The sequence below is a fragment of the Trematomus bernacchii genome, unplaced genomic scaffold (genome assembly GCF_902827165.1).
Source record: "Trematomus bernacchii unplaced genomic scaffold, fTreBer1.1, whole genome shotgun sequence".
In the NCBI taxonomy this organism is placed as follows: domain Eukaryota; kingdom Metazoa; phylum Chordata; class Actinopteri; order Perciformes; family Nototheniidae; genus Trematomus; species Trematomus bernacchii.
Window position 1 is genome coordinate 6,219,571 of NW_022987656.1, and position 133,957 is coordinate 6,353,527.

The window sequence follows — 133,957 nt, forward strand, 5'->3', positions numbered from 1 at the left end:
CCCCCACACCATTACCCCACCAGCAGCCTGAACCGTTGATACCAGGCAGGATGGATCCATGCTCTCATGTTGTTTACACCAAATTGTGACCCTACTGTCAGAATGTCGCAGCAGAAATGAGGACTCTTCAGACCAGGCAACATTTCCTGTTCCTAGCTGACAGGAGGGGCACCCAGTGGTCTTCTGCTGCTGTAGCCCATCTGCTTCAAGGTTCCACATGTTGTGGTTCACACATGTTCTTCTGCAGCTTGGTTAGATCGAGTGGTTATTTGAGTTACTGTTGCCTTCATCATCTTGAACCAGTCCAGCCATTCTCCTCTGAACTCTGGCATCAACAAGACATTTTCTCCGAGAGAATGGCCGCTCACTGGATGTTTCCCTTTTTAGGACCATTCTCTGTAAACCCTAGAGATGGTTGTGTGAAAATCCTAGCAGATCAGCAGTTTTCTGAAATACCACGTTCAAAGTCTTAAATCACTTAAATCACCTTTCTTCCCCATCCTGATGCTCTGCTTGAACTTCACCAGGTCCTCTTCACCATGTCTAAGTTGCTGCCATGTGATTCGCTGATTAGATATTTGCGTTAAACGAGCAGTTAAACAGATGTACCTGATAAAGTGGCCAGTGAGAGTATATAATAGTTGTAAACATTTTATAAACTGAAGGCCATAATATGCTAGGTGTGTTACTGATGTGGGGAGATAAAAACATATTTATACATATATATATATATATATTTGATCAAATATTTACTGAAGTTGTCATAGTCAGTACATATATATTACTAACTAATGTTATATAACAACCGTGTCAGAGATAAAAAGGCAAAGACTATCAACAGGTTGTTAAATCCAACACTCCAACAGCAGGCAGAACAGTGAGGAGCTGTTTCCATGGTAATAACTTCCCACAAGTACTACTAACTGTACGATTCAAGTGAAAGTGACACAAAATAATCCAGCTTTAAAGGGTCTGTCGTTTTAATTTAAAATGTATTTCTACATTGGAGAACACCCAAGGGTGCACCTTTTCACATAAAACAAAAAAAGAGAAGACGTGCTGATCATTTATGATTAATTACATCAAAATATACATTTTACACGTTTTTCCCCATGAAGTTTCTGTATCAGGCTGTGGACGGCCGGTGTGTTTCTGGAAAGTGACTATGTGGCGCCACCGTGTGGACAAACCAGTCATTGTGTTCTGACAGCTCAGAGAGATGAGAGCTTGATTAAGGATACATCATATTCAATGACTCACTCAATAATTCAGAACTGAAGACATTTTGTTTTTTTAAGAAACTATTGCATTTTTCACATTTTCTGCTACTCCACACACATATTTGCTTTTAAATCAGATGTTATAGCTCTTGTAGTCAGGTAGCGGCGCTAGGCGGTAGCTTGCAGTTGCTACAGCAACACCAACAATTGGCCTACCAACTGCTAAGCAACCCCAAGAAATGTATGTTTCTTTTTTAAATATATATGTGAAATTCATAATTTGAAAAATGATTGATTCGAAAATGATATGCTACAGTACAGTACAGGTGTTTCATTCAAGCTCGGCTCTGTGTGTGTGGCACCAGCGCACGAGTGAGCGAGCGAGAGGGAGAGAGAGAGAGAGAGAGAGAGACACACACACACACACACACACACACACACACACACACACACACAAACACACACACACACACACACACACACACACAAACACACACACACACACACACACACACACACACCTGTTTATCTCATTTTAATTGTATTTGTATTCTTCACAAGGACCACTTCAATGACACCATTCTCCATCTCTATGTGGAACATCCAGGGTATAAATTCTTCTCTGTTTGGACAGAAATATAGAACAGATGAATTTAAAGAGAACACACAACATGTAGACATTATTATCCTCCAAGAGACCTGGTGTAGATCTGATTCCAACATCCACTGTCCCCCAAATTACAAACAAATTCTTCTGCCCTCGATCAAAAACCCAGCAATTAAAAAAGGGAGAGATTCAGGAGGCATATCTCAAAATATATAACAATAATCAAATCCAAGCCCTCCCACATCTGGATTAAACTATCCAAAAGCATCACATGTACAGAAAATGATTTGTTTTTATGTACAATATATGTTCCTCCGAGTGACTCTCCTTACTACAGCGAGGAAATATTCCCACACCTCCACACCCAAATCTGCAGATTTCAGGCCCAGGGAAATGTGCTGATCTGTGGAGACCTCAACGCACGTACTGGAACCCATCCAGACTTATACTCAGAGAATGGTAACAAACACATATTCTCCACAAAACTTTCCCCGCAACACCACTAATCTTCCCCGCCATAATTCTGACCCTCAGAACAGGAATGGGAGAGAGCGGCTCCAACTCTGTCAAAGCCTCGGTCTGTACATTGTTAACGGTAGGTTTAGAGGTGACTCTTTGGGAAGACCCACCTTCTGCTCATCTCTTGGCACGAGTATCGTAGATTACATGATAACTGAGCCCAATAATCTGTTTAACATTAAAAGAAAATACAAATGGTCTCTAGAAAGCTATCGGAAACGAACAAATTCAAAGTCTCTTAGACAACTTTCTGGACACCACATATGACCACAATAAAGAAGGCATAGACCTGGCAGTTGGAAAAATTAACCAAATCATCACGAGAACAGCTCATACATCCCCACTGAAGAAATGCAGCAACAAGCCCCCAAAACAAAAATAAATCAATTGGTTTGATGAAGAATGCCAACAAAAAAGGAAAGAACTTAGGAAAATATCTAACCAAAAACATAGAGATCCTAGCAACGCAGACATACGCCTCCTTTACTGCGACATGCTCAAACAATACAAATGTACACTCAAGATCAAGAGGGCTCAGTACACACAAAAACAACTAACAATAATCGAGTAGTCTTTAAACACAAACAGATTCTGGGAAAATTGGAAAATCTCAATAAAAGTAAACACGATGACCCAGTTATACAGAATGGAGACATCTGGACCGATCACTTCAAACATCTGTATGGTAACATTCCTATCAATTCTGACTCAGAACAAACAAAAATAATTGAAAAGTTCAACAAATTAGAATTGGTCATCCAGGATTCCCAGAACCCTTTGGACTTTCTAATTACTGAACAGGAACTGGAAAAAAAGTTGATTAACCTAAAACCAAAAAAAGCAAGTGGGCTTGACGGCATATTGAACGAGATGCTAAAACACACAAGTAAACAGATCAGATTGGTTATACTCAAAGTATTCAATTTGATCCTGATTGTAGGTTACTTTCCTGACAGCTGGAATCGTGGTCTCATAACACCCATTTTTAAAAACGGCGATAAATCTGACCCTAATAATTACAGAGGAATTTGTGTGAACAGTAACCTGGGGAAGGTCTTTTGTAGTATTATAAATTCCCGGCTTATAGACTTCCTTACGAAACACAATGTCCTGAGCAAAAGCCAAATTGGATTCTTACCAAATCACTGCACATCAGACCACATTATCACCCGACACACCCTACACACCCTAGTAGGCATTAGTTTGCTTCATTAAAGGGTGTTATTGAATAAGTGTTCTCCAGTGCCTTTTGTCCGCTTTAAGGTATTATTAAGGTAGGTCAATGTTGCTCTCAAAGTGCACCAGATTGATGCTTTTAACTTCAATATTAAAAAAAAAATCTTCCCGGGGGATCATGCCATCGGACCCCCCTAGAGGAGGTGACGACCCCCCTAAAGGATGTTTGGTCCGCCCCCCCACTTGTAAAAAATAGCACTTTACCCCTGCCCCCCAAAAGTTGAACAAACCCATACCTCCTTGCGGACCACCCGCTCCAGCAACTCCTACCTGCTCAAACCCCCCAGGACTAAGCTCCGTACCATGGGAGATCGGGCCTTCTGCTCGGCTGCCCCCAGTCTGTGGAACGCTCTCCCCGACCACATGAGAGCACCACAGAGCGTGGAGGCTTTTAAAAAAGGCCTCAAAATCCATCTTTTCAAAAGAGCGTTTGCCTAGACCCTTTTACCATCCTTTTATCTTTATTTTATTTATTTTTTTTTTTTATTGCTTTTTATTAATTCTACCGTGTTGTGTCATGTCTATTTATACTGTTCCTGCTCACTGCCTGTAGCACTTCGGGATTTGAATTCGAATATGAAGTGCTTTATAAATGGAACCCATTATTATTATTATTATAAACCCCACACAGCTCAGTAAAGACTGTGAAATGTTGACTTTATTTGATCATTTTAGTAAAAACTAACGTTCATATTTCTCTTTTTGATTATAATACTGATGAACGTTCAAAACAAAGCACTTTGGCAAGTTACCACATACGTTTTAAAAAGCTTAATAAGCACCGTAACTTTCATGATATCATTTCTCGGTCATAATCGGTTGTTTCCGTGAACGGCCGAATGTTGTGTGACGGCAAATGCTGCGGCTGCAAGGCATTGTGGGGCAGCATTTTCTCCTCTCCTTTCGTAAAGGGAGGTCCAGTGGTTCCTAACTAACTAAGTTTAAGCACTTTTTGAACATTTTCATAGGAGTTATAGCGACATCGTCTTTTATGGCGAGGGATGCGTTTCCATGGAAACGGCATATGGTGAGATCTCAGATTTGGCGTAGAGCTGTTGAGGCATGGACCGGTGATATACAAGTGAAGATTGGAGGACGATCGGACCGTGTCCATTGGACTTACAGCGACATCGTGTTTCATGGCGAGTGATCTGTCGCCATGGCAACAACATTTGATGACACCCCATAATACGCTTAGATGTGTAGATGGCTGCATCGTTACCAAACCTGTGAAGTTTTGGGCCGTTTGGAGCATTTTCACTGAAGTTATGAGAAAACCGTGTTTCATGGCGAGCCTTGTGTTACCATGGCAACAGCATATGATGACACCCCATAATTGATGTAGAGCTGTTGAGGGCACGACCATTAACCATTATCTGAAGTCTGCTGCTCTGAGCATATTCTGAAAATCCTTCATCTTGTGGACGGAAGCCTTTTTTGCGATTGCGTATGCGTTTTACCCATAGACTGTATATATAAATGGACGTAGTGTCCGTGACGTCACCCATAGGATTCTGCAGAGTTGCAGAGAAGCCCTTAGTAGGCAGAGTCGGCCACTAACGGCTCGACAGTGACGTCAGAGTCTAACTCCCGCCTGCTCCAAATAGGGGCAAAGAGGCGGAGCCGAGGCGGGACCTGCTGCCTCCGAACTGGAAGTAAACAGAGCTAGCTCAGGCTAAGAAGCTAAGCTAACATGAAATACATGCATACCAAGTTACTGCGTGGCACTTTGGTTTTGATAAAACAGTGTCGTTCCCCTATATAAACGTTACATTCATAATCAAACGAGACAATCTGCAAGAGAATTAGCTATTTTTTGTTATTCTTAATGCTTGTCATTCACACGTTAATAAAATAAAAGAAGTACCGATACATAGCAGAACAATTGTGGCGATGTTCAGCTTAAGAAGCCTTGTTCAACATAATTTATTTAGCTAATACTACAGCGTGCTGCAGGCGAACCAAGTCCGCGTTTCGCTGCATTCCTTGATCTCCAGTTATAACGCCGGACTCCACCGCCCGGAGCTAACGGAGCCGCAGGGGGCTCCGGGACGCCGGCTGGAGCTGGACGCCGGCTGGAGCTAGCCCCCTGCCGCTCCGTTAGCTCCGGCGGCCACCACTGGGATAATTGGGTCCCCTTTTAACATTTGCTCCCGTTTAGCATTATGGGCGTCATAGCCATATACTATACAAGTCTTACCCAAGGCTGAATCATAAACTAAACTGTATATATATATATATATATATATATATATACATGTATAAAGGGTTACGTCCTTAGCTGGCTAATAAGCTACATAACAAGCTAAGCTAACAAGCACACAAACACCTGCTAACGGGGTTAACATGTATAATATTATCATTTTAGACTTCTTGGAAGTTCTGTTAGTACATTCAAGCGCACAGCACGACATTTTAATTGTCTGGTATTTGTAACAATATTCCCTAAAAGGCACAATCACCACGAACACAGCTAAAGGGTCAAGTATAGTAACTACAACTAACTAACGTTGTAGCCTAGCAGAGTGGACAAGTTGCTGTTAGCTGACAGTGAGGCACGTACCTGTCCATCAAAGTGACCACGCCCTAATTTATGCAAAAACGTTAAGACCTAATATAAATAAAAGGGTCGCGTTAGAAAACAATTCACTCACAGATTCATAAGGTGGAATCTAACTATATCCATAATAATATTTATTGCATCCAGGGGTAGAAACATGTATTTTTCTGCTGTAAAATTGGGCATTTTAACATGGGGTCTATGGAAATTGCTCCTTTCTGCAGTCATCGTCTATCGGCCAATATATGAACTGCAGTTTGTGGCACTTCCGTATTGGCGTGGGGCCTAAGCAGACAGCGCTGCTTCTCTCTCTCTCTCTCTCTCTCTCTCTCGCTCTCTCTCTCTCTCTCTCTCTCTCTCTCTCTCTCTCTCTCTCTCTCTATCTCCACTTTCAAAATCTATTTAAAACTCATAACAAACAAACAAAATTCCCAAAGTTGTCCTGAAATTAACTTATTAAATAAACGAAACGAAAAATATAGCCTAATTATGCAAACAACATTGAATCTGGACTTGAAATTATTCTGATTAGGCCTAGCCTACATTGCAAATAAGCAGACAGTGCTGCTTTTCACACACACACACACACACACACACACACACACACACACACACACACACACACACACACACACACACACACACACCTTGCGTTTTGAAGACTGATAAATCCGAAATGGATGAACAAACTGTGCAGCCCAGTTTCCCAGCTTTGCAGTCTATCCACGGGTATGCCTCTTGTTTCCTCCGCCACATCTCCTCCGTCACCCCAGTGGGTGTGTCACTGACACACCCCCAGCTCGCCGCGGGGTCACGAGCGTGATGACGAATCATAATTTTTTAAGGAAATAATTTTTATTTTTTATTATAATTACTGTGAAATGTATTATGTTTTTGTCATTATTACAACAAATACACACTTGCAACTGATAACACTGGCAATGATTTTATATTTATTAGACTATTAAAAAAAAGATCATGCTCCAATTAAGTGGGGGTACGGCGTACCCCCGCGTCCAACGCCCACTACACCACTGGTTCTCTAGACGTTTATTTACAAATGTTGTGTACTGTTCGTTACCGATGGTTTCAACCTTTCTCACTGCTTCTGCCATAGATAAATCTGCGATGTCTTTTGTGCCCAGCATCAATATATTCCAAAACTGTACTATGTAATATCCCATTTTATTTATTTTTTGTAAACATTAAATATCACACATATTTTTTCTGAAGATGCACTGTAGAAATGTCATGCTTCTTTCACAACATGCACAATAGGTTTGCTTATCCGCTGCACTAAGTGTACCTTTTTCCTCTGAGTACGGTGACAGAGGCAATAATATCAACTGTTACTCTGGCTGATGAGATAAGTTCTCATGTTGACTGGTTAGAAATGTTGAGAAGTGGTGCTTGAAATAAACAAGGCAGAACAGCTGCTCTGGGGTGCTGCTTGAACATGTGAGAGGCCTGCTGTTCACACATCAAAGTGACTTTATCTCAGGTGCTCATTCCAAATAAAGTCAGTGCGCACCCCCCTTCCATCTGGAATTAAATGCGATCGGATATCAGTGCCGCAAGATACATTTATTACAGATATATTTGACAGGAAATGCATCTGTGGCATGCAGAGATGTCTCATAAAGATAACTGTTTTCCTGAGAAGCAATTTTGTAGACATGTGAATATTATAGCTAAATTGACCGTACAATTCCCCGGTGCTAAAGTAAGTAAGTAAAAAAAGTGTTTCTAAAGTGAACAGAGTAATATAGAAGCCTTATGTGAAAATTAAAAAGATGCAATGTTATTTCAATTGTATGGAAAATGATAAGGGCCACATGTGATTTTATGTTTGAAAAAACGTCAGAATTCTGAGATATTATAGTGACTTTTTTCTAAGAATTCTAAGAGTTATTGGCCTGGATCAAGCAAGGAACAAAACTCAAGAGCTTTCTGAAACTACTCAAATTGGGTTAAGAACTGTCCAACGCATTATTAAAACCAAATCAATGAATCCAGATTTACCATGTTCCAGAGTGATGGGCGCATCAGGGTAAGAAGAGAGGCTGATGAACTGATCCCATCATGCCTAGTGCCTACCGTACAAGCCTGTGGGGGCAGTGTATGATCTGGGGTTGCTGCAGTTGGTAAGGTTCAGCAATCTTATGTTCCAAAGAATGAGGTCCTCTGACTACCTGAATATACTGAAGGACTAGGTCTTTCCATCAATGGAGTTTTTCTTCCCTGATGGCACGGGCATATTCCAGGATGACAATGCCAGGATTCATCGGGCTCACATAGTGAATGAGTGCTTCAGGGAGCAGGAGACATCCTTTACACTCATGGATTGGCCACCACAGCGTCCAGACCTGACTCTCCCATCATCAATACAAGATCTTTAACCTGTTACAGCCTATCTACCAATTGGATCAAATATAAAAGTCAGCCGAATTAGTGTTGATACTGCAAGGAGACGTATTGTGTGAAAAGAAATGTAAGATGTTGTTTAATTGCTTATATATTTAAGATCCACGTCAATTTTCAGTTTTGGCGGCAGTTCCTGTTTGTCTAGAAGTCTTGTCATCAGGGATCTATAAATAGAGTTAACTACGGCAGATATGTAATATTTAATGCAGCCGAAAATGTGTATTACAATGCCGTTATGTGATGACTTTCAAATAGAAAAGCAAGCACACTCGGAATAATGTATTATTTAATTTTTGTATACAGTCTATGGTTGCTACAGAGGATTGTGGGTAATGTCCGTCAAACTTCCGGGTTCCTCCATGGGACCTTATTTCGGAAAAAGTATGCATTGAAGTCAATGGAGAGAGAAAGATTATCTTTCGATCCCGTTTGAATTGTGCCACGAATTACACATGATGTTTGCCAATCTTAAATAATAATTTCCATGTCAAAAAAGTCACAGTTTGTCGTAAAACTGTTGAAATATAAGACTATGAAATGTGTGTGTATGTACAGCTCTCAACATGCCCAGACTTGTAGTGATTTTCACCTCTTTTAATACTTTTACGTCACACGTTTGATGCGCGCCCGTGATTGAAAATCTCTTTATTTAAAAAATACGGGGAATACGGATCTCGGGGTCTCCCTCCTCCCTGTGCGCAGATGCGACGCGTCATATGACGTCACATGTTTGGCATGTCTCGATTGAATATGCTTTATTTAAAACAAAAACAAGGACAATAAACAAAGCAGTCTTCACAACGGCCGGACAAAATACTTTGAACCGCCCTATAGCCAAAGCCCGAGACACTGTTTAAAGCATAATAAAGACAATATATAGAGAGCATAATGGAAAATAACATATCTATGCCACAATTTTAGATGCCGGGTAGCAATAAAGATAACACCATTAAACAGTTACACAACATAACAGACATAATATCGATAGCAGCGTCCCTAGCAACCACCTTGGTAACAATGAAAACGTTGTATTTACACAATTTCCTGAAGTATTCTTCGTAATAACTAGCAAACTAAAGATCATGTACATCCACTGCACACATAATCTGAAATAACAACTCATATTTCTCGCATCAAATGACATCAAAACGCATTTTAATGGCCAAACTAACCTTAAAATAGGCATTTTCTACCGAGAATAAAACGAAGGTCGGCCATGTTTTTTTATTTCTGCGGAGAGAAAGTTGAAGATCACGTGACATAGACGCCAGCCATTGGAAATTAATGGTGAAAAAAAACGTAGGGATCCTACAATTTCAGAGGCGTTTTTGTAGAAATACTATGTCCCAAGTTGTGGACCAACGTAGTTATTACACGTTTAGATGTGAGACTGGGTTGGATGTTCAGGTGTATATCAGTATGTAGTGTCTCTACTTTAAAGAGTCCTCTCCTGCTGATGTTCAGGTGTATATCAGTATGTAGTGTCTCTACTTTAAAGAGTGCTCTCCTGCTGATGTTCAGGTGTATATCAGCATGTAGTGTCTCTACTTTAAAGAGTTCTCTCCTGCTGATGTTCAGGTGTATATCAGTATGTAGTGTCTCTACTTTAAAGAGTCCTCTCCTGCTGATGTTCAGGTGTACATCAGTATGTAGTGTCTCTACTTTAAAGAGTCCTCTCCTGCTGATGTTCAGGTGTACATCAGTATGTAGTGTCTCTACTTTAAAGAGTCCTCTCCTGCTGATGTTCAGGTGTATATCAGTATGTAGTGTCTCTACTTTAAAGAGTCCTCTCCTGCTGATGTTCAGGTGTATATCAGTATGCAGTGTCTCTACTTTAAAGAGTCCTCTCCTGCTGATGTTCATGTGTATATCAGTATGTAGTGTCTCTACTTTAAAGAGTCCTCTCCTGCTGATGATCAGGTGTATATCAGTATGTAGTGTCTCTACTTTAAACTGAGGGTGCAATGCATGCCTATGCACCACCGTAGAACCGGGCCTGGCTCAGTACTTTAATTTCCTGTGTTTTGGGATCAATAAAGTATTTTATATTGATGTTTACATTTCTTAATATGATTTGAACAAAACAGCGTTGCCAGGCAACAGCACGGTCAGCTGCTGTCAATCACTCCTTATCTAGAATGGAACCTTCAGACTGGTGACCTCATCACTTGCTTTGGTCTCTGAGATGGAAACTTCAGAATAATGACCTCATCACTGGAATGTACAGAGTCTACAGAGTCTGTGAGAGTCTACAGGTATCTCTGAGAGACAGGTCATCACAGCATCAGCAGCAGAAACAGGGTTTGTGGTCAGCGGATACTTGCACGTATAGTTTAGTCAGGTCATCTTCACAGGTGAAATACAATTCACTGTAGACCTTAAAGTCCAATAAGTACATTTAGCCCCTGCTAGCTAAACAGCAGCTCATTCATAGAGATGGAGGACAGAGAGCAGCTGGCGGTCAGTTTTTCAGATATTCCATCAGAGGTTCCTTCAGATGTTCCTTCAGATGTTCCTCTGAGGAAGGATCAGCCTCCAGTGAAACCAAAGGGCTGCAAAGCGCATGAGTTTATGATCCAGCTTCTGAAGAAACAGGTTCAGGACGGGAAGCTGGAGCTGGAGAGGTGTTTAAGAAGAAAGAAGGAGGAGAAGATGCAGGACCAGGCCTCTCAGACAGAGGAGGAAGACCTGAAGGAGGAGAAGGAGGAGAAGATGCAGGACCAGGCCTCTCAGACGGAGGAGGAGAAGATGCAGGATCTCACAGAACCTAAAGAACCTTGTGAGGAAGTAAAGGATGGAGAGATAGATGCTTTGCTAGAAGAGAACCAGGATCTCACAGAACCTAAAGAACCTTGTGAGGAAGTAAAGGATGGAGAGATAGATGCTTTGCTAAAGGAGAACCAGAATCTCGCAGAACCTAAAGAACCTTGTGAGGAAGTAAAGGATGGAGAGATAGATGCTTTGCTAGAGGAGAACCAGGATCTCACAGAACCTAAAGAACCTTGTGAGGAAGTAAAGGATGGAGAGATAGATGCTTTGCTAAAGGAGAACCAGGATATCACAGAACCTAAAGAACCTTGTGAGGAAGTAAAGGATGTAGAGATAGACGCTTTGCTAAAGGAGAACCAGGATCTCACAGAACCTAAAGAACATTGTGAGGAAGTAAAGGATGGAGAGATAGATGCTTTGCTAGAGGAGAACCAGGATCTCACAGAACCTAAAGAACCTTGTGAGGAAGTAAAGGATGGAGAGATAGATGCTTTGCTAGAGGAGAACTAGGATCTCACAGAACCTAAAGAACCTTGTGAGGAAGTAAAGGATGGAGAGATAGATGCTTTGCTAGAGGAGAACCAGGATCTCACAGAACCTAAAGAACCTTGTGAGGAAGTAAAGGATGGAGAGATAGATGCTTTGTTAGAGGAGAACCAGGATTTCACAGAACCTAAAGAACCTAAAGAACCTTGTGAGGAAGTAAATTATGGAGAGATAGATGCTTTGCTAAAGGAGAACCAGGATCTCACAGAACCTAAAGAACATTGTGAGGAAGTAAAGGATGGAGAGATAGATGCTTTGCTAGAGGAGAACCAGGATCTCACAGAACCTAAAGAACCTAAAGAACCTTGTGAGGAAGTAAATTATGGAGAGATAGATGCTTTGCTAAAGGAGAACCAGGATCTCACAGAACCTAAAGAACCTTGTGAGGAAGTAAATGATGGAGAGATAGATGCTTTGCTAAAGGAGAACCAGGATCCTAGAGAACAGAAGGAACATTGTGAGGAAGTAAAGGATGTAGAGATAGACGCCTTGCTAGAGGAAAACCAGGATCTCACAGAACCTAAGGAACCTTGTGAGGAAGTAAAGGATGGAGAGATAGATGCTTTGCTAAAGGAGAACCAGAATCTCGCAGAACCTAAAGAACCTTGTGAGGAAGTAAAGGATGGAGAGATAGATGCTTTGCTAGAGGAGAACCAGGATCTCACAGAACCTAAAGAACCTTGTGAGGAAGTAAAGGATGGAGAGATAGATGCTTTGCTAAAGGAGAACCAGGATATCACAGAACCTAAAGAACCTTGTGAGGAAGTAAAGGATGTAGAGATAGACGCTTTGCTAAAGGAGAACCAGGATCTCACAGAACCTAAAGAACATTGTGAGGAAGTAAAGGATGGAGAGATAGATGCTTTGCTAGAGGAGAACCAGGATCTCACAGAACCTAAAGAACATTGTGAGGAAGTAAAGGATGGAGAGATAGATGCTTTGCTAGAGGAGAACCAGGATCTCACAGAACCTAAAGAACCTAAAGAACCTTGTGAGGAAGTAAATTATGGAGAGATAGATGCTTTGCTAAAGGAGAACCAGGATCTCACAGAACCTAAAGAACCTTGTGAGGAAGTAAAGGATGGAGAGATAGATGCTTTGCTAAAGGAGAACCAGGATCCTAGAGAACAGAAGGAACATTGTGAGGAAGTAAAGGATGTAGAGATAGACGCCTTGCTAGAGGAAAACCAGGATCTCACAGAACCTAAGGAACCTTGTGAGGAAGTAAAGGATGGAGAGATAGATGCTTTGCTAAAGGAGAACCAGAATCTCGCAGAACCTAAAGAACCTTGTGAGGAAGTAAAGGATGGAGAGATAGATGCTTTGCTAGAGGAGAACCAGGATCTCACAGAACCTAAAGAACCTTGTGAGGAAGTAAAGGATGGAGAGATAGATGCTTTGCTAAAGGAGAACCAGGATATCACAGAACCTAAAGAACCTTGTGAGGAAGTAAAGGATGTAGAGATAGACGCTTTGCTAAAGGAGAACCAGGATCTCACAGAACCTAAAGAACATTGTGAGGAAGTAAAGGATGGAGAGATAGATGCTTTGCTAGAGGAGAACCAGGATCTCACAGAACCTAAAGAACCTTGTGAGGAAGTAAAGGATGGAGAGATAGATGCTTTGCTAGAGGAGAACCAGGATCTCACAGAACCTAAAGAACCTTGTGAGGAAGTAAAGGATGGAGAGATAGATGCTTTGCTAGAGGAGAACCAGGATCTCACAGAACCTAAAGAACCTTGTGAGGAAGTAAAGGATGGAGAGATAGATGCTTTGTTAGAGGAGAACCAGGATCTCACAGAACCTAAAGAACCTAAAGAACCTTGTGAGGAAGTAAATTATGGAGAGATAGATGCTTTGCTAAAGGAGAACCAGGATCTCACAGAACCTAAAGAACATTGTGAGGAAGTAAAGGATGGAGAGATAGATGCTTTGCTAGAGGAGAACCAGGATCTCACAGAACCTAAAGAACCTAAAGAACCTTGTGAGGAAGTAAATTATGGAGAGATAGATGCTTTGCTAAAGGAGAACCAGGATCTCACAGAACCTAAAGAACCTTGTGAGGAAGTAAAGGATGGAGAGATAGATGCTTTGCTAAAGGAGAACCAGGATCCTAGAGAACAGAAGGAACATTGTGAGGAAGTAAAGGTTTATATGGAGATTGAGCGGAACGTCTTGAGGGATGACTTGGAGAACCTGAACCTGAGATATGGAAATCTCCTCAAGACGCAGATGAAGGACGAAGCAGAGATGGACCGCTTGAGAAAGGAGAACCAGGATCTGAGAGAACTGAAGGAACCGTGTGCTGACGACAAGGATGTGGAGATCGTCACTTTGTTGAGGATCAACAGAAAGCTCCATGTGGAGAAAGAGGAGAACGATCTGGAGATCGCCCGCCTGCGAGAGGAGAACCGGACGCTGAAGCTACGATGTGGGGTGGAGGAGGAGGTGGAGGAGGAGTGGGAGGAAGAGGATATTTATTAGAACAGTTATTAGATCAGTTATTAGAACAGTTATTATATCAGTTATTAGATCAGTTATTAGATCAGTTATTAGATCAGTTATTAGAACAGTTATTATATCAGTTATTAGATCAGTTATTAGAACAGTTATTAGATCAGTTATTAGAACAGTTATTAGAACAGTCAATAGAACAGTTATTAGATCAGAACAGTTATTAGAACAGTTATTAGAGAAGATAAGAAGTCCACTTTAATTAAATGTAATGTCACTGTATCGGGTTCCCCTGTGTCTCAGGGTTCCCCCGCATTGTGACAGGATTTGGGATCATTAAGCGTTCCCAGATTCCGTCATCATGAAAAAAAGAACACCCCTTCCTTTCTGCTCTGTAGGTTTTGATAATGTGCCACTATGTCAAAAAGTCAAAGTCAGCTTTATTGTCAAAATGTCTCCATGTGTTCTACATACAGAAATCTCCAGATACCGTTTCCCGCAGTCCCACAGTGTGACACATAGAACAAGATACAAAAAGGCCTAAACGGGGTATAAAACTAAGTAATAGTATTAATAAGTGCTGGTTAATAATATATAAGTATTTTTTGTGCAAAATAGAAAAATGTTCAAAGTACAGTTTCAGTGCAGTAGCAGCGGAGATGGGTAGAAAAGTGACTGGTGCTGGATGAGGGAAGGTTGTGTGTGTGTATGTGTATGTGTATGTGTATCTGGGGGGGGGGGTGGTTAAAGTCCAGGACCATTTGGTGGAGGGGGGAAAGGTGGGAGGCAGGGTGGAGGGGTCAGGGGAGAGATGTCAGAGGGGGGGGAGGGAGGGAAAGAGAGGGAGGGAATCACCCATCGCCCCAGCCACAAACTGTTCTTTCTGTTGCCGTCTGGCAGACGTTACCGCAGCATCCTGGCAAGGACAAGAAGATTCGGAGACAGTTTCTTCCCGCGGGCAGTGAGACTGTTAAAAAATTGAACTGTTGAAACAACTTCAAACATTCAACTGCTACTCAGTAGTATGTATCTAATACCTAATATATATATATCATTCCAATAACTTGTATATAGACTCATACTGCACTATTCCACATCATAACTTTATTTCATTTTTATAACTATTATTATTTTTGTATTGCTCATGCTCATATTGTTATTATGTTATGTTATTATGTTGCATTGTTGGAGAAGCCTGTGACATAAGATTTTCAACTGCATAATTACTCTGTAGCTATGTCAGATTGACAATAAAGAACCTTGAACCTTGAACCTTGAACCTTTTAAAGCTTTCCACTAATCAACTGTTTGCAATGAGAGTTCAAATGGTATTTATATTTATTCTGAAAATTATCGCAAAAATAAAAATAATTATTGAATTTATTGGAAGTGTAATATATTTATTGTATAATTTTGTTCTTATGTATGATATTTTCTTCTTTATATACAAATATGTTAATGATCTATTTTATGAAATAAGTGACAGAGCACTGGAGCTCTGTGATTGGATCATCTCATTATTATGTTCTTGATCTTTGCTTTTTTCGTTCTATAATAGAGCCGGGTTATACACACACACACACACACACACACACACACACACACACACTCACACACTCACACACACACACACACACACACACCTGAGGATGCTCAGTGGAAAGCATCTCGCATCTGGGTCAGGATGGATTTTTATGTTTTCTGGTTTTCTCTTTGTTTCCTCTCTGAAAACCACACCTGAACATCAGCAGGAGAGGACTCTTTAAAGTAGAGACACTACATACTGATATACACCTGAACATAAGCAGGAGAGGACTCTTTAAAGTAGAGACACTACAAACTGATATACACCTGAACATCAGCAGGAGAGGACTCTTTAAAGTAGAGACACTACATACTGATATACACCTGAACATCAGCAGGAGAGGACTCTTTAAAGTAGAGACACTACATACTGATATACACCTGAACATCAGCAGGAGAGGACTCTTTAAAGTAGAGACACTGCATACTGATATACACCTGAACATCAGCAGGAGAGGACTCTTTAAAGTAGAGACCCTTGTTGAGATCTCCATATTAGGTTGAATAATTAAATATAATCAATTATATTCTTGTATAACCCACAATGAAAATGCTTAATATTTTATGATTTTCTATATTTACAGTATAAACAAAGTGGTTTGTTAAGTTGAGTGTAAGGCCTGTAATGGTTTATGGGTGTCACTGATAAGAGAAGAGGCAGTTTCTTCCCTCTCCCCTCACAGCAGTACACAGGGCTCCTGACTTAAGGAGAAATACATTGAGGCCCCAAAAAGGTGGTTATGTCATAGCCGAGAATAATATTTTGCAAGTCCTGCAGAGTAGGGGTCATGAACTTTTTACACAAACATGGGAAGGTGTGTCTTATGCCATAGCCATAGAATATGTCTGGTCATGTCCAGTCCTGTACATCAGAGGCCATGCCCAGTTTCCACAAATATGGGTATGGAGGAGGTGTCTTTAGGTTTTTGAGAGAGAGAGAGAGAGAGAGAGAGAGAGAGAGAGAGAGAGAGAGAGAGAGAGAGAGAGAGAGAGAGAGAAGGTAAATATCTCTTGAATTTCTGGGTTGAATAAGTGGAATTAATTGATATGTGTTTGTGAGTATTAGTACCCGCCACCTGTGAGGATCCAACCCAGTCTCACATCTAAACGTGTAATAACTACGTTGGTCCACAACTTGGGACGTAGTATTTCTACAAAAACGCCTCTGAAATTGTAGGATCCCTACGTTTTTTTTCACCATTAATTTCCAATGGCTGGCGTCTATGTCACGTGATCTTCAACTTTCTCTCCGCAGAAATAAAAAAACATGGCCGACCTTCGTTTTATTCTCGGTAGAAAATGCCTATTTTAAGGTTAGTTTGGCCATTAAAATGCGTTTTGATGTCATTTGATGCGAGAAATATGAGTTGTTATTTCAGATTATGTGTGCAGTGGATGTACATGATCTTTAGTTTGCTAGTTATTACGAAGAATACTTCAGGAAATTGTGTAAATACAACGTTTTCATTGTTACCAAGGTGGTTGCTAGGGACGCTGCTATCGATATTATGTCTGTTATGTTGTGTAACTGTTTAATGGTGTTATCTTTATTGCTACCCCCTTCCCCGTCAATTTATAGTGTTGGTCCACAGCGTAAACGTATTAGTTTAACAAAATCCGCGGCATAGATACGTTATTTTCCCCTGTGCAATTCTCCAACCAAGTCTCACATCTCACATCTCACATCACATCGTCATAAACACCGGAAACAGACGTATGCAAGATCCTCAGCTCGGTGATTGGACGACTTAGCCGCAATGCACGTTGGGAAATTGTGTTTATTATCTGAAAACAGGAAGAACTGCCGCCAAAACTGAAAACGTGACGTGGATCATTACATTACATTACATTACATTACATGTCACTTGTTAGACGCTTTTATCCAAAGCGACTTACATACTCAATACTGTGGGCAATCCCCACAGGAGCAATTTGGGGTGAAGTGTCTTGCCCAGGGACACAACGACAGGCTGACTGCAGTGGGGTTTGAACCTGTGCTCCCCTGATCCGAACACCAACGCACTATTCCACTGCACAACACGCCTCCCCGATCATAAATATGTCAGCAGTTAACTGAGTTTCTTCCCGTTACATGGATATAAAACATTAATAGTTTATTAAATATTAAGATTCCTTAGACGTTGTTTCCTGCAAATGACGCGTTTATCCGCCCGGTACCGGGGGGGCGGTGCGTAACAGGTTAAGAGGTTAAGCCCTGAGCCTGTTTTTCAGGTCTCAGGCTCGAAAATGACATTCCCAGAACAAATTACCATATCTTCCCTTCTAAAAGGGTTACATTAATAATCTTTTTTCTCAAAGTAATGATAAACCTGTGAGTTGGATGTAGAAACGTCAGAATCAATATAGATGTTTTTTATTTTAAAGAAAATTCAGATTGAACATAGTAAAAAACTGTAAATTATAGTGTCCGTCCAAAAATTATTTTTTACTTATAGAAAACTACCCTTGGATGATGGGTTAGTAGACTAAAAGCTTTAGGAATCCAAAGTACAACATATAATAAGTACTGTTAGAGCAGAATACCTCTGCTACGCGCCGTTCGTTGGATGAGGCTGGATCTCTATTAAATTAAGAAAGGAATTGAAAACACCGGAATCAAAGTTATAACAAATTATCTGAGTTTACTTCTGGTAGGAAACCAAACACATATACAAGTTATACAGAGTACTCGAGTACTCCGGGCTTCAGGCTTGTGATGCGATGCGGACAAAGGTGTCGGGACCGGCCACTCAGCAAACCAGAAGCATTTTACACTCAAAAACAATAGTATTCATACTTATATTTCGGGGCGGAGATGTGTTGACTTGTTCCCTTCCCCTTTTATTCCAAAGCGAATTAGAGAGTCCGTGGGGAGGAGCTGTGTGAGCTGCTCACTCCCCCAGGTGTTTTTACTGGTTGGATTCACATCTGGTCGGGTTCAATACAGCGAATCAGAGTTCCGACCAGAACGTGAGATCCTAAGTTTCACAAGGTCAAAAGTCAACCCTTATCTTCGTGGGGATCTTCACTCCCATACCTTCCCATGAGAGCTCTTCACATAAACCATCCCCCCTCAGACATCCAAACCCCTCTGTATACATTTAATGAGGTCTTTAACGACTTTAAAAACAACATCTGTGTGTGGAGGTGAAGGGGACAGTGTGTGTGTATGACACAGGATATCTGGGTCAGTGAGTTTAAAAGTGAGAATAACATTCCTATTATAAAGTGATTACCCAAACCCGTTGTGATTACCTAAAACAGTTCAAACAATACATGTTCACTAAAATACAATTCAAAATAATACATGTTTACTTCAATACAGTGTAGAATCATATCTTTTTACTTCAATCCCTCTTTTGATCTCACCTCACGAGATCAACATATAGCATTTGAAACATTACCACTGTCAATTTTTTTCTTACTGTGTCTGTCCCAACATTTATATACACCCATCAGAAGTTGGGATATAGAGCACTTTAAACCTTTAGGAACAGTCCACAACAACAACTTCTTATGACAGTGGAGGGAGAATAAAACATGTCTAAAAAGCAAAGTCCTTGTCAGCTGAGTCATAGTACGCTTCCCCCTCCGACGCATAGGCCAACAAGGGCATCTGGTACGAAGGGGAAGGGGCAGCTTTTCCCTCAATGGTGGAACTGATGAGTCTAACACACAATGAGCGGATACAAGGCACACAACAACAACCACATGTCACCAAAATGGCAATAAAAGTAGCCACAGAAATTAGAAAAGACATTATTAAACTTTTCCCTCTTTTGGTAACACATAGTTCTGTAGAATAAAAAAATACAAATAAATTTTTATGGGATATAAAAATAAAGTTGAAAGTTCCTCCAAAAAATGGATTGTTCAGACAAAGTTCCACACCGGCTATATCAACCTGTTTCAGCGGGAAATGGAGTTCCCTGTGCCGTCTTGGTTTGCCGTGTCTTCGTCCCCCCCAGCCCGCTGACGGCGGCTTCTGAGCTGCCTTCTAGAGAGATGTGTCCGGATTGTCCTCCCCCGGCCCGCTGATGGCGGCCTCCGGGTCGATGCTGGAGAGATGTCCCGATCCTCCTCCTCCGGCCCGCTGATGGCGGCTTCCGGGTCGACTGCTGGAGAGATGTCCTCCCGATCCTCCTCCTCTGGTCTGCTGATGGCGCCTCCTAGGTCGACTGCCTTGACGAGAGCCAGATCTGTCCTGATGTCATCTAGGGTCCTCGCGACGAGGGCCAAATCTGTCCTGATGTCGTCTAGGGTCCTCGCAGGTGTTTTTCCCGACCGCACACAGGCTCCAGTGGTAGCAGTTGTCTCCCTTTCCATCTAGGCGGACGGCATGGGAGGTCCCCTTCAACCAGACGTAATCTGCTGTGTTGGCCTTGTGTTTCTCGGGTCCCCCTTTGGCGTCAGCAACCTGTGTGGAGAAGTCTCATACCAAGCCCTTAAGTTGCTGGAAATATGGTTTTGAACTCATCTCTTCTACTTCTTTAGTGTTTATTGGCGGCACCAACTAGACTGGAGTGTGGACAAGAGACTATGCAGAAAATAATAAACAAAAAATTAAATAAAAAATAAAAAATAAAAAATAAAAAATAAAAATAAAAAATAGAACAAAAATAAAACAAAAAAGGAACAAACTAACAAAACAAAAAATAACCAAAGCTAGATTATTTCAAATGTATCAATTTCTCTTAAAAGCAACAAACAAAACAAAACAAAAAATCGCCAAAGCTAGTATTTTAAATTGATAAATTTCTCCTAAAAACGTAATAATCTCACATACATATTGTCTGATGTATATCCTATCCTTTTCCCCCTTTTTCTGAAATAGAACGCCGTTAACGGTGTTCTTATTTTCAGAAATATCGAGCCTTATACATCAGTTATTTAATATCAGCTTTATATCATATATTATTATTACTTATATATCAGGCATTAAATGTCAGCCTTCTTCCATGATTGACCTCGTTTATATTATCTGACTTATGTTGATACGTGTTCGTTTGTATTTATTTAATATACTGGGAAATTATTGCTTTAATTCTAAATTTTCAATACGTAATTTTTCAGAATGTTGTAGCACTCCCTGTTCGCCACCAGAGGGCAGCAGCTGACCACGAATGAAGTGCCTCTGTCTCTATGTCTGCAACATATGTATCTCCACAGTTATTTTTACTGGATTTTACACAGATTTGACTTAAAAAATTGCAGTTTTACATATATTCATACGTACAGTCAGGCACATTTTTATTGTGCGATGTATATTTCAACAGATAGCGTGACTTCCTGAAGCAAGCTTCTACAAACCCCTCACGGCGATTGCGGCTTCAGGCCAGGAGTCAAAACTCAGTCAACAAAATCTCTTTATCGTCACGTTTAATGAGCCTGATTAACCCCACAACAAGAGTTATGATGAGATTCGGTCGTTCCAAATAATTAGTTGGAGGTCGCGTCTCTCTCCTCCTCTATCACCCACCATATAACAATTACAGACATTTTATACATTTAAAGCACCACGAAAGGTAACCGCATTAATCAATCTTATCATGATCTGCGGGGAATTTAACCCATCTGTTTTTTACACCTTTTGCAGCCTTTAATAGAAGCATTGCAAGCTAACCGTATTAATCAATGTTATTTTGACTTACGGGGAATTTAACCCATACCTCTTTTACAGCGTTGCAGCGTTCGTACTTAGTGAGTGAAGGGCCGGGACTGACCTACCCGCCTCTCTCAAACACTATTTTTTTGCTCTAGGTCCAGGACTGAATACCCTTCTCTAAGCACTTCCCCAATATCCCCAACTTGGAATATGTATTGTATTTCCCACCGTGACTAAGAACACTGAGAACGCTGCTGACAACTCTACATTTTTTAGTATAATCAATCACAGATTTTTGATAGTCAAAACAGGTGTCTGCTCACCTTTTGTATATTGCCATGGTCTTAGTTGTCACCAGTATCTCTGTGTCCTCCCCCTGGACTGGATTCCGTCCCCTGGCTATCGGTGTCCCTTTCTAGAGATAAGCACTCATCACGTCGGGGTCACCATTTGTTAGAGCAGAACACCTCTGCTACGCGCCGTTCGTTGGATGAGGCTGGATCTCTATTAAATTAAGAAAGGAATTGAAAACACCGGAATCAAAGTTATAACAAATTATCTGAGTTTACTTCTGGTAGGAAACCAAACACATATACAAGTTATACAGAGTACTCGAGTACTCCGGGCTTCAGGCTTGTGATGCGATGCGGACAAAGGTGTCGGGACCGGCCACTCAGCAAACCAGAAGCATTTTACACTCAAAAACAATAGTATTCATACTTATATTTCGGGGCGGAGATGTGTTGACTTGTTCCCTTCCCCTTTTATTCCAAAGCGAATTAGAGAGTCCGTGGGGAGGAGCTGTGTGAGCTGCTCACTCCCCCAGGTGTTTTTACTGGTTGGATTCACATCTGGTCGGGTTCAATACAGCGAATCAGAGTTCCGACCAGAACGTGAGATCCTAAGTTTCACAAGGTCAAAAGTCAACCCTTATCTTCGTGGGGATCTTCATTCCCATACCTTCCCATGAGAGCTCTTCACATAAACCATCCCCCCTCAGACATCCAAACCCCTCTGTATACATTTAATGAGGTCTTTAACGACTTTAAAACAACATCTGTGTGTGGAGGTGAAGGGGACAGTGTGTGTGTATGACACAGGATCTCTGGGTCAGTGAGTTTAAAAGTGAGAATAACATTCCTATTATAAAGTGATTACCCAAACCCGTTGTGATTACCTAAAACAGTTCAAACAATACATGTTCACTAAAATACAATTCAAAATAATACATGTTTACTTCAATACAGTGTAGAATCATATCTTTTTACTTCAGTACCCTGTATCAAGATTGATGCAAAACAAGTTAAATCTGACCTTTTTAGAGAGATTTACAAAAAAAAAACACTTCTGGGGTCATTTGGGTGGATTTTCCATATCTCTGGCCCCCCTTGTTGGTTTTGACGAATGAAATCTCTTTCTGACCGTTAGATCCAATAGAATCGAAGGGGAACTTCCCCACACACACACATGGTAAAAAAAAAAGGTGGGGGCTTCGCGCATGCAGTTTTGCATCAGAGCGAACCTATCTCTCGCTCTGACATCTGGAAACGGAAAAGCAGTTTTATTGCTTATGGATTATCAGAAATCATTTCAAAGGGACACAGACACATTGGATTAACCTATGGATTAACTTCAGCAGCGTTTTTATCGTTTTAATGCCATTGAAGACCACTTTTGACCAGACTACGACACAGGTAAGCCATGTTAGCGTTTTTAGCTACCTAGCGCCACATGTTTTGATGTCTGTTTTTGTTTATAAAGTCGCGAGTTCGTATCATAGAGTGATAATGTATGTACCCATCGATTCTGTGTCATCTCACGATCAGATCGATGGGTTGGATGTGCAGAAAGGATAAATAATAAGGTCTTATGAGTGAGTTTCGGTGCAGTAAATCTGTTAGCATTTTTCGCTCGTTGCTAATTCAGAGGCTCAGCATTGTGGGGGTTTAAAAAAAAAAATCAGTTAGATGAGTTTCTTCCCGTTACATGGATATAAAACATTCATAGTTTATTAAATGAACATGCCCTCAGACACTGTTTCCTGCAAGATGTTGCGGGAGGGCCCCGGTACAGGGGTCTCTCGGGCTTAACAGGTTAATTATTGCAACTCTGGACAGAAATACATTTTGTGACGTTGCAGAAGCTTATCAAAATGATGCCACAGCGACTGCATGCCGTACTCAAAGCTAAAAGCTTGACTCTGAGTCCCTCACACTCTTCCAGTCCCGCCTCAAAACACATCTCTTCTCCTCTGCCTACCCATAGCCCCCCCCCCCATCAATCCATGCCAATTGATCGTCTTTGTTAGTCCTTGTTTTTTTTCTACTCCCCCCATCCCAACCCTCCCCTTATTGTAAAGCAGTCCAATTAAATATTAGTGTGCAACTTTTTTTGGGGGAAGGGAAGTGTACATCCAGGCTTTGATACATCAGTGACCTAAGACCTACTTCAAAGATTCCTAACATGAAAATATACAGAAAGTCTTCTGTCCGAAAATATTAATCTAGGTTTAAAAGACAGGTCAAAAATTACTTACAAGGTGAATGAGTTCAAAAGTGTGCAGATTTTATGAGGATGAAAAGCAATACAAGAGAAGGGAAGAGAAGAAAGCTGTGGCCAGGTCAAAAAGAGACACACTGAGAAAGTGAGGGATATAAAAAAAAAGACCAGACAGAAGAGCATAGTGAACTGGCCACCACTGCTGAAAGAAACACTTCCCTGAAAGACAGGGAGAAAGAAGTGGTTGTGCCAAGAAAAGGGAGAACAGAAAGACAAAAGATGACAGGAGAGAAGGATTAGAGATACAATGGATGAGATGAGAAAAGGGAGGGAAGGAGGAGGAGCAATGCTTCACACCAGGATGATTTCCGCCTGATGTATGTGGTCGATCAGCCTATCTCACTGCTCCTCCCTGTCCCCACACACCTTGTATCACACCTCCTCCCTCCCTGTGGTCTGTTGTGTATGGATTGATGTTCCATAGAAGACACAATGGCCTCCTCGTGGTAGAAAGAGCTTCACTCAATTTTTCTTTGTCATGTGTGTGTGTTTATTCGGAACAAAAGGCTTCATGTGCTTTTACCGCTCTTTCTTTTACTCCTTGCCTGGGGAGAAAAATGGAAAACACACTTTATGCAGGACCACCGCTTCCAGATTCCTCACTTCGGATTAGGCAAAGGAAAGGAGAATTTTGTGTGTGTGTGTGTATGTGTGTGTGTGTGTGTGTGTGTGTGTGTGTGTGTGTGTGTGTGTGTGTGTGTGTGTGTGTGTGTGTGTGTGTGTCAACTGCAGCAACAGCCTAAGCACTTGCAGATATGATATTTCTGGAACCTATTAAATTGTTAATTTTCATCTATTTTTTAATTGTTAGGTCAGACTTAGAACAATTAATTAGAATTTTCAATCAGTTAATTGGGTTTATTCATTTTACAAATGCTTTAGGGAACTTAGATTTCTAATATATCTTATAATATTCATGTTTTTATCTTTTGTAGCTGCTTCAAATAATCATTTTCATATAAACGCTTGATCAAATGACTGTGTAACATTTCAATGGTCGCCCATGGTGACTAAATAATCAGTAACTCTTGAAATTTTTTGAGCCAGCTTCCTCTGAACATTACCTGCACCTAGGATATGGACTGCTCAGCACTTTTATCCCTTCCATCCCAAATTTGGAGAGAATGTCTTGCACTTTTATTGGGCTGTGCGTGCTTTCACCTACTGAATTAAGTAAACGTAGCCGGCCAATCGGGGCGCGCCTACCTGAATGCGCGCGCAGGCCCACAGTATATAAGGCAGCTACACCCGCCGCCCCACTATCCTTTTTCTCTTCAGACGAGCTGACAACCGAAGAGTTAAACGTACGAAGATTAGAAGATTAGAAGAAACAAAAAATGGACTCACCATTACTGGAATCTCGGACCTGCCCTGGTTTGATCGCGGGCCGATCTCCACCACCTCTGTTAGAGTGTTTGGGGGACCAGGATATGGCCGAGGCGGTGCCATTCACGCTCGCCATTCCAGCGGGGCGGATGGCTCCGTTTGCCGTTGTCGGGCACTTCCGGGTTTGGTCCATGGAGGTCCACCGCCCTAGGTGATGACCATGGCGGCGGAGCGCAGCTGCTCCCAGCGGGCAGCAGGCTGGGCAGGGAGCTGAAAAGAGCTCTGCCACGCTACCGCGTGACAGGGCGACTGCAAATAAATACGGGTGTGTTGGGCATCTCGCTCATTGCTGGAGATCAGATCAGAGCGATTATTTGTAGCTTGATCGTGGCCGCCGCCGTTGTCTGCCGTGTGATATCCCGGTGAGGGATCACGCCGCATGGCACTTTCCCAAAAGGACCGTGTTGATCTCCTGGAAGCCCCCGTGTTTACAGAAGGGCTCTTTGGATCGATCTCCTTGGTCACGTGGGTGAGGAGTAGGCTGCTTCTTGCTCATCCCCAGAGGAAAGAACACTGTCCCACACTCCCCGCCCCCTCTGTAAACTCCAGTATAGGAGCCAGCAGGTGGGCGCGTGCACGTGAGTGGAATAAACCGTAGTGCTGTCAAAGCACTGTGCGGGTTCAAGAGAGTGATGTGTGTGTGAGAAATGCATTCAGTGAAAACGATTGCATTTATCCCAGAGTAAGAGTCATCTCTCTCCACATTTCCACTTATCACCATAATGTCCGTTTCAAAGAGACGGCATTTGACAGAGCCGCGGCCACACGGGAGCGGCCGCGGTGCGTTCAAGAACCTCAGTAGAAAATCGGCCCTTTTTCTGTGTCAGCCCCCATGCCAAAACTCCCTTTTATGGAAGGTTTGGCAGCGGAGTAGGCCACCAGAGAATACTACAGCTTCTTAGCTGTGGCTCCACAGCTGCTGGCATGTCCCCTGAACACAGTTTTGTGGGGAATGGAAGCCCAGCTGTGTACTGACAGAGTAGAGGGGCAGGACACTGAGACTGGGTTACTCACTCCAGCTTTGCGGAGTCCCTCCTCCATTCAGGGGCAATAGAGAGGCAAATCTATCATCCTGGGAGGAGATAGGTTTCCTTTCAACAGAAAGTCGAAAAGAGGCCCTGTTGCAAGAACGGTGGGTTACGTAACCCTAGTAACCCTAGTTCTAGAGTGATGAGTGTGTGAAAAATGCATTTAGTAAAAACGATTGCATTTATCCCAGAGTAAGAGTCATATCTCTCCACAATTCCACATTTTCCCATAATGTCTCGTTGAGATCGGCAAGGCCATTTTCATACGATGTTAATTGGACACCCATTATGAGGCGCGGCCCCCGTGAGAGTGGCCGCGGTGCGTTCAGGGTAGGGATGTCCCGATCACCTTTTTTTGCTCCCGATCCGATTCCGATCATTTGATTTTGACAATCTGCCGATACCGATTTTTCCCGATCCGATCTTTATGCAATGCATTAAGAGAAAAACAAGGTAACAGATAACGGCTGGTCATCCAACGCGATGAATTCAACTATCTTGGCTGTTATTTTTTTGGCCTTTTCACTGTTCTGGGACAGTTTCTCTTTCCTTTTAAAAGTCTCTGAAAGTGTCGGTTGTTTCAGTGCCGTTACCTGAGTGGCCGCTGTGTACTCGTCGTGTTGTTGTTGGTGTTTGTATTAGATTGGTCGTGTTGAACGTAGCTCTGTTCTTTCCACCACGCGGAACCTCCGCCTTGCAAACATTGCATCTGGCTGTTACACTGCCTTCGCTTTCAATTTTATAATACTTCCAAACTCCTGACATTTTCTCTGTCCCGACTCCCGAGGCACCAGCTGAACGTAGCCTCTTGTTAGCTTACTGCTACTATTAGACACTGCGCCCTGCCCTGTTGCCAGATTTGAGAGAAATAAGCAACCAGGTCTATGAAAACAAGCCCAAAAGAAGCAACACATACATGTTGTGTAATTTTAAACCAAAACTAAGGCCTCAGGATGACTTTAAGACGTGAACATGGTCATTTTTGTTTTGTAACATTAAATAAAATAATAAAAATATTTTATAAAAAAAAATTAAAAAAATAAAAATATCCCGATCCCCGATTTTTTTCTCCTGATACCGATCTTTTGAAAATCACATGATCGGCTCTGATCCCCAATCACGTGATCGGATCGGGACATCTCTAGTTCAGGGACCTCCGCAGAAGAACAGTGGGTTACGTAGTGTAACTCTAGTTCTAGAGTGATATGTGTGTGTAAAATGCATTCAGTAAAAACGATTGCATTTATCCCAGAGTAAGAGTCATCTCTCTCCACATTCCACATTTCCCCATAATGTCCATTTCAAAGAGACGGCATTATGACGACACGCAGCCCCCCCCCCGAGAGCGGGCCGCGGTGCGTTCATGGACAGAAGAAGCTCCGATTAATGCCTCTTTCTCTCTAAGAGAACTCAGCCACAAATACAGATCGACCATTCAAATGCAATAGAAATGCTGAGTCGGAGGCGAAGGCGGTTAAGAAGCCTTAACAAAAGGATTGGACGATGAAAAGCACACGCTATGGACATGTTTCGCCGTAGGACAGCTGAGGATGATGACCGTTATATATATTTAAAAAATATATTTTTTATTTTTATTTTTATTTTTAATAAACAAGGTAAATATTATATAATTGGTATCAGTAAAATGCATAATCTACAATAAAATCTCGTTTAAAATTGTGTTACGATGTCTAAAGTTACTGATAAGTCACATGTTTCCTGCCTGGCCTTGCCCGTGTATCATTACTCCCTCTCGTCTGGGCGCTATGCACAGCGCCCAGACGAGAGTGCAGCAAGTGCAGCAGAAGCCAACTGTTGCTATCTTTAAACTATGCCGCCAAAACATAATTTCAGCCAATCAGCGTCGTCAAATCTGATAGTCACAGGGCTCCTACGTGAGCGCCCGGTGCAGTCTGTGAGTTGTTTGGACTCGTATCCAAGGAGACAAAACAGGAAGCTGTCATACACTCTGGAAGCTACCATTAGCAGCTAATGAAAACTCAGTTTTTGACATAAAAATTGAATTATGGATCATCAATCTTTTTCAAAGTGACAGACACATTGGATTAACCTATGGATTAATCTTCAGCTGCGTTTTTCTCGTTTTTGATCAGAATTGTTATTCTGCAAAAGGTGAGCATATCTCCATGTTTTGCTACCTAAAGCTACGTTGTGTGATGTCTGTATTTGCTTCCCCTGTCGCAAGTTCTGATCGCTCAGTGATGATACTTATATTTCTAGAATTTGTGGAATCTCAGCTTGTAAGCTTGTTTGTGCATATCCGATAAGTATATCGATTGATTTATACCTAGGTCCTAGAGTGCGTTAGCATTTTTTCGCTCAGGGCTCATTTAGACGCTTCTTGTGAGACTTGTGTTTTGTTTTGGTAAACATGGTTCATATCATCAGTTAGATGCGTTTCCTCTGAGTAGGACACATGAATAGTTTATTATATTTTAAGAAGCCCTGAGACACAGTTTCGTGAGAAAAAAAACGGGGGAAAAAAGCCCCTTAACAGGTTAAATGGGAATTAAATCAGTGTTCCCAAAGCCCCGGTGTTCTGCAGTTTGTGTGGGCATACTGTACTGTTGCACAGTTTATGCTGCAGAAACTATGTCCAGGACAAGGTGTTTGGAAGTTTTGGAAGATTCATAGCTCTAACCACACTGAAGTTATGGAGGTATTGATCAGTCTTCTCATATTTGTAAGCCTCAAATTGTCATTCCCCCCCTCTAACATCACCAGAAGTCATAATTTAAGGGGTCTTTTCTCAAAAAACATTACCGGGGGAGCATCCCCCAGGACCCCCCTAGTATTGTTTGATCACCATTTCCACAGCCCCACCTAAAATATTTTCCACCAGCCGCCACTGTATGTAGGGCTAATTTGTGTCTTTGTATGTGTTCCAGATATGCGAATACTACGGAACGCGTCGTGTCCCGCGCTCTCTGGGTGAACAATAGAACATCAGCCTGGTGGGAGAAGGTGTTGCCAACGTACACCAATGTGCAGTGGATCAAAGATTTCCGAATGTCCAAGGGCTCTTTTCAACTCCTCTGTATTCGCCTGGAAGCAACGTTGGGGAGACGCAACGCCAACTACCGGGAGTGTGTACCTGTGCCTAAAAAAATCGCCATAGCACTGTGGAAACTTGCGACCAACTCTGAGTACAGGACCATCTCTCATTTGTTTGGAGTCGGCAGATCTACGGTGTGTTGCTGTGTGCAGGAGTTCTGCTCCTCTGTTGTGAGCATACTCCTTTGTGAGTTCATGCCATGGCCGAACTCTGAGAAGTCAGAGGAGATGGCGTTATATTTTGAGGGCAGATGGGGTGTGCCACAGTGTGTAGGTGCAGTAGATGGATCACACATCCCTATTCTGAGACCAGAGGAATACCACAACGAGTATTTCAACCGCAAAGGCTGGCACTCGGTCGTCCTGCAGGGTGTTGTGGATGATAAGGGCCTCTTTTGGAGTGTTTTTGTTGGCTTACCAGGGAGCATGCATGATAGCAGAGTGTTCAGCATGTCATCACTGGTTAGTTGTGTGGATAGAGGTGGTCTACTTCCTCATGTAACAAGGAATATTGGTGGACATGATGTGGGTTACTATATCCTTGGTGACTCAGCCTACCCCCTGCAAAGATGGCTGATGAAACCTTTACAAGACAATGGAAGGCTCACACCCCAGCAACATGTGTACAACCGCAAAACAAGCCGAGCACGAGTGGTGGTGGAGAACGCTTTTGGCAGACTGAAGGGCAGATGGCGGTGCTTGATGAAGCGAAACGACTGCAACATGGACAATATCAAAATCCAGGTGGCAGCATGTTGCGTATTGCATAACCTGTGTGAGCATCGTGGTGATGAGTACAGGGAGGAATGGACTGCCTTACCGGCGATCCAGCTTGATGGGCCAGCACCAGCCATTGTTGGCTGGGGGGCTAGACACGCGCACAGCCCTTATGAGGCATCTGAACAGCATGGAAATTGTAAATTGACAATAAAGCTGATCTTTTGTACAGTGCATTTGGTTCTCTCTTTTATTTACCACAGTCAACAGAGAACATTACAATAGTGCAGACACACCTTAGTGCAAAGATAAAATGTCAATATCAAAACAGTACTCATACTGTATATTTGTATATTAATATGAGTATATTATTATGTTAAATGTGTGTTAAAGACAATGGGATGAGGTTGAAAACTCTTTAAAAAGCTTTTGTATACCATCTTTACTGTGATAAATACATACATGTTAAGCATACACACATGAAGAACTACGTTACACACACACAGGTTAGTCTGTGTACCGCTGCACTGCTGCTGGTTTAAACAAAGACAGTCATGATGCTAGTGCCGTGCAGCAGATCATCTTCACTGTGTGTTGTCGCCCAGAACCGCACCATACAGGTGAAAAAAGATAACACACCACATGTCTGTATCTCTTTCTCTATGGGGGTTAGGATAACAATCAAAGTTAAGACTGGCTGGCTGGTTGTGGTATGTCAAAACTCAAATGATGTGGCAGATGTGTTTTAGAGGTCCATACAAATCTAAATGAATAAAACTGTGATTATGGAAAAAAGTATTGCACAGTAAATAGGCTCAGCAGTTAACACACCTTTATTATATATCCTCCTGAGAGGAACTCAGTACACTCACTCCTAAGATGTTCCCTTACTATAATTAATTAAAATATTGAACTCACAACACTGGTAATTACAAACTTAACCATTTCTCTTTCTATAAATAGTGTTTGTGTTGATGGACGCCATTTTGAAATACAATGAAATTATCTTTTTCAAAGCCACATATTTGGGGTGGGACACAATAAATAAAGCTTCGCCAGTTTATAACCGATGAAAACATGATGGTATCAGAATAATCACTTACATGTGATGTATAGGATGCTACACAGGTCACTGTAAAGATAAAGTGTCAGAGGAGAAATAAGCAAGATACATTATCTGTTTAATCGCCATGTAGGTTCTCTTATTTATCAGCAGCAGATCAATAAGTGTCAGTAGTATCAAAACAATATAATAACTGTGGCAATATATATATATATATATATATATATATATATATATATATACACAGACACACCTTAGTGCAAAGTTATGCATCAGTATTAATAACAGTGGCATATATATATTATAATAATACAAAATTGACTGTCCCAGATGTAGGGATAGACTCAGCAGCAGACACACCTTAGTGCAAAGTTAGATGTCAGTATTAATAACAGTGGCATATATATATTATAATAATTAGGGCTGTCAAGTTAACGCGTTAATAACGCGTTAGCGCAAAATAAAATTAATGCCACTAATTATTTTAACGCGATTAACGCATGTGTATTTTTTGTCCTCGGCCGCCCCGTAGTTTCAGAGCGCATCGAGTTTAAAATACCATCGACAAGCTGATGCTGACAGCCCCACTCCTGCCGCCCGCTTGTGGCAGTATGGAAAGCCAAATGTGCCATAATACGCATACATAGTTTCGCGCGGTTTTTAATATGATAATGAGCCCCTCCTTCTGATTTCCTTAGCCAATGACTTCAAAGTGTCTTCAACCAATCAGTGAGGGGTAAAGCCAGACCAAAGCAATCTGTAGATGAAAAGTTACTGACATTGTGAGGCTGTGCTGTAAATTGTACATTATTCCAGATTCAGGGGACTAAGTATTAATTTGCCTTTGTATATAATAAATATATCACCTTACACCTTATCATCTTGTCAAAATGTTCAGTAGTCTCTGGTCTTGCTAGAAATGCAAAGTCACTCACCTTAGAGCACTGTCTTATGAGATACTAAGCTTAGAAATCCGATTTTTGGAAAACTTCAAAACTGTTGTGAAACAATGACTCATGTCATCCTTTTTTTTTGGTGTTTCAGATTTGGTTCACCAAAGTCTTTGGTTCACAAAAGTAGTGAAATATATGAATTACACTATAGGCCTATATAAATGTGTTATGTAAGGGATAATGTGCAGCGACGCGGTCATTATGGGGAAAAGAACACCGACAGGCTGATCAGGAGCCCGACGCGAAGCGGAGGGATCTAGATCTGCATGAAGGTGTTCTTTTCCCCATAATGACCAAGTCGCTGCACATTATCCTGCTTATTACATGGCCACATTCTCAACAAAGTAATGATATGACTCCCACTACTAATTGAAATGCTTTTATGGATTTAGAAAATGATTTTATTGATTTAAAAAAATAGTTGTATGTATTGATTTAAATTGACATGCATCCTCTAAGGAAAATAGTCCGTTGTTACCGTTTGAAAAAAAAAACGTAGCAACGCTACGTTTTTTTTTCAACGCAGGAAGGCGGAGCTTTTTGATTACAGATTTGAAAACATCGTTGCTTGCTTTAAAATTAGCACAATTCATTATGTCAAACCTTGGAAAGTATCTAGATATCCCTGCCCTAATGCCAAAGTAACTGGCAACTGAATATGTGTTGCCGTTTGATGTCTATGTCTGGACCGCTGCGTAAAAAGGAGGGTTTCTGCCCGTTACTTCTCCGCTGTTTTCTTGTCGCTCTTGTCTTGTCGGCCAAACTGTATACAGTTCAATCGACCGGACTTGTTTGTGCAGATGTGAGCGTCCTTAACAACGGTCAATAAGTCCTTGACAGCGGTCTGTCTGTTCTGGATTAACAACGTGTCACGTGTTCTAAATTGACCAATCAGAATCGAGTATTCAACTAAACCATGTAATAATCATGTCTAAAATGAAAATGTGTAAATTAGAATTTGGAGTAAGTAAAATAGTTCTATCACTCTACTTTCACCACAGAAAAGTTACATCAGGACTGATTCATGACTTCATATTCCATACTGAGGTTCATGTGATGTGTACAAATACAAATTGAGCATTACAACTTTTTTTTTTAACCAACTATTTATGTTAACATAAGAAACTGTAAAATTTCAATATTTACAATATCAGAACTTTCTCAACCAACTATTCATTATACATGTAAAGACAGGGGGAGCAGTGCCATGGTCTTTGTCTGTCTTCCAAGACAGTGGGTCTGGCTGCTGTGTAGGTGCAGGTGATGGTGCATGGGCTGCTGGTGGCTGTGTCGGAGGGAGGTAGGTGGGATTGTCCCGGGTTGATGCTGGTGGCTGTGTGGGAGGTACGTGTGCTAGGCGAGACGTCTTTGCTGGCTGGGTTGATCGTGATGGCTGTGGTGGAGGCCTTTGTACAGAGGTGTATCTTAATCTTGTGGCAGGCACAGATGGAGGTGGAGGCTGCTGTAGTGATGCTGGTCCTTGGTGGTGATGGCTGTGGTGGAGGTCTTTGAGCCACGGTAGATCTTGACCTGGGGGCCGGCACAAATGAAGGTTCTGGCTGCTGGATAAACGTCGCCTGTGGGCCAATCTGAAAAAAAACATGCCTTTACATTTAGCAAATCAAAATAACTGTATGACGTATTTGTCTCTAATAAAAAATGGAAATAAATTCACATGCCATATTATGACTTTTATGAAGGATTATAAAACGGACAAATCAAATCAAGCAATCTGATTGGTTCTTAGCCGTGATATACTGAGCGTATACCACGGGTAGAATTGTAAGTTACTTTTCACAACAAGTCAGTATCCCTCCCCGTCTGAGAAAAACAGTATACAGTTGGGCTGAAAAGCAAACTGCTTGCAAAGAAGTCTCGCCTAGCACACGTACCTCCCACACAGCCACCAGCATCAACCCGGGACAATCCCACCTACCTCCCTCCGACACAGCCACCAGCAGCCCATGCACCATCACCTGCACCTACACAGCAGCCAGACCCACTGTCTTGGAAGACAGACAAAGACCATGGCACTGCTCCCCCTGTCTTTACATGTATAATGAATAGTTGGTTGAGAAAGTTCTGATATTGTAAATATTGAAATTTCACAGTTTCTTATGTTAACATAAATAGTTGGTTAAAAAAAAAGTTGTAATGCTCAATTTGTATTTGTACACATCACATGAACCTCAGTATGGAATATGAAGTCATGAATCAGTCCTGATGTAACTTTTCTGTGGTGAAAGTAGAGTGATAGAACTATTTTACTTACTCCAAATTCTAATTTATACATTTTCATTTTAGACATGAATAACACATTTAGATAGGCCTATATTGTAATTCATATATTTCACTACTTTTGTGAACCAAAGACTTTGGTGAACCAAATCTGAAACACCAAAAAAAAAGGATGACATGAGTCATTGTTTCACAACAGTTTTGAAGTTTTCCAAAAATCGGATTTCTAAGCTTAGTATCTCATAAGACAGTGCTCTAAGGTGAGTGACTTTGCATTTCTAGCAAGACCAGAGACTGTACTGAACATTTGGCATTTTGACAAGGTGATAAGGTGTCAGGTGATATATTTATTATATACAAAGGCAAATTAATACTTAGTCCCCTGAATCTGGAATAATGTACAACTTACAGCACAGCCTCACAATGTCAGGAACTTTTCATCTACAGATTGCTTTGGTCTGGCTTTACCCCTCACTGATTGGTTGAAGACACTTTGAACTCATTGGCTAAGGAAATCAGAAGGAGGGGCTCATTATCATATTAAAAACCGTGCGAAACTACGCGTGAAGGTTCGCGCGTAGTTTCACGCGAATATACGGGGAGGTCCGTATGTTCGCGCGTAGTTTCCGTAGGCCCGGACTGGCCATCGGGAGGACCGGGAGGGTGTGTGTATGTGTGGCGCGAGCGAGGCACACCTTACGTGTTGTTGTAGTTGTTAGCATCTGGTGCTAGCTAGCTGCGCTAACGGATATAAGGAGCTGTTTCAATGAAAACAGAGGAGCGACATTTCGCCGACAACTGCGCCGAGCACTTGACTTTATGCAGGTAGCCAGACAGTGGGACATTGTACGAAAAGTCAGCACACTCAGCACGGATAGTGCGCGCAACATGATTGCAGCGTCCAGGCAGCTCCCGTTCGAGCCTATATGCCTTGAGCAGCACATAGCCCCAACGATCCATCACAGTGTCTCCACATTCACACACACACACACACACACACACACACACACACACACACACACACACACACACACACACACACACACACACACACACACACACACACACACACACTTTTTATTGTATTATTGTATGAGAGAGGTTCCAGGTTGAATTGAGGCAAATATTTGTAATGTTCAGAGGTTGTTGTGTTTAATATTCATGAGAATATTTGTCATTGTTCAAATGATAATAAACAAAATTGTGTTTCATGGCGAGCCTTGTGTTACCATGGCAACAGCATATGATGACACCCCATAATTGATGTAGAGCTGTTGAGGGCACGACCATTAACCATTATCTGAAGTCTGCTGCTCTGAGCATGTCAGTTGGAGTTATGACATCATCGTGTTCCATGACACAGGTGTTTATATTTGAGCTAACGAGGTGTCCAGAGATCAAAGGTTTCCATTGTTCTGAATGAGAGATAAACCTCTTACATGTGAACGTTTTGTTGAAGTACCGTAACAGATATCGGTGAAATTTCAAAGCGTGAAGCATCTCAAGGACCTTGAGTATCTGAAGTGTGCTTTTTGTGTACTTTCGGGTTAATAATGTGGCCTTTTTGGCAGTTTAACTAAAGGTGTGCGGCTGCTGCTGTGAGGAAATATCAGCCTGAACTTACAATGGGTTTTAATGGAGACATGTTGAACGTTTTTGTCACTTCATGCCCTCAAGAGGCATTTTGTTTAATTATTTTTTGCTTAATTATTTGTCATTTTTCAAGCTACGAGATGTTTTCCTACGTTTGTCATGAAAAATTATGTCTCAGGAATGTAGGGTTTGGGAATTATGGCAGTTTTAAAAAAAAATATGAAGGCAAATTTCAAACTGTCCTCCACTCTAACTCTGACATCACGCACTCTGCCTTAACGAGCTGCGCAATGTTAAAGTTAAAATGTTAAAAATGTGATGAATTATGGGATGTATCTCTGGAATTATGAAAGTTATGAATGAGAAAAGTAATAGCCATCGATTCCCGACCGAGCTGAACGTTTTGATGTTTGAACGGAGTTTCTGCGATGTGGAATGTGGGAGAAGAAGAGGGCCAAAATAACAGGCGGAATAATAAAGAATTTCGTGTGTAGAAGAACTTAACATAATGTGTAATGTAAACAGTAAACCCCTCACACACCATTGCACGCTGTACTCTTTAGTCAACTGGACATCATTATCAATGCGCAGATCACTGCACTGGTACAAATTCATCTATACCGCTATGCTTGGACTGCTGCCCCTCTACATATCCACTTACATATCACACAAACAGTACAGCTATAGCCTACGATCTCAACATTACATCACTCTGTCCGTCCCCTCAGTTCGCACGGTGCTTGGAAAAAAAGCCATATCATACTCTGCCCCCTCGACCTGGAACACACTTCAGCAGGAACTTAAGCTGACCAGTTTGATACCCATCACGGATTTTAAACTAATTTTAAAAAAGCTGGAGAAATCATCTGTGGGTGTTTGCACCTGCTTTACCTGACTACTGTATGGATTTCAATGACTACTTTTTTTACGATGTTGTATTTTATTGTTGCCTCTGTGTTTAGTGTCCTGTCTGTCTGTAACTTTGTGTGGTAGTGTTACCACTGACAGGTCTCTCTTGGAAATGAGACCTTGTGTCTCAATGAGATTTTAAACCTGTATAAATAAAGGCTAAAAAAAAAAAAAAAAAAAAAAGAAATGTTAACAGCATTCCCACTAAATTATACTTGTACCTTTGTATTTCTCCCTTATAGACCACACACATATACATACACTACACCTGCTCCATGGCTGTAATACTGTGACTGTTGTGTTGATATCTTTAGTAAAAGGAATTAAGCGCTACCAAGACTCCTGTGTTCTTACCGACACCCCAAGGCGTTCGTCATTCCTAGTGGAACCTTCCTTATACAGTCCTTCCTGAATTCCCTATTCTACACGTAGCATGTAGCGAACATCTGCATTGGCTTGTTCACTTCCAAGTCAAATTAGGTTAAGAGAGAACACATTACCAAACCATTTGATTGAGGGTCTAAGGACAGAGGGTGTTGTTTTCTCATACTGATATTCTGCACAAACTGTGCTGTTATATTTGCTGTAAAGTGTCCTTACTGTAAGGTAATTATTATATGTACAGCACTTTGGCTCGACCAAAAATCGTTTTAAAAATGTGCTATATAAATAAAACTTGATTTGATTTGATTGTAATGTTTTATGTTTTGAAATGCTTAGATCAGCAGGCTGGATCTCTAAGCATGAGCTTTACTTTCTCTTACTGTAGTTACTGTCACTCTTGCAATATGAAATTCACCAATTCAACAGGTTAGAAAAATAGTTATTTAGTGAGCAAATGTTTACCAAAGACCAATTGGATATACAACCTTTTTATTTCTTTTTTAAATCTACGAATACATTTGATTTTCTTTTTCATTTTAGATTTGATATTTGTCTTTGATGTGTGTGGCATGTTTCATCATGTCTATGTTCATGTTTCAGCAGCACAAGCAGGGTCCCCTACAGTGTATCCAAGATGTATTTGGAAACAAGTTTTAAAAAACTATAAGGGTGACTTTTATCCAGATGTGGGGAGCTTTGCGCTGGAAGGAAGAGGTTAACTCTATAAATTAGAAGAAGTAGTTTTAAATTATAGATTTGATCCCAAAACAAAACCTTTTGTGGCAATTTAACAAAAATGGGATGAAATAACATTTGGATTACAGTGTTAGGAAAATAGATTGTAAAACAGGCAGATACGTGCACCATGTGTCGACGTATTTGAACCGTTTCCTTCTCCTCTCCATCCTCTTGTTTACTTGGAGCTATTTTTAGCTGCAGCCGGCTCATATGCCCTCTGCTGGGCTCATCAAAGCAGCTCCTTCCTGTTGTCATAGAAATGGGCCGGCTCGTCCATTAACTTCCTGTCTGCAGGCAGCCCACATCAAACCAGGGGGGGGGCTCAGCTGTGGGTCTGCTACATCTTCAGCATTTAAACCAAGAGAGAGATCCAACCAATATTTCATCAAACATGGAAAGAAAAGATAATTTCTTATCATTTAAATTCTCCAATCTCGCCAATTATTTATCCACATTTCGTCTTCAGTCCTTTCATCTTAGTGTGCTCCTGAATGGGCCGTGAGGCGTTTGAGTCACACAGTCTGACATGAGACGGGAGCATTTACAGTACAATCATGTTCCCTGCATGTATGACCTTGTGCTGTTCACACACCAGTCAGAGCTGCTGGGTTTATCAGCCTCTGCTGGGGCCACTGGTTCTTCAGAGGACTGAACACATAACTGCCATCAATTGACTTGTTGATCATGTTTTATATTTACATTTATAATTTCATATATTGTTTTATCACACTGAAAGAATTTAATATAAATATTGCAATTACTATGCACACGTATCCAATGTTTATATTTTGTTATTAGTAGGTAGGCCTATTATGTAACCTCAATTCTGTAAATGTATATTGTGTATCGAACGAAGATACTTTATAGATATATCTCTTTCACTATTGATATGCATATATATTGTTATTTATTTAATTTATAATGTACGCACAATGCCTTTTTTACATGCTGCCATTACAAAAAACAATTGGAATAAATAATGTAAATCGATTCTTAACTTATTCAAGCAGACGAATATATGATGTTAATTGCTTACAATCAAGCACCAGAATGTACATTCACTGGTCACTTTATAAGTTACACCCTGCTAGTACCGGGCTGGACCCCCTTCTGCCTTCAGAACTGCTTTCATTCTTCGTGGCATAGACTCAACAAGGTGCTGGAAACTTTCCTCCCAGATGTTGGTCCATATTGAGATGATAGCATCACGCAGTTGCTGCAGGTTTGTCGGCTGCACATCCATGATGTGAATCTCTGGTTCCACCACATCCCAAAGGTGCTCTATAGGGTTGAGATCTGGTGACTGTGGAGGCCATTTGAGTAAAGGGAACTCATTGTCATGTTCAAGAAACCAGTTGGAGATGATTTGAGCTTTGTGACATGGTGTTATCCTGCTGGAAGTAGCCATCAGGAGATGGGTACACTGTGGTCATAAAGGGATGGACATGGTCAGCAACAATACTCAGGTAGGCTGTGGCATTTAAACCATGCTCAATTGGTACGAAGGGGCCTAAAGTATGCCAAGAAAATATCCCCCACACCATTACCCCACCACCACCAGCCCAAACCGTTGATACCAGGCAGGATGGATCCATGCTCTCATGTTGTTTACCACAAATCCTGACCCCACTGTTCAAATGTCCCAGCAGAAATGGAGACCCATCAGACCAGGCAACATTTTTCCAATCTTCTATTGTCCAGGTTTGGTGAGCCCGTGTGAATTATAGCCTCAGTTTCCTGTTCGTGGCTGAAGGAGGGGCACAGTGTGGTCTTCTGCAGCTGTAGCCCCTCTGCTTCAAGGCTCCATGTGTTGTGTTCAGAGAGGGTCTTCTTCGTACCTTTGTTGTAACTAGTGTATATTTGAGTTACTGTTGCCTTTCTATCATCTTGAACCAGTCTGGCCTTTCTCCTCTGACCTCTGGCATCAACAAGTCTCCGAGAGAACGGCCGCTCACTGGATGTTTCCCTTTTTAGGACCATTCTCTGTAAACTCTAGAGATGGTTGTGTGTGAAAATCCCAGTAGATCAGCAGTTTGTGAAATACTCAGACCGACCCGTCTGGCAGCACCATGCCACGTTCAAAGTCAATTAAATCACCTTTCTTCTTTCTTTGAACTTCACCAGGTCCTCTTCACCATGTCTACAGGCCTAAAGGCATTGAGTTGCTGCCATGTGATTCGCTGATTAGATATTTGCGTTAACGAGCAGTTGAACAGATGTACCTGATAAAGTGGCCAGTGAGTGTATTTTTAATATGCTAGGTGTGTTACTGATGTGGAGAGATAAAAACATAGTTATACATACATATATATATATATATTTTATCAAATATTTACTGAAGTCGTCATAATCAGTACATATATATTACTTTGTACGTTTTTGTTAAACTAATGTTATATAACAACAGAGATAAAAAGGCAAAGACTATCAACAGGTTGTTAAATCCAACACTCCAACAGCAGGCAGAACAGTGAGGAGCTGTTTCCATGGTAATAACTTCCCACAAGTACTACTAACTGTACGATTCAAGTGAAAGTGACACAAAATAATCCAGCTTTAAAGGGTCTGTCGTTTTAATTTAAAATGTATTTCTGCATTGGAGAACACCCAAGGGTGCACCTTTTCACATAAAACAAAAAAAGAGAAGACGTGCTGATCATTTATGATTAATTACATCAAAATATACATTTTACACGTTTTTCCCCATGAAGTTTCTGTATCAGGCTGTGGACGGCCGGTGTGTTTCTGGAAAGTGACCCTGTGGCGCCACCGTGTGGACAAACCAGTCATTGTGTTCCGACAGCTCAGAGAGATGAGAGCCTGATTGAGGATACATCATATTCAATGACTCACTCAATAATTCAGAACTGAAGACATTTGGGTTTTCTAAGAAACTATTGCATTTTTCACATTTTCTGCTACTCCACACACACATTTGCTTTTAAATCAGAAGTTATAGCTCTTGTAATTGTTCTTATTCCCAGAAATCATTTAGCTCTCATTCATCCGTCCAGACATCATTCACTGAACTGTCGTAGTTGTGGCCCAACAATGGCCGGTCACATAGACACGTGTTGCTATGCACCCCCACACACTCACACTTGCTCACACACACAGTACTTTAGGTGTGCAGTTTGTGTTTAAGATGGCTCAGTTGCTCCATGTCCACGCTGCTGCCCCCGCACACAATCACCAGAAGGGGGCCGAGGGGGGCCGGCAGCCGGCCTGAAGGAAGAGAAGAGCAACACAACTGACCATCATCTGCAGGAGTCTCACGTTTTTAGAAAAACATTACTACATACAGAAAGTTTGACTCATTTGTGTGAGTGTTTCTGAAGGTGAGGAAGACTCCAGAGCATACCATCATCCTGTAATGTGTGTAGGAGCCCGCTGTAGACGGCTGCCAGTGCTGCTCCACACGCCATCTCCACCAACACACGCTCCTCATCTACAACAAGTATTACTTTTAGGATTTTTAAAGAGTAATTGAAATTGTAGAAGTAAAAAGCTAATGTTAGGCTATAAAGGAACTACACGATGGTCACATGACTTCAGGTCACCACCGCTAAGCTAAAGGCGGCTAATGTTTGCCATGGTCACGTTTAGAAGTCTCACCTAGACACTTGTTAGCAACCACTGTTGTTATGACACAAAGAAGCGTCAGAGGTGTTTTTACTGATACATTCTATTTCTTGGAACAAAATGTGAAGAATCCTACTCCTAATGTTCAGACAGCGCTTTGGGTTTCTCATGCTGCCTGTGCTGCAGCACCTCTTTTCACCCTCTGTCTCAAACCAGAGCCCAGTCTGCTCTGATTGGTTAGCTGGCTGGCTCTGTTGTGATAGGTCAACCGCTTAGAGATGTCCCACCCTTCAGCCTAGGTGCGCACAAAAGCACAAAAACCTATAGAACACTGCAGGAAAGGGAAAAGCCCAAACTGCAGAATAGGGCTCTTTAAGGAAAACAAACACGAGCTAATATGAAAACATCTTCATTATAGAGGCCGATGATACCAGTTCAATCAAAGGTAAGAATTTTCTTAGATGTGTTTGGGCTGATAAAAAGTTTTTAAAAAAGTTTTTAGACACATTAAAATCCACATTTACTGACCCAGGAACGTCTCCACGGCGCTCAGAGCTTGCTGGTCCGTCACCAGCTCAGAGATGATGGAGATCTCTCCACTCTGACTGAACTCAAACGCCTTCCTGCAAACCGTCTTCGCTCCGAGACACTTGGCCTCGCTGTGGAGACACAGAGGAGGGGGGGGGGGGGGTCGGTTGGGCTGCATTCAAAGACCGCAGGAAACATCTGAACTCCTTTACCCTCTCACCTAGTGATGTCATCCAGCGTGACCAACCTCCCCGCTTTAACCGCAGCGTTGAAACAGTCGGCACCCACCGTCTCCATAGCGATGACGGGTACATCTGTCCAGCCCACGTCCTTCAGGCCCTGGATGACTCCGCAGAGGAGCCCCCCCCCCGCCCACAGACAGCAGCACTGCTCCAGGCTTCTCCTCCAGAGAGGCTGCCACCTCAGAGATCACAGTGCTGTGGCCCTGCCTGAGAGGAGAGCACGATGTTAGTCATTACGTCGTGACTTTAGTAGTTTGATATTAGGAGATTTGAATTGTGAGGAGTACCAGAGCAGGGGGTGATCGAATGGAGGAACATAGGTGAGTCCTTCAGTCTCTGCCAGTCTCAGAGCCTCTGTATTGGCATCATCCCAAACCTGGGGAGAAGAACTGATTTGATTTTCTCTCCTTTGATTTTCATTTTTCCTTTATGTCTTTATTTAACAAGGACAGTGTCTAAAAACAAATGTCTACCTAAAGAAAAGAGATCATTGCAGCCAGATTAAGCTATTTCCATTTGCAGTTCCTGGACATCTACCAGCACATCCATAAATACAACGTAATATTACAACTAATGTCAACTGAAAATGTTATATTAAAGTCAGGTTAGCAAGACTGGTTCCCTCATTTTTATATATTTTGCACTGTAAGAAAAAGCGTAAAAGTCTATGCATGTTTCAGCGCATGATAAGCGTAAATGACTTTGCACATTGTTCAAAGGCAGGCTCACACCTCAAACCAAACAATGGTGATGATATATGCATGGCTGCCTCACTGAGTTGAGGGTCTGGCGGTTTTTCTAATAGACATATTGTTTTAGGGAAAGGTGGAGTAAGATCACCTGCAAGGCTGCGATACACATTCACCATCTTACCCCAAAAACAAACATCTAAACATCTTGTGTTCATTCCCGTTCTAAAGAATGAAGATAATTGCAGATGGGTCAGAAATATAAAACCAATGCACCTTTCCTGTGATGTTGACCGTGGCCCCCTGGTCCCTGAGCCTCTGCACCACCAGCTGAGGGGTGGAGGAGGGGACCACGATGGTGGCCGGGACACACATCTTCCTGGCTACGTACGCTGCTGCCATCCCAGCATTTCCACCTGGAGAACAGACACACTGGATGTATTACAGTCAGCATTGTTTTATTGAAATAGCATCAAAATATTTATAAAAACACAAGAAGTTCAAGTCAAAATGTGCAAATTGTACTATAATGTATAACACGTATAAGATTATATCAAATATTACAACAAATAATTATATATTAGACAACAATATTGTAGGGGTTGACTATTGGTGCTTTCATAACATATTTACGCAATTATATTTTTGATAAATGGCAGAATATTAAACCTAACATTGCTCCTGAAGGCATGTCTAAGGTATAGATGCGGATGTAAGTTGTTTGGATAAGAGTGTGAGCTAAAATGATAGACAGTATTATATTGATATATTGATACATATGAACCTTTATATAAACAGTCTATGATATTAACATGAGTCACAGTAGAAATGTCACCTGAAGAGCAGACGACTCCTTTAGAGTCTGTGGCCAGCTGTGGAAGAGAAAAGCATGTTAGTGTTATCTAAATGTTTAGCTGAGAGCAACAACATCATCAGTTATTGGCTGTTGGAGCTATATATTGATTTGTTATTCAATGGTTCAAATAATGTTTATAGTAAATGCATTATTATTTAGTGTAAGTATTTATGCTTTTATTTTGAAGGAGGTTTTGGGCCACTCTGTAATTTAGGGCACCTTGTGATTATTATGTATTTGAGACAGGTGGTGGTGGGATTGGCGCACCAGACGAGCATATGGTTTTTTAATATAGGAAATGCCACAGGAGAAATACGGGAAAGGTCAAAGAAAATCATTGTTTTTGATGAAACGTATCATTGGAATACGAGAAAATAAAGGAACAAAGACGACAATTTCTTGCCTGGACATTGACAATATTTACCTGCGTAACATTAGCTTACTGGTGCCCCAGCGAGAGTTTTAGTTTAAAGTGGACCTATCATGCTATATTTGAATAATATAGTGTAGGACCATACCTATATAAGGCATATTTATATATTTTTTTTTTCAAAATACCAAACAGATCATGCATTTTAGCCATGCCTCATTTCGCTCAATTTGACAATTTATAGCTCTGTTTTTGCAAGGGTTGATTCTGTGAGCAACAGCACCATCTAGAGGCCTGGCATATGTACTACAGCGTCTTCAGCGCTTTCGAACGGCAATGCCGTGGTTGTCTCCTCCTGATTGGTGGAGTTGGCCCAATAGCCGTAGCGCCACCGTCCTGACGTCAGGAAAGTGTTCAAATCTGGATCAGTTTTTATCAGATCCGTTGAAGCCCCTTTTTTAGAGATTTGGGTATGGAGGAAAATAGAGAGGGTTGTGTTTTCTGACACTTGGTGAGTTCCCTGGAACACCGGGGACACATATTCATGTATAAAAGACGTACCAAAGTGCATTTTGCATGATAGGTCCCCTTTAAGTTAGATTTTCTATTTTAATGATATATTTAGCTGCTACATTGGCCTATAATTGAATTGACTCAGTGTCAGATAGCGGAGGTGGGGGTCCTACCTGCTGGCAGAGGTGGCCGATGCCTCTGATCTTGAAGGAGCCCGAGGGCTGAGAGTTCTCCATCTTCAGGAACACGGGGGTCCCCACACGCTGGGTCATGCTGACGCTCTCCAGCAGGGGGGTGTTCAGGTGGAAAGGCCTCGCCATGGCGCCAAGCCTTTTAACTGAAATGCTAAACAAAAGTAAAGAAGAGTGAGAAGTGCGATGACAACATCCACCTTTAAGGAAGAGGTAAGTGAGAAGACCTTTAGCTAAGATTATTTTGGTCAAAGTAAAAGTCAGTAATAGTTCTCCAGTAATGGTGGCAGGAAGTTAGCAAGAGGCACTTCAATCTGTCTCTAGGGAGAAGGAGAGTATTTTGTACATATTATTAGCTGTCACAATGGTATTCCCTGTCCTATTGAGTCTTCAAAACAATAGGAGATTAAATTGAATAATTGTATTATATTTTATTATATTATATATGATCTATTTTTGGATCACTGCTTGTTAAATATATGCATATTTCCTGATTCAATAACAAACACAACAGAGACATTTCCCACAAAATAAAGTTAATATTAGTCATTCGACATTTGAAACATTTTTAATTTTAGGATAAAATAGCAATAGTCAAATCTGTTCAGAGATACATGGAAATAATCCTGGGCATTGTTTGTGAAAATACACATTTCCATACAACAGTATAAGTTATACCATGGTGGAATCATAGCGGAATGTATGGAAAGTGTATTGCCAATCTACTGTTATACTGTACAGTACAACCATCTACAGAAAGCTTTTCTTTCATTCATTTAGATATGTATTGTGTTTAGGGATAATTCATCCATTACTGTAGGTTGAAATGCATACTTTATTTTTAAGTCTTTAAGATCAGTAGAACATTAGTCCTTAAATAGGAGTGTATGAAAGCTAGCTCGTGTAGCAAGAGAGCATGGATGTATAATAAGCAAGAGAGCCATAGTAACCTCTCATGAATACTTAAAGTAACGTGACGTAATGTTACAGAAAGGTAACCATTGAATGACGTGCATTACTAAATTGACTCGTCATTACATAACAGCGTGTTTCAACGAAGTAAAAGTTGACTTACGTTTGAATGAAACGTCAGGTTGAACGAGCTTTCGGTCTTTACCTGATAAGGTGGTTAATTTGTTAAAAAAATTATCATAGTTTCAATGCACGCTACATCATGCTAAATGATGTAGCCATCATGAGTAGCAGAGGTAGCGTCAAAACACGACCACTTCCGGGAACAAAATAAAATTGCAACTTCTAAAACTCTTTAAGAAATAACAGTATTTATTTATTGGGATATTTTTGGACCATAATGTATCAAATGTACACAACACTATGATTAAAATTGCTATTTGAACGGCAATTTTTTATAAATGTGCACATGTCACTAAATGGGCTCAACTACCATGTTAAGACCTGATTTGTGTCTTAAGGCCATCACATTATTATTTTGCCTACGTTAAACTTTAAGGCAATGCAAGTGGGCTAAACATGCAGTATATTACAATATATTCAGGAAAAAGAGAAAAAAAAAGCATGGAATCAGCAGAAGTTCTATAAATAAATAAACCTTTGTTTATATATTTGTGATGGCCAGAGAAATTCACAGATAAACCTCCAGGCATATATTTTGGTTGTTCCAACAACTCTTTCTTATCTTATACTGTTTTATGTGGTAACATTACACATTTTTGTATTTTAAGTCAGTATTGTTTAGCTCTTGAAACAAGGGAAGGTTGTATAATTTCCTTGGATTAAAACACTATTTGCAAATGGTTGCAATATATAGACTTTAAGTAGAAATAAACTTACGTGTGAAGAAAACTTCTGTCGGTGCAGCGACTTTAATGACCTGAGAACTCTAAAGTCCACCATTTATTACCAGGCTTGGATGATGGAATGTGTGTGTGTTCGTGTGTGTGCGTGTATGTGTGTGTGTATGTGTGAGAGTGTTTGAGTATTTATGATGTTTTTTCCCCTCATTATTCACGTTTCTATGACACAATCTTGAGTAAATCAGTGACAGAATTGTTTCTCTGTAGGGATTATAATTTCTTTATTATTATTATTATCATACATTAGCCGTGTAGTTACAGGTTGCATATACACAAAGTAATGGTTCACACACCTCATTCTCACACCAAACATCACAACTTATTGCCTCATATTTTACACAGCATGTTCTGTACACTAGGGGGCAGCAGTGAGTGGTGCCAGCACTGACATGAAGAAAGGACAGCAGTGTTTCTAATAATAACAGTAACAGTAGAAAAACAAGTGTTTAAATAAAACAACAAATCATTGGCATTAAACATTAACTTTTGAGAAGGTCACATTGTTTTCACACTTTAGATTCTTCATTTTAACACTATAGCAGTTACCCATGGAATATGTGTACAATTATATTTTTCAATGTTTTATTGTGGATGGGGAACACAGGCTTATCATATTGTTGCGTTCCAACCTGGTATCAGTATTGCCAATATGTGCCAGGCCCTATACTGGAGAAGGTATTTTGTGGTTTTATTTAAATGTGTACAAAATTGTCACCTCCTTATTCCCATTTCATAGCTGCTTTGGTTTGACAACATTATTCAAATTTCAAAAATCCTTTTCTCACATTCTTCGGTTTCCTTACTTCCTCCTCTCTTACCAGCAGCAACCATTCTACAGTTAAACAGATGTTAATATGACAGCATGCACCAGTGCTGAGTCGAGTTGTGCAGTAATGACATACTTCAGTCCCACCTGGAGGTTAGCATCGCAAGGGCTCTCTAGAAAAAAAGTCAATGGAATTTTTCTATTGGATTTGGGAATATTCCAGAAAATAAACTCTGGGGCATACACATGGATCTGTTGCTTACACGCTTTGTTCAGCAGGATAACCTCCACATATTAACACCACTTTATGACTCGTGAAGCGTCAAAGCTATCACCACAAGTCAAAAGCTAACATCAGAATCACATGACTTCAGGTCACCACGGCTAAGCTAAAGGTGGCTAATGGTCGGCGTGATGACGTTTAGTCTTATTTAGAAGCAAGTAAGCAACCGCTGTTTTAACGACTGATATTCACAAGTGTGGTGTTTACTGACGTATTTCATGTCGCAGGACAAAGCGTGAAAGTCTCTTCAGCTTGGGTTAACCACAGACCTTAATACAGGCATCTAACAAAAAACATGTAAAAAAAAAAAGGTGAGAATAAAAAATAAATAAAATGCTAACTCATCTCCTAGGTTTAGGACTCATTCCCGCACCACTCTATAGTAAACGTTTGAGACATTCATAATAATTTACAGATGCTCCTTTTATTATTTTGCCAGAAATGAAATATTCTTCTGGTATCAGTTCAAACTAAAGTTTTTTTTACCATGCCATAACATTTTATTGTCAACATGTGGTTTGCTGTGGATCACCATGCATCATAAACTTGCTGGATCCTGTTTTGTTAGTCTTGTGGTTGCACATCCAACTTTACTCCAGACTAACACTGCTCCATCTAAATCCCTTTAACACATTCAGAGACACACTACCTCACTTTCCTCTCTCCTGCTTCTCTTTCACACTTACTTGGACCTGTACTGCATTTCAATCTTCTCTCCACTTCTTCTTACACCATACAAAAATAAAGTTCAAATATGAGGTTATTTGGATGAATGTCAGTATGAATCTGAGCTCGTGTTTTCATGTCCTGAGCCTCAAGATATTTTTCTACTTAGCTTCTCTCATGCAGCTGAACTAGTGTGAAGTTGCCAAGCTCAAAATAACAGGCAATTTCCTTTTACTGCAGTGAAAATATATATTATGATTCTAGCATAAAGTGGCTTTGTGGTTCCAGCATCACATCCAAACAAATGGAAAAAGTTTCTGCGAGCTCCTTCTTTGTTTTCTCTTCTTCCTGCTACCTTTGTTCTTTCTTCCCCTGGCTAATGCTTCCTCCCACATGCGGCTCCTCTTCTTCTCTGTGCATGCGCGTGTGCACGTAGCGTCTGATCTGGGCTTTACGCCAGTGAGCGTTGTCTGGGTTTGATCCTTGGATACAGCTGGAGAGAGAAAGAGAGGGCAGGGTTATTACATCATGTTAACATGGCTCTCAAGGTGGCTGAACATCATGAAGCCATCTGAAGACACTGAGGGGACAAAGAGTTTCCTCTGCTGATCACAGCTCGTTCACTAGAAGAGTGTGGGTACATTTACATTTCACATACTTCTTTCTGTTAATGCCAAGGCACACAGTGATGGACAGTTTTATTAAGGCTTTATAGCTGGCTTTACTGGTACAATAAATGAGTTCTGAGCATTCTGCCCTGCCTGAGGCTTCAGCGGCTCTGCACAGAAGCACCAGCCCTGTCCAAGAATGCATAGTTCCCTCACCCTGTGTGAAAGACAATTATATTATTCTAACCAAACAACGGTTGTCTTATACTTTTCCCAGTGACTAACATTGGGAAAGTGATGTCTGTGAATCAGCGTTGATGATTTTATTCATCAACTGCTTGATGTTCTATCTTTGTATGTTTCTTTAATTTATTATTCTTTACATTTTTTCATATATATTTTTTAATTGTATGTATTTTTTGTGTGGAAGAAATGAAACTTTGTAACATGTTGAAATGCTTAATTTAAGTATTCAAACCCCACTTACTCAGTAAAAACTGAATTACACAAGAATGAAGTTATTAAAAGTTGTAAAATACGCTAAAAGTAGAATCTAGACTTATTTTCTGTCTCAGTTCATTAAGTGGAGCTGAGAACGAACGTGAGGCGTAACTGGGGTTTAAGGCAGGGAGGCGGGGCTTAATGCATCACAAATGCGCATGGTCTTTGGTCGAATTGGAAATGGAAGAGTGCCTGAAAACGTTCATAGGAAAATTAGAAGCCCCCCCTCCAGTGCTGTATCCAGCTCACTCTCTTAATGGTCCAACTATTCATTCCAATACATTTGATACAGAAAGAATCATTCTACAGTATGAAGACTCCATCTAATCTGTTTCTCTGATGGTTCATTATTTTGTTTGTTTTCATGTTACTGTTAGTATTGGTTAATAAGCAACTGTGATTGACCCACCATTTCTTTTTGAGTAAGGGGCAGGTAACTTAGGACTTACTACTCCCATGTGAACGGCTCCGAGTTCCACATGCTTTCTGAATAGTTTTGTCTGTATTTCCGTGAGTGAAACTAATAAAAAGATTATATGAACAAATATATATATTTATGGAAAGGTGTCTGTTGAAATAGTGTCTTAGCGTTCTCTCACCCCCAGTAGGTTCCTGGGTACGTATCCCTCGCGGTCGCTAAGTCGCGACCACCACCATTCCGTCTCGGTGTCGTCACGGCGACGCAGCACGGTGAGGGCGTCGCCCTCGCTGAAGGACAGCTCATCGGCCTGCTGGGCCGTGTAGTCCCACAGAGTGTACACCAGGCCTTTGTTCATCACACCCAACTTCTCCTGGACGCCTGTGAGAGGTACAGAGTGTTCATGGTTAGAATTACAACTTCAGTTATGATGATGTTGCTTTCAGTAGAGATTTAACAGTTTTTAAAGTTGTTTTTGAGTTACGTTTTGTTGGGTCACAATGTTTCTGTCTGTATGAACCTACCATAGAGGAACTGGGAACACTGGGTATAGCCCTCCTCCATTTCTTCACATTTGTCTGCTGCTGTTTCCACGTCACTAATTGTTGTGGCAAAAATGGCCGCCCCTGACTCCACCAGCATCTTACAGAGGTGGACGCTGTTACAGGAAGCTGCACAATGCAAAGGAGTCCTGGAAGGGAAAATATTAAAATATGATTTAAAAAAGACTCAAAACTCAATCGAGAAAGCACAAACATGTTTCCGTAATGCACTTGTAGTAAATACTAAAGAGGGTTAACACAATTAATGTCATTGAGAAACATTTATTTATTAAACATGAAGCCAGTAAAATGCATCTGTAATTAAATCAAGTAACTTCGGGTTTTGGATCCTCATTAGACTTGCTAATCTCTTCCCACAATACTGCCCGGGCAGCTGAGTCAAAAGTGAATTTGGAAATGCAATTATGTGTGTCATTGTTGCCTCTGAGCCGCAGCATCACAGAGCGTGTTCATTACCCAAACACCCTGCAGCCCTTCAGCAGCCACTGTGCTATTATTAGTCTGGACTATTACATGATTGAGCGAGCGGCTGAAGGTACTGACCATCCATCACTGTCAGCTGCGTTCACATTGACTCCAAAGTCCAGCAGGAACTTCACAATGTGGTGATGGCCCGCACACACGGCATTGTGAAGAGGAGTGATGCCTTCGTCATTTGGCATACTGGGGTTTTCCACCTGAAGGAGATAATGAAAAGATATAAACAGATATCAGAATGATTTGCTATTTAAAGAAGCCGTATTCTGTTTTTTATGGTTTGCCCTTCCCTGTAGTGTGTATACGTTTTTGTGCATGTAAATGGTCTGCAAGGCTAAAATCCCTGTGTTCCCTCCAGAGGGAGTTTCTCTCCCAAACACTCCCCCCCTGCCTGAAACGCCTCCATTGGTCCCCTTTGTTTACTTCTCTACACAGTGACATCACTATGTAACACTCGCGCTTCTATTGGCTTGCGCTCCAACACATTGTGATAGGCTAAGGGGCGGGACATCTCTAAGCGGTTGAACAATCACAACAGAGCTGGCCAGCTAACCAATCAGAGCAGACTGGGCTCTGGTTTCAGACAGAGGGTGAAAAGAGGTGCTGCAGCACAGGCAGTATGAGAAGAAAAAATTGCTTTTTGAACATTAAAGCATGGAGACATGTCACAGGAGAGACACTCAATACAATTATGAACCTAAAAATTAGCATTATATGTCCTATTTAAAGCAACAATGGAAGAATGCCAAAAATATCCATATTGGTATCACAGTTCTCTTAAACCTCTGTGAAGTGTGTCTGAATTCTCAGCAAAACTGGAGATGATGCATTGTTTTTGTAACATTCTTGAAGTTGTCTTGTTTCTGGATATAAAGCATTTGCATGTTTCCTTAAGCTAGAGTTTGATGAGTGAGTCAGCACTTTTCTCAAGTCTCCAATGGCGCATTTCCACTGCAGCGCATAGCAGGGTTTAAGCGTGCCGTGCCAAACCTGGCCCGCTTTTTTTTTGCTTTTCCACTAGGGGTAGTTCCGGCTCAGAGCTACTTTTTCACCTTGTTTCTGGCCCTCCCAAATCGAGGTTCTTACCGGGCCAACAACCGGGCTGAATATGCTAAACAAGTGACGTAAACACTCTCGACTGCTGAATGGTCAGAGAGAATGGCTGGCAAGAGGGCTACAACTACATGAACATATTTTACCGTGATTTTATTGTAATACACGTTTCAAAATGATGCCGAAGTAACAACATACTGATACCGGTCTGCAGACAAGACGGCAGGCGGAAAACCTTTTAAAATGCGTGTTTTCTGAATGGAGATCGGACCGAACAGGCTAAGCTAACGTTGTATATGCTCCGACCGTCCACACTCACAACAACGGCCTATACAGACATAAATAAAGCAGCGACTGTATTCACCATGACACAGGCAGTCTGTGGTTTGTACTTGTTTAACTGTTGTCTAGTTTCTGAACAGATATGAGGAGCTGTGAGCTCTGAGTGCTAACAGCTAACGGCTGATGCTGGTTTTGTGGTTCGCATTGAAGATGACGTCACGGCTCCGCCTACACTGCGTTACTATAGTTACTGCCCCAGCTACTAAACTGTAATGGAAACGCAGCATGAAGAGAGCCACAAGTGTCAGAGATAGACAGGAGCTGCTCTTAAAAATGTAAGGCTTTGTTCTCCGGAGCTATCTTTGATACCGAGTGTGTCTGTGTCTTCAACAATAACTTCCACCACCTGACTACTGAGATCAGTTCTCCCCTGACAGAGCTACTGAGGGTCATAGATATTGTTCTTACTAAGTAATGTCAGAAAGATATTTAAAATTATCTGTTAAGGCAGTCTGGTGTGTGGGTGCACAGTTCATGTTGAAAAGATCTATTATTGCATAACAAAATGTGTTTCATTTATCACATCATTGTATAAAAAGCACAACTTTTTAGAGGTGTATAAGAACAAAACTGTTTCTCATTATATTTCAATCTGCTCGACACAGAGCCCCAAGGTTAAAGATTATCTCGTTAGATATTTACTTACTAATGCTATACAAATGTTGTTGCTTCAGACCAATCTCCTTAAGAAGATCAACCGCTCAATTGACTTATTTTGATACCAGACAGTTAGGGTTTATACCAGGGGTACTCAAATACAAATCTTAAAGGTCCAAAAAAATTGTTTCAATAAGACAAAGGTCCGTTTATTACGGTCATTCAAACTTTTAAACAATTGCAACAAGATTCTTAACACGAGGTTGCAAAAACAAAAATAATCTGAATGCAGCAGTTTTCATTGTTATTGTGTCTGTGCTTGATCCCTCAGAGTCGCAGTGTAAGAGCTGCACAGTTATGAATAAAGGCAGCTGCACCCTCTTTCCTTCAGCATTCCCATTATTGCTTTATAAATGTCTTGCCCCCTTGTGTGTCCACTGAGGTTCGTCAGGCCCAACACATCAACAAACTCCCCCTTTGCCTCATCATAAAAACTCACAAACACCAGCAACTGAGCATTGTCAGTGGTGTCAGTGGACTCATCCACAGCTAAGGAAATGCACTGTGCATTTTTTATTCCATTACAAAGCTGATTAATCAAATCACCAGCCAGTATTTATGTTCTTCTTGTTGCTGTGGAATCTGAGAGGGGGATTTGCTTGATTTGACCTGTTATTTCCTCTTTTTGTTTGCCTTCAAACAGGGTCTCCATCACTTCAGTCATGCATTCTTTTATACTTCAGTTATTATCCAGTGGAATGTCCTTACCTACTGGCCTAGTTAAATCAAAGTGGTTACTTTCTGTTGGCTGGGCAGTGTAGTTTTACACACCGTCTTATTTGACTTTCTCAGGACTTAAAACTGTTTTTTGGGGGCAGACCCCCACGAAGAAAAATATATATTTACACATGTAAGGTCATCATCTTAACAGTGTTGTATGCTCATCCGTGAGCAGAGCATCAAGTTGACATGTCTATTACAGCTGAATACGGCGATTACCATTTTGTTCAGCAAAACGCCTCACAAAATTATTAAGATCAACAGCTTTAGTGCGTTTTGATTCAATGCTGAGTACAGCCAAACTTGAGTCTCTTCTCTGTCATTGTAGACCGCAAATACCTCATTCCTTCAGTACTTGGGTCAATCATATTTCCACGCTCGCGCCAGGGCCGGGGGAGGGGTTACAAGACGTGCATCTTGTGCTGCATTCACTTGCACTCGGACATTAGAGACTTTCTCTCATAAATGTCAGATGAGCCACAACTTTTCTTTCAAAACAAAGCTGCCAACTGGGGTGGCAGCTGGGGTGGAAAGGCCTATTTTTAGGGTGGCAGTTGCCACCCCATGCCACCCCGGTAGGTGAAACTAGGCTACTAGCTACAGTACAGATGCAGCTAGATGAGCTGTTAACTCTCGCTCTGACTTTTTTTTTTTTAAACTCTTGCTCTGACTCAGACAGGTTGAAAGAGACGACACACGCATTTTTCCCACCCGCAATCCGCGAAGACCCGCCCTACTGTGCCTCTGATTCGCAGACTGTTGGTGGGGGGGAAAAAACGCTGACGGGATGCTGAATGTGATTGGACCAATGCGTTGACAGACACACACAGACAGTGGAACAGTCGTACATGCAGAGCGCTGTTTGCAGTGGACATAGCGGATAATTTTGACTCGTTGCGTTGTGGCGATGTCTCGCAGATAACACAGAAAATACAGATAATACATATGAAAAGTATAATTTGCTCAGAGTCCAGAGACAGTTGTGGTTCGGTCCGGATCCGGACCAGAGTCCGGACTTTGAGGATGCCTGGTTTATACCATACCGCAAGGCTGGATATGCAAAAACAAGTATTGATAAGGGCAGTACCTGAATAAATAAAATAATCGACTCAACAATAACATTCAATACTATTGATCAATATATTTATTCGATCATCATAAAAAGTAAAGAATGTAGCACACCTGATGTTTAGGTCCTTTTTAAGACACAACATCTCTCCACAGTTATGTATGGTGTACCTCAAGGCTTGGTACTCGGTCTCTTACCTTTTACTATGTATATGCTACTGTTTTTTGACCTTATTTGCCTTGCTCAAATAAATTGCACTTCTATGCAGAAGACATGTTCTATGTTGCTGTTAAAGCCAATAATCAATTTCCAGTGCTCTCAGTGCTCTAAGTTGTCCCTCTTCCTGTTTGTTGGAAAGAGCTGGCCTTCCCACTATCTTTAAACTTGCCCATTCCCCACCTGTTAAGCTGTGTGCTTTGACCCCATCCACGATGCTATGCATCCTCTGATCTGTACCATCTTACTCTTTCCTCTATTCTTTACACCACCTAGCTAGCCCATTGGACTGTGTTTGGTCTGGATAAAAGATACTGGACTTATCAGTATGTCCTTTTCTTTTGGTATATTGGTATGTTGGACTTTAACGTGATTACATTTGTGTTGAAGCTAGGGTAGGTAACATATGAAATACCAGCAAGAGTAAACTATCCAGCCAAAACCCTTCCAAATGTTGCCAACTCTTTTAAAATAAAAGCAGCAAGCATCACTGACAGGCCGTCTCTTCTGGCCTCCCTCCAAAGCTCCTTCTCATCATTTTCGTTATGGATTGAAACATAATGTAAAGAACATAATAAACCAACCTGGCTATTGTTTGTACTCAAAACTGTCAAGCTAGCACATTGTTGAAGCCTACAGGCAGTGTGAGCAGGGAGACAGGCAGGTTCGGCTGTCCAATCGTTTTATTCGGGTTGAATACAATTATTGGCCTAGTTACAGTCCTGCAACATTTGAATTTTTTGATTGCTGTCGGGATGTAAAGAGTATTTTAACAGATAAAACAAAAAAAAGTATTATCAATACATAATACACCCAAGGTTTGAACCCTGTGACAACAAATGGGTCCAAGATGTCTGAGAGTGGTTATCTCTTGAATTGCCTCTCAATAAGTGTCCAGTGTGCGAAAAAGCACACGTCCCACCGTCCGGGACGTGTTAGTTACAATATTGTTTTTTTCTCACACTGGTGTCTTCATAGGAATTTTGGAGGGTGTTTTTGTTCTTGTTTTCTTTCAAAGCATTTCTAATGTCAGCTTGTAGAGCCCTTGGTTCAATTTAAGATGGAGCTGTACAGATCAACTTGGCTTGTAATGTAATGTAATACATATAGTGGAACAAAAACATGATATTGTGTTACCTCATATATAATCCTCTGCACAAGGTCAAACTCTCCCTCTAAGGAAGCGTCCAGCAGTAGAGCCAGAGGGTTAAACTTCACTCTCAGCCCGTGGCCCGTTCGCTCTGATGACGGTTTCTTTAGGTTGGTTCGCTTCACCTGCAGCACACAGGGAGAAAAAAAGTGTTGACGGTGCAGAAAATGAATTGCTAAGTGTGCACTAAGTGCTAAACTTGACACATTAGCCTTCACAGAGAACAATTACTTAGGTTTAGGTTATTGGTAAAATAATATACAAAGCAGAGCGAAAAAAACAACTTAGGCAAACAGAAGCTTTATCTTCGATATCAGGTGTAATTACAATCTATGCCTACCTTAGGTTTTGAAGGGGGGGCAGGAGGGGATGTTGAGGGGGAGGAGTGGCCTACAGAGCCGTGTGCAGGACTTAATCCTTTCTTGTTGTTGTTCTGGTCCTCCGGCCTATCAGGTGCAGAGGGTGGGCTGGATCGGGTCGGTGGTGACACGTTTTTGGTAGTTTCTGCTTTTGCTGACGTCTCTTTGGGTGTTTCTATGGCAACAGAAGGGGGGGACGAGCGGGGAGAGCCCGAGTTCAGGTTTTGGACCTCCCCCTCGGCGGTTGCCGTATTCATGTGCTTGTCTCCAGGTTCTACATTCCCATTGGATGAATGGATGTTGTCCACTTCACCCAAAGTGCAGTCAGGCTGGTAGAAGGTATTACCTGCAATTAAGATCAAGAAACAACTGACCATCAAAATCATTAGGATCACTGAGAAACATTACACAGACCAACTGAATCCAACTGGCCAAAAGGTGTTACGTGTTACAGTACATTTTCGTAGTGGCCAAACGGATGTACTACAACTTCTGTTTCAGTCACCTGGTGCCTTTGGGCCCAAAAAGACGTTAGACTTATTGGGAAAGAAATGTTTTAAGTCATTAGCTTGGTGAGCAATGCGCTAAAAGTTGAATCCAGAGTTATTATTCCCTCTCTGTTCTTTTCACTGAGCTGAAACCAGTCGTGACAGAGCCAAATGGAGGCGGGGCTTAAAGAAAATGCAAGTGAGCAGGGCCCAGATCCCCTGGTAATTAGCGTATTTCTGTACTCGAGTGAATAAACAAGGCCCCGCCCTCCAGCGCTGTATCCAGTTTCATTGAGGGAAGGCCATATTATCGAATCAGGTTCTTACCTGAGCCTCCTTCCATGCCTCCTGCCAACGTGTTGAACCTGCAATAGACAACACAAAATAAGTTTTAATAAGGGTGCTGCAACCTTGATTCATCGCCAGAGAGTAACTGTTTCATATCAGTTTCATAAAAAAAAATTGTTTTCACTATTCCATTAAAGAATTAGAGCTAATAGATTAATATTACATATCCTCCATCACTCATGTTTTTCTTTGATTGATCAAATCCTTCTAAACATATCCTGTTTTTCTTCTTTTCTACTAAATGTGTGGTCTTAACCGTAAGAGAATATCCAGGATTCTATGTCCATAAATGCACCACCTTAATATTGAGTTGTTCACTGAATATTACCCCTTCCCCTGCCCAATGTAATAAACCTTTGTAAGAGCACAGACCTCTGGTATAATAGTTTTTGGATGTTTGGCCCCTGGGGACCCTCAGGCTCAGTGATGGAGCTACGTTTCTTCAGGGGCCGCGGGGCATTGCTGAGGCGTCGTCGCAGAACCTCCAGGTCAGCATCGCTCTGGTAACGCAGCTGGGAGTGGGCTGTAGAGGGCAAAGGATTATGGGATTATTTATGTTATGTTCACAACTACAAGTTTCTTATTCTAGAATTTGTTTATTTTCATGTTGATATTAATCTGCTACAGAAACCTTCACTTAATTGGAGGTATTTTTCTTCAAATTTAGAACAAAACATTTTTTTTCCTAGGAAATAATCGCAAGAGAAATAAATCCTTCAATCAATGATAAAGAAAGTACAGTGTTGCATTTTCACCCCTTACCCCTTATTTGCATTAGGGTTTTCACAGATTTCTACTTAATTTACACTGCAGCATGGCAGCACAATGATCAGTGCCATTTATTCTCTGGTACTTACCGACTGGGGTGAGCTTTGTGGGGCTGAGGGGGCGAGGGATGTTGTCCACAGTGGGTTGGGGGAGGATTTGCCTATCAGTACTCTCTCCTCCTTTCCCTCCTTCTTTATCGGTTACATCCTCTCCTCCTGCTTTTACTCCTCCTCCTCCCTGGAGGAAAGGGACAGGGGACGGATTGGTGGAGGAGGTGGGGAGGATAGGTTTGCCGTAGACTGTGGAGAGAAACGAAAAACAAGGTAGTTGTTAGATTAATTTTTCATTCTGGACATTGAATCAACATAGGTGGAGGAATGAATCCTAAAACCTGGAAACGAGTTAGCATTTTAGCACTTCGTAGTCAACGTTTTTTATAATGTGTTTGCAGTGGCGGCCGGTCCATAGGGGCGCTAGGGGCGCCGCCCCACCTCTTCCCATATTGAAAAAAATAAAAATAAATAATAATTAAAATTAAAATAAAAAAAAAAAATATGTTTAAAAAAAATATATATGTTTTTATTTTTATTTTTAATGAACAAGGTAAATATTATATAATTGGTATCAGTAAAATGTATAATCTACAATAAAATCTCGTTTAAAATTGTGTTACGATGTCTAAAGTTACTGATAAGTCACATGTTTCCTGCCTGGCCTTGCCCATGCACCTTCTCTCGTCTGGGCGCTAAGAGAGGAGCCTTCAACCAGTGCAGCAGCAGCCACCAGCAGCTGACTGTTGCTATCTGTAACGTGTAAACTATGCCGCGAAAATATAATTTCAGCCAATCAGCGTCGTCAAAGATGACGGTCACCGGGCGCCAATGTCAGCGCCCAGTGCAGTCTGTGAGTAGTTTGGACAGTGACTCGTATCCGGTTGACGCAGTAGTTGATGAGGATGGCTTCGTGTGCAGGTGGAGTCTCCGGACCTCGGTCCCCGCCTAATTCTGTTCAAGAGCTAATCTCCAATCCTTTCGAAAGGAGAAGTTTGGCAGATAAATTGTTGCTTAAAGACCTTGCACCGGACCAACCCGATTTGAATATATCGCAGCAATCTCGTGAAAAAGACAAAATGTATACACGAGGCTTCACAAGTAGCTGGTACACAAGAAAGGCTTGGCTAGCTGGATGCAAACAGGTAAATGCTGTCTTTTGTTTCCCATGCTTGGATATCACTTTATATGTAGAGAGGAGGTTTCCCATGGTTGTTAGAAGTTTATTAATAAGTGGGCATTTATCACAGAAGTGATTGTTCTGTCTCCACGTTTGTTGCATTGTCTGTGATGTATTTTCCAACGGTTATAGCTCCTGTTCTGTCCCAGCAACACTACACGGTTTGCAGCTCCACCACATTTTTGGTTTATCTTCGGTGTCGCTTAAAATCTGCTTCCCATCGGACTAAAACCTCCACGTAATCTGAAGACAGATACTTGAAGTTATTTAAACCTTTTGCAAACTTTATGTTCTTTCTTGCTCTAGCCTTGCCAGTTACATTGTACATAACACATATATTATCATTATGCTAACTGGTTGTTCGTGTTAGACGATGTAGCTTTTTCATTTCTGAGTTATTGCTATATGTAAATAAGCCTGTTTGTAAATAATCCTCAGAGAAACAAAGAAAAAACACAATTTATGACATTTTGTGCTGTGGTTATTTTTTTTAAATTGCATTTATTCACAGTTCAGTTTGAAATGCTGTAGTGACTTGTATTGAACCACTTAAATATTTATAATTAATGCTACTGAAAAGATGCTATTAATTTTATATCTCACATGCAGTTCACTGTAAAGCTACTTGGTGAAGGTGTTGGTTCATAAAACATGAACAGTTTTAAGAAAGAAAAAAACAGACCAGTTCTGAGAACACAAATTCCTGGTAAAGTAGTAGATGTTCAGGTTGATAAATAATATTTTCCACACTGAAGATTATGGAGGTATTGATCAGTCTTCTCATATTTTTAAGCCTCGATTTCTCCTTTCCCCCCCCCTCTAACATCACCAGAAGTCATCATTTAAGGGGTCATTTCTCGAAAAAAATTTCCGGGGGGAAACCCCCCGGGTAGGTCACTTACGGTACGTCAAGAGCCCCACCAAAAAAAAAGACCACCGGCCGCCACTGTGTGTTTGTAAGATGCCTGAAATAAGATCTGTGGTTAACAAAAGAGTTTTGCTCAACATTGTAAAAAACGTCAATAAATAACAACTGAGGTCGCATTCAAACCTAATAGTCCGCTTCTCTGGTGCGCACCAGACGACAGTTTGTTACATTGTTTCATTTTTCAGAAGGTTCGGTTTGTGTTCACACGGGCAAAATTCAAACGGACTATAAACCTTAAACACAAGTCATGTGCTCGGAAATGCTGTTCAACCATTGGTCAGACATTAAGGGGGTAAAAACGCAAATCCCGGCAATTTCTACCGGAGCCTCCGCCATGGAGCATCGGCCGGTTATTTTCATGCTGTTGTTAATCTGGAGAGCATATCAACAGCAACGGCGCATATGATTATATAATCAGACAACGTGCGATACAAAACATTATAACACAATGAGAGACGTTCTGCAGTCAGGAGGGGGTTTCACCGACGGCAGGTGGCTCTGACTTTTATGTATAGTTTTTAGTTTCATAGTTGTTTTTACTTTACACGACACTGCTTCACTCTTTCGCTAACGATTTTGAAGACACCCGCGTTCTTGTGACACGTAAATACTATGCTTCCTATGTTTTGGTGCGGACTGCGTTCACACCAGCGATGAACCGCTCCAGAGTTCACGAGCAAGCGGTCCGAGACCACCTATTTTAGCGGACCAGAGTCCGGTTGTTTAGTTCACTTAAGAGGTCTCGGACTGTGTTCACACCGACCCAAACGAATCGCACCAAGCGGCTAAACGCACCAGGGTTCGATTCAACCGGACTATAAAAGGCTGGTGTGAATGCGACCTTAGACTACTAATCGTCATCACACCAAACGTTAGCCGCCTTTAGCTTACAGGGTTCTTACACCTTTTACAAAGTCAAATTCAAGCACTTTTCAAGCATTTTCAAGGTGCATTTTCAAGCTTTTCAAGCATCTTACAGCTGTTGTAAATTACATATACACATACTTATACTCAAATGATTATTTCCCTACCTCACATTAAATCAGATGTTCTTTATGCTATAAACAACCAAATGTGTGTTTCATAATAGCATTCTACATGAGGATGAAAAATTAAAAATGTTAGAAAAGAAAACTAAGTTTAATATTTCAAAATGAGTGACCCATCTGTACGTAGACTGGGCATCCCATATAACCTGGCTGAGCCAATATAAAACAATCAGCCAAATAACTTTTCAATATATTATTGATTACTATTTTTGAGGTACTTTTAGGTTGGCAGTAAACACAAGTCAGAGGTAAATGGTTTACTTTTACTCCACTACATGTATTTAATACCTTTAGTTACTTTACAGATGTGGATGAATGATGTGAAATATAATCAAGTGTTAAATCAGACTTTAGTTCCACCTGGAGTAAATTCACAAGCTACTCTGTAGTATACAAAGTCATTCAAACTAGCTGCACCTTTACCAGCTTTGAGAACACTTTCATGATCAATCATTATAAAACATATCATATACAATTATTAGGGATGCTCCAATCGCCAATTTTGGAGCCGATCGCCGGAATCAGTATCGGCCGATACCGCTCTCTTTTCCTCTCTCCCCCTCTCTCTCTCTCCTGACAGCCCGTCAGTATCTCATGCAGCTCACTGATCCAGTAATGAGCGACCCGACAGTGAAGAATAAATATATTTATAACTAGTTTAGCTAGTTCCAGAGGTAGATAAAATAGCTAATAGTGTTAGGTCTAACTCTTAATGTGTGTTCTGCTCCGCTCACCGGTCCGTCACAGTGGGCGGAGCTGCAGGATTTCTGCTTCACACACACGTTGCATACCGCTATGTTATTGTCATTGTCGGACACTTAAAATACTGCCAGACTAGTGAAGCCATTTTGGCGAGCTTGTTTTGCCGCGCACAGAGAAAAGTGTCATGTATTTTACATGCAACGATAGCCTAATTTAAAATGCTCTACTCTGGCGTACCTTTCGTGTGGTGTGTGGCGTCAGCGCAGACTCTCGCATCGTTATTGTTGCACACTTTGCAGGAGGCTACTCGTGGGCTTGACCCTCGTCTTAGCCATGGCTTGTATTTGTCTTCTGCTAGCCAACGCTCGTTGAAACGGCAACCTCCTGGCATACTGTCATCTATCACTCTCATCAGAATGCCCAGGTCACACACGTAACAAAAACACTTGCCGGTCACGCGCATTGCGCGGGAAGGCCGGAGCGGAGCTGTTTTATGTAAAAGCGAAGCAATTAAGCGCGCTCCGACTTCTTTATTTTCTTTTAATCTAAAAAGCGAAGTAAAGCATTTACAATTTCAAGCACTTTATCCCAAATTCAAGCACCATTCCCAAAATTCAAGCACTTTTCAAACCTTGAAAACACCTCGTACAATTTCAAGCATTTTCAAGGATTTCCAGCACCCGTACGCACCCTGTAGCTTAGCTTTGATGATGCGCAGCCATGCGACTGTGATGTAGTTTCTTTAAAGCCTAACTTTAGCTCTTTATTCCTCACGATTGCATTTTGGTTAAAAAAATCACAAAGAGATGTTCAAATATGGAGATTATCCTGCTGAACAAAACGTTAAGTATCACGTGTGTTTACCAAAGATCTTATTCTTTAACAATATATCAAATATCCAATGCAAAAATCCCATTGCTTATTGTTGTGGAAACCATGGCGATGCTAACTTCATGGTCGGCCTACAAAAATACATTATTAGAACACCACTCTATTTAAATAACATCATATTTATTTGCAGTACAATGTGTACAAACCATTTGTTTGCCTTAGCTGAAAATGTAGGGACTTGGCTTGGTAACCAGAGGTTCATCGTTTCAATTTCCGGTATGACCAAGTACGGAGTGTGGACAGGTGCTTTGAGAGGTGCCAGTTCACCTCCTGGGCACTGATGAGCTGCCTTTAAGCAATGCACCAAAACCCCATACTGCTTCCTGGGCGCTGTGTATATAATAGCTGCTCCTAATACTAGGGTGGGTTAATGCTGAGGCTCGATTTAACTGTGTGTGTGGTGCTGTGTACATGTGTGACGATTAAACAGGGATACAATTAATCTCGTCCATGAATCTGCTGTTTAATGACCTGCTTTGACAGTAGTCCTGTTGCTCAGAGACCCATAGTTCTTGGCCTGCGGCTGCTGGAGGTACATGCTGTAAATGGAGCTGCTGTTCATGGTGGCGGGGCCCTTCCTCGGAGACTGGGGCCTGGAGGGATGGTCCGGGACGTACGGACGAACGGCCACCGCTGGAGGGGGGTCTGTTCGCTCTGTTTGTGGCTGGGAGGGGGAGCCTGACAGTATCCACAGAGAAGAGAAAATATTGCACTTAATAACCAGATTTGCAGGGGTTGTCATTAGTGGAGGGAAGCATTTGTTTAACCTTTAGACTTTTCTTGCTCAAAATGTGACCAAATGAAGACATTGTAGTCCCTATTAGTCACTTAAACATTGTGAAATATCATCCAGGTTGAAAAGTTGTCCCTTCAGTAACTCTAAAGTACCTTGGCTTGAGTTTGGAGGGACGGAGATCCGTTGCTGTATTTGTTGTGAAGAGGAAGACGATGAAGAGGAGATTGAGGAGGAATTTGCAGCGCTGGATCGGGGCCAGCCCAGTGTCCCGGGGGCCGAGCGGGGCAGGGAGCTGGAGGGGCAGTGATGCCCCGCCGCCTGGTGGCTGGCACTGGGGTAAGTACCATAACCAGAGGGAAGCTGGGGAGAGGGAGACGTGGAAATAAAGGACTATTTTCATGATAACTGTCACTATTATCTCCCCATGTCTTTTGCAGAAATAGATCCTTACCTGTTCTGGACTGTTGCTCCTCCAATCTGACACACTCTTACTCATGCTAGGCCATGATGCTTCATTAGCTAAACAGAGAGAGGAACATTTTAGATAAGGGACCAAGTTAAAACAAGAAAGGCAATTAAGGAGAGGAAAACATTTCAGATTAATATAAAAAATATAATAAAAAGGATATTTCAATTGAAAATATTATAGAAAACGACTGCCACTAAACATTGAACAATCATTATGTAGATTCTGTAAGAAACAGGAACCCCAGTTTCATTTGTTTTTTTAATTGTCCATATGTTCCAAGCAAGTGGACCAATATCCAAAATGGTCTAAAACCGCTTGATTGATTGATTTTAAATGTATACCTTTGAACATTTTGTTCTGGGTTCTGGATGAAAATAGTCCACAGGCAATAAACACAATTATTCTATTGGATATAGTATGTATTTTTAAAGCTCAAACAAAGAGTTATCTGAATTGAGTAGGAAAGAAATACTACAACAAACCATTTCAAGGTGGGTAAACACAACATGAAATGGGATCAAACGAGCTCTAACAAAGAGTACGGTTATATGGAAAAGTAAATGTGCTCTGCATTCCATGTGTGTTTTTTTCTTTCTTGGATGTATTCGCCTATTATTATTATTATGTTAAAGAGACTTTTATTATTTCTTTCTTTTTGTGTGTGAGCTGATATTACCATCTCATTATACGGCATGGCCTTTATGTGTATCTCTTGCTTCAGAGGAAAAAGAGGATACAGAGATACAAACAGGGAGAAAAATGCCAAAGAACAATATATGATAAAGACAGTTCAAGTAGGTAAAAGGTGGCACAGAGTTAGAGTCACAGCAACTTTAATATGAATGAAATTAGATCATATCTGGAGGAATTGAAGAAAAGAAGGGAAGCTAAATGGACGCTAAAGAGTAGCCTAAGTATTTTACAGTCACTGCTATTTACAGTAATCCCTCCAATACAAAGGACTCAAATAAAAACATATTATTATCCTAAAATGTAATTTATTCCAAGAACAACATAAAACGTTCCAGCTGTCATGCTCCATTATCTAGTACAACATAACAATTATGATATATTTGAAACAGATTCAATGGTCTCAACATAGAAAGAGGCTAGAAAGAGTATTAAATTGCTTAATAACTATGTTCACATTGGTGATTACAGAGTATTCTCCTTTGCAAACATATCATTTACATCCTGTAAGCAGCATGGTAATAGGACTGAAGTATCTCTGATCATGAGCTTTGGTGCAAATGTATGGGTATTGTAGTCGTTGTCATGGTAACGTCTGTATCTGATAATAGTAACTGGTAATTGCAGTCATAACATTTACTTATGGGTGCTGTTCTGCTATTTTGACAGAACAGTTATTGGTTAAATCTGAGAAACACAGAGAGTGAAATCTAAAACCCCACGTCACAGAAAGCTGCTGCCTTTCAGGTTTAAACTGACGGTGCAAAAATGCTGAGCTCTTAGAAAATGAAGCCTGCTAGCTCTGAAGGGTAGCAGTTTAACCCAGAGCCTGTCTCCACAGAGGTGGTGTTACATAACTTATAGGCACAGTTCACTGCAACACTAAGGCCACAGTACCGGAAAGTACTACATCTTGATTTACTGTTTTCTATCAACAAGTGACAATCGTGGAGGTTAAGTTGCCTAGCTAAATGCTTCACAGTTATATGGCAGTTAACCCTCACCTAACTTCTTCTTTTTGTTTGACCTCACTTACATACTTATAAACTGAAACCCAGCTAAAAGAAAGCAACCTTGTGAATGTGAACTTTTTTAGGACTGATATTATTATTGTTCTGAATCTTTTGGCAGCCTAAATGATTAATATCACAATTTGTCTGTGTCTGTGAGCATGCTAAAAAATATTAAAGACTTCAACCATGCAAGCAGCCCTCAGAGACATTAGCCTACTTTGGCACAGCTGTGCTCTGAGCTAAATGCTAACGTTAGCATGTTAAATTGCTGCATTGACAATGATAACATGCTGATGGAGAGCAGGTTATGTTAAACAGGGTCACTACCATAGTTCAGCATAATCACATGCTAACATTTGCTAGTTGTTACCAAACCCAAACTGCAACTGTGCCTAATGGATATGTCTTTATGTATGAAGGTATTTAGTCATAAACAAAAGTATTAGTCAAATTCAAATGTTCACCATTGTGCGATTGCCTAATATTATAACTTTACAGCCCATTTTGTAACTAATGGAAGCAGCATTCTCACTCTTTACATGTACTCCTAAGTAATTTAAACACAACAACATAAGAAAATATTGTCCAGGCTGTTACCCTTAAAGTTACCCTTTAAGTTACTCTTTTTTTAACAATACAGTCTCCAGCCATAGTAGCAGCTCTGACTGTCTTAATTTGGCATAATGGTGCCTTAAACATGTTTAGCATCATAGATCAGCATGATCACATGCTAATATTTGCTAGCAAACTGCAGCTGAGGCTAACAAAACTATTGGACTAATCGGAATTTTCACCTGACTACAGCAATGGAAAAGTCATCAAAGTCATTAAGTTATAGAGAATATATCTCCAAAGTGGTGAACTAAACAACCAACTTCTGAACAGACCATCTTACAATGCCACTAGCCTGGCTTAGAATAACTGAATCGTCCATTGAGGAACATTAAAATGCTATTGTCAGCGTTGGCCTACAGAATATTTAGGGTGAGACAACTTAGCCAAGCTCTCTGTAGCACAGCCCTTCACAGTTTTGGTACTTCCAGACTGATACTGATTAACTATTGAACCTGCACTCAGTGAGCGGTGCTGTGCAGCCTGTTGAGTGCTGCTGTAACCTGCTGACCTCAGGAACGAAACGGTCATGACAGGACACAAACAGTCTGAGCGAGGTGGAAACTTGGCCACCTGCCTGAGGGCTCAGATAAGAAGAGTCACTCAGTGTTGTAGAGGAAAGACAGTACAGTTTACAGCCCTGGCAGCATCTCCCTACACCTGATCAACACAGTCTCACGGCATTTCGTGTTATAGTCACGAAATGAATCTATTGATTCGTGTTCACCAACACCATTTCTCCATTTTTTTCGTGTCACACAGAACGATTTTAAAAGCAATGTAAATAATAACAAATTAGAAGGAAAAACAGATTTACAAAAATACAGATTTCAGTATTCTGACACAGAACGATTTTAGAAGCAATATATTTCTATTGGTAGTAGGCCTATGTTTCGTGCCTGCACCAAATAATAACAAATTAGAAGGAAAAAGAGATGACAAAAAATACAGATTTCAGTATTCTGAGGCTCTGAGCCATTTCTTTTCCTCGCGCACGGCAAATAAACTTCGACATTATACAATTTAAAATAAAAGGGATAGGGTTAGGCTTAGGGTAAGATATTGAGTAAGAAAATGTGTTTATGAACCACACAGCTTCCGGTCTTCCAAGACCCGACCGGACAAAAAGACGTGGTGCAGGCACGAAACATACTACCAATAGAAATACATTGCTTTTAAAATCGTTCTGTGACACGAAAAAAATGCGAAAATCGTGTTGGTGAACACGAATCAATAGATTAAATTAATTTCGTGACTAGCACACGAAATGCCGTGAGACTGGGTTGACCTGATGCAAAATACAAAGAGTGGCCTGGCTTCAGGTTCATTAGAAGTCTATCAAACACCTCACCACTCATCTTTGGAGAGCACGTAGTGTTGGTTTCTAAATCAGTGTAATCTTGAACTAAGGTATGATGATTTGGATCATTTGGGCCACATTTAAATATCATTTAGTCCAGAACACAGTTAGCATAGCATTAGCACAACATTTAGTATGAATTAAAGCAACAGTTCAACATTTGTATTCACCTTCTTGCTGAGAGTTGGAGGTACCTGTACTCTAAATATAAAGCTACTGCCAGGAGCTGTTTAGCTTAGCTTAGCATAAGCACTGGAAGCTGGTGGGAGGTTAACCTGGCTCTGTACAAAGGTAAGAAAGAAATCCTCCTATCAGCAACAACAAAGGCTTACTAATTAACAGGAAGAGATTCCAGGAAGTCGCTGAGCCCCGTCAAAACATCCATCACAGTCCCTTTAAAGGGCAAATTGTTGTTTTTAGCCAAAGAGCTAAGTTGTTTGGCCGCTTACTAGCTTTACATCTAGCCTACTGACATAAGAGTGGATTCAATCTTGTCCTATTACTTTTGGCAAGAAGGCAATTAAGTATATTTTCTCAAAATGTTGAACTGTTCCTACAAAATATATTTATATTTACAGATGATACTAAATTGAATAGTGCGTACTCTAATAATTTGAGCTGTTTGAAAGGACAGGTACATCTCCATTAGTCACTTATGGCGCAGTTCCACTGCAGCGCGGAGCTCGCTTTAAGCGTGCCGTGTCGTGCCGTCCCCTTTTTTGGTTGTGCTTCCACTAGGCCTAGTTCCAGCGCGGCACGGCGCGGGGCCACTTTTTCACCTCTTTTCTGGCCCTAGAAAATTGTGGTTCTATCGGGGCCAACAAACAGGGCTGAGTCGGGCTGAGTATGCTAAACTAGAGAGAGGAGCGCTGGCAAGAGGGCTAGAACTACAACAAGATGGACATATTTGACCGTGATTTAATTGTAATACACGTTTCAAAATGATGCCGAAGTAACAACATACTGATACCGGTTAGTAAAAACCATGAATTAATGCTTTGTCAAGTCTGCAGACAGACGGCAGGCGAAAAACCTTTTAAAATTCGTGTTTTTCTAGATGGAGATTGGCTAAGCTAACGCAGTATATGCCCCGACCGTCCACACTCACAACAACGGCCTATACAGACATAAATAAAGCAGCGACTGTATTCACCATGACACGGCAGTCTGTGGTTTGTACTTGTTTAACTTTTGTCGAGTTTCTGAACATATATAAGGAGCTGTGAGCTCTGAGTGCTAACAGCTAACGGCTGTGTTGTGTTTCTGGAGTTCTCATTGAAGATGACGTCACGGCTCCGCCTACACTGCGTTACTATAGTAACTACCCCAGTTCCTAAACTGTAATGGAAGCGCAGCATGAAGTGAGTCGGCCCTGTTAAGGCCCAACGCGGCCAAGCCGTACCGAGCCGTACCGAGTGTGGCCGAGGCCGACCGTGTAGTGGAAATGCGCCATTAGACACAAAAACGTTTAAAAAAGGTTAAAAGATTAAAAAACAAGTGTCTCTTGTGATAGCTTTATTTAACAGAAGCATCAGGGTTTTTAAAGCATTTGTTTTTTTATCATTAACTAAGGGTAATGTCACACCTACCACAACCCCATCCAATAGTTTACAATTGTTTTCTGAGAGGATAAGAGAGGACAGGAGGGCAGTAATCACAGGCGCTGCAGGTAGCATAGTTATATTACAGGACAACATTTGAACAAAATGCTAAACTGCAAAGGTGGGCTCCTGCTGAATTGACAATACAGCATTGTCAGACGCATGCCTTTGAAACAATCAATGTCAAGTACATGGAGACACAGCCCATGTCTCTCATGGCTACAAGGACACAGGACTTTCATGTAGAATTCCCATAATTGCAAATGGAACCAAATGTAGAAAATGTAACAAAAACCTGAACCTTGGTTTGGAAATGCAGGTGTGAAAAATACCTAAGTCAGCTTATACATTAAAGCTGTTGTTTCTGAAAACCTGGCTGCCAAATCCACATCAGCAAATATTAGTTTAGGTCAGTGGAATATAAAACCAAGTCTCACGGATTTTCTATGAATAATAAATGATTAGCTTGTATTCTATTGGGTATATATAATTCCTTGCTCAGATTTGTGTTTGCTCTAGGAACACTGTGTTAGCATTCAGTACAGTATCAGAGATATTCAGGCTAACGTTTGTTAGAGAGTCTAAATCTCTCAGATGACAGCAACAACATCTGCTTTACCGAAGATCTCTCCTTATCTGACTCACACACACTAACACACACACACCGTACTGTATATAGCTACAAGCGTACCTCAGACTTCCTTTCATTCATGCTTTGTGTCATTTGTTAGTCTGTTGACATGATTTACCACTGTGTGTTTTCCATGGTATTTAGGCTGTGGCATTTGCTTTGGCATTCAAGGGCACAATGGGATTTGTGTCAGTGCACATTCAAGACACTTGAGTAGTTAAACAGAGTGAGTAGAAATGCTTTGGCACTTCTGGCCAGGGTGTGCTGACATGTTACTGATAGACAAGTGTCTGACTGGCATACTGCAGAATTAGAATGGCATGATTCACATTACAGAGGTGCACTGATGACGTGTTTCTGTAGGCCGACCAGGATGTTAGCGTTGCAAAAACAAGGGGTTCTTTCCTTTGGATTTTGGAGAAAAAATCAGATCTGTGGCCAATACACATTGCTGATACCTACACATTTTGTTCAGCAGGATAATCTCCACATCTCAATAACAATCTTTTTGATTTTTATAGCTTAAAAACCATTGTCAGAAATAAAAAGAGCCAGCACTTGACAGCCACCACCATTTTCTTAGTTAAGTTTCGTTAACTACCGATCTTATTTCAGGCGTCTTTAAAACAAAAGTATGTTCCAAAAATGGTTGACTTCGAGATGAAGGAACCGGACTCATAACTGGGTTTTAGGACTCATTCCTGCACCACTCTGTGTTTGTTTTTTAGGCTTACTCTAGCTTTATGGATAGAAATAGAATTTTCTGTGTTAAAGGTCGACTTCCAAAAGACTCAGTTTCTTGCAGGCAGAGAAGCTTGATACCAATCTCTACACTGTCTCTACATTAACTATTAAGATTAGCCACATGACGGTTAGCTTGGCTTAGCATAGGGACGGCAACACGAGTCTATAGCTACTATTCACCCCTGCCCAGGCTTTGTGTTTCCTCAGATTATTTTCCGATGCTGTGTTTCCTAACCCTGAGCAGCTGCTGACTATCAGATGTCATGTCTGTGTCCTTATACACATGACCCTTTCATTTTTAGGTCATTTCTGTAGCTCATTCAATTATGTTTTCCTAACCATCTGTTCTGTATAGTAAGACAAAAACACTCAGCATTCTTGGTTTATATGTACCCTTCGATTGTTTTCCAGCCCAGGAGTCAAATTGAGAACCATTCTCTTTTGAAATTGATCTACCGTCAATAGAGTGGTGCAGGAAAGAGTCCTGACAGAGATTTTCTTTTAAATATGTCAGTTAATACACACTGGTAGATGTTCAAAGCTTTTGCATTTCTTAAAACCATTATTATCTAGCCCCTTGCTAACGAAACAAATGTAAAAGTAATGTTGATATGTGGAGTTTATTCTGACGAACAAAATGTGTACAGTAAGTATCACAAATCTGCAATATTCCTAAAACCATTGAAAAAATCCCATTGCTTTTTGTCAAGGGAGCCTTATAGATGCTAAATTCTAGGTCGGCCTACAGAAATACATGAAGAAAATACTGCACAGCACTATTGAGGTGAGTATCTTCCTCTAGCGCTCTGAAGGGACTCACTGTTGATACTGTGGCCCCCCTGAGGGGACCCAGGCCCCTCATGCGTCTCAGTGGGCTCTGACAGAACGATGTCTAAATCTGACACTTTCCATTGGCTGGGAGGCTTCCTGATGCCACTCCTGTCCTCCTCTGCACGGCCACACACACACCACGAAGGACAGTAACAACCACCAAAACAACACGGACATCATCACGATGACATCACAGGAACCACAAGCAAGCACCACCACAACAACAAGTGACATCACCAATAACATTAACACATTTAAGAGAACAACAACAGAAAAGGGAAGGAGGATGAAAAGGAGCCAACAAACAGGAAAAGGAAATAGAAAGCAAGTTAGAGCCCAGAAAGAGATATCAAAAAGTCAAACAAGTTGATCTAAAGCAGAAATTGCACCAACCTGAGAGGGAGCGAATGTGGCTGAGGGGGGTTGGTTTGGCTGGGGGGTCTGCAGGCATGGGGTACCCCGCCTCCTGCCTCCCCTCTGCTGGAACCTGGATGTAGGGGCAGACCGCCGCTACTCGCCCCGAGACTCCAGCGCCCGGGTGTGAGGAGGACTGAGGCGAGGACGGGCCTCCTCCATTCATACGACTCAACTGGAGGAGTGCAGAGAGGCAGGCTCAACACAATGAGGACATATCACATAGACCATATGATGGTCCAAGTGAACTAAGCAAAAACAAATATGAAACAGAAAAAAGTCATATACAGAGCCATGGTCTGCTGGAATTCTTTGCCAGTGAAAATGGCTTGAACATTTGTGGGGACACATTTTCAGATCAATTAAACATGCATGCAATATATGATTGGTCAACCGCTGAGAGATGTCCCGTCCCTTAGCATATCACGTACAAAGTGTTCAAGCGCTAGCAAATGTGTGTGTGGGAGAGAAAAGTCCCTCTGGAGGGAACACAGGGATTGCAACGTAGTAGGGCCCATTTGAGAAGCCTAATGACCTGGCTTCTCTGTCGCCAACCCGACTCAACAGGGCTGCTGTTTGTCATGTTCACAGAAAGAGAAACTTGGACAAGAAGAAACTCTGTGATAGTTTCTGATTAGCGCATGCACATTTTTGGGCCATTTTAGAATCAGTAGGCCATGGGGGAAATCCTTTTTTCAGTTTACATTACTTTTTTGAAAACTAATGCAGTGTCTGTGCCCTGCTCCTGCAAAGTGGGAGCAATGTTAGCTTTTCAATTTCCCACCAAAGTTTGCTAATATTATATGAACATTAGCTGCCTTTAGCTTAGCAATGATGATGATGATGTTTACAGTGTAGCTTAAGTGTCTCATTTCCAGATCGCAGCACTATTGAAAATAAATCGGTGTTCTAGTCATTTTTCTGAAAGATTGAAACAAATGATCACATCAAGACAAAGCTGTGTCCCCAGCTTCAATGAGGCCTATGCTGGTGCCCATTGTTCAAAGGTATAACAAAGAATGGTTCATCATTTTTATTGCAGAAATTATAATTGAACCGTGCCGGTGTGTTTGGACAAACATAATTTGTTTTGTTTGGCTTAATGATGTTTAAACGGAGGATCATTTTAGTTTTCATTCTGGTACCTATTTGTTCATTGAGAGAGACAAGCTGTTTTGTTTTTTTTATATATATATATATATGTTGTGTTTATGTGGCTATAGTGTGTAAATGTGTGTTTGACTTTTTGGGTGGCGACCCCAGGAAAAAATCAAATACTAATGCTAATTGGGATCGTGATGAAGACGTAAAAAAAAGAGTTGTACTACATGACAGTCAAGCTAACTTGAACCAAACTTAAAGGACACCTATCATGCTATATTTAAATGATATATTGTAAGGCCATACCTATATAAGGTATATTTATACGTTTCTGTTTTCAAAATACCAAACAGATCATGCATTTTAGCCATGCCTCATTTCGCTCTATGTGCTGTTCTCCAGCCCTGTTTTTGCAGGGGGCTGATTCTGTGAGCTGCAGCTGACCACGCCCCCCTGCAGGAGAGGGGAGCCGCTCTGATCAAGTCAGAAGAGGGGGAGAAAAATAGATCTCCGTCCTCCGTGTTTTATTATAGCCTATTATTATATAGAGTCTTTATTCATTTGTTTTAAAGCTCAATAAATAACAAAGAAGACCTATGACCGGCACTTTTCTCATTTTGTCCGGAAGATTTCAACTTTAACGGACATCTTGACCGGCGAAAGAAAACTGAAAACTCTGCCGCACGGTCCCCTCGTTCCTTGGAAGAGGCGGAGAGGTGGGTGTTTGTCATCTGCTGGTGGACTAACCGGAGAGAATTACAGTGCTTGCCTCGACGGGGAGGGATTGCATTGAATTAAAGCAGCAGGAGCAAACGCTTGCCTCGGGGAGGGAGAAAAACAGCCACAGCGGAGAATAAACAGAAGGGTAACCATGGTAACCATGCGCGGGAAGTCTTCTTCGCTGCTTTTGTGGCAGACTACAGCGCCACTTACAGGCCTGGCATATGTACTACAGCGTCTCCAGCGCTTTCGAGCGGCAATGGCCGGCCGTGGCCCAACCCCACATTCCCCTGATAGGTGGAGAGTTGGCCCAATAGCCGTAGCGCCACCGTCCTGACAGTGTTCAAATCTGGATCAGTCTGTATCAGATCCGTTGCAGCCCCTTTTTTAGAGATTTGGGTATGGAGGAAAATAGAGAGGGTTGTGTTTTCTGACACTTGGTGAGTTCCCTGGAACACCGGGGACACATATTCATGTATAAAAGACGTACAAAAGTGCATTTTGCATGATAGGTCCCCTTTAAGATAAATGCAACTGAGGTGTGTTTCAAAGATATGTTCAAAAAGACTTCAGCTTAGTGGCGTACCTCTGCTCTCTTCTTATGCAGTCGTTCCCTCAGGTCTCCGATGCGTTGGTCCATCACCGTCACCTGGGCGTTCCTCTTGTTCAGCAGATCCTTGTTCTGGGCCAGCTTGCTGCTCTGCTCCAGGTTATGACGGTTACGAGCCTGAAACACAAACAATAAGAAGTCGCACACACTCTTGAAGATATTGAAATGAAATGTTGTATTAAATATCTGATCGCTTGAAAATAAAGTATTATCGCATCCTATACAGAATGAGATGGTGTTACCTGTAGCTCCTGGTACAGTTTCCTCAGTTCCAGGGCTGCAGGACCAGACAGGGGTGATCCTTTCTGGCTAGTGTGTGGCCCCAGGGGCCCGCTGTGAGGCCCCTGAGCGTGTGGAGCAGAGTGTAGCTGAAGGCGTCCTTTCTTTAAATCATCCAGCTGCTGCGTCAACTGGTAAAAACATTTAGAAAGAACTTAAGGACTCATCCAAACTTAACGCTTTGCTAGGTCTTGACTGTTACAGTGAAATAGTGAGACGTTACCTGGTCCACTCTGACCACGGCAGACTGCAGCTCCGTCTGCTTCTCCTGGAACAGGCTGCTCACATGCTCAATCTCTGCAGCTGGACACACACAACAGGACATAGACATTTGAATTCACTATTTCAAGTACAATTACATTTCTTTCTTTTGCTTACTTATCAAGCCTATTTCAGAATCATAAATACTTTGTTTATGCTGAGGGGAATTGGGTTTTGTGACTGTTTTAGACTGAAATAATTAGTACAATTAAATACAAATATTTATATAAACATAAGAAGTGTAGGTAAAAGTATGCATTGAAAAGAAAAAATGAGATAAAATAAACAAGAAGTCAAAGTAAGAACGTGCAATAAAAGTAAAATATAATAAAGATGAATACACACAAAGTTATTGTAAAATGTATAAACATAAAAAGTCAAATAAAAATGTCCAATAAAAGATAAAACAAAATAGAGTTTAACATTTATTTTATATTACCATAAGAAGTTAAAGTAAAAACTGAAAATTGTACAACAATTTATAACATGTATTACAATATACATAATGGTTTATTAGTTAATAGGATATAAATGTTGAATTGCACATTTGAAGAGGGTTTGGCTGCTGATGGCGAGCATCCTTTCCAACAACAACAACAGTTACGTTTGTCTTTATGTTTGCAGGCCTGCATGCATTTACAGCAAAACTAATACAAACTAATCATATGTGGTTCATATATGGCTTATATTGATGTCAGTGTTTCCCCTAGGTTTACTGCTTTGGGGGGGGTGCTGCCTGAGCAGGGGGGGTTGGTGTTGGGATATTTTTTTTTAAATCCTCTTGAGCAGAGAGAGGAGCTGTGGACTATTGTTATTAATGCATCAGTGTTTCTTAGGGTCAAAATCACTAAACTAACAACTTAAAATGAAAGCGTTTAGTTTATTTAATAAAAGAGCACATGTTCAATGTGAAAAGTGACTGTAGATAGTTTAGTTGCAATTTGGTGCAGCGCCCCGCCAAGACAATGGTAGGGGAAACACTGGATGTATTAGTTTTTGATCAAGTGTATCTTCAGCCACACTTCGCCAAGGCTTTCCTCTCTATTGTATCATCAATATGTAGTCAGAACAGCAGCCACTTCTTTACAGAGTCTCTGCAGAGTGTTTGGGGCTCACAGAGGTTTCCGTTGATCAGTTTGCTGTAGTCCACCTGTCCTCTCATGGCGCGGATCTTCTTCAGCTTGGCTTCCTGCGTCTCCACCCGCTCCTTCAGCCGCTGCAGCTTCTCCGCCTCAGACTAAACCACAGAGAGGACACAAGCTCAAACACCCATCTCATTTCAGCTTTCATGTGACACAAATAAATGTTGAGATAAATAATCATTTTCAAGTTACTGGCTTCACCCAGCTTATATTCACCTAACAGACGGCCGTTAGTGGACATTGGTGATCATAATGAGGAGATTTTACAACAGGGCTTTAACCTATGGGCATCTGTGAAGTTAACTTCGAGGTATGCCTGCTAAAAAGTGTAATGAGCACCCTACAGTGCATATAGGATAAAAGGGTTTTGTTCTGCTGCCTTAAAGACACATGGAGCCCACCTGTGTCTGTCCATGGTTGGATCTGCCTCCCTGGTGAAGATACTTCAGTCTCTGCTCCTGGAAGAAAAGCAGAACGGGAGATTTTTTACTTTCACCTCACACATTATACGGAATATATGTGATGTTTTTTTTCCGTTGAGAATTTCATTTCTCAATTCTGACATGCAATGTAATAATATCTAAAAATGACTGCATTCTATTTAAAGAGGAGCTTGTTTCAGGATCCTAGTTTTGTTCATGCTGGCCCACAAAGACACCTAGGGCGTATACTACGAAGCGAGTTCAACATTTGACTTAGCTGGCCTGATAAAACTAAAACCCCTGATCAGAGCTAACAGGTACCAGGAAGCTGGTTATTGACTGTCTTTGTGAACCTGGGATTTTTCTTCAAGCTCTGTGCGCGATCTCAAAAGAATGAGCGTTGACTCATCTACCTCTTGGAAAGGATCGATCGCTGCGTTTAAGAATAGGCTATTAAAAAAATGTAATTTACCGGCCGATGCCTCCCATTATTTTTTAATTTGACAACCGCAGATTGAAAAGTAAAAAAATTTAAATAATTTGACTTGAGGGAAACGGGGAAATCAAAAAGTTTTTGGGCCATATTAAATCAAAATGAATTATATATTAGATAAATACCAATAGACTAATTAATTTACTAATTGGCTTTGTATTAGTCGCAATATACCAGCAGTGTAAGATGGATTTCGGAGGCATAAATAAATACATAACAAAAATGTATCGTTACTGCTTGAGTTTACATATAAAAGGTATTCCCTCAGCTGATAATCTGTGGCGCTTATTGATTGACTATACTGTAATGTGACACTATTGTCAAAATAAATAGTTAGTCAATGGCAGTATTTGCTACATTTCAAACCTAAACTCTGAACATAACCTGGGGCCTATACTACGAAGCAGGATTTTCGTTTAGCAAGCTAACTTCCTGGATTTCCGGTCCTACGATGCTGGTTCACTTCTTAGCGGGCTAGATAACTTATTGTGAACGGCTAGCCTCCGGAGCAGGATAGGTTCCAGGATAAAAGCACTGCCTGCTGACCAATCAGAGCTCAGTGTGCGGAGTTTAAAGCGATCAATTCATATGACAGGAGAAAGGAAATACAGTTTAAACTGCCGTTGCAGGAAAGACGGCCGGCCAAAATCACCGCTTGTGTGAACGTGAAAATTAATAGAATATCACCTCCCATCTTCAGAGCAATCTGACTATTATAACATTAGCGTTAAGAAAGCTTACTTAAATATCTGCCACAACTTAAGTAACCGGATCAAAGTAACATTACGTAGCCTACAGTCCGCGGCACTGTGAGTGCAGACGTCGATGTGTCCCATTATCATTCATATCATATCACATCATAATGTATCATATATTTCCTTTTTTGAGTCAGCTTCTTGAGCCGTATCTGGCGTGCAACACTCACAGTGTCACATACTGTATGCAGAAGTATTATTTTAAGCAACACATTAAGTTGACGAAACACTCGAGTCAAATGTAATTAAAGTCAGATCGTGTCTTAGCAGTGATATCATAAACCTGTTGATGTACGCATTCAAACGCTTTTTCTTTGACCAGCTGTATGCACCTTGCAGGTGCAGCTATGTGGCTTTTATCCTGGATAAAGTGTTTAAGTCATGGATGTTTAAAGTTTAACTTCTTCATATTTGACTAATATTATAGTTGACTTTTCATTCAGGAAGTATGACGCTGCGCTGTCAGTACGTGGCTTGTCCATGTTTGTGATTGGTCGAATGCTCCAAATACCACCCCTTTCATGTGAACGCGCACCTAACTAGATAGGACACGGCTGGCTTGAGCGATCCACTTGATAACCAGCGTCGTAGGACAGTTTAGCGAGAGCGTTTTTTTTTTGGATTTAGTCAACCGGATAACTCAAAACATATCCAGGTTATGTTGAACTAGATTCGTAGTATAGGCCCCTGGTCCGGAGCTTGGTGATCTACTATGTTAAAACACATCCACCTTTGTTATCGGGAAAACTCTGGCTTTAAGCTCTACATACCTACAGTAGTAGTACACCCCTCTGATGGAACATTGCATTTGTGTCACCTGTGCTTCTCCTGCTATGACAAGTCAATTTACACCATTACATTGTTATTATTTCACAGGGGAGATGACATCACATGTTTACCATCATAGCTCCACCCACTTTCAACCTGCCTTCAAGTCTAATTAGCCATTTCTCATTAAAACACTTGGCAGCACGATCCATCACCCTGCTTTACTTTCACCATGTTATGTCACATTTCTAAAACACGATCGATTAAAATACACTTATATTGATTTTCATTTATTTTGCATACACATATTATAAAGCAAGTAGAGGGAGAACAGACAGACGAGTGTGTGTGTTGCTGACTGAGGCAGTTTGCAGCTCACACACACTCAGAGGAAGAGGGAAATGGAATGTTGGCATGAAGCCTCCCATCATTCACCGGAAACACACACACACTCTGATAACACATTATATAATGGTAGCTCGTTTCAGTACATTCACAGGGCATGTGGAAGGTGCCAGGACAGGAGCTGTGTTTTCTTCTTGGAAGTCATCACTCACCTTTAGAAATGTTACGAGGATAGAAAGTGCCTCTACGCGGCTGCTGGGAGACTTTTCCATTCAGTGACTCAAGAAAATACTTGGAAACACTTACACACACTGGCTGGAAACACTTAAAAGCTGCCACTTAGAGGGAAAATTGCTGCTTTTAAAAACGCTGAGTATTAGCGTAACTTGGCCAAATAAAAAGTACCACAGTTGGCCTTGAAAAACCCAAATTGGCCAAATCTAAGCTGAAAGCTTTTTTATTACACTGTGACTAAACTTCATCAAATGAATTAAATAAATGTAAAGATGTTTTTTGGCTTGCCCTTCTGTGTCTTTCCTGGAGTTTTAATCTGTTTCAACTTCCCAGCAGCTCCCTGATGACCTCATTTCCTGTCAAATCAAAGGTCACTTCCTACTGTGGGAATGGCCATGATCTGTGCCTCACACACACACACACACACACACACACACACACACACACACACACACACACACACACACACACACACCACACACACACACTCACACACACACACACACACACACACACACACACACACACACACACCACACACACACACACACACACCACACACACACACACACACACACCACACACACACAGCTGATTACTTGCTATTGGCTCCAATGGTCTTTCCTGCCATACCTTAAACCCTGACCTGGATCACATGTCCTGTTTTCAAGGAAGACGTACAGAATGAGCCTTGCTCTCACACACACACACACACACACACACACACACACACACACACACACACACACACACACACACACACACACACACACACACACACACACACACACACACACACACACACACATTCCTCCAAAGACGTCACTTCTGGGGCCTCAAATACGACCTTTTAAGACAGACTCTAATGTAGATAACCTTACACTTACTGACAGGCAATCCATCCAACAGTTCTGTGTGTGTGTGTGTGTGTGTGTGTGTGTGTGTGTGTGTGTGTGTGTGTGTGTGTGTGTGTGTGTGTGTGTGTGTGTGTGTGTGTGTGTGTGTGTGTGTGTGTGTGTGTGTGTGTGGCATGCACAAGTTACCTTGGCGACCAACATCTGTTGCTGAGCCTCTATTTGTTGCTGTTGTCTTGTGGCCATTTCCTGGAGCTCCGAGAGGGTCAGCTCCACACGGGGAACCTACAACACGACAAAATAAAATGACATATAAATACTGTATGTCCATTGGAAAAACTTGTGTTTTCTCATCCATCACTGTTTTAATAATATTACAGAGTTTAGGCTTTTTTCAAAGATAAAAAATCCTCATCTGATTGATCTGGAACCCTCAACGGCTCAAAAAAAAATGTAAGCAAACGAATCACATTACCAAGTTTGACCCAAACTTCCTCCCGTTATTCCAGCGTGTATTTTTACCAGTAAGAATCATGATCATTACCTCGCCGTAGCGGCACATCTGTACTTATTCGCTTAAGGTGTGGTAAAGACAGAGGAAAGGCCTTTTGCCGAACCATGCTCCAGTTTCTTTAGAATATGCCCTGTGTACCGCACATTATACAGAGGGTGATCACTCTCTGTTTCAGCAGCTTTGTCGATGCATTAGCTAAGTGTCCGAAAATGTTGCGGACTTCTTGAAAATTATTCATACAGTAACCACACCAAACTTGTATTCATTTTCTCTCCCCACAAAATCAAGTCGAAACTAGTATTCTAAATCTGTGATTCGTCCCAGATTATTACAGTGATTAACGCAATGTTTTTGTTTTTAAATAGATTCACACCACCACCTTAAACGCAAAAAGAGCTTTATACTATAAAAACAGGGGAACATGGACCGTGTTAATCTCCAGGGATCGACCGGCACAAGAGTGTCGTAAGCAGTGTTGGGAAAGTTACTTCCAAAATGTAATACAGTACATATTACTTATTACTGTCTTTTTTAAGTAATAAGTAACATTACAATATTACTGTCTCTGAAATGTAATGAGTTACACTACTTTTATATTACTTTTGAGTTACTTTACCAAAATAACCGCTAGGTATTTGAAATGCTAAAATGTAGTTTAGTGCAGCTCATTATACATCCAGTGAAGGGCGATGTGGTATAGCATAACAACTGTGTAGGCCCTTAAGGCTACTAACAACTTGTATTACACGGCTTAGTTGAATACTGGATTCTGATTGTACATTCTTAACATGTGACACGGTGTTAATACAGTAGTACAGACCACTGTCAAGGACTATAATGAAGGTCGCTAAGGAGGATCAAGAAAGAGAAAGAAAAAGAGGTTAAAAGACGGAGCGATGGACGTCAGATAAATCACCAGAAGAAGGCAGAGAGGAAGTAAACAATAACAGGAACACGGAATGGGCTCTGCAGTTTGTTCAGTATATGGCCGTGTAATAAGCGGGATAATGTGCAGCGAGGCGGTCATTATGGGGAAAAGAACACCCGACAGGCGGATCAGGGAACCCGACACAAAGCGGAGGGATCTTGATCAGCCTGAAGGGTAAACACCAGGCTTACTAATCTACCCGCAACATTTTTCTCTGGTGTCGGAATGTCTCGCGATGTTTGTAATTCTTAAAAAACAAAACACCATTTAATTTCGGGTTAAAATGAGTTGTAACTGCATATATTACCCACATTTCATTAGTAATGCGTTACATTACTTCGTTACAGCAAAAAGTAACACATTACTGTAACTCCGTTACTTTTGTAACGCGTTACACCCAACACTGATCGTAAGGAAGTCTACCCTATAAACCATAGAAGTGTTTCGTTGTGTCATGTTGACCCAACGTTTATCTATGAGTTGTGAAATTGTGTAATCAAAATGATGTCAAACGAAATTCACTCTTGTCCTCCTCTTTCTATCAGCAACTATTCAGCTGCAAACACTGCTGTCCCTTCCACACACACACATTTGTCTTGCCTATTTCAGTGCACATTTAAAAGCAGTTAGCTCAGGCAAAGTACATATCTTAAAAACAAATGAATACAATTGTTACTGGATATTTTAGCATATACTCCATACATAAAGAACTTATAACGAAGACTGTTACTGAGAGTGACGGGAGATAAATGCTACACTACAGCTGCACACACACATCACCTCACACTTTAGGTCAAAGAGCCCCTTCAGTGTGCTACAGAAATGTTATTAGTCTAGCAGCTGGTGGCCTTGGCAGGGTGACAGAATTATAGTATTGGTTTGGGGGGAAATCGGTGGAATCTTATCTGCTCAGGGCTGTGACACACACATCAACCTCAGCTGGAAAAAAATCTAATCACACACATGATTTGTCCCATTTTTAAACTCAGAGGAGAGTTTTATCAAACCGAGCACACAGCGGAACACTTTGTCATGTAGCTGTTCTTCAGAACAAACATTTATAGGATTGTATTGTGTGTGTGTGTGTGTGTGTGTGTGTGTGTGTGTGTGTGTGTGTGTGTGTGTGTGTGTGTGTGTGTGTGTGTGTGTGTGTGTGTGTGTGTGTGAGGAGATGGGAGCAGAGGAATGCATTTAGCAGAAACAGCGGAAGGTGTTTGCCCGGTCACATCCTGCTATTGTGTACGCTCACTCATGGACACACGCAGACACACACACACTGCACCTGGTCTGATACGTTATTTCCAGCTTCTTTCTAAACCTCTGATTAGCTACTACACATCTAAAGCCGGTTTGTATGACCATGCAGCTCTGTACTGCATCTGTACTGTATCTGTACTGTAGATTATTACACTGCTTTGTTGAATACTAGATGTTTTTAATAACGACATTCTACGGTCTTTTATTTCTTTATATTACACGGCTTAGTTGAATACTCGATTATGATTGGTGAATTTAGACATTTCAGAGGTTGTTTATGTTTGGGCTCTGGCCAGGGCCGGTTCTAGACAATTTGCTGCACCCCCCCCAGCCAGAGAATCGTACAGTAGAAAAGATAATGATCAAGAAGCACCCCCCAGGATAGCCATAGCACCCCCTAAGCACCCCCAAGAAATGTATGTGTCTTTTTTTTTTTTTATGTGTGAAATTCATAATTTGAAAAATGATTGATTCGAAAATAATATGCTACAGTACAGTACAAGTAGCCTACTTCTGGGTCTCTGTGTTTCATTCAAGCTCTGCTCTGTGTGTGTGTGTGGCACGAGCCACGGAGCACGCACCGGTAGGTATCTACCGGAGATCGTTGTGGTTAGCATCTGGTGCTAGCTACGCTAACGGATATAAGGAGCTTTTTCAACAACAAGGAGGAGGGAGAACTCTCTCATGTCAGACTGAGAGTCTCAGATAACCTCAGCTCAGGTGAAGTAAAGGACTCTCTCAGTGTTTAGAGAGTTAACTTTAGTCTAAGTTATCTCAGTGGGTCTCAAACGGTTTGGTCACGATTAATGTAAATAAGTATTTCCGAGGCACACGTTTACATGATCATTATAAAAAAATAAGAGCATAAATGAAAAACAGGTATGAAATACTATATGACAGTAAAACAAGAATACAGTTTAAAGGGGACCTATCATGCAAAATGCACTTTGGTACGTCTTTTATACATGAATATGTGTCCCCGGTGTTCCAGGGAACTCACCAAGTGTCAGAAAACACAACCCTCTCTATTTTCCTCCATACCCAAATCTCTAAAAAAGGGGCTGCAACGGATCTGATAAAAACTGATCCAGATTTGAACACTGTCCTGATGTCAGGACGGTGGCGCTACGGCTATTGGGCCAACTCCACCAATCAGGAGGAGACAGCCACGGCCATTGCCGTTCGAAAGCGCTGGAGACGCTGTAGTACATATGCCAGGCCTGTAGGTGGTGCTGTTCTCACAGAATCAGCCCTTGCAAAAACAGGGCTAAGAAAGTGCAAATTGAGCGAAATGAGGCATGGCTAAAATGCATGATCTGTTTGGTATTTTGAAAAAAAAAAGGTATAAATATGCCTTATATAGGTATGGTCCTACACTATATTAGGATTAGCATGATAGGTCCACTTTAAAGGAGAGGTGTCATGGCCATTTCCACTGATCATAATTCCATTGTTGAGGTATACTAAAATAGATTTATATTGTGCATTTTTCCAAACTCACATTGGTTTCTCATACAGCATCTCTGTAAACTACTTGTATTCACTGAATTTCACTCTCTGCCTTTAACGGCTCGTTGTAGCTCCAATAGCTCCAGCCCCCACCCTCCCTGTGAGCACAGTGTGCTCTGATTGGTCGGGACGTTGTGAATCGCGCTGAGCTCCGTGGAGGTGTTGTTTCCTTGTTTAGCATACACAGCGAAACACAGCCAAACTCATCCTGAGCACACACAAAGTCAAAGCCGAAGTAAAAACAATAAGTGTGGCTTGATATTGAGTAAGAAAAAGGTTGATAAACGCTGTGAGAATGGGTCTGCAGAGAGAATTTCGCCGCGATCCCAACTGTCTGTTATCAGCCTGCAGCCAGGGAGGAGAAATCAGCAGAGAGTGTGTGTGTGTGAGGAAGTCCATGGATTGGTCAATTTGGACCAATCAGCGGGGGCTTAACGTAACGGCTCCGCGGACGTCACGTAACGGCTCCACAGATTGGTCCATTTCGTTCCGGGTACCGCATGACCGTATCGCGTCATAGCTCTGGGCGTGGCTACTGGGTGTTCACACGTCACAATGTCCAGGAAGAACATGGAAGAACATGAGAAAGTTCCAGCGAGGCGTTTTGGGGAGGTCTTTTCTGTGTTAGAGTTTTACTCCCTACAGGGTGTACTTTGAGGGGTTTTGACTCTGCAGACCATTTACATGCATAAAAACCTTCATAACACACAAGGGGACGGGTAATAACCGGAAAAGCATGACATGTCTCCTTTAAAAGGGGAGTGATTTGTAAAATATCCATAAAGAAATAGAAAATCTGTTTACAGTTCTGTTTCATATAGGTGTTGAGAGATGTATCCATAAATTCATTTTGTGCTCAAAGTGCAGCAGATTGATGCATTTAACTTCAACATTTAAAAAAAAATCTTCCCGGGGTTGCATGCCCCCAGACCCCGCTAGAGGATGTGAGGTCCACCCCCAAATAAAGCAGGTTAAAATAATTAAATTGCATACATTTTATTTTGATTGTTTGTTATGTGGATTTGTAGTATTTGTGTTACTGTATAAAGGAGTATTTAGCTAAATCTTCAAGATTTAGCTAAATACTCCTTTTGAGGCCTAGTACATACAGTGTGTACTAGGCCTCAATAGCCTTTCTTGTGGTGGCAGACACATAGAAACATATTGGCGGGGCGCACTTCGCATGCGCGCACACTAAAAAATTCCACGTGCTCCGCGCTCACATTTTGCTGGGCCCGTGTGCTTTAGCACCGCTGCTATGACTCCATCCTGTCACTGTCAACCCACTGGCCATTTAACATCTCAACAAGTGGAGCTTTAACGCTGGCAGCATTAGCGCTTTGCTTAATATCAGTATCAGTGATTAATGACAGTGATAGCCATATTGTGCAATAGACAGAATCAACGCCTCCAGGCTTACTCATTTCATTCTGTAAGACATAATGCAGACACGCAGTATTTCAAACATAATGCAGACTACATCAGGATTCAGATGATAACATTATGCACATTACACTGATTTTCCAGTCAGTGGAGCCACATGTCAGTGGCTAACTGCTGACCTATGGCAGAATGCAGATACTCACTTCCATGTGCATTATGAGTCTGCAGATACAAACTAATCTACTGCTAATGCATTATAGTTTCACCTTAAAGGAGACCAATAGCAGTGCCAGTATGACTAGAAAAAACAAGTTTCAGCTAATTCATTTAATCCATGGTTGCGGTTGAACAGTCTTATTTGCTTATTCGGAAGGTTCCTACCGGAGTGAAATTAACCGGAAGTAACTATGAGTCATGATAAGAGCTGTTCGAATTCTCTTGATGATAGGAAAGGAGCTTGAGTTTTCCTATATTATCTCCTTTAGCTTGGGGTACACTGGACCATACTTTACGAATGGAAATGAGATAATACTGTCCCACAATTCCTTGCAACATTTGGCCATTCACGGAAACAACTGATCGTGACCAACAAACGCTGATCATGTAAGTTATGTTGCTTGGTTGCAGTCGGATTCTCTTTGCAATTTTTTGGACAGCAGCCCATGTGTTTTCCTCTGTCCTTATACACGTTAGTTCAGTTTGGTACAATCAATGTACTTGTATGGAAGAAAAGAAAGGCTATGTTGGAGTTACATTTTATAAGCAGGCAATTATCAATATAAATCGTTAAATTAACCAAATTTCCCTGAATCATATCATTGAATAATTTTACTTTGAAAACCATCTATGTTTATGCAGTCTGAATTACCCCCCGCCCTTACACATTTTGGGAGAGCAATTTACAAGTATTGCTTTGAACAATCTTTTCTGAGTTTACTCAAATTCAGAGGTGAAGTATCTGAACTTTGTTCTTTGTTAGTTCAGATAACAATAATATATATAGCAACACAGGACTTGTGTCACCTGATTTCTTATGTCCTGTCTCACGGTTACTTAAGTCATGTGTTGTAATGCATTTATTTTCACGAGTACAAAGTACAAACAGTGAAAAAAAGAAAAAATTGTATTTTATTAAATTGTCTTCAAAAGGGGATACAAATAAAAACAGAAACTACAGTTTGGAAAAATGGCTCTAAACTATGGTAAATCTATGAAACACAGCTATTTAACAAAATATTAAGTAGTGACTGCATTTCACATCCTGGTAATCAGTTTGTTGCCATATTTAATCCTAATGGCCTTTGAAAGATGTATTAAAAGGTGAGTGAACAGAATATTCCAGAACCCTCTGCTGAACCAGAGCTTCTATGTCCAACTAACAAATCCTTAAATTCTTTGAGCATTGAAAACTACATTTCACAGGCAGCCAATATATCCATACTTTCAAACAAACACCCACTTGATTGCTGTCCGGACTAAAGATTATTTGTCCCAACAGTGTGTCAGTAGTGTGTCTTCCTAATCTCCCTAATGAGGACATGCATCCTCCAGATGCAGAAAAGTTAACAGTTGACGCTGACACTTAAGAAGGGTGTCATGCAATCTGCTGAACACACTTTACACACCCTGCACACTGCGCTGCTGACATTAACATGCTGCTTCTATCAGCCTCCCGCCGCGCTGTATTTACCTGCAGGCTGTCCCATGTGATCCTGCAGGAGCGCACTTTAATTTTGCTGCATTGTCCTTCAACAGTAAATTCCTGTACCAGATCCACCTCATTCCACTCCATCCTCTCAGCCTCGCAGAGAATCAGCAGACCTCTATGCTTTCAGATGGACAAAATGTTGCCGGAGGCTTGACAGGGAGACGCTCAGAGGGAGGGGGAAATGAGAGCGATCCTTATCACAACTTTCCCTCTCGTCCGCCCGGTGATGTGCTGTGATTTACGGCACTCTCACTCTCTCTCACTCTATCTCTCCCTCTCTCTCCCTCCACCCACCTCACCTCTCTCATAGAAACTCTCTCCAGCATTGGTGTGTTCTCGTATGACGTGTAGAGCCCACTGCATTCAATTACCACAGAGCAAACATGTATACACCCATAAACCGGTACATAAAGAGATGATCCAATCGCATTTTATACAACTTCCTTTTTTTTCTCTATCCATCCATGGAACTACACCTCCTCTCTTCCTAAACCTATAAAGATAGAGTGGTGCAGGAATGAGTCCCTAAACCCAGAATTGGGTTTACATTTGACCAATTCCGTTTCCCTCGTCTTATATGTAATTTTTGTTATTTTGAGCATGGTTAGTTTTTGGTTAGCAGCGTGAAATCAAATCTATGGTTAACACAAGCTTATGAGTTTTATTTAGGTTTTGTTCCATGACATAAAATACGTCAGTAAATACCCCACTGGTGAATGTCTGAAGCGTTTACGTGTCATAAAAATGGTGGTCGCTATCAAGTGGTTAAATGAGACTACTAAACGTGATGGCGCCGAACAATAGCCGCCTTTAGTTTAGCGGTTGTGTTAATATGTGGAGATTATCCTGCTAACCATAACGTGTAAGTATCATCAAAAGTATGAAACGTGTGTTTGCCACAGATCTCTTTGTCTGCAATATTCCAAAAGAAATGGAAAAATCCCTTTGCTTTTTCTCAAGGGAGCTTTAGGCTGCATTCACATGATAGGCGATTGTTCCTCGGTCACCGCAAGGTTGGGCGTAGAAAAAAAACAGCCAGTTATGTTTTGTTTCTCTGGCCGAATCTGCTAGCTTGCGCCGCAACATACAGCTGTCCTCTGACCGGTTGCGCTTTAAAAGGTCAGCTGTTAACATTTCAATAATTTGAACTTTGAGCGGCGTGCTCAGTGAAAATGTTGAGCTCTTTCATAAAAAACAGAATAGCGACGACAGTGCAGAGTCGCTTTACCGCGCATCATGTGAATGCAGCTTTAGCGATGCTAACTTCTGGGTCGGCTTACAAAAATACATCATCACTGCACCACTCTATTTCTCTGTTTCTGTATCCCCCTCCACCCCTCTTTCATCCACACCTTCTTAATCCCTATCTCTATCTATCTACTCCTTCATCTCTCCTTCTCTCCATCCTTCTGCAGCTGGCGTTTTGCTGCAGCGACATCCCCTTCTCTCTCCCCCTCACACCTCCCTCTTTCTTTCTCCCACTTTCTCTCAGAGGGGAAATCACTGCACCACAGCCTGATGGGGCACCAGCTCCTCTCTATCAGCCTCCGCCTCCTGGTCCAGATGTGTGTTATGAGGGAAATGATGACGCTGATGCCGGCAGATTAACCGTGAGGCAGCAAGCATGGGACGGGACCAGCGACACACACACATTCACACGATATGCATGTGCACACACTCGGACACACGTTAGAAATACAGCTGACTCCTGCTGCGTCATATCCCCTACACACACACACACACACACACACACACACACACACACACACACACACACACACACACACACACACACACACACACACACACACACACACACACACACACACACACACACACACACACACACACACACACACACACACACACACACACACACACACACACACACACACACACCACACACACACACACACACACACACACACACACACACACACACACACACACACACACACACACACACACACACACACACACACACACACACACACACACACACACACACACACACACACACACACACACACACACACACACACACACGTGACCGAACTGCTGCGTCACACATCTGAGTGAGACAGATACACATCTGTCTCACTCAGATACACACACTCACACAAGCACACACAAACACACACATACACAAGTGCACTCATCAATAGATGAAGCATACTGGGATTGTTGCCAGTGCTGCTGTTCTGGGTGAAAAGTGGGCTTTGTGTGTATTGGTCTGTAAAAATAACACGCATGTTAGATTTAAATATAAGGTGGGTCAGTGTATGTTTTGGTTCTTTTCTTTTCTTTTCACAAATGGATATTCAAAAACAAAAAACGACTGGATATTTAATTTTCGTTTTAAAATTGAAAAACCTAAATTGAAATACAAGGCGTTTTTCTTTATCATGGTCAATACACTGACCAAGGTGTTATCAGAAGTATTATGTTGACATTTGGAGACATTTTCATTGATATTAACTGGACTTTTAAATAATTTTGCGAAGCTCTTTAAAGGTAAAACAAACATGAATATTATGTTATATTAAAAGTATATATTATGTATGTGTTTAAGGAAGGCTATATATTTTCCAAACAGTGTCGCGCATCACTTGAAAGTTTCCTTAAGCACTGAGCTCAAAGTTGAAAATATTTCAACTTTTAGCTTGTTCACCAGTGACTTTGCGACTGAAACCAATCAGAATACAGCTGCATGAAGCTCAAAAGTTAATTTCCCTCCAGAGAGAGTTTTTCTCCCCACCCCTGCCTGAAACGCCTCCATTGGACTCCTTTGTTTACTTAAGTCCCAAAGTGACATCACTATGTAACACTTGCGCTACTATTGCCTAACGCGCCAACACATTGTACATGATTAATAAGAGGCGGGGCATCTCTTAGCGGTTGACCAATCAAAACAGAGCCGGCCAGCTGACCTGGTTTCAGACAGAGAGTGAAAAGAGGTGCTGCAGCTTGAAAAATAAAGAGCTTTTTGAACATGAAAGCATGGAGACATGTCACAGTAGAGAAACAAAATACAAATACAAGCGTAAAAATCTCCATAAAACTAATATTTTCTCATATAAAAAGGACAAAAAACGTTATTTTATGACACATGACCCAGGCTCTGGTCGTGCTGGAAACATTGGTTTAGCCGCTTACAGGCGCAAGATCGTTTCACAAGTTCCACAATTTAAATTTTAAAAGAATGCTAGATAGTGGCAGATATAAATGTTTTCGTTGATTAAATGTCCAATAAATCAGCCCTTTGTCTGATCCAGTTGGTAAGCAATTGACAACAATGCCATTACTAATCTAATCTGCAACAATCTAAAGACAAATAAGAAGACGAGGAGGAGATAAACAGGGCCCTGACGGGGGCATATAATAAAAGGATTCTGTGGCTGTGTAGATGCTAAACCTGCACAAATAAGACAAAAAGAAATCGGAAACTGTAAAGGGTGAATTGCACACCTAATTGTGCTGCGAAGCAGATAGCGTGTCCTGTGCTACTTCCACATACAGTATTTCAATTAGGTAATAGGCATACAATCTGCCACTTTCTATGCAAATGGGCCTTGTTGAAAAAGAGTTTGACTCACAAAGATCAGCAATAATAGCCACACGCAGTTACCGTGAAATGTGAGCTTCAGAGAGTGGGTGGTAACTGAAGAGCTTTTATAAGGGGGGGTCACGGCCATTCTTTCCACTGATCATGGGAGAGAAGTGATTGTAGCCCGGGGAATGGTCTAACTAATTTGTTTAAGGATGCAGTGACAGGATGCAATGACAGGTGTGTCGTAAAAGAAGAAATGCATAAATACATCCTACAGGTCATTTTAAAAAATACATGAGAAAAAAAGCTGCAAAATGTTAAGGTCCACAGATGAAGGCTCTGAAGCTGCCTTAACATGACCAGCGGTAAAACGGCTCTGCGCTGACGTTTCCTTTGTGTTTCTATGGTGCACTACACTTGGCACCCCACTGTGTTCAAAATTAAAGAGGCCCTATTATGCTATTTGGGTGTTTCCCTTTCCTGTAGTGTGTGATATAGGTTTTGTATAAATGGTCTGCAAAGGCTAAAATCCCTGTGTTCCCTCCAGACGGAGTCTCTCCCCCACTCGCCTCCAACACATTGTACTTGATAGGCTAAGGGGCGGGACATCTCTTAGTAGTTGACCAATCACAACAGAGCCAGCCAGCTAACCAATCAGAGCAGACTGGGCTCTGATTTCAGGCGGAGGGTGAAAAGAGGTGCTGCAGCACAGACAGTATGAGAAAAATAAAGAGCTTTTTGAACATTAAGCATGGACACATTTCACAGTAGAGACACTAAATACAATTATGAACCCGAAAATCAACATAAAACTCACATTTTTTCATATACAATGAAAAAAAAAACCTTGCAACCCAAAGCAAAAAGCTCCTTTTTTATGACACGTGACCCAGGCTCTGATCGCTCTGGAAACACTGGTAGAGCTGCTTACAGGCTTTCAAGCTGCAAATTCTCAGTGTGGCAGGGACAGATCATGTGACACAGAAAAGTCTACTCCACTGTTTTTCTCTGTATCTTAGTAGGACAGGATCTGTACTGTTTTGTATTGATTTATTTCAAGAATGGTAAAAAATACTTCTCAAGATGAATACAAAGTCATATATGCATGACAAGATGTGAACTTTGGGTTTCTATCCAGTGCTTTAATTATTATTTGATTGTCTTCTACTGTATTGGTGCACAAAGAGTTTCAAACTGTCCAAGGCATTTTGCTGCAATAATACAACAGAACTAAAGAAGTCATGTACTAACAAGCAATCATTCAGAACAATAATTTACCGGTCACCAAACCATGTCATGTTGCAGCAGCTTCACATACGTTCATGTGTATAATCTGAAGCACATGGGGAAAAATGTACTTTCTCTGTGTGAGTATCAGTTTCCACAGTGTGTATGTTCTTAGAGTTATGCACATTCACACACATGCAAACCACGCTGTTCTGATCATACGTCCCACTGGTGATGAAACCCATCCCTTTCCCATCTGCTGCACGCCTTCAGTAAAAATATTCCTCCTGATCTGCAATAACAGCCTGCAGACATTCCTGCAGCGTGGGCCCAACCGAGAGGGGAACACTGTGTTATCAGAACCACAACCTTTGAGCAGCAGGGTGGGCCGCTGGTTACAGAGATCAGCATGTTACGGAAAGGTCACATCTTTGAACCCTACTACTGACAGCACGTCCATCAACAGCAGAGTTGAAGACCCTGAGACGGATTTAGGAATAAAAACAGGACGGCCAGCTGGAGTTAGGGAATACTCAGTAAACTCAAGTTCTGGTGAAACGTAATACAGCCCAGTTTCCATTCAAACGGGGACTTTCCTACAACTCTGCATCAGACAATCAGCTTGCTACTCACTGCGAGTTGGACTCGGCTGAAGAGTTTTTAACGTTTTGTTCTACGACATAAAATACGTAATTAAATACCCCACTGGTGAATGTCTGGAGCTTCTATGTGTCATAAAACAACGGTTGCTAACAAGTGACTAAATGTTACTGTTAAACTTCATCTCACAGATACAAGTCCACGAGATGGGGGAGACCATGGTACCCCTCAACAAAAACACACCTGTTTGGTAACCTGGCTCCAAAATGGTGGAACAAGCTCTCTCTTGATATCAGGACAGCATAAAGTCTACACAACTTCAATGCAGACTGAAAAAGCAGTAGCACTTATGGTTTGGGTAATTGAAAGCAATTATGCCAACAGGATTCTTGCTTATTGAGTTTGTATCATTATGGTTAAAAGCACTTGTTAAGTCGCTCTGGATAAAAGCGTCAGCTAATGAAATGTCATGTCATGCAGCGTGTAATATATAGACAAAACAAAGAATTGATTTTCTTCCCTGCCCTTGGTCAAATTCTTCTTTTGTTTTTCACATCTTTGATTATGAGTGTTGTACAGTATTGTGATACATTGTACAAGTGTATATCCACCACTTTAAGGTCCAAACTGCTCCACCAAATAAAATCTGCTCAAAGATTGTAGGTCAACCCTTTGAGAAACGCTTGGAATCAGCCTACCATAATAACATTTTCTCTGACCCCAGCCATGTCCTGAACAGTGAATTTGAATAACGATATTGCAATTTGCAAAGACTGAAATCATCTCTAGTCTCATATCAGGATACCAATATGATATTGATATTTTGTCGGCCTTATTATATAGTAATCAAACCTCTAACAGCATCAGCAAAGTGAACATTCGTCACCTCTAGTGATTCAAGTCAGCCGACGTCCCTGAACCCAGACCATCACATAACCTGCGAGGCATTTCTAGGGATGACATACAGTGGAAATATTCATTTTAATCTGTATCAACACAACTCCTGACATGAGTGTTTTGTCAAGAGCACATAAACACACACTCAAAGACACTTCTTAATATATCCCTGAGCGGTGCCCTCACACAAAGCTGGATGGGCTACAGTTACACACAGATGGATCAAGAGGCTTGACTGAGTGTGTGTGTGTGTTAACTGTAAATGTGTGACAGTGTCTGTGGTCGTTCTGGGGTGAGGTTTGTATGACGCTGTCTTGGGAGGGGAAGGAGGGAGTGATGGGATAGGACCCAGCCCACACACACCAGAGGAAAACACAGCTCCTCTCCACTGTGTTGGCCAGTAAGTGGCATGTTATTTAAAGTTCTCCATATTATATAGGAAAAATATATCAAGGCATTCAAAAACGGCATGCGCCACCTCCCCTTAATTTGTGTGTTTTTTTTACAATGAAAAAGGTAATCTTGAAGATAGTTTAGCAGGTTTGATGAAGTCATTAGAAAAATGCTAATGTCACGCTTAGCAGGTATAATATTAACATAGTATTCGATTCATATTTAACGTGTTAGTATGATTAACACAACATAGTACATGTCCAAGGTAAATACTTTATGTATGTGGCACTCGTCACATTTTCAACCTTTCTTTTAAGAATTTCTCAGTTCTAGCTAGCTACGTGGCAGATAGAATTCTATTGAGAAATGGCAGTAATTGGCAGTCATAATGCTAACAAAGATTACATAGTTATCTCCGAAGGTTGTGAAGAATCAACCCATAGTGGGTCCCAGGCCAAGACTGTTAATAGTGCCAGACCATAAATGTGCACTACAGTCCCCTGCACGTGGATAACGTTAGCATTTTATGCAGGCTTAATGTGAGCATGTTTGAAATAAAAAATTCCTGCTTTTTTGCCTGCACAACTTCAGAGAATTTAGAAAAACAAGCAAGCTTTCCATCCAAACGTATCGCAAATGTGAACCTCATTTGAAAAAGCATTGGCAAGTGAAAATACGTATGAATGCTTGTTTTTCCTCTACTACTGTTATGAAATGATTAGGAGTTGGTTCATGGAGATAAGCAGTCACTGGTGCCAATCCTTCAGTCCAAAAAACCCTATACCATTGCAGGAGAAGAAAACAGCGCAACAAGTTGAAATACTCAGAAGAGCCGCAAATGGTGAAAAAGCAATGTAACCACCTGGATGGAAATATTTCAGTTTGTATCATGTATTAATGTGAGGAAGGTAACATCAGGTCTGTATGGAGCGATGAGGAGAATTTTGAAATCTGCTTAATTTTGTCTCTTCCGCCAAATAGAAGTGTATGCGTCTCCATTGGACGCTGTTGCCTTTTACTTTTCTCGATACACTCTGTTGTTGTTTTTTACCTTAGTCAAGCTTAAAACACTAGTTTACACATAACAATATCAACCTCGTTGTGGATCATATTGAAGTTAATGATTGTATATATGAACGATTTTCTTACTTTCTCACATTTCTGCAGTCACAACAACAACAACTCAGTCTCTACCTGAGTAGTGTGGAAATAACTGCTACTTTCCTGAATATAAGTATGACACAAACACTGTCTGTTTAAATATTATTTGAAATACACTTTGCTGCAATGAGTAAGACACTAGTGTTGAAATGAGATAATAACAAATCTAAATCTGCTGCACAAATAAATCTTATTCTCAGTCACACACTGACAACTGTCAGCACTGTCATGTTTACATCATCCTGTGGGAAGAACAGCATCTGGTGCGTGTGTGTGGGTTTGTGAGTGTGCGAGAGTAAGTGAAAGCTTGTGGATATGATTATACAGAGCTAGGAGTCACACCCTAACTTGGTCCATGCATCTTTGAAACACACACAAACACACACAGATGAAATAACAGTTAAGGCCCAACACAAATGGCCAAAACACGCCTTACCTTCCCTTCACAAAGCGCCCAGTTTAAACACACTAATATCAACACACACCATGCTCTGGTTGTGTGACACTAACACAGACATAGTAACACACTGCCAGCAGCACCGCCCTGACACACAGACAAGCTGTTTGACTGCCAACGTGTATGACCGGTGTGTGTGTGCGTTTGTTTGTGTGAGAGTAGTTTGGATGGTGAAGAAAATAAGAACTTTAAAAATATATAAAAGGGATAAAAGGGAATTGAAGATAGAGCATGCACACAACAACACATTTTAAAGTCACCTCTAAATTCACTCCAAGTTCAACTTTTTCAATTGTTCTATTATGTATGACTATCTGATGTGAGGCAAAAAAGCGTAAGGTGGGAGAAAGTGTAAAACGAACGCACACACTCAGCTGAGCTTCGCACACACAAACATAACCTCTCATAATGACAAAACACAAAATCAAAAACTCACCCCCACACTCATGTGTTGTCTCAAACTCTTTGTTTTTTGTTTTAAAAGCAAATGTTTAAAGGTAGCGATGGAAGAAAGACCTCAAGACGACTACGAAGGAGCACAAGAGGTGAGAGGAAGAAGAGAGGGAGGAGGAGGAGCTGCTTGGCTAGCTAACAATCCTCTTAGCCTGCTGATGTCATGGGACCAAGCTAATCCTACCTTTACTGACTGACCCGCACATGCACGCACATGCACGCACACACACACACACACACACACACACACACACACACACACACACACCACACACACACACACACACACCACACACACACACCACACACACACACACACACACACACACACACCACACACACACACACACACACACACATTGGCTGACTAACTAGCAGACTGACCAACACAGACGCGCACAAGCAACATGGTGGCTAACCGAGGCCTAGCAACATGTACAGAGCAGTCTAGCCATTGGTTAAATACAATAGTTTACATGGCTGAAAATAGCTGTTAGTGATAAATAAGAAGCTGCTAGCATGAGGTCAGCAGCTCTTTTTACAATATGACTCAATGTTTTGTAGGGAGGACAGGATGAAGAAAGCTAGCAAAACAAACTCCGTAAGCTAGCGGCAATTATACCAACACAAACGCGCCAAACACATGGCTGGTGACTGGCTAACGGAGGCTTAGCCAACATGTACAAAGCAGAATAGTCTGTGGATAAACACAATAACCAACATGGTTGAAAATAGCTATTAGTGATAAACAAGAAGCTGCCAGTGTGAGGTCAGCTACTCTATTTAACATATTACTCACTGTTTTGTAGGGGACAGGGATAAAGGATAAAGCAAGATACAAAACAACAGCTAACAGACGATGTACCAACACACGCACACCACATAAACATGGTGGTTGACTGGCTAACGGAGGCTTAGCCAACATATAAAGCAGTATAGTCTGGGGTTAAATAAAATAGCCAACAATGGTTGAAAATAAATAAAAAGCAGCTCACACGAGGTCGGCTGCCCTCTTTACCATAGTATTCACTGTTTTGAAGGGAGGACAGGATAAAGAAAGCTAGCAAAACAAAAACCAGTACGATTACGGCAGTTAGCCAGGCTGGTATATTCTAGTAAAGGTACACAAGGGAGATTGAGAATGTGATAAAATGCAGATAAAAAGAGCTAGTTTTTCACATGCTTTTGTAAATAGATGTTCTCTTAACATAAACATTTAAAATGTACATAATAAAATGCTTGTTACTGATGAATTTCAAGTTCAAGTGTACATTTTAATATCCAATGTATATTGTGGAAGAGGTTTGACCCTTGACATTAAGATAATCTGGCTTTCATAAAAATGTAGTTAAAGAACCTTGTGGTAGGTAGTGTGTGTGTGTGTGTGTGTGTGTGTGTGTGTGTGTGTGTGTGTGTGTGTGTGTGTGTGTGTGTGTGTGTGTGTGTGTGTGTGTGTGTGTGTGTGTGTGTGTGTGTGTGTGTGTGTGTTCACATGGTTCCTGGTGGTGAACTATAATAATCACTGTCACTAATCCGTGGGCTAATCCGCTAGACTACACACAGAGACATACACTTACATTGTACTGTAATTATGTGAGGAATACACACACAGCCCCTTCAATTTATATTAATGGAATGTTTAAATATTTTAGGAAACAGCTAGTCTCGCTCATGCTATCCAAACATGCTATATCTTGATAGTGACATCCATACATAAAACAAGGTGTAAAACATTTATTTACAGGTTTTTTTGGAAGACCTTTGGTCAGAGCTAGGCCTTATATTTCAGTCTTTCAGTCAGTCTTTTCCGAGGGCTAAGAGATATCTTGGTATCTTGGATATAAATTGAATGTTTCTCATGCTCTATAGGCACTGTTTAAACGCCATACGTGCGTATATTAGAGTGTGTTTGTCACACATTATAGTGCAGAGAGCTTTATATACACATTGCACAATCGACCTGGATGTGGAGATCGAGCTAATTAGAGATTCATAACACAGCCCAGCCAAGCCCTGTGTGTGCGTGTGTGCGTGCGTGTGCGTGCGTGCGTGTGTGTGTGTGTGTGTGTGTGTGTGTGTGTGCGTGTGTGTGTGTGTGTGTGTGTCCACCTACCTTGTCATCAGCACTCTCTGCTTCTTCTTCTTGGGTCCAGCTCTGCTCCAAAGGCTGCGGGCTTCCTGCATACACATGAGCAATGAAAAAAATGTAAGCATGAAATATTGTAAAAAAGAAAAAGGATTTATTTGGTTATTTTCCCATAAATCATGTTCTTGTCTCAGTATTCTACAATGTATTCTGGTTTGAAGGCAGGACTGTGTTTATGTGTCCTTGTTAGCACTGTCCTTATTCATATTCAGCCTCTCTTATTCCTACTAAGGATGCAGAGGATGGTGTTGGCCCCTTGCCTGCTGTAACAGCAATAAAACACAGAGGACAAGCTAACGCAGGCTTTATAGACTGTACATGGCTATATGTTTCTGACCTCCTAGAGAAACTGCCATTGGATAACAATAAAAACAAAAAAGAAACATTGAATAGTGTGAGAACTAAAGCAGAATCTCCCTAATCGTATTGCTCTGCCTTTCTCTCTGTGTATAATCTATAAATAGCCCCATTCTCTTAATTCTACTAAAACCAGACAGGCTCAATCTGGGCTAATCCCAGCCGGCTCCAAGTTTCACCTCCAGTCAATAGAGCAGTCAGAGCAGAGCTTAGCATTCGACTATCTGACAAGCAATACAGAACTTTAAACACTATTTACATTCAATTGAGCAGTTATTTAATTACAGTTGATTTAAAAAAGGAAGCTATTAAACAGGACAGTTAAAATAGCACGCTAATAACCAAGAGTCATTTATTGAAACTGGTAGAAATACAGCTAAATCAGTCGTGGTGGACCTGGGTAACTTATTACTAGTCGTGTCAATTTGTTCAAATATGAAAGTAAGTCAATCAAGACAGAGGTTTCTTTTTTAGTTAATTACAACATCTTAGCTTAGTTTAGATTATTTCTGAATGATTGGCATGAATTGGACTTAATTAGCAGACAAGGAACCCTAACCCGTAACTCTAGCCCTAAACCATAAGTCACTTTTGCTATAAAGTGAATGTAAGCAGCTAACATCCCAACTAAATGAATTCCCAATTGAGAAGGCATATCTAAGAAATGAAATGCCGTAGTGAACTTCAATGGTGGAAAGTAACTCAGTACATTTACTCAAATATTGTACTTAATTACTTTTTTAAAATATTTGTACTGTACTGTACTGAGTATTTCCATTTAAAGCTACTTTATACTTCTATTCCGCCACATTTCAGGCAAATATCTTACTTTTTACTCCACTGGGACTTTTACTTGTAATGGAGTACTTTAAGATCATAGAATGTGTACTTTTACTTAAGTAAAGGATCTGAGTACTTCTTCCAACACTGGTGTACTTCAGACCAATGGTGGAAAGGCAGCTCGTCACTGTCATTTGTGCAAACTGATTTTGTTCTATCTTTTAAAAATATTGTTCTGTTCAACACTGTGTGAGCCCTGTTTGCCCTCAAATCACACAATGGAATAACAGGAGGAAGTTGGGTATAAAAAATGCTTTTAATTATTTTTAAAGGTTTACAGATAGATTGCGTACATCCTACTTTTTACTAATCAACTACTTCATCGCAGTATAAATATCTCATTCTTCATTACATGCCTGGTTATTTGGTAAGACTCTCAAACCAAATGTGTGTACGCTTTTAAAGGACGACGGTGTCCTTGTGTGAGAGGTGTTAACTTGGCACAGGCACCTTCAATAAGCCACAGAGGGCAGATGACGTTAAATGAAACTAGGAGAGGTTAATACATTATGATAATGTGTGGCTCTGGTCCAGGGAGAGCAGTTGGGTTTAAAAAGTAGTTTTATGATAAAAGGTGCAGAGCCAAAGACAGTTTGGCTGCTGCAGGGTGGGAATGGGGGACCAATGGAGAGCTCCTCTACTCCACACAGCAGCAGGCGGATAAATGATCTGCTGCTCTGTTCATCTTCCTCTACATCGCACCCTGCTGCCACAAAGCAACCTACATACACTTTATTTCTGTTGAAATGCCTACATGAGCATTTTGGGGTTGAGCATTTGTCCAAGGACGTGCTTACTGCAGGGGGGGATTGAACCACTGACCCTCTGTTTTACCCCCCTGAGCTAATGCTGCCCATAAAAAAGTGCACTATGAGTACTGCCGAGGTGTCCTTGAGCGATGCATTGAACCCCCAACTGCACAGGTGCGCTGCATCCTCTTACTTTCGGCGTGCGCCCCTCATACCAAAATGCAGATTTTCCAGTAAACCTGATTCTAATTCAGATGACACAGTTCACGAGCACATGATAATAATGGGACTCTAATGAATGCTTTTAATGAATGAGGAGAAATGGAATTGCACCAGCAGGTGGTGAGGTTGTCCTGTTCCTGCAGGGAGCACACACACAAAACACAGGGAGCTATTACAGCCCTGCAGCTGGAGGCTTTGGGCAGTAACATGCACTAATGTTACACAATCATTCATGCTCTTTTGCTCAACAGAAATAATCAAACCGTTCAACCCGGCTAGTTTGGATCAGCATCAATGCTTAATGCTGAAATAAGTATGAAATGGTATATGTGTTTTTTAGTTGTAGATTAACTTACATACCTAAAATTGTTTCATTTCAATGATCTGATATCTGTGCATCAGATCCAATCTTTTCAGTCCTCTGACGCCCTGCAGCTTTACCCTGGGCATGTTACGTAACACTAATCATCTTATCTGGCTAATTACTGACCGAGCCCCTGGCCTCACCTCTAAACCTCATACACACCACTTGCCCTGTGTGTGTGTGTGTGTGTGTGTGTGTGTGTGTGTGTGTGTGTGTGTGTGTGTGTGTGTGTGTGTGTGTGTGTGTGTGTGTGTGTGTGTGTGTGTGTGTGTGTGTGTGTGTGTGTGTGTGTGTGTGTGTGTGTGTGTGTGTGTGTGTGTGTGTGTTTGTGTGTGTGTGGGTTTTCCACATGTGACTTAATGCATGATTAATACTGAAGAAAAATAAATCTGTTGTCAGCCGGCTTTTACACTTATACAAGATGTTTGGTTGTGATCCGCATGTATGTGTGTGCGTTTGTTTGGTGTACCTTGTGACCAGGAGGGGCAGTGTCTGAGGTAGAAGCTGACCTCCGGCCTCCTGCCCCCCCACTGCTGGAGCAGATCCAACAGTAAGATCTCCTGAGGGAGAACACGCTCTGAAAGGAGATAGAAGGGGAGGAACGATTAGTAAAGCTATAACATAGTGTGCTTTATTGTGATTCATAATATTTGTATTCATTCATGGTCAAAATTATTTAAACTTGTAAAACACTTCTTAGCCTCAAGCAGGTAACCTTTACTTTTAAAAAAGCCATTCTGCCCCCTATGCCACCAAATAAATGTTGTCTGGGGCCGAAAAACATATTCAATAACAAAGCTTATTTAAGGTTTTATATATAATTATACTTTTTTTTTATTATGATTTTTTTATAATTAAAAATGTTATAACAACTGATTGCAATAATGTCAACATAGCAAACCTAAGAAAAAAAAGGTAACATTTATTCATGCTAAACTTGCACAACTAAACACTTTTCACTAAAACAGTTTTTAGATTTTTTGAATTCCCTTTCAAAGAAGACTCTTTATTTATCACCAAGGAAAGTTCAATTGTTCACTCTGTTATATACCTGTAGTACAGTACACAAATATAAACAGGACCTTTACACATGCGGACTGAATACATATAAACATACTGTAGACCAGGGAACCGTATACGGCCCGCGAGACCATTTGGTACGGCCCTCGAGATCATTTATAAACACACGCAAAAAAGAAAGAAATTAAAGAAATCTAGACCGCAAAAGAATTAAACAAGCGAGTGCCTGTTTTTCCTGGCCAAGGTCAGGGTCCTTGAACACAACACGAGCCTAACGTGTCATCACGTGGTATATGTCTTGTCTGACAGGGGTGCAGTTCTGACGGAGAGCACCAGAACGCCGCTCCGGGCCTTCACAAATGTCAGTACCCATAAGGAGCCGTACACATGCCGCAGTTTCTGCGTGGCTGTGTCTTTAGTTGAAAGCCCAGTGGCGATCTGTTCCTCTGTCATACTGATCATACAGTCAATAACTTTGTTGTTATTAGCATCTGGTTAGCTAGCTATGCTAACGAATATAAGAAGCTTCTACAACCGCGTAAATGTGCAGTGAGGCACATCTTTATATGATCCTTATAGTTATAAAAAAAAAAGAGAATAGAGTAAACAGGTATAAAATACTATATAACATAAAAAAAAGTTGTTATTAATAAACAAGAATAGAGTTTAAAAGGGGAGTGATTTGTAAAATATCCATAAAGAAAAAGAAAATCTGCTTACAGTTCTGTTTCATATGGGTGTTGAGAGATGTATCCATAGATCTCCTAATGTTGCTCTCAAAGTGCACCAGATTGATGCTTTTAACTTCAATATTTAAAAAAAATCTTCATGGGGGAGCATGCACCCGGACCCCCCTAGAGGAGGTTAGGTCCCCCCCCCTCACTTAAATCATGTCCACATGGATAGGAAACTAAATACATTTGCACACATCTTGTGTCCATATCTTTCTGTTGTGGTGGTCATGCCACACCGTGCACGTGCATGCATCGAGTCATGGTAAGATATCTGGACTAAGAGGTTGCTTTTTCTTTGCACAGCATGAAAGAAAGGCCAAATGAATGGGCTGTGATTTTAGTATTTTTAAGCAGAGGTCAATCATTTGTACGGCCCTCGGAGGATGTTGAAAAAATTGAAATGGCCCTTAAGAGGAAAAAGGTTCCCCACCCCTGCTGTAGACAAACAAACACATTCATGTCTTGTTATGGCGAGGTGTTCAGAGCAAACTGAACACTCTGTTTTTGGGCCAATCGGGACTTAAACTGGCAACCCTTCGGTCCCCAAGCCATATGTCCCTATAGACTGAGCACTTAGATTACATTTACAAAAAAGAATATTAGGTTCAACTTAATCTTATTATTGCTTTCAAATATCCTAATACACTTGTGTGCAATTTGTCAACGTTTCAGTGTATGTTAACTGTAGCTCAGTAGAAACAGCTAGATTCTTTGGTAGCAAAAATAAGAATAACACAACAATAAGAAACTCTATTCTTATATGAGTCATGGTTTTTTTGTCATTAAATTATATTTAACTGAGACTTTTATTTTAAGCACCTCTAGATTGTTGGCAATGCCTAGGGAGCTAAAGGACACTTTGACATCTTCTCTCCAGGGTCTGGGAATCGAACCACTAACCCTCTGATTGGCAGACGGCCAAACACCCCTGAGCCACAGCCTTCCTTTGATCTTTTCCTTTAGCTCTACTAACAACACACACATGTACACAAAGACGTGGGCCCTGAGGCATGGCCTCTCATCTCAAAGGCAACAACATTTCACACGCCATATATTATGTGCTGCCTCACAGCCCCCCCCCCCCCCCCAGAAACAGTATAGTGTCAGAGCCATTTATAGCCTGTCTGAGCGCTGCACTGACACACTGTGATGTGATTGAATGAATGTAGGCCAGGCTTTAATGGACACAGTGTCTCTCAGTGTCTGCATGTGATGGACTGCTCTATTCATGTTAATATAGCCATGCAGTTCACAGAACACACTTAGCGCTGTATTGATTCCTCGAGGTGTAGCTGTGGTCTCACTGTTTTATAATCGGCTGCAGAGCGATCCATGTGGCCACACCGAGACAAACTGCCATTAAACTGTCAAATCATTCCAGATGAAATCACGTAAATACCCTTTAACTCAGAAAAGATCTAAAAGATTGTGTAAATTGTATTTATATGAGTAGTAAACAAGATGATGCATTGTGTGTTTAAGCATGTCTGGCTCCTGCAGAACAACAGTCATTATTATCATCATTTAGTGAGGTCATGTTTCATTATATATGTAAACAGTCTGTATAACAAACATAGGGATATGTTTATATATTGACAGACTTCCATAGAATATAATTTATAAATAATCAAACACCTGTCCTTATGCAGTAGGCCTTAAAGACTGTTAAAGTGTGTACAAGTTATTTAATTAGACTGATATGACGTTAATGATTCAATCAGCTCACCTTGAGCAGAAAGCTGATGCTCATGGAAAACCATGTCATTTATGTATGCAATAGTTGATCATCTGCATAATCTTATGTTTACCTTTTTTTTGGTCTTCATCATTCCTTCTTTATTTTAACTGTTTTAAATGTCTTCCAAATGTCATATTTGTACTAGTATCATACTGTAGTGCAGATGGGATGGACTCACCGTGTCCGTTCCATACTTCAGCGAGGTGACACTCCCCCTCTCCGGCTTCTTTACAGTATTCCACAACGTCAATCACTCTGGTTGCCGGAGTAACCGGGACCTCAGTAAGCATCTGCTGGGTGTCATTGAGGTAAACTGTCAGGATCACCTGTAACCAGAAACAAATATGTCAGATGTCATAAAATGGCTTAATGTATATCACCTTTCCACTTCAGGAACATGAGCATAATGGAAGTTCTTCTCACTGATTAGTGATTGGGTTCAAAGAGATCAACTCATTAACTTTGGTTAACCAATCGATCAACATGGTTCCAATATTAACCAGTGATAAGATCAATCACTCCTGTTCCGATCTCAGAAACAGGAAGCAGCCTGGCTGATCACGTTCAGATGGGAGAGGAAAATCAAGGTAAAAAATATAAAGACAGTGACCATCAGCTCAAACAAACCATCTATCAGATCCATAGATACGTAGATACATTAGCAGAGTGTGAATACACAGTGTACCAAGGGAAAATGAAATAAATCCAATCAGAGACAGCCCATGTACAGGAAGGCAACTTGTCTTTGAAAGCACAATATAAACCTGAGCTGAAGAAGATACATTTGATCTAACGTTGATGTGTTAATGCTCATTATTAATCTGGAAACATATTGAAAAAACATTCATGCAAATGAATCACATGACCAAGTTTGACACAAAGTTGCTCCTGTAATAGCAGAACAGATGTTTACCATGGATAGCATGGCATTGAAAAGGCAAAGAAAGCAGAGGAACTGGTTCCTTAGGTTTAGTGAAAACAGAGGAAAGGTATTTTGCCGAACCATGACCCATTTTTCTGAAATTGCACAGAAGCGGGAGATAGCGGAAAGGGTCACCCCCGTAGGAACAGATAGAGCTCGCAGTGTGAATACTACACACTGTAGCACACATTATACAGCAGCTTTGTCAATGCTTTAGCTAAGTGCCGGAAAATTGTCGGACCATATGCTAATAATTCAGAAATCATGTTATAATAAAGTAAAAAAACCTTGGATTTATCTCACCAGATTAAAACTTTATTACAACGCTACACTTGTAATTACTAGTATTTTAAACAGGTGCTTCATCAGGATTAATCACAGATTATTATTGTGATTAACGCAAAAATGTTTATAGATTGACAGCACTAAATGTAATCTTTAAGACATCAAGACAAACATATTGTCAAGTGATTAGAAGGTCATTGAGATAACAGCAGTATGTAACAACACGCAGCCGTCCATCTGACTTAGCAACACATTGATCACAGCTCTGTAATTACCTATCAATAATGGCTTGCATAAACAAGACATGCACATACATAGCCCTAGGACAAAGGTTTATTTCAATTTGATCAAATGAAAAGGTAAATTATCTTATCTTTCCATCCATATTAAATCAGAAAGGTTCCAAAACCCAATGTATATAACTCTTTAGTTAGTTTAGTGTAGATTTATATAATCAAGGGAGTGTAATATTGCCAGAATTAAAAAGATATTGGTTTGGTTTATCATTTTTAACATTTATCAGCTGATCCCCTCTGAAATCGTTCTGTAATCCAATTCTCCGAATTCTGCAGGAAAAAGATTAAAATAGCAATCAGAAAAGGACATCCTGTGTTATCGCCAGTGATGTCATCGCCAATGTCACTGCTGATGTCATGTCAGATAGTCATCGGCATTTCAAGATACATTTAGGGTAATCTGGGATAGGAACACACCGAGGCACACACACACACTGATACACTTTTAATCTCAATGTTCTCTCTCTCTAGCTCTGAAACACACACGCACACGCACACGCACACACACACACACACACACACACACACACACACACACACACACACACACACACACACACACACACACACACACACACACACACACACACACACACACACACACACACACACACACACACACACACACACACACACACACCATCCACTGTCCACATACACAGGCAGACACACAGGAATATATACTGTACAGTACACTAATCCAGAGTATTCTACACACCTGTCCCAGATCATGTGAAGTAATCTCTGCTTGCATGCAGACAGACTGGACAGGGACACATTCACTAAAGCCTGGATTAGACACACACAAACACACATGTAAAAGCAAACAACACACACACACATAAACACACATGCAGACCCTGCAGACACAGCAGGGGTTTTAGCAGACCAGGAACCATTTAAAGTAGGCTAATCATGGCCTCACGAGGGCTGTGATGTTTCTGCTTTACATGGTAGGAAACAGCATTTGTTACACTGAAGGACTGTTGGCAGAGATGAAAGAGTGTTTTATATAATCAAATCACTCAGAGTGCTTTTCTCATTTGAGGCAGATATCAACAGGATACTCATAAATCCGTAGAAAAGCCATCCAAAATATTTGTCATCCAAAATATGCACTATAAATGTAGCACGCACATTCAGTCATTAGAAAAGCATTGCAGAGATATGTTTAATATGTAGCAACTAGTGGTGGCCGGCCCATAGGGGCGCCGCCTCACCTCTTCCCACATTCTAGATTGCCATTAAAAATACATATTATATAGCTGGCAGTGTTTCCCATACATTGATTTATTTGTGGCGGTTTATTTGGTTCTATGACATAAAATAATGGAAATGGAAAATCTCATTGCTTTGTGTAAAGGGAGCCCCCTAACTACCGGGTCATCCTACAAAAATACAACATCACTGCACTATACTTTAAATATAATTGGTATGTTTCACCAATGGGATACTGTTTCATCATGAACTCAAACATATGCTAACTTCCATGCTCGCCTTTGAAAAGATGTCCTCCCTGCACCACTGTTCTTGATCAAAAACCATTTGTGTTCTTGCTCCAGGACATTTCAACAAGTGTACAGGAGCAGCCGTGGAAAGGGGGTTCCTAAATTCCATTAATTAGTTAGTTAATCACAAATTACTTCTCTTACTTCAAACAACTGATAAGAACTGTTCGGCTGTACTATGAAGCACTTTCTATAAACAAGGAATCAGATTCGATCGAATTCCCTCTTGTTAATTAACCATGTATAAAGGTCTTTATCCCAGCAGAAATCAAGCACATTACAAAGGCCAAAGGTCAAAAGTAGGGATGCTCCGATCGCCAATTTTGGGGCCGATCGCCGGAATCAGTATCGGCCGATATTGATCGCCAATCCGATCGAGTGAGCTGGGGCTATGGGGATCTTCCATTTAAAGTGATGTTTAAAACTCAGTTAATGGGGCTCATTCACTGGCGCTTCCACAAACAACAACCAACATAATTATTACATTCAAATGAAGTACATTATTTAAGTTTACATTAACTTTGGATAATAACACGGGAGAAATGAGCGGAAGCGCTCTCTTTTCCTCTCTCCCTCTCTCTCTCTCTCTCTCTCTCTCTCTCTCTCTCTCTCTCCTGACAGCCTGTCAGTATCTCATGCAGCTCACTGATCCAGTAATGAGTGACCTGACAGTGAAGAATAAATATATTTATAACTAGTTTAGCTAGTTCCAGAGGTAGATCAAATAGCTAAGTGTGTTAGGTCTAACTCTTGTGTGTTTTGCTCCGCTCACCGGTCCGTCACAGTGGGCGGAGCTGCAGGATTTCTGCTTCACACACGTTGCATACCGCTATTTTATTGTCATTTTTGGACACCTTAAAATACTGCCAGACTGGTGAAGCCATTTTGGCGAGCTTGTTTTGCCGCGCACAGAGAAAAGTGTCATGTATTTTACGTCATGCGATCGGCTCTCGCGATCGGCATTTTTAGAGAGCACCGATTGATCGGCAGAGAGTGAGTATCGGCCTATATCGATCGGCGGCCGATCGATCGGAGCATCCCTAGTCAAAAGCAAGCCGGATGTATCACTTGTTGGCTACTCTACCATTACCATTATACTGTAGATGTGCATACTAACTATGATAACACTGAAGTTGTCTATTTCTATGCATGTGTAATAGTGCTTAAGAGACACAACATAACATCGTAAAATTGGAATTTAACTATGTTACATCATTAGCAGTGAATGTTCATTATATAAAAGCCTTTATGAATGATAGAATTGTGAATTAGAAATTAAGTTATAGGTGCATTATAGTTTCAAACATTGTATGTTTAAACATAATGAAATCCCCAAGAAGGTTCACTTCAGTGAATTATCAGTGAACAGGCCTCACAAAAACGCACACCCACACAGAAGCAGATTGAGTTGTAGTTCCTAAATTGCCACTGGTGCCGAATAGACTGACTCCGGCTATTTTAGGCATTAGAGACGGAGAAAGAGATAGTCAGAGGAAGAGGGTGAGACTCCATGTCGGCAAGAGTGACAAACAGCTTTCCCTGTTAGTGTGTCTGCTGCTAACAAACCACATCAATGCTCATTTTATTAGTGACTGCAGGGCATTTCAACACCGCGTACTCATTTAAGGGGATGGTGGCAACATGGAACAGAGGTTGGCATGGCAGAAAGCCAGCCTGGAACTTAGCAACAGGAACTGTCAATGAAATGCTAATTAGATTTATTGTGTTGGTTAAAAGTGATTATACATATTCAGATTTAGAATTTTTAGAACCAGAATACTGTATTCATCACAGGGGGGTTATTGTGTTTTATGACGGTTGCCTCATTTTAGAACAAAATAAACAAACATTTAAATTTAAAATAAAATATAATTCACACAAAAGGTTATTAAAAATATGCAAAATAAATCAAACAATCAAAACCTCACTATTGCAATAATCCTTTTTTTGTTATATAAATAAATGTATTTAACTAAAATAAGAGCAAAGCTATTGTGTCTCACTCACCGATGGTTCGGTTTTCTTGGTTGTGAGCTTCTTCTTCTTCGTCTGTTTCCTGCATTGGCCTAGTTTGAGTTTCTTAGTTACAAACACAAGTCGCTCCAACAGGAACCCAAAGAAACGCTTCATCAGAAAACCATCAGCCCAAAACACACACACTGTGTGTATGCATGTGTGTGTTCAGTTATAAAATAGTTAGTGGTGTCAGATGGAATAAGTGGGGTCCTGGTAGGAGAAAGTGAGTTTGAGTGTGTGTGCAAAGAGGGTGTCAGTGAGGGAGGGAGTCGCCTTTCAGTAAATAGGAGGAGAGGATGTTTGGAGATAAGATAGGGAATCTGGACACTTGAAATGCCTGTTAGTGGAATTACACCATGATATTAGGCGGATATTGTTTTTTATTTGAAGTGTCACCTTGCTCAAATGGGAATTGGTCAAGGCAAATTCAACTGAGGAAGTTTATGGCAGTCTACCAATGGAAAAGTTTAGTTTCTCATGATGGTGTTCATCCTAAGAATATAACTGTAAATAGTTTCATTCTTTTTTCATTGCGTTTTAGTGATACAAAAAGTGATGAACCACTCAAAATACTTATCCAGGAAGATTAATCTAACGATTGAGATGCTCTTTAAATTAGATCATCTCACATAAGTGTCTTTGTATTCTGTGTTCATGCCCAAATGTTTACTTGCCAAAAAAAGATAATTATATATTTTCAGCTGCAAAGAAGCCAACTCATCAAGTCTAACCTAATTTGAATATTGAAAATATTCGAGTGTCTTGAAACTTTCTTGCCTCACACCAAATGTCCACATATTCCATTAACTTAATACAGTTAAATATATCATAAAATAGCCTTCACGTCAACAGATAGAAACTAACGTCTTCATCTTAGTTTAAGCCCGTACATTCTTTTGACCAGTCTTAAAAGACTCCCAGACGCACCCAGGCCATAACTTTTTTAGCTTTGAGTCAAGCAGAGTTGGAGCCGGCGGGGTCACTTAGGGTCAACTCTGACGCATTCAGTGACAAGATCATTTACACCTATAGCATATTGAGGTTATTTGTTTAACGGCCACATATAAACTAATATGTTATGCTATATGTTTTATTTGAATGTAAAAATGTCATATTTATGCCTGATGAATGTATTGCAGGAAACGTAAGCAGAACATCTTATTCATTTTTAACTGTGCTTTAACTGTATAATTTTACATTAGCTAAGGAAATAGTACGAAAAGAACAAGAATAATTTGTAATACACACATTACACGCCAGTAATGAATGGACTTAGGAATGTATCTTAAAAAATTATCATGAAAATATTGCAACATTATATTATATTATAAATGTTCTCCTTTTTGAAATAAATGTATTATGCATGATCCTCGTTTATTAAAGACATAATAATTGTAATATTCTTAATTTCAACACAAGTATCAGTATTTATATTATGTTACAAAAATAAATATTGGTGTGGATTGAAGCTGTCCAGAAGCTTGAGGGGAGAGATTAGAGAGGCTACACTGATATACTGCAGCATGACTGCACCGTCACACACACACACACACACACACACAGAAAGGACACAGAAGGTTTATTGGCAGAAGAGCTGCCTCGCACAGACAAACACACAAGGTCACATGATTGCTGCATGTGCTCTAAACAGACTATTCCTCTATTGGAATTGACAAAAAGTCAGTGGACAGTGCACAGGAAACAGGATGTACAGGAGAGGTGAAGTGAGACATACACAGTATCATCATTACCATGAATATCTGTCTAGCATTACATTCAAATGTCCTGTATACTTACAAAACAAATACCTTAACACACCACCAATAAAAACAAATGTATTATCAGTTACCACTAAGCCTTTACTTCAAACATATCACTACTATAAAATTAATTTCATTAGACACTTTAGGGTGGGTTTAAATTATCATTCAAACAAAACAGTTATTTGTATTATTTCAGAGACGCTGTGTTGTGTTATAAATGGTTGAGGTACACACTACTTGACCGCCATGTTTATTCTTACAGCACTCAGGAAAGTATGTGTGTGTGTGATGTGTGCAGGAACTGAGATTGTTATTAACAAAATGTTCTTCCAAGTTCTTCAAAAGAACAGTACTGTACTTCCACCCACTGCAGACAATACAATAACATAGTGTAACAGAGATAAAGATTCACACACACACAAACAGACACACTCATCAACTTCAACTGCAAAATCAGTCAAATCATAATAAGATATTATTGTTTAGCTGACCTTATTTATACAGTGGCCGTGTGTCTTGCCAAGACTAAGAGAGTTGAAAAGGTTACTTGGCATGAGACTTTGATCATCAGCTGTCACCAGAAGGGACAACTGTATGAAGAGCTGTAGGTTCTGTTCCAGAAAACTTCAATCCAAAGCCAATGTTGTACATGGGTACATGTACAGTACATGAAACAGGGCAAATAACAAAAAGAAAAGCCGTGGAACAGAGGCTCTCAACAGTAAGGTGTGCATTTCACTGCATGTGTCGGGATAAGGATGGTCTTTTTCTTTTTCAATTCACTATCATTATTTCCTATTTCTGGTTTAAGCAGCCTTTAACACACACCATTTTCCTTAAGTTGCGGGCTAAAGTCATAGTTACAAAAGAGGTGAGTCAATAATATTAAAGGTCCAGGAGATTGCTGAATTAAAATTAAAGGTGCCCTTATGCTTTTTTTTCCGACTCAGGGGCACACACAATGGCTCAACATTTGATATATTTAACATTTCAAAGAAATCAATAATTAATGTGTGAGTGTTGATTTTTGTATAGCTATATTTGTAACTGATTAGAGATTGGTAAGGGACTTTTGATAGGTTGTTCTGTAGACGAATATAGTAGAAAACGTAAAAAGGACAGAAGGGACTGACAGACATACAAAGTAGGAGTTACTGTAGGTTGTTCCTTTCTCAATGAGCTTGAAGCTCGTACTTCACCGGTCACATGCAGTTCCTATAGAGATGGCCCTCATTGATCTCTGTTTATGGGTGAGTGTGTTTGGGTGTGGGCAGCAGTCGGAGCTGGGGTGTCTGAAATAAATCACCTTCAGCTGTTACTGTTCCACTGTGCTCTGACACACACACACACACACACACACACACACACACACCACACACACCACACACACACACACACACACACACACCCCACACACACACACACACACACACTACACACACCACACACACCACACACACACACACACACCACACACACACACCACACACCACACACACACACACACACACACACACACACACACACACACACTCACTCACTGCATGGGAAAGTTAGTGTTACTTAACGATTTCGACTCATCTCTCGACTCATGCTTGTTGTGATTCATAAGCTTTACTTATGTGCTTTAAACTTTAAGTCCTAAAATATATGTACTTGTTTTTTCACAGTCACTCTGTTGTCCGAGAGATATACCACAGTGGTATCATTTTGTCAATAATTATAGTGATTTATTTAAACCAGTATTTCATTAAATCTCATCACTGTCCATAAAATCACAGGCCAGTTCCAAAAGGAAACTTGTAATGCAGTAAAGACTAATCAGTCTGTCTTCAATGAGTGCTACTACATCCCTCATTCCATTTTAGGCCTGTTAATCCCTACAGTTTATAAGCAGGTGTTACTTGAAGCTGCTTCACTGGTAAGGACAGAGCTATTTTCTCCTCAGCGTGTAATACTTTCCAAATTGTGGTTGAGGCACTGGCTCAGAAAAGGATGTCTTTCCCCTACCCCCGCACTAACTGCTCTACCATCCCACGATACATCATTAACTAGTGAGCAGATCATTGTTAGGTTGATGTCTGATACATTAAATTAGAAATATGTGGGTGTCAAACAGTGGCTCTGGTTGTAGAAAAAGCTCCTTATATTCGTTAGCATAGCTAGCTAACCAGATACTAACAGCAATAATCCCCGGTACCGCTCTCTCTCTTTCTCGCTTGCTCAAACAAAATGCGCTCGTCCCACTTACGACCTGTCGACACGGCGGCGTGCGTTGAAGCTTCAACGCTTCTGCCCATTCACTTTGAATGGGGTGACGTCACGCTTTGCCGAACTGTTCCGTCGCTTCGCTTTGCTCGCGTTGCTCGCTTCAAAAGTTGAGAAAAGTTCAACTTTTGAAGCGTTGACGGAAGCGTCAGCCAATCAAATCATATGCCAGTACAAGCGTCAAACCGTGTGCTTGTGTGTCCGGGGCGGGAGATTCATGTGATTGGTTGTTGGTCGAGTTTCAGACATGCCCGCCGGCAAGCTTCAACGCACACTGCCGTGTGGACGCTGCGATACACACACACAGCCGAGCTTGAATGACACACAAAGACCCAGAAGTACTTGTACTGTAATGTATACTATACTGGCGTTATTGTATGATCAGTATGTCAGATGAACAGATCGCCACTGGGCTTACAACTAAAGACACAGCCACGCAAAAACTGCGGCATTTGTACAGCTCCTTAAGGCCCTGACACACCAAGCAATCACCAGAGAACTCGCCGACGCCGACTGTTGCGTCGCCGTGTTCTCCTGCGTCTTGGCCATGTGTCGTACTGGAACACACCGCAAAGACTTCAGCCGAGCACGTACGAACTGCGCATGGTAGGTAGTGTGTATTCGTCATTCAAAAGAGGCAACAACCGGAAGACAGAGAAGAAGAACAGACTGCGTGATCTAAACAAACAACAAATAGCGTGTGCGTTCCATTTTCACTCTCGTCCATCGAATTCATTTTTCGTGCGGTACTGGAGCTATCAGCCATTGGAGTGTTGCTTGTGGAAGACATTCTCAAGCAACCGTTTTGCTTCTCATGCACTGATTCGCTAGCTGAACAGCCAATCAGAGTGATTTCTTTGTCCGACTGCCTGTGGCCGACGCTCGGTCGATTCAACATGTTGAATCGACCGTGCGTCGGCCATGAAAGGCCAAATAAGGCGTGTCACAGCTGACGGTGCGGGACACACCAAATTGAGTTTGGGCGACAGGGCACGCTTCGTTGTCCGACTAAAGAAAACGGCCGATTTCGGCCTGGTGTGTCAGGGCCTTTATGCATACTGCAATTTTTGAAGTGCTGGAGCCGCGTTCCGGTGCGTTCCGGCAGCACTACACCACTGTCAGACGAGACATATACCACGTGATGACACGTTAGGCTCGTGTTGTGTTCAAGGAACCTGACCTTGGCCAGGAAAAACAGACACTCGGTTGTTTAATTATTTTGCGGTCTAGATTTCTTTAAAAAAATGTTTTGCGTGTGTTTATAAATTACCTTGAGGGCCGTATCAAATGGAGGTTCCCCACCCCTGCTTTAAAGGTTAGGCAAAATCGGCAGATCTTGGAGACTAGGGATGCATACCGGTTCCCGGTATTACCGAAATACCGGTTACTGGTGGCTACGGTATATCGTACCGAAATCAGATCCGGTTTTCGATACTTTTTTTTTTTTTTTTTTTTAAAGTGAGGCATAATATCCTTAAACTTGTGCCCAAACCGTAGGAATTACGATGTCAATTTTGCAGTGAAACTCCGCAACCAAGTCACTTTTGAAAATCTAAAGTGTGGCTGCATATGACTGCCAGTCTGAATGGTGGGGTCTGTAACCACTGCCAGTCTGAATGGTGGGGTCTGTAACCACTGCAAGAAGTTTATTTCTGGGAAAGGTAGCAACACATCCAATCTCCAACCAATGCTGTCTCGTATGGCAACCAAGTACCTTTGTGTTCAGGGAAGCAGCGTGCCAAGCGAGAGAGTGTTCAGTTTAGCAGGTGATATCCTACGCTGCGAAAGGGCCCGTTTGGATCCAGAGAGAGCAGATATGCTCATCTTCTTGAAGATGAATGCACAAAACTGAACTGTGATGGGATTTGTTTTCTTTCATCAGGCAAATGTTGATTTTAAGGATGCTATTTGTTTTATGTGCAATGCCGAGATCTCATGATCCTTTATGTGTTCTCTGGTCAGTCGAATCTCAGGTTGAATATTAATTACACTGGTGCTATTTTATTTTTCCATTGACAAGATGTACTATTCCCGCCTGATGGTTGTTATAAATGATATTGCAGAATCAGTTTTCTTCATAGATAATGTGTTTTTCATTGTTTGTTCAGTACTAAAAGGTCCAAGTCCCACAATTGAATTTAATATTCATTTGACATGTTAACTATATAATAAAGCGCTTCATGGGAGTAATTGCGGGATGATAACATGTTTCCCTTATGCAACATGAAAGTATCACGATATGTATCGGTTGAGTATCGGTATCGTTCAGTGGTATCGGTATCGGTATCGTAAAAAAGTCAACGATATGCATCCCTATTGGAGACTATGTAAATATTTTGTATAGTCAACACACGAAAATGTGGCACAGCATGTATAAGTAAGCTACACCAGACCATGTCTTTATGAACTTCTATATAAAAGTTAAATGGAAAACAAGCATCAGTTGAGATATAATTCAGTCTGTACCAAAGCGGTGGATAAGCCACTGGCAGACAGGCCAACATCCACAAAGCTAAGAGTCAGTCAATACAGTTTCAGCAGTCTGAATCAAAAGTACACTTTCTGATAGCAGCTTTAGGCAAATACTTTCACAGGGGGAAGTGAAAGTCGTAAAAATGTAAACACTAAATGGACAATGGTAGAAGCTAAAAGCCAGTACCATTTAGAAAAAAGGATAAAGTAAGGTCTGAACCAGGAAGAACATTGAGGCTGGGTCAATGGTCGAGGTTGACGTGTTCTCTGCCTCTTTCTCTGTGTGTCTGTCTCTCTTCTCTCTCTCTCTCTCTCTACTTCCCTCGTGTAAACAAATCCCTATATCTTCAGTGCATTGTCTGAAGCTGACAGCAGCCACAAAGCAGTGTAGTGTTTTCACTGTGTATATGGGGGGGATGAAGAGAGTGGAAGATTGAGAGAGGAAGGACAGGAAGTATGGAAACAGGAATACTGATTTTGCTGTTGGATCGTAGGTAGAAACTCTCTTAGTTGTCAAGGGGATAAGACGAGTTGTTTACAATAAACTTTTCTGTACCATCTATTTTTTAAACAATTTTAACATTTTAAATACTGCATACTATTTTTTGATTTGTTTAACATTATGGCATAGCACCCCCAAGAAATGTATGTCTTATTTTTCTTTTATGTGTGAAATTCATAATTTGAAAAAGGATTGATTCGAAAATAATATGCTACAGTACAGTACAAGTAGCCTACTTCTGGGTCTCTGTGTTTCATTCAAGCTCTGCTCTGTGTGTGTGTGTGGCACGACTCACGAGCCATTTTGTGTGCGTGCGCGAGCGAGCGAGAGAGCACGCACCAGTACCGGAGATCGTTGTGGTTAGCATCTGGTGCTAGCTACGCTAACGGATATAAGGAGCTTTTTCAACAACAAGGTGGAGGGAGAACTCTCTCCTGTCAGACTGAGAGTCTCAGATAACCTCAGCTCAGGTGAAGTAAAGGACTCTCTCAGTGTTTAGATAGTTCACTTTAGTCTAAGTTATCTCAGTGGGTCTCAAAACGGTTTGGTCACGATTAATGTAAATAAGTATTTCTGAGGCACACGTTTATATGATCAATAGGCGCGTTCACACCAAGTACTTTGCCGTATTTAGTGCCGGCACTTATTACCCCAGGACATTTAGTACAGATCGCGTTCACACCGGAATAAATTCCCTGAGGGAAGATTACGCAAATGAGCCGCTGACGTCACTTCGTCTTCTTCTGCTTTGGGTTTACTGGCAGGCCGCAAACAACTTCACGGTGTATACTGCCACCCGGAGTCCCCGGCCGGAAGTCCCCGGAGTGGGGACTGGCTTCAGTAGAAGCTGCTGGGAGTCCCAGCAGCTTCTACTGAAGCCAGTCCCCAACTCCAGAAAGCCGACACCTCCTCATCTCCACCGCTCCCATGTTTTATTTTGTGTTGCCATAAGTTAGTCTCTCTGCGTTTGTGCGCTGGGCGAATGCTAATGCTAATAATGCTAATGCGAGGATAATAAAATGGCGGCTCTACAAAACATTTCAGAGTTGTACGGGGCGTGGTTTGCAATTCGCCCAGCCAATCAGAACTGGGGCACTTTTTTCCCCCCAGGAAAGTACCATCTCTCAGCAGGCACTAAAAATGGGGGTAAAAGTTCCCGAGATGAAGTGCTCTTTTTGGTGTGGACATAAGGGGTACTAACGGAACTAAACGCGAAAAGTACGGTGAGAAGTATTCCGGTGTGAACGCGGCTATTATAGGTATAAAAAAATAAGAGCATAAATGAAAAACAGGTATGAAATACTATGACAGTAAAACAAGAATTCAGTTTAAAAGGGGAGTGATTTGTAAAATATCCATAAAGAAATAGAAAATCGGTTTACAGTTCTGTTTTCCTATGGGTGTTGAGAGAGGGTATCCATAGATCTCTTCATTTTGCTGTCAAAGTGCACCAGATTGATGCACTTCATTTCAATATTTAAAAAGAAAATCTGCCCCCGGACCCACCTAGAGGATTGTTAGGTCTACCCCCCACTTGTAAAAAGAATAGCACTTTACCCCTGCTTATGCCGTGAGCTGATTATCGAGCCTTACTTGTAACAGTCGTGTTTGTACTGTGTATGTGCGTGTGGGGAAGTGTTGCAGTAGAAAATTCAACTGTAGCGCCCGGGACATTATGGGGGGAACCCTACATGTTTGAGCACCCTCTATGAAACGTCAAGCTACCCCACAGCATCCCCAAAAGAAAATATCTGGCGCCGCCACTGATCATAACTACTGTCAATATTCTAACAGCAGTGTCAAAGTTTAGGACATTGAAACCTAATTGGCAATGGTTTTTCTGATTGCTCCAAATGAACCAACCAGAATAATAGACAACTGTTGTAATTTGTAAATACCATATTAACATCTATCTAAATAAGGGTGGTGTTGTTTTAAAATATTTCATAAAACAATATTCATCCATCCTTTGGACCCTTTAAACCACAAACGAGGCTCCCTCCATTGCCCATTGAAGGATTATTAATGGAAAGCCCAAAACACACTCCAGTAGGTTTAGGGTCAATGGTTACCGTCTTCAAAGGAGACCGCAGAACTTCCGGTTTTTGTACTGTTAAAATTTGAGCCAGTCAATGAATAGTTCAAGGGATTAGTTTTGTTGAAATTGTTGTAATGATTGAAAAACATTTAATAAACTACCTTTTATAATAGATAATAGTTTGTAAAAGTTGCACACGCCCTGCTTTCTTGTCTGTTATTTTGGGAATTGTTGAAGTGAAAACAAGCCGATGGTTAAAGGTGGGGTAGGTCAATTTGAGAAACCGGCTCGAGATCGCTAGAATTTGAAAATACACAACCCGGAGAAAATCTGCCACTTCCTTATAGAGCCCCTCCTCCAACACACACGAACGCGCACATGACCAATGAGGGCACGAGATAAGTTTGTGCACAGATGGAAGGCTGACAGGCAGGTAGGCCATCCAGTTATTTTAGCCGGGCCGGCTAAAATGATTGGTCGTGCTTTTTACAGTACTACGGCTTCCACAGATGACACTTTTTTTATGGATATTTTGTCAAAGCACTTAAGATATTCATTGCTATCGGGATGTTAAGAGCATTCCATGGAATATAACAAAAGTGTATCTCGAGCCGGTTTCTCAAACTTACCTACCCCACCTTTAAAGCTATTAAAAAAATGGTCTTAATATTAAAAAACTGCAACACTTAGAGGCTCTTACATGTATTTGTAAGCAATTAAAAGCATGAATATTTACTTTTGAATATTTACTTTTACTTTTAAGTACATTTAGATTTAGCTGACAATAATCTGTACTTCTACCAAAGTAGCATTATGAATCCTGGACTTTCACTTGTAATAGAATACTTTCAAACCAAAGTATTTGTACTTTTACTTAAGTGAAGGTTCTTAGTTATTCTTCCACCTCTGAATTTAAGTCATTAGCATGGATTATGAGGCACATGTTAGCCATGAAGAAACATTTAAAGATATAAATCACATCAAAGAAAACTCACCGGTAACATTCCTGCTGTTAGTCCTCCTGTCCCGTTAGAAAAATAACACTCTCCTCCGGGTTTCCCGCCTCCTATCCTCCTCTCTTCTTCTTGTGAACTTTTTCTGTCTTCTTCTTTGGTATTCCATACATCCAAATCTGTCTTCTTCGTCTCTTTTCTCCAGACAAATATCCAGATGCTCAGAAAACTAACGCTCGAGCTCCTTTCCTCTTCCAATCCCTCCCTCTTCCTTCCTCTCTTTCTTTCTCACACACACACACACACACACACACATACACACACACACTTACACACACAGACTGAGTTAGTTAGTTTAACTCAAGGACAGGAAGTCAAACTGTGTGTGAGAAAGCTGGAAACATCAGTAGTAGTTTCATCATCAGAATGGCAGTGGTTTCTCCGGACAGCAAGCGGTGCTCCGGTGTTGGTGTGCGGGGTGAACTGGGTCACCGTCCCGATCAGCCCTCCCATCTGCCCCCCGGTCACCTCCTCCTCCTCAACCTCGCGATATATAGCCTCCAGGTTCAATTAAACATGTAGCAAATAGTTGGTGGAATAATCACAACAATTTCAATCAATACTATTTTCCAAATGTTTTTATTAATGATATGTTTGAGTGACAGCGCCCTCTGTCGGCAGTGTGTGCAACAACCATGCTTTTCTACAATGATTGTATTCGAAGGTTTGAAAGTTTTATTGTCATATGCACAATAGCCACAATGTAGTTGTTGGCCATACAAATCATAAAACATATATCTTAGGATATAAAAAAGACATAAGGAAGTAAAGGAGTACAATAAAAATGAGTGCAAGTAATACAATGGAGAAATTAAAATTCAAAAATAAGTAAACTATTAGCAAATGATGCATACAATTAGGTTATAGATGAAACTGAATGTTAAATGTAATACTGTACAGTAGAATAAATACTGTATACCAGACTGCAAACATGACAAGTTCCTGGTAAAGGTCCTCTATTCAAAATCTTTAGTACAAACATTGTCATAAGAATACACCTTAGAAAAGTACTTTTGTGTGTAAAAGCTCATTTCCAAATCATATATATACCTGGATTAAAATAATCACTTTATCTACAATTGCTGGTTATATTTACCTATAATTATTATTTCTTATTATTTATATTTATAAATTGATTTATATTTTGGATTAGCGATTATTCAGAATTTGTTAAGTAACTTAAGCTGTCCGAATGTTGTGGAATAGAAGTATAAAGTACCATAAAATGTTATTACTCAGTTCACAATGTAAAAAAAGTACACTAATATACACTATTACATTGCTCCATTTGAAAAATAAAAAAGTTTATAAAAGATGGCAGTGTGTTGACTCATCAGGACAGGCACACATGCGCGTGTACACACACACACACACACACACACACACACACACACAACACAGTGGGGTGTATTTTAAAGAGAGCTTAGAGATGTTCAGCAGATTATCACAGAGCTGTCCTCTGCTGCCAAGGATGCTCTGTGTGTGTGTGTGTGTGTGTGTGTGTGTGTGTGTGTGTGTGTGTGTGTGGTGTGTGTGTGTGTGTGGTGTGTGTGTGTGTGTGTGGGTGTGTGTGTGTGTGCTTGCATGTGTGTGGTGTGTGTGCTGTGTGTGGTGTCGTGTGTGTGTGTGTGTGTGTGTGTGTGTGTGTGTGTGTGTGTGTGTGTGTGTGTGTGTTCTGAATGATAAAGTGACTTGTACAAACCATAATAATATAGAACATTAGTTACAGTTTAGTACTAACTTTGCTAACTTTTGTTAAATATCCCTTCTGCAGGACTTTATCACTGTTGTTGAAATGTGTTCAACCTTGAGAACAGAAATGGGTTCACGACATCCCTGAGAAATATTTAAAGGATGGATAAAGTGTTCTTTTTACATTTGAACCAAAGTGCAAATTGCAGTTTATGCAAATTGCTCAATTATAAAGTTCAAGATGTTACTGGCATCTACTGTCCAGAGAAGCGAAAAACACTCTGGAAACATGGAGGTGTCTGAACTTGACATCTACAAGAAGTGTCAGTGCTCAGGAGGAGAGGGAATATTATTTTATTTCTTCAAATAAATAATAAGGTACTCATACGAAAAGTTGCTGTACATGAAGTGGTGTATTTTATCTATCAAGTATATATCTATCTATCTATTAATTGAACAAAAATGATGTTTTGGCTTATGTTGGCCACTTTATAATTATGCTACTTTTTTATTTGTACCTTTGGTGTGCATGTGATTTCTATTTTATAAACATGTGCTTGACTTTTCATGTAATATGTTACTCTACTATTTAGATTTCTCCTTGTATCTGCACTGTCAATGTAAATGTACCTGCTGTGGGACAATTAAAGGATTTCTGTTGATGTGTGGCTAGTAAACTGTTCCCCATTTGCACATACGGTCAATTAAGGCTTTATACAAATGCAATGACTCTAAAAACCCTCTTGTTTAATTAAAAAAACTAGTATTTTTCCAGAAACCTTTCTTTCTTGTGTTATTGTCTTTATCAGTCTTATAATCTATTTCCTTTTTTTTTTTATCTCTGTACAGGATTTTAATTGGGACTGAAGATTCTGCTCCACACATAAAACCAAATTTGAACAAATCATATTACATTTTCTTTAAGTAATGACTAAATAATGCTATATCTTCTCAGTTCGCTGCCCTAATGTCTGGACCACCTGCTCCAGGATGTAGTGTGAAATCACTCAGCTGTCTCTTGTGTGGAACATGAAAGAGGGCTGTAATGAAAAGCTACATTGTGGCTACATCTCGAGTCTCACACACCGAGTTGTGTTTATTGTTTTCACTCACTGTGGAGCTTTTGTTGCAGGTTAGTTCATGTGCGTGATGTGGGGTCAGCCAATAAAGCCAATCAACCTTGAATGGTGACGCCGATGTTCACACAGCATCACCAGAGCCAGAGGGCCATCTCTCCACTGTTCACACACACACATATCAGTGCACTGAGGCCAGTCCAGGCCCTGCAAATCACGTTGGGCGTCGGCCATGTTTACAGCTCTTTACTCAGGAAAATGACCTAAACATTTTTTAAAAGCAGCCTAGCAGTTTTTTCTATCATATTAACAAGTGATGTCACTGTTGTCCCTTCTGATCAGATATATATGTAAATGTATTTGTTCTTTTTTATTAAAAACTCCCCTAAGTTCAATTAAGGAGTTATCTGAATGTAAGGTTTGTAAAAAATATATTGCAAAGCTAATTTTTTTTTATGTATTGCCACAAACCATAACAACATGGCACAACACAACATGAAGTTGGACAACATTAGCTTGAAATAAGAGTGTTTTTGGTTCTTGTGTGTATCCAACTGGTGAACTAGTTATTTGAAATGTTACGGGATCCCATTATCTCTGTTTTGTCTTTTAGTATTAAAAAATAATTATGTATTTTTTGTGTGAGCTGGTATTTCCATCTCATCATATGCCATTTATGCCTTTTTGTGTCTCTTCCCTGTCCTAAATAAAAGGGGTTATTATTGTTGTATTTATTTATTTTTATTTGTGAAGCACTTTGTTTTTTGTGTGTAGGAAAAATACAAAAAAGAATCTCCTTGTTTTATAAACTAACAACACAGACAGACACATCTTACTTCAAAATAGTTTCTGCGACAAGCAACACTTACATTACTAAACACTTTATTTTCCAACAAGCTACTAGATGTTTTTCTAGCAGACAGACATTTCACAAAGGAACACTGTAAAATCAATCAATAAATAACAAGTACAAATAAGTAAAGGGTACAGAGAAAAAAGAAAACAAATCCTACAGAAAGATGATCACAAAGACCCAACAGCAGCTTACAGACACAGCAGCTGAGCAGACAGCGAAGAAGCTACAGAGCGGGCGGCCATGTTGGCTCCACTGTCTTCTTCTATGGTGGTTGAAATAAGAATACAGAAAGTGATCAAGAGATTGTCCTGTTAGTAAATTTAACTGGTGAACATTAAAACCCCGGGGCACCAAAATAACATATATTTGTTGTCTTAATTTTTTTAATGCCGGCTTATAGAGTGGTGCAGGAATGAGTCCTAAAACCTTGAAATGAGCTAGCATTTTAGCTGCGGTTCCAATCGTCTCAAACCTTTGTTTTGGCCGTGTTTTGGGTTAGAGGCCGAAAATAAGGTCTGCTGTTAACATGACTGAAGCTCATAAAGCGTCATAAAAACAACAGTTGCTAACAAAAAGTGGCTAAATGAGACTACTAAACGTCATCTCGCAGAACATTAGCCGCATTTAGCTTAGCGGTGAGTTTAAGTCATGTGACCGTGATGTAGTTTGGTCATAGCCCACCAAAAATCCTTAAAGGTGTCTTTATATGAGAAGATGATCCTGATGAACAAAGCAGGTAAGTATTATAAACATGTTTGCCACAGAGCTTATTTCTGCAAAACTCCCAAATCCATTGGAAAAATCCCATTGCTTTTTGTTGAGGGAGCCGTTACTTGCTAACCGGCTAACTAAAATACGTCATCAATGCACCACTCTATGCAAGAACATGAGGATGTTGTATAGAGCGTAGTATCCATCAACACTAATTCTGGACTGTTATCACGTAGAAACCCTCAATATAATCTATGTTAGCGACTCATAGCACATCCCATGTCCTGCCACTCCATAACAGTTTGTCTCTAAACATTGTGTATGTGCACTGAAAGAACAGCATACTTTAGCCAATCAATAAATAATGGTATATTGATTATTTTTTAAATGTTTTTCACCCTGCACAGCTAATAGGACAATCTACCACAAGTGTTCGTTGATGAATACATTCACCTACTGACCTTTTAACATGTTCCTGCCTTTGTAATATTATAAAAGACAGTGTCAAACACTTACAACCAACATGTTTCTGTTCTAAAGAAGCACCTATGACTAACTATGTACTTTTCACAGTAGATAGGTACTTTGTATTGTTGATTAATACAGCATATGTCATACTTATTCATATTCTGATCTTCTTTTAGGAAATGTATTACATGTTGTAGGCTTTCTAACTCTATGTTATCATCTGCTGCGGTGAATCGATTTGCCTCAGTGAGTGAATATTGGAATACAAAATCATTGATGGGCAATAAACCAGCGAGCCTCTGAAAGCACACACTGCCAGCTATTCATTCTTTATTTGTAGTGTTGGAGCTTAGAACAAATAGCAAGCTGCATATCATTTGAACATCACACAAATCAAACATATTGACTACTGATACAGACATTTCTATAACGTTTGATCCCAGGTTTCAATTCAAATAAAAGCAACTCTGTTTACAACAGAAACGTGAGTCAACTTTTGATTAATATTATTACTTTAACAGTCCCTTAAGCTTGATTTCACAGTTTAAATACGTTTTGCTTGACTGCTGGAGTTTCTCTTTCATGAGCTAAATATGTGTGTATATTGCTACATTTAAGGTGAGTTCACAGACCAAAAGCAGAATTAAAAACATTTAACACCTTCTTCTATAGAGGTCAATTTGTTACGTAAAAGATTTTCAGAAATTTGTGGTGCTTTTGAATTTGGGAAAAAGTGCTTTCAATAGATTTCACAAGCCTAAATGAGTCTTTACCTAATCGAGGACAGAAACGTTACAAATGAATTTCGCTAAAAATTAAACAACAGTGTGCAGTAATTCTCCCTTTCTCTTGTGCTACCCAAACATATCACTTTTCCATTTAACATTAGGAGTCTCAAGTGAAAGCAGCAGTGAAGATGAGTGGTTTGTAGATTCCTACTGTATGCAGCAGCTCTGTCCATTGCCGTCTTTGGAGCGCAGGACACAGTTTAGGTTTGTAGCTTTCCAGATACAGCAGCTGTTTGGAGTTGAACGCCCCGCGACGCTTCCTGACATCAAAAAGACATCAACTAGAGACATTAGATCTGAATGACAGCTGCAGTGAGCAATTCCAGGGATGGTACATTTCAATTGAGGTCAGTAGAATCAGTGTTTTGTACTCACAGTCTGATGAAGTGCACGGCATCTTCATATTCCATCCCACACTCGATTAGAGCCAGGGCCACCAACACAGGAGCTCTGAGCACAGACACGGGAAACATAAGAGACACTTTAGCTTGTAAGATGCTGGAAAGAAAAGATGCCGAACTGGAGGACAGATTCTTCTTTCGTCATAAGTTTACAAGAAGATGATAATGCAAAACTGAAAGATTTTGAAAAGCAAATACACTTCAAAAATGTTATTGAAATATGATGTAAACATTAATTTACATAATAGGGTGCACAATATACAAAGCTCTGTAAATGGAGTGGAGCACAAAATCATCCAGCATCCAAACATTTTAGGAAACCCTATGTGCCATCTTTAGTGTGTGTTGTTTTTTTAGAAAGTTCAAACCAATTTGAACCTGGGTCCCTTTAGCCACAGATTAAAGTGACATGGCAGTTTTAAAATCAAATACCAGAGAGTTGTGCAAAATTACTACAACTTTTATGGAATTATAATGATTGTATTCTAACTGTATTTGTGTCATTGTGTTTTCGTACCCATTCATTGCTATTTTCACATTCATCTTGTCATTTGACTATATTCTCAGATATGTTTGTTGTTTTTACATTATCATTCATGTTTGTTGATTTGTGAAGCCCTCTGAGACAAATGTGATTTGTGATATGGGCTATATAAATAAATCTGAATTGAATTGAACTGACAATAATGCCTGGTCTAAACAAAACCATATTTGGAAAAACTCACATGAAACAACACTGACTGAAACTGGTGGACATACATTTTTATAATGCCTTAACACCTTAATATGGTACTAATGTCACTTTGCTGATTCTCATGCTTGTGTACTTATTTGTCTTTATTTGTATTTTATTACTAATGTCTATCTCTTTTCTATATTAATAAGTGAGAATACTCTCTATTATTGCATGCCTATTTTTTACCGGCTATGCCACTTTTGCTGTAACACAGTACATTTCCCCGCTTCGGGACTAATAAAGGAGTTGTGATTCTGATTCATGAATTAATGGTGGCAGGATGTTAGTATGTCACAACGATAACATGTCACTTCCTGTGTCCCGTTGTACTCACCGTCCCAGCCCGGCCACACAGTGCACAGCCACACAGCTGCCAGGCTCGTCCCTGAAATTTGTCTGAAGCAGGCTCAGCCAATCATTCAACCAGCTGGTCCGGGGGGGCGGAACCATCGTCGAATGGCCAATCCTGGAGGGGGAACAAGCACATATTTAGGTTTGTTTGTTATCCAATCTGATGCTCTGCACTCAATGTTCCAAGAACAGTGTTTTATTTCTACATTAAAATAAATGAAAGGAAAAAGGTTATTATGGATACTGTGCCTCTTGCTTGTTGGTGAGGATTATAGTGCAAGAGATGATTATTATGCAACGTAACGGTCTGTTACAATATGCCTATGAAAATATTTGTTTTTAAGTAGGCTGAACCTAAAACTGGGAGTTGAGAAAATGTAAGTTAGTGAGCTCTGAAGGACAAGGTTTTTGACCAGTCCCATTTTGTACACGGCGCTCGGAGTGAATATTTACAAGCCCACTCTTGATCTCTTACATTTTTTGCAACATGTTTTCAATGTCCGCTTTTCAGGAGGATTCTGTATTGAACACAGGACTTTTCACTATATTTAAGACGGAAGAATGATGAGATGTCAACAGTAGAACACAAACAGAGAGGACTATATCAAAATGCAATATGGTTGGTGAAGGAAACGGGACTAAAATGTTGAAATCAAACATCTTAACAAAATCTCTATATTTTTTTTCATTGACCAAAAATAGGAAATGAAATATTATAAACTAGACTTTTTTAATGTAGCAGTTTTGTTTCCTTTACAGTGCACCACCCTATCAGGAAGACAGCAGCAGCACGATGAGCTGTCAGGAGAATTCAATAACTTACTTAAATTCAAGTTAAAAATGGCGACAACAGGACTTAGAGAGAAACAAACATGGCTAGATATTTTGGCAAAAAAATATATATAATCTGTTTACTTAAACGATAACTATAGTTTAATAATTTACAATTGAAGTAACTTAAACTATAATAAAATGAATCTGATCCGTCACTCACCAGGACATGAATACCTTCTTGTTCCACCGGAGGTCTTGTCATATGTAGCAGCACACACTCTCACCAGGGTGTTAACTCCATAATTCTTCAGATCCTGTACATAAAAACACAAAGCATGTCATGGTTGCTTCGTCCATAACTAAAATAAAATGAATAAAGGATATAGGTTCATTATACAAAATGTATGTTACCTCTATAACCTTCCCAGTTGTGCGTTGGTGGGGTTGTGCGTTATCAGGAATCTCAGGCAGTCGTAAGAGATCTCCACTGGGGCAGGGCGGTTCATTTTTACACCCTCAAAAGGTTTATTAGTACAGAAAAATAGAACTGTGCTTCAAATAATGGAGACAGACAGGAGTGATTGGATGTTTAAAATTCAAAACTTTAAAAAAAAAAGTGTTTTCACAAAAACTTAAATTGCTTAAAAAAAACGCAAAACAAAAAAATAAACGTATGACTTATGGGTGAGGTCTGGTAAATATTCTATGCCTTACGTCGTTATAAAATTGGGAGGGAGAATTCAACACTTCTTGGCAAGGAAGGAAAAACTAAAATTGGCTTGGTAAACAAAAATATATGATCTAAAAGACTGGGCAGAAGATGCTCAAAGTCCCAGGAACAAAATGATGACAGAAAAAAGGTCTGTCCTTCCTTTCTTTCAAATATCCTATCCCATTCAGAGAAGACGTCTAGGGATCCAAGTAGAAGAGGAAAGGAAGCTCAGGAAAGGAAACGAGCTGTGAAGAAACTCCTGGGATGAAGCCAAAGCCTCTCCGACTCCCCAGGACAGCTGACAGGCGGAAGGTTGGCTCGTCTTCATATGGATTCAACAGGATGGCAGTAAGGACCTACGAAGACACGGAGAAGGTCATTAAGGGATCCTGACATATTGGTTTTTGCTTGTTACATTATATATTATATTAAGTTACTTTGCCAGGGTATTTTATTACACGTTTATGAACTTGAGTATCAGAACACTTAATTTATCCTGGGGGAAATTGTATTTCAATGACAATTGCTACATTTTACTACATATAAACTAACTTAAAGGAGAGGTGTCATGGCCATTTCCACTGATCATAATTCCATTGTTGAGGTATACTAGAATAGATTTATATTGTGCATTTTTCCAAACTCACATTGGTTTCTCATACAGCATCTCTGTAAACTACGTGTATTCACTGAATTTCACTCTCTGCCTTTAACGGCTCGTTGTAGCTCCAATAGCTCCAGCCCCCACCCTCCCTGTGAGCACAGTGTGCTCTGATTGGTCGGGACGTTGTGAATCGCGCTGAGCTCCGTGGAGGTGTTGTTTCCTTGTTTAGGATACAAAGCGAAACACAGCCAAACTCATCCTGAGCACACACAAACTCACATCCGAAGTGAAAACAATAAGTGTGGCTTGATATTGAGTAAGAAAAAGGTTGATAAACGCTGTGAGAATGGGTCTGCAGAGAGAATTTTCGCCGCGATCCCAACTGTCTGTTATCAGCCTGCAGCCAGGGAGGAGAAATCAGCAGTGTGTGTGTGTGAGGAAGTCCGTGGATTGGTCAATTTGGACCAATCAGCAGGGGCTTAACGTAACGGCTCCGCGGTACGTACGTAACGGCTCCACGGATTGGTCCATTTCGTTCCGGGTACGGGTTGACATCAGGCGGTACCTGGAAGAATCAAATGGACAGTGACGTATCTCCAACGAGGCGTTTTGGGGAGGTATTTTCTGTGTTAGAGTTTTACTCGCTACAGGGTGTACTTTGAGGGTTTTGACTCTGCACACCGTTTACATGCATAAAAACCTTCATAACACACAAGGGGACGGGTAATAACCGGAAAAGCATGACACCTCTCCTTTAATATAGACGAAAAAAGCTAATAATGACATTTGAGATGACGACTCATTAAATAATTTAATAACATTATATAGCTGAAAAAATTAACACAAATGTTACTTGGTCATTGTTACCTACATAACTTCAATTTTGAGGAATTGTATTATAAATATATGGACTTCAGAATCAGAATACCTTGTTTATACTGGAGGACATTTTATTTCAAAGTCAGTTGCTCTATTTTAGAATATAAAATATTAAGAATTAAAAAATAAAAACAAAAAAAGATTAAGTAGGAGTATGCAAAATGCATTAAAAGTAAAAAAAAAAAAAAAAGTTAAATTGTGCACATTGCACTATAATATAAAGCAGTGCTTCTCAAAGTGTGGTTCACCACTGGTGGTCCGTGAGCGCCCCCTAGTGGTCCGTGAGTATATTGGTAACATTTCACATTTGAAATAAATAAATAAATGTAAGTTTTCCGCACTCTCGCGGGAATATCTCTGCAATGGAGCTAGCTTAACTTTCGATTGCATGATATAGCCCAGAGCAACACCTTCGTCACACATGTTGCAACTTGTTTGTACCATTTTCAGGCGATTTCTAATCTGTTCTAGAAAAACGATGTGGTTTTTTTTAGATTTCAAGAAGCGTATATAAAACAAACTGTATGTGTAATTTGTTATATACTGTTGGAGTAAGCAGGCCTATTGTTTTTGGATATTTGGGGAGTTAGGTGGTCCGCGAGTGTTTTTTTATTGGTTAAGTGGTCCTTGGTATGAAAAAGTTTGAGAAACACTGATATAAGTATTGATATTACAATGTATACAGCGGTGTATTAGTATTAACATGGTTCTTTGTCCCCTACTCTGTCCAGTCCATGGACTGCTACATAAGGACACCACACCATCCTTTATAATACAAACCTGTGCACGTCAATGGCAGTGTTCGCACCTAGCTGGCTCTCCTGTTCACTTGTCCACAATAAGCAGCAGGTGCTGGGCTTGGCAGAACTCCCCTCCGAGCCTCGCAAACGCCATACATGTGCAGCCTGAGGGGGGCAGAGTAATAATGACTGGCAGGTGTGATACAGTCATGTTAACAGATGGGACTATGTAAAACACTCACTGTGATGAGAGCTGAGGAGATGGTTCATGAAGCGGACACAGGAAGATGTGACGGCTCCGGGATGTAAACACACCATTGATGATGATGCTGCTTTTCGGGTCCTGGCTAACAACGGCCCGCTAGCTTTCTGCTAACCTGTAAAGACAAACATGACAATATTGCTCACTTTACTTTGCGAACGTTATCATTGCGTGTTAATGAGAACAATTTGTCACATCATGAACCTCCCTTTTACAAAACATATTCATAGCTCATGTCTTGCTAGCTTAGAACAACTTAGTAAACTACTAGCTAAACAGTAGATGCTCACACATGCTCTTAATACAGGTAACATACGGTAAATTATATTTTGCACCGGGGAGCTGGCGACAGTTATGTTTATACTGATTTAAGTGTGTGTGTATGATTGTTATGTTATGTTTATATGAGATTTACAGAATGTCAGCGAACATGTCACTGTTTTGACAGACAGTTCAAGTGGCTGTGAGTTGAGTGAGAGAGTCTAGTTCTGATTGGTTGGGAGTCGGGATGGAGGGAGGTTCCTGGAGTGAGACTGGGAATTCTACGAGAGCTAGCGTAGTGTGTGTATGAAAGTAACGAGTAACTACTAAAGTCCTTGTTTTGGCATGGTTACGGCCCACAGCAACCTGTGTTCTGTGACAAATACATTGGTGGAACAAATATATCTAAAGTCTAATTGAGTTTCTGTAGCGAGACACTACAATACAATACATCTCCTTCACTGGGCAAATTGTTAGCTTAACATATAGGTAACCTTACCACCAGCTAATACCGTAATGCTCGAATTATAAATATTAAGGTTAACTAGGGCAATATGCTAACCTTTAATGACAGCTAGCTAGCATAACGTCACTGATGGCTGTTTTTCAAATATTGCACACAACATTACTGTATACAACGTTACCATAAGGGATATAAAATACTCAGACAAACCGATATAGAAACCTAACGTTAGACTTATTAGCTGCGCCATCTGTCATCCGCCGCCAGCCAGGTCATGTAAACCAGGTCAACAACCATGTTCCCAGAATAAACAGAAAGCTAACACTTCCAGGCTAAAGCGTTCACCGGTTTACAATAACAGTCAAATGACAGCGGATACATCGGTGTCGTTAATACAGCTAATGTTAGTTACACAACAGCTACATGTGCTACATCGACATCAAACACATACGACTGGCAGAGCTAGCTACTTACCAAACGCAGTAGTTTAACGAAAAATCCAGACGCTTCTAATGACAGAGCAGAGTCTGCAAAGAAGACATGTTGAACAGAAATGTCGAGTTAGCAACAATGAACAACACCACTTCCGGCCGCAAGCTTTCAATAATAAAACGCTTTTTAAATGTATACAATAATCTGATTCATGACGGTTTTAATTTGTAACTCCACTTCCGGTATTGGTCAGTCTGCCGATTGCTAGTGTGTAATTTGAGAACAATCACTGTTATGCTTTAAAAAAAAATGCTCTGCTGATGTCTATCTTCAATTGAATAACCTGGAATTGTCCACATTTGTTTTTGAATACGATTAATATATAGTTTATATAGGATAGGTATCTATGCTGGTTAAGTGCGCCTTGAATTCTGAATAAATCGCCAACAGTGTCACCAGGGGCGTTTCCTGGACCTGGAAACATTCGGGGCTTAGCCCACAGTTCATTAAAGGGCCCATGTCATGGCCATTTCCACTGATCATAATTACATTGTTGAGGTATACTAAAATAGATTTATACTGTGCAATTTTCCAAACTCACATTGGTTTCGCATACAGCATCTCTGTGAAGCATGTGTATTCAGCAGTATTCACTCTCTCCACTAAACGACTCGTTGGAGCTCTTGCCCCCCCCTCCCTGTGAGCCTAGTGTGCTCCGATTGGTCAGCTCGGCCACTCTGTTCTGATTAGTCAACCACCAGAGAGGCTGCGCCCATGTCTAACAGTGCTTTTCCCGGCTGCTCTCAGCGGAACATCAGTCTTATCATGGCGTCGGTACAGCCGTATATTTTATATATATATATTTTTAACTGTTGTTATAGAAGAGTGTGACGGCCCCAGGGCCTTTGTCTTACGATGGGGTGGAGCTGAAGAGGCTAATCAGCGCGATCACGGACACCTCCGGAGCCGAGGTGCTATAGAGTGGCGAAGTCCCTCCCACTTACTTCCGGGGTATGGGACCTTATTTCGGAAAAATTATGCATTGAAGTCAATGGGGAGAGAAAACTTATCTTTCGATCCCGTTTGAATTGTGCCATGAATTACACATATGATGTTTGTCAATCTTAAAAAATCATTTCCATGTCAAAAAAGTCACAGTTTGTCGTAAAACTGTTGAAATATAAGACTATGAAAAATACGCAACTAGAAAGACTACAAATCCCAGAGTCGCGTAAGTGATGTCACAATTGAGACACTACGATATACGTATAATACTGTATATATACGATCAGCGCCATATAGATATAATCTATCTATATGGCGCTGGCTAAGATAAGATAACTTAACAAGATGCCTGTGTGCTTAGTACCAGGTTGTTTATACCAGCAATGGGTCTTGCTCGTTCTTTCGCTTCCCGTCTGATGAAAGAGGAGTGTGTGAATCAAGTTAGCTACCTAGCTAGTAGCTAGCACGTTAGTTAGCATGAACAGCCTTGTCATTTTTATTAGCCTTAACATGAAGTAACATTAAGTAACCCAAAATGTTAAACAGTAAGAGTAGTAGTCATATTTCGTGAACCCTTTGAATAGTACTGTCACCGGTGTGATCATTCTATAATACCCATTTAAGCCCGGGGGAGAAATGCTAACGCTAACGTTAGCATCGGCGATCTTCTCTACTTCATGCTATCTGCACAAATGGTTGACATTAAACATTAAAACGACCAGGCAGTTCAGAGAGAATCAAAGGAAGGCAGGCAGGCAGCTTGCATGACATTCTTCAGGACGTGTTTCATTGTGGTGATAGTGAGGGTCGTTGTGTTGACAAGACAGTAGTGACGGCCATCTTGGTGACGTCACGTGTGTGTTGACCAGAGATGTAGTTTCATTTAGCGTTTCACACAAACAAATGTGTTACTTCACAGTTTTACGACACTTTTTTTTTTTTTTTGACTTGCAAAATTATCTTTTAAATTGACAAACATCATATGTGTAATTCGTGGCACAATTCAAACGGGATCGAAAGATAATCTTTCTCTCTCCATTGACTTCAATGCATAACTTTTCCGAAATAAGGTCCCATGGGGCTCCACCGGAAGGGGAGGGACTTCGCCACTCTATTAAGCCCAGCGCCGGGTCACACGGCGGCCCC

General features: G+C 40.8%; 2 protein-coding genes and 1 pseudogene across 3 annotated transcripts; all 3 read right to left on the reverse strand.

The window, feature by feature from the left end:
* Positions 1 to 40,718: 40,718 nt before the first annotated feature.
* Positions 40,719 to 46,319, reverse strand: LOC117486639 (serine dehydratase-like). Its single transcript, XM_034135145.1, is given in 10 exon segments — positions 40,719 to 41,392; positions 41,529 to 41,615; positions 42,278 to 42,408; positions 42,498 to 42,646; positions 42,648 to 42,726; positions 42,807 to 42,895; positions 43,485 to 43,624; positions 44,044 to 44,080; positions 45,121 to 45,292; positions 46,214 to 46,319. Coding segments are annotated over 9 exon segments (963 nt in total). The 5' UTR covers positions 45,268 to 45,292; positions 46,214 to 46,319; the 3' UTR covers positions 40,719 to 41,288.
* An 865-nt stretch (positions 46,320 to 47,184) lies between these two features.
* Positions 47,185 to 119,791, reverse strand: LOC117486794 (apoptosis-stimulating of p53 protein 1-like). 2 transcript variants are annotated; one of them, XM_034135345.1, is made up of 23 exons: positions 119,583 to 119,791; positions 104,696 to 104,843; positions 101,495 to 101,602; positions 98,461 to 98,525; positions 80,500 to 80,595; positions 76,841 to 76,897; positions 76,414 to 76,534; positions 75,260 to 75,339; positions 75,000 to 75,167; positions 74,734 to 74,874; positions 72,306 to 72,501; positions 64,413 to 64,480; positions 64,114 to 64,321; positions 63,697 to 63,903; positions 58,515 to 58,724; positions 58,030 to 58,180; positions 57,637 to 57,674; positions 56,803 to 57,167; positions 56,450 to 56,587; positions 51,322 to 51,455; positions 50,740 to 50,906; positions 50,397 to 50,596; positions 47,185 to 49,181 (listed from the first exon to the last, which is right to left on the reverse strand). In XM_034135345.1, exons 1-23 carry the CDS (start codon positions 119,589 to 119,591, stop codon positions 49,140 to 49,142), a joined length of 3,117 nt encoding a protein of 1,038 aa, XP_033991236.1. In that variant the 5' UTR covers positions 119,592 to 119,791; the 3' UTR covers positions 47,185 to 49,139. The 2 variants fall into 2 exon arrangements, with proteins under 2 accessions (XP_033991236.1, XP_033991235.1); XM_034135344.1 differs by lacking the exon at positions 119,583 to 119,791 and adding an exon at positions 106,739 to 106,804.
* Positions 119,792 to 124,703: 4,912 nt separating this feature from the next.
* LOC117486744 lies at positions 124,704 to 131,944 on the reverse strand (annotated as a pseudogene).
* Between the last annotated feature and the right edge of the window lie 2,013 nt (positions 131,945 to 133,957).

Coding starts and splice junctions, on each gene's coding strand:
- LOC117486794 (XM_034135344.1), bottom strand. CDS start 106,774: ATGCAAGCAGAGATTACTTCACATGATCTGGGACAG. Junction 98,526..101,494: donor CTGCCCCTCCTGGTCACAAG/GTACACCAAACA, acceptor ATGTGTATGCAG/GAAGCCCGCAGCCTTTGGAG. Junction 72,502..74,733: donor TGCATAAGAAGAGAGCAGAG/GTACGCCACTAA, acceptor GCACTCCTCCAG/TTGAGTCGTATGAATGGAGG.